This window comes from Oncorhynchus clarkii, chromosome 12 (assembly GCF_045791955.1).
Source record: "Oncorhynchus clarkii lewisi isolate Uvic-CL-2024 chromosome 12, UVic_Ocla_1.0, whole genome shotgun sequence".
In the NCBI taxonomy this organism is placed as follows: domain Eukaryota; kingdom Metazoa; phylum Chordata; class Actinopteri; order Salmoniformes; family Salmonidae; genus Oncorhynchus; species Oncorhynchus clarkii.
In genome coordinates this window covers 43,234,081-43,364,879 of record NC_092158.1, presented here as the reverse complement: position 1 = coordinate 43,364,879, position 130,799 = coordinate 43,234,081, and the positions used below count along the sequence as shown (strand labels likewise).

At 42.9% G+C, this 130,799-nt stretch overlaps 1 protein-coding gene across 1 annotated transcript; it reads right to left on the bottom strand.

Moving 5' to 3' along the window:
- Positions 1 to 14,601: 14,601 nt before the first annotated feature.
- Positions 14,602 to 119,583, bottom strand: LOC139423215 (roundabout homolog 3-like). Its single transcript, XM_071174971.1, has 26 exons — positions 119,551 to 119,583; positions 85,268 to 85,425; positions 77,924 to 78,044; positions 77,520 to 77,658; positions 77,209 to 77,336; positions 57,128 to 57,252; positions 51,621 to 51,792; positions 41,151 to 41,353; positions 36,831 to 36,912; positions 35,837 to 36,005; positions 31,541 to 31,707; positions 31,155 to 31,276; positions 30,748 to 30,964; positions 28,367 to 28,491; positions 27,787 to 27,964; positions 27,121 to 27,345; positions 26,427 to 26,466; positions 26,152 to 26,291; positions 25,489 to 25,776; positions 23,950 to 24,100; positions 21,758 to 21,982; positions 21,254 to 21,450; positions 20,540 to 20,656; positions 18,301 to 18,486; positions 17,745 to 17,901; positions 14,602 to 15,361 (listed from the first exon to the last, which is right to left on the bottom strand). The coding sequence occupies exons 2-26, from the start codon at positions 85,358 to 85,360 to the stop codon at positions 15,355 to 15,357; spliced, it is 3,774 nt and encodes a 1,257-aa protein (XP_071031072.1). The 5' UTR covers positions 85,361 to 85,425; positions 119,551 to 119,583; the 3' UTR covers positions 14,602 to 15,354.
- Positions 119,584 to 130,799: the final 11,216 nt, after the last annotated feature.

Sequence of the window (130,799 nt, the reverse complement as noted above, 5' to 3'; positions counted from 1 at the left end):
TAATCATAGAAAATCAAACAAAAGGAAATCAATCTCTTGATGTGTCAAGCATTTTGTCCACTCTGGTCTCGGATCACTGTATTGCCTCTCCTCAAATTTGGTCAACTGTGTGTGTGTGTGTGTGCGCGCGCACGTGCATGTGTGTGCGTACGGATATGTGTCTGTAAATGTTAGTTTGGTCAATGGCTTCCTTGGCCAGAGGTTACTCCATTAGTTTGTATTGAGTTGTTACATAGTGTTATTCCCCATTCGCCACTACCATGAACAAACAGACAGAAATGACATTACACAACAGTGTCCTCCTCTTGCCTCGTTTGTGTAGGCTACACATCCAGAAGATTTAGCCCTTATCTCACAGTGTTCAATACCCCACGGCCATATGCTCAACATGAAAAGCCAACACCAGCTCCCACACACACACCATCCCCCTACACACATACAAATAGTACTAGAGGGATCTGTATCACTGCGTTAGACCCGTGCCAAGATGGCAGCTTTTTATAGCCTGTTGGTAATCCACTGACCCACATTGGCCTGGAGAGAGAGCACAGAAACAGAAGCCCCAATATCTGCCATGTAGACCTGGGTTCAAATACTGTTTTAAATCTTTTAAATACTTTATTTGCTTTAGCCTGCCTGGAGTGACAAATGTGAGGTTTACACTTGGGTGTATTCTGTTGCTTCCCTTCCGGCTCAATAAAACACCGCATGTTACTTCCCTTCGGCTCAATCAAACACCGCCTGAAATGATTTCAAATAGTATTTGAACCCAGGTCTGCTTTGACGCTTGTTTTATTCATTCCCCCCCCCCCCGCTTTAATCCCGTTTTTATTATATTTTAAATGTTTCTTTTTTTTTACGTCATAGCTGCCATTTCACCAGGGGGATTATGCATTTTGGTCGCTGCTATCTCTAGGGAGTAGAACTTGCTTTTAATTAGAGAGAAGTAATTCAATGCTTCCTCCTGTATGTGGACTGGGTTGGCCATTTAGATATGCCTGGATTTTTTGACAATAATATTGAGGCTCTGCTTTTGCAGAATTTATGGCAAGCCATTTTCTTACATTCCACCTCTCTGGAAAAGGCAATGCTGCTTAGCTGAATAGGTTTCAACTTAAAAGCTTTTATGTGGAATTCCTTGATTTCAAAGTATGCCCAGAACCATCTTGGCAGAGGTAAAAATTGCAATTGAAAATTGCACACTGAACAGTGACAATTATTTAATTAACTAGAATTTTGCACACATGGGCAATCCATATCCACTCTGCCATGTATGTCAATACGATGTAAGTTACCAGCTTACCCCCTTCATCACACACACTTCCACATTCACACGCAGACACACACACGCTGTGAGTGTTTGAGCGGATCACTCAAAGTGTATTGCATTATTGGGTTAAAAATGGTCTAACTTGCACCTACACGTCCACCAGTGGAGGCTGCTGAGGGGAGGATGGCTCATAACTGGCTGGAACGGAACATGGAAACCAGCATTGAAACCATGTGTTTGATGTATTTGATACCATTCCACCTATTCCGCTCCAGCCATTACCACAAGCCTGTCCTCCCTAATTAAGGTGCCACCAACCTCCTGCGGTGTCCAATGCATGAACTTCACAAAAATCATGTGATCAAAGGTCATGAAGTTGAGACTGCAGTCAATTGCAAGTTTCTGCAGTTGCTCTTTACCGCCATTCATATCGACAGGGGTGTAGGGGAGTGGGTCGAGAGCTTCAAGTTCCTCGACGTCCACATCGCTAAGGACTCATCATGGTCCAAACACACCAACACAGTTGTGAAGAGGGTACGACGACGAATCTTCCTACTGAGAAGATTTTGTGGGAGATTAGGCATGGACCCTCAGATCCTAAAACGTTCTACAGCTACACCGTGTGGAGCATCTTGACATCACCGCCTGGAATGGCAACTGCTTGGCATCTGACCACAAGCCACTACAGAGGCTAGTCCGTATAGCCCAGTACGTTACTGGGCCTGAGCTCCGTGCCATCCAGGACATCTGTATCAGGCGGTGTCAGAAGAAGTCTCCAGCCACCCAAGTCCATAGACTGTTCTCTCTGCTACTGCATTACGAGCAGTGACGGAGCGCACAAGACATAAGACTGCGGAACGGTTCATCAAATGGCTGCCCTGACTATTTGCATTGACCCCTTATTTATTTGCACTGACTCTCTTGCACCGGCTCTATGCACACTCACTGAAATCTATCCACACACTATACTGACACGCCAACATGCACAACACAGGAGGCTGTTTAGGGGAGGACGGCTCATAATAATGGCTGGAATGGAGTTAATGGAATGGTATCAAACACATGGAGACCACGTTTGATGAGTTAGATACCATTTAATTTATTCTGTTCCAGCCATTACTATGAGCATGTCCTCCCCAATTAAGGTGCCACCAACCTCCTGTGACACACACACCCACTACATACGCTCACACATAGAAAACGTACACACACATGCATATTGATTCTACGCACACACATACTCCGATATAGACACTCTTTCACATACGCTGCTGCTACTCAGTTTATTATCTATCCTGATTGCCTAGTCACTTTTACATATCTCAATTACCTCAACTACCTCGTAGCCCTGTACATTGACTCGGTAGCGGTACTCCTTGTATGTAGTCTCGTTATTGTTATTTTGTTACTATTTCCTTTTTTATTTTTGGCTAATTTGTCTTACTTTTTAACTCTACATTGTTGGGAAAGTGCTTGTAAGTAATCATTTCACAGTAAAGTCTACACTTTACTAAAGTATTTTGCTTGACCCAACGCGAATGTGACCAAAGACATTACTGAAAGAGGAACCAACTTTTCCATGTACACTGTGGATATATATAAATTAATGTGATATTCGAGTCTCTCTCTCTCACACTGATGAAATGTACAATGTACAGGTAATTGCCAAAATAAAGGAAACATCTACATAGGGTTTTGGGCCACCATGAGCCAGAACTGCTTCAATGCACTTTGGCATAGATTCGACAAGTGTCTGGAACTCTTGGAGGGATGCAACACCATTTTTCCTCAAGAAATTCTATAATTTGGTGGTTTGTGGTTTCTTGTATGACAAGCCATTGGTTTATACATTTGCTTTCTCTTGGAACTGAAAATTGTACCTCAATTGCCTTTCATCCATTTTTTCATTTGGTTTAACCACGTTTCAAATTCAGGCTACATGGCATGATTACATAGGGACCTCTTCATTAGCTGACCACCACTACCAACACCTGTGTCAAGATCAGTTACTTAACCCACTGGCACTCCCCATAACCTCTATGTACAAATAAGAGAGCAGGTCTGGAATCATTGTGGCAGGATAGGATGAGTACACAGATCACCACGCGTTTACATGGCCTTTCTGGTGAGCGGGAAAAATAATGAGGCAACTTAATTTAAGGCTGATCGCTTTTATTCGAATGTTTAGTGCGAACAGTGAAACAATTAATAAATCATGCCGCGAAAGGTACCAGAGCAGGAAAATAGGTGCTGGAATGAACTAAATCTAATCTTAGAGGTGCTGGTTCCAGTTCCTGCAGGATCTGGCTCAAATTAAGCACTGTTGGCAATTCTTGCCCTTGAAAGTGACGCAACACGAACGCAACACGGGCAGTATAGCAACGTTCACTGATTTCAAAGGAAGCTTTCCCTCAATGGCTGATGGGTGTAGTGTAGCAGGGCCGTAAGCATGATGGGATGTTAAATGCTTATTTAACTCAGGAACCACACCTGTGTGGAAGCACCTGCTTTCAAAATATGTTGTATCCCTCATTCACTCAAGTGTTTCCATTATTTTGGCTGTTACCTGTACATAGATTGTACTCTGAAAGTATTCAGACCCCATCCTTTTGTCCACATTTTGTTACGTTACAGCCATATTCTAAAATAGATTCAATTATATTTTTCCCCTCAATCTACACACAATATCCCATAATGACAAAGCGAAAACAGGTTTAGAGATTTTTGCCAATGTATTAAATAAAAACTGAAATACCTTATTTACATAAGTATTCAGACCCTATGCTATGAGACTAGAAATTGAGCTCAGGTGCATCGTGTTTCCATTGATCATCCTTGAGATGTTTCTACAACTTGATTGGAGTCCACCTGTGGTAAATTCCTCTTAAGGATTGAACCCTTTTTTTCAATTTCCGCCTAAAATGACATACGCACATCTAACCGCCTATAGCTCAGGACTTGAAGCAAGGATATGCATATTATTGATACCATTTGAAAGGAAACTCTTTGAAGTTAGTGGAATTGTGAAATTAATGTAGGAGAATAAAACATATTAGATCTGGTAAAAGATAATACAAAAAAATAAAATAAAATTCAACATCTTTGAAATGCCATACATTTAGAGGTTATCCACACGATCGCAGCAGGGTCTGTGCAAGGTTTCAGACTGATCCAGTGAAGACTTACATCACTACACAATATTTTGTATCAAGTCTGCCAGGAGTTTCCCCAAATGTGCTGAATTGGTCAATGTATACATTTTCAAGTACATAACTATAGAGAACATACAAAAATGCTATGGTAATATTTTTTTTTAGTTTGCACACTCCCAGGAATGTCATACATGATGGATCATTAGCTTCCCTACAGAAAATAGACCAACCTTCACACATCTGGATGGCCAGGCGGGGTGGGTGTGGAGCCAGAGACAGCGGTGGGATCAAACTGTAGAACCCAGTTCCTACATTGGATTTTACATTGGATTTTATCTCTGGGATCCTCAGGATGACAAATCAGAGAAGGATTACTGAATGTACGTACATTATTTACCTTCAGAGGTGAATGTATCAAACCAGTTGCAATGATGTACGCTGAGTCGGGAAGCAGGTTCAGGGAGTGAATACGTTAAATAAATAAATGAACAAAACAAGAAACACAAACAGCGCACCAACAATGAAACAGCAACAATGACGACTGGGGAAGAAACCAAAGGGAGTGACAAAAAGCAAGGCAATCAAGGAGGAGATGGAGTCCAGGTGAGTGTCATTATGCGCCGTAACAGGTGTGCACCCTAACGAGCAGCCTTGTTACCTAGAGGCCGGAGAGGGAGCACACTTGACACCAGTTGCCGTGATGAAAGTGTTTTGTTGTTGTGCACTATCCTCAAACAATAGCATGGTATCTTTTTGCTGTACTAGCTACTGTAAATTGGACAGTGCAGTTAGATTAACAAGAATTTCAGCTTTTTGCCCATATAAGATTTGTGTCCCGGAAAGTTGGCTGTTGTTGACGTCATTCTAGTCAAATTATCATATATTGAGCAACAATTGTCCCGTTTAGGGACACCGATCCCATAGAGGTTACATGATTTGGAAAGGCACACAACTGTCTATATAAGCTCCCACAGTTAATAGTGCCTGTCAGAGCAAAAACCAAGCTATGAGGTCGAAGGAATTGTCTGTTAAGCTCCAAGACAGGATTGTGTCGAGGCACAGATCTGAGGAAGGGTGCCAAAAATGTTCTGCAGCATTGAAGGTCCCCAAGAACGCAGTGGCCTCCATCATCCTTAAATGGAAGAAGTTTGGAACCACCACAATACTTTTCCTAGAGCTGGCCGCCCGGCCAAACTAAGCAATCAGTGGAATAGGGCCTTGGTCAGGGAGGGGACCAAGAATCCGATGGTCATTCTGACAGTGCTCCATCTGTGGAGATGGGAGAACCTTCCAGAAAGACAACCATGTTTGCAGCACTCCACCAATCAGGCGTTTATGGTAGAGTGGCCAGACGGAAGCCACTCCTCAGTAAAAAGCACATGACAGCCCACTTGGAGTTTGTCAAAAGTCACCTGAAGGACTCTAAGACCATGAGAAACAAGATTATCTGGTCTGAACAAACCAAGATTGAAATCTTTGGCCTGAATGCCAAGCGTCATGTCTGGAGGAAACCTGACACCATCCCTACGGGGATGCATGGTGACAGCTAGGGCTGTGGTGGTCATGAAATTTCATCAGCCAGTGATTGTCAAGCAAATTACTTTCGGTCTCACTGTAATTGGGCTCCCGAGTGGCTCAGCGGTCTAAGGCACTGCATTTCAGTGCATAGAGGTGTCACTACAGTCCCTGGTTTGAATCCAGGATGCATCACATCCGACTGTGATTGGGAGTCCCATTGTAAATAAATAAATCCATGAACAATTGGCCCAGCATTGCCGGGGTAGGCTGTCATTGTAAATAAGAATTTGTTCTTAACTGACTTGCCTAGTTAAATAAAGGTAACATTTTAAAAAACAAACATTTAGCATCTCTTGTCTTCCACACGGGTCACTGATGCTGACCTTTGGAACATCTACATTTTAAAAAGTCTAATAAATCCATGTAATATAGCCTACACCTTCACAATAAATCCATTATTTATTTTAGACTGGTCTAAAGAAGCATGATATGAAGAAAGAACAGAATAGCATACTATGAGTTGTCCTTGGCTGTGGGCTACACAAGTTCATTTAGCAGAGAAGATTTGCTTACAATTCTGTGGCATTGTTTTCAATTATTTTACAGTTTGAAGAATACATTTGAACAAAGCTGAATAAAATAGAAAGGATATTTTCTCCAAACGACTTGAGGGAGTGCACACATGCAGCTATTCTGTGTTGAGTGGTTAACAAAGAAATAGGAACTTCTATATGCTTAATTTAGAGTTATTAATGTAACTTTAGTTGTTCTACAAACGTTAGGCTATATGTTTAGATTTTTAATACATTGTAAGGCTGCATGATGTAACTCTAATGATGATTTGAGAAAAGCCGCTTGAAAGGCATGAGCTCTGCTTAGTTTTCTTTGTGCTGGCTGTACACACTTTGTCAGTCTCTCATACACAATTTGAGAAGCACTTGATAATACATCAATGCTTTTTGCAGCCTTTCTCCCAAAATGCTGCCTGCACCTCTCACCTCACTCACACAGCTCTCCATCACCTGATCAGGTCTTTCTCACAGGCTACAAGTGAAGACAGACACATCAGGGACGAAACTGCGCGTGTCCTTATCCAATTCTGATGTGCATATTGAACATTTTGGAAGAACTGTCCACATTTACTTTTCGTCAGCCAACAAGATGATTAGGCCTAACAAACAGCAAAAGCACTAGCCCATGTCAATCTACTATCCCCCATAGTACAAAAGTTTACACATTCTATTCTGTGCAAGAAATAAATATTCCAAACATAGTCTGGGACAGTTGTGGGATGCGATAGATCCCAAATTAATACAACCAATAGGATCAAAAAAAATGTTTACGCAATGAGGCTGACGCAACAGATCAGACTGTTTAGCTGAAAATGTTGATCAACTATTAGACTATTTCTTCACATTATAAGCACAGCAATGCCCACACGGCAGTAGGCTATCAGCGCGAATGTTCCATTAGCGGGAAAACACCATTATCAGAAGTGACCACAAATGCGATTATGCATGTAATTATTTTATTATAAAAGGTACATTTTTATGGTGAAAAGGATCTTCCCCAAACTTGAAACTCACATGCTGCTTATGTGTGCCAGTTAGGCTCTACACCCCTTGTAAAGCGGATTCATGTGCATTTGGCCACTTTAGTTGTGATACAAACCTTATTAAAACATATAGGCCTATGGGCTAGGCTACATGAGGTGTGCGAATATGATTTGAAAAAGTTGAGAAAAAAAAGGCATTGTTTCTTCTGCTGGGCATCATTCACAAGTGATAATATATCGTGCACAAGTGATTGGCTAATATTGTCACCGAACAGACTATTCTTGATTTAATCTTGTCTTTACATATACTAAATAATATGTGTGAAATTTGTTTTGATTTAGAATGGACCATTATCATGCACCTGTCTAGAAACAGGGGCAGCGGGAAAAAATACATGTCATCTATGCACTTAAATAGCGAATGGAGGACGTTTTTCCTGTGGTTCATTATCATGCCAGCCAGGTAGGCTATACTCCTGTTGTAAAGAGAAGCAATGTGCTTAATATTAGGGAAGTTGAAAAATAAATATTGTAGGCTTAGCCTATAGAAAGCTGATCCTCCTCTTTTCAGTAGAGGCCATAACTCTGTTTTCTTGCACAATTGCATAGCCTATTGAAATGTTGAGCAACATGAGCTCATGAGCTCTCATGGAGTGTTTGATTAGGATTAGAGGGACAGTAGAGTGTTGAGTACCAGACAGTTAGCAAGTTTGGTAGGCTACTAATGACCATCAGCAGCATCAGAGCTTGGAGAAGCCTAATTACCACGACTAAATGGTCACGTGGAATTTGACTGTCTTCATGACACAAGACCGCCAGTGTGGCGATAATACAGTCACCGCAAAAGACCTAGTGGTAGCAGAATCATGCTATGGGGATGTTTTTTAGCGGCAGGGACTGGGAGACTAGTCAGGATCGAGGGAAAAATGAACAAAGCAAGGTACAGAGAGATCCTTGATGAACACCTGCTCCAGAGCACTCAGGACCTCAGACTGGGTCGACCGTTCACCTTCCAACAGGAAAACCACCCTAAGCACACAGCCAAGACAACGCAGGAGTGGCTTCGGGACAAGTCTCGGAATGTCCTTGAGTGGCTCAGCCAGAACCAGGCCTTGAACCCGATTGAACATTTCTGGAAAGACCTGAAAATAGCTGTGCAGCGACGCTCCCCATCCAACCTGACAGAGCTTGAGAGGATCTGCAGAGAAAATGGGAGACACTACCCAAATACAGGTGTGCCAAGCTTGTAACGTCATACCCAAGACGACTCAAGGCTGTAATTGCTGCCAATGGTGCTGTAAGATAGTGCTACGTAAAGGGTCAGAATACTTATGTAAATGTGATATTTCAGTTTCTAACAATCTGTTTTTGCTTCGTCATTATGGGGTATTGTGTGTAGATTGATGAGGGATTTAAAAAAAATATATTTTAGAATAAGGCTGTAAGGTAACAAAATGTTAAAAAAGTCAAGGGATCTGAGTACTTTGCACTGTACACACATATGATTTCAGTTTGGGCGTGTGATATAACGGTTGGAGCAGTTTATTTCGACAATATAAAGACAAACGTATATTAACAATGGCAACTGCCATGTTGAGTTGAGCCTTGCTGTTGGGAAACCACCTTAGTGTCTGACTTTCAGCTGTCAAAGATGCACCTCCCCCGACTTCACTCTTTGACTTTCCTCTACAGTCGGTTGCTTTCCCCTTACTATTCAAACACCCTCAGTCTCTCTCTCACTCTCTCTCATTCACTCACATGTTTTCTCTCTCACTCACATACACTCTCTCTCTCTATATATATATATCTCACTCACATGTTCTCTCTCTATATATATATATCTCACTCACATGGTCTCTTTCTCTCTCTATATATATATATATATATCTAGCTCACATGTTCTCTCTATATATATCTCACTCACATACTCACTCAATTCAATTCAAGGGGCTTTATTGGCATGGAAAACATATGTTAACATTGCCAAAGCAAGTGAGATAGATAATATACAACTCTCTCTCTTACTCACACACATACTCTCAGTGCTGTGTGCTGGTGTCATATTGGATGTGTTTGGCCTTGGTTGGTAGTCTTTCCTATGCATTGTGTGATCAGAGCCTATAATGGATTGGTCAGACCCCCCATCAGAGCCTGCCTTCTGTTGGCCCTCTGTGACCCAGATCTGGTCTGGACCAGATTAGACAGAAGGGTCCCTCCATCTTTCTCATTTTCTCTTCTCTTCTGTTCTCATTTTCTCTTTTCTTCTCCCTTTCTCTTCTCTTCTACTATTCTCATCTCTTCTCGTTTACATTCATACATACGTCCAGTTTTCATATACTATGTTTTGACTTAACACCTTGACACATTCTCACAGTTTTCAAAGACAGTCCAACCTACCCATCTCTATTAAAGGTCGGGTTTGGGCAAAAACACAAAAATCACGTTATAACTGATCAGTGCACCATCATATCAGGCCATTTAATGCTTAAAAGAAAATGGATGATTGCGATATTTGGCTACAAAAGTGACATTTCTTACCGATCGCTACAGCTTCCGTCCAAAAACAAATCCTGTGAAATTAAGTCAACACATACTGGAGGAGTTACTGGCTAGCTATTGTGGCAAGCTTAGGAAATGAACTAGCTTCGTCGGTCGCGGCGCGCATTACCAGGATGGTAAAAATTGAGAAAGAGGCACAGTTGGACCGTTTTTCATTCACAAAGTTGACCTTTAACTCTGCTCAAATATCCTCTTGACTGCATACGGCTTTGTTTGCGACCCCTTTTGCATATAAAACGTCTTCCCAAAAGACAAAAGCGTACATCTCTTCTCGGCTGTGCCATTAACATGGAAATTGGAATGTGACATTTTGGACAGGACAGGGATTTCAATGACCCACTCCACCCCATCCCCAACTCCCCATCCTCCTCCATCTCCCTCTCTTTCTCAGACTATTCCCCCTCTCTTTCTTTAGTGGGCGTTTCTAGCCTGACACTGGCCTAATGAATGAGCAGGATGATTTATGGCAAGAGGGGAGAAAAGGAGCGAGGGAGGGGGGAGGACTTGGAAGTTTAAGGGAGTAAAGGGTCTTCCAGGATGCCCATGAGGGTGGGAGGTAAGTGGGGTGAGGTGTGAGGGTGCCGAGAGGGTCTGTGAGCTAGTATGTCAGCATATTTGTCCTCGGAGTGGATGCAGTGTTTAGGTGTACATGAACGTCAGTACACTAGTAAGGTAGAAGTACTTTTATATCAGTCGTACATCACAGTTTTGTGTTGTTTCTGTCGAGCGCAGATACAGTGGGGCAAGAAAATATTTAGTCAGGCACCAATTGTGCAAGTTCTCCCACTTAAAAAGATGAGAGAGACCTGTAATTGTCATCATAGGTACACTTCAACTATGACAGACAAAATGAGAAAAAAAATCCAGAAAATCACATTGTGGTATTTTTAATGAATTTATTTGCAAATTATGGTGGAAAATAAGTATTTGGTCAATAACAAAAGTTTATCTCAATTCTTTGTTATATACCTTTTGTTGGCAATGACAGAGGTCAAACGTCAAAGTCTTCACAAGGTTTTCACACACTGTTGCTGGTATTTTGACCCATTCCTCCATGCAGATCTCCTCTAGAGCAGTGATGTTTTGGGGGTGTTGCTAGGCAACACGGACTTTCAACTCCCTCCAAAGATTTTCTATGGGGTTGAGATCTGGAGACTGGCTAGGCCACTCCAGGACCTTGAAATGCTTCTTACGAAGCCACTCCTTCGTTGCCCGGGCGGTGTGTTTGGGATCATTGTCATGCTGAAAGACCCAGCCACGTTTCATCTTCAATTCCCTTGCTGATGTAAGGAGGTTTTCACTCAAAATCTCACGATACATGGCCCCATTCATTCTTTCCTTTACACGGATCACTCGTCCTGGTCCCTTTGCAGAAAAACAGCCCCAAAGCATGATGTTTCCACCCCCATGCTTCACAGTAGGTATGGTGTTCTTTGGATGCAACTCAGCATTCTTTGTCCTCTAAACACGACGAGTTGAGTTTTTACCAAAAAGTTATATTTTGGTTTCATCTGACCATATGACATTCTCCCAATCTTCTTCTGGATAATCCAAATGCTCTCTAGCAAACTTCAGACGGGCCTGGACATGTACTGGCTTAAGCAGGGGGACACGTCTGGCACTGCAGGATTTGAGTCCCTGGCGGCGTAGTGTATTACTGATGGTAGGCTTTGTTACTTTGGTCCCAGCTCCCCGTGTGGTTATGAGAATTTTGCTCACCGTTCTTGTGATAATTTTGACCCCACGGGGTGAGATCTTGCGTGGAGCCCCAGATAGAGGGAGATTATCAGTGGTCTTGTATGTCTTCCATTTCCTAATAATTGCTCCCACAGTTGATCTCTTTAAACCAAGCTGCTTACCTATTGCAGATTCAGTCTTCCCAGCCTGGTGCAGCTCTACAATTTTGTTTCTGGTGTCCTTTGACAGCTCTTTGGTCTTGGCCATAGTGGAGTTTGGAGTGTGACTGTTTGAGGTTGTGGACAGGTGTCTTTTATACTGATAACAAGTTCAAACAGGTGCCATTAATACAGGTAACGAGTGGAGGACAGAGGAGCCTCTTAAAGAAGAAGTTACAGGTCTGTGAGAGCCAAAAATCTTGCTTGTTTGTAGGAGACCAAATACTTATTTTCCACCATAATTTGCAAATAAATTCATTAAAAATCCTACAATGTGATTTTCTGGATTTTTTTTCTTCTCATTTACTATCATAGTTGAAGTGTACCTATGATGAAAATTACATGTACTTATGATAAAAATTACCTCTCTCATCTTTTTAAGTGGGAGAACTTGCACAATTGGTGGCTGACTAAATACTTTTTTGCCCCACTGTATAATATGTATATGATTTGGTCTGAATATGTTAATTTGGGGCATGTATATCATGCAGTATTTGTGACGTGACGTAGTAGTGCATCCGGATTAACTACAAAGGAATGCATTGGAGCTCCACAGGGAGTAGTCCCATCCCCACTTCCTTATGAATTTTCCTTGATCCAGCTAGACCCAAAAACACTGTCAACTCTGCAACATGCCTCGTTGTTCAAGGGCATAACAGTAGGCTACAGTACAGTGCAAAGACAACCCATTTTGTCCTTTTTCAGTTCACTGCTGGGGCACAATGACAGTAGCACTGTGTGTGTGTTTGTGTGTGTGCGCACATAAGGCACCTTAGGGTCGTGGGTGATGTCTCAGGTGGATAGAGGTGAGTTAAAAAAAAAAATCACTCTCTAAACTCTAGGCAAAGGCCTCTCACATTGGCAATGTCATGCTTCTCCGTGCAGAGCCAACCATGTGGAATGTACTGTGAATAGTCAGAGGCTTCAGGAGGAAAATAATGAAAACATGACTTCAGCTTTTACACTTTCACTCCACCTGACAGTTCTCCCCCAAACCAAAGGTTTGTCAGATGTTTCCATAGTTGCCTCAAGTTGAGTGTAAATTCTACATACTCTGTTGTGTAGAGCTAGCTTTCTGCAGTTGGAGAAATTGTTCGGTCTTGGTGCCAAATCTAACTAACTATACATTTGGATCTGTCTAATTCTGTTTTATTATAGTTGTACACTGTAAACATGTTTTAGAAGACATTCTTATGAAACACTTTAAAGTTCAACTGCCCCTTAGAACCAACATTTCTGTTTTATAGTAGTTTTATACGGCCTATGTGGCATCAATATAAGTCATAAACATAAATTATACTGTCAAAATTCACAACAAAGTGTAAATAGGATAATAAGTCAGTCTCATCCAAAACAGTTTTGTGAGTTCGTCACAATTTACTGGAGGGCTGGGATTACGATCATGCCCACTTGCGCAGTGCCCACTAACACAAGAGAAGCAGCTGTGCTGATTGCGCTCTATCAGCTGTGCGTGCTCTATTCAATCATAGCAGCAGACAGTGAGACAGACATCCCATTAAGCAGTGCCTCAGACCTCAGATTCCTTATGAAACACTGCCAGACAGACACACTCTGGTAATAGAGAGTGAGAAAGTTGTAAACAAATAAATAGCACTGAAGCACACACGTCGCCACTCGCCAATGACTTAGTAAGTTTATTGTGGACCAGCTGCTCAATGTGCCTGCTAGCTACCACTTGCTAGCTTCATTGACAAACACAAAGTTAGCTAGCTAGAAAGTGATTTCGGCACTGGTGAACAGCATGTAGCTTGTGCTTTACAGTATTTGCGATAGTTTGACAGCTTGCAGATGTAGACATGTTATTGTGCCAAGAAATCAGTCCTAAGCGTGCAGCCAGACTTTCCTGACTGGATAGACTGTGTGAAGTGCACTGACAAGTTTTTCAGGCAAATCATTTTACTTGAGAAATACTGCACTAAATACCTTAGCTAGATGTGAAATTGCGCGACTAAGACCTCAGAAGAAACATCTAAATTAATGACAGATTTCCTGATTCATCTTAGATGAATTCTGACTATTTTAATGAAGTGGCTATTTTGTTGTTACAGTGACTCAGAATGGTCAAAGAAAAGTACCTGCCAGGGTATGATATACAAACATAACCACAGGTGATCCATTATGTTGATCAAATACTCAAGCGGCTGCTCTAACAATGAAAACAAATGTCTTCAAAAATGGAAGGCAGTCGGGAGAAGGCAAGATCAGGTGGGACCATTCTAGCCAATGAGAGGGCAGATATGGGTGTGAACAACAGGTACAACTCCGATATGAAGTGTATTTTCTCAAAGTTGCCGGGATGTCACGTGTCCTACATATATCAGTACTCGTAACAACCTAAGTACTACGAAACTTACATTCAGTCAAATAAGCCACACATAGCAAATAAGTCACTCATTTTTTTGTTAACCAATCTGCTGGAGAAGACAGCAGATTTTGGGAGCAGTTCTCCCACTCGCTTCGCCTCTTCCTCTCTGACATAGCACACCCACATCAAACCACCCACGTCACACCACACCCCCAAAGACAAGACTCATTTTCCTTCAGTCATGGCTGCTAGCAATTCTTAATGCGCAATCTTCAAAACGAGGCCAAATCAGGAAGTGCAGTCACCCTGTAAAGTAAAAAAGTGTATTTATTGTTCAACAAATGTATTTTATTGTATTTTTACAAAACAACAAGACTACCAAAAAGTTAGTCGACAGAACAGGTCTTTTTTTAACAGAATACGCAAGTCATCGCACAATTGCAGCAACACTCAAAAAGTGACGGTTACAATCTTTTCACAACAAGCTTTCTCTGTAAAAAAAAAAAAAAATCTAACGTAGAAAAGAACAACATTCTCATCGGACGACAGGCGATAGGGATCCAAAGACGACAGAGAAGACAGGCAGAGGCGTCCTGAGAGAACGACGAACCCCTGCAGTTTTATCTGTCCGGCCGGCTGCCTGACAACACACATTGTGCTCCATATTTTTTGTTGTTTCTCCGCCACAACAAGTGCAATAGCCTTTATGCTTCTCGAAACGGTATGCATTTCTACAAAAAGAGGTTGGCACATTCAAGACATTAAAGGTTTATAATAATGGACCTTTTTTTCATTATAAATACAATATACTTTTTCTATCCCTGTATCCAGAACCCACGTAAAAACAGTACAGAGATGGCTATTTACAAATGAATGCGGGTTGAGCCCAAAAGTCATAAATAATCATAATAATAGCAAAAAAAAGAATGAAAGTCCGTTCTTCTTCCATTGTTCCTTAGAATGTGATCATATTCTTTATTTTGTAGCTGTTTGCGTCGATGGAAAAAAAAAAAGAAAATGGGAGGCATCAAAGGAACGTGTTTTGTTTCTACGTGAGAATGTTCCTGTCTCCGCTTATCTCATTTCCTGAAAAAGACAGACAAATGTGTCAGAAAACAATGTGAAAAAAGGAACAAAAAGCAGAAAGCCAAGGCTTGTTTATTATCTGCACATAACAGGTAGGAGCTCTCACAAAGCATGTGTTGAGGATGATTCTCATAAATCACAAAGGTCGTCTACATCACTTGATTTAAATACAACAAAATGCATTTGATTTGTCAATTCATTTTCAAAACGGAAACCAGCTATACAACTAAATCAGAGGAGCTTAACAACCCAGGTGGCTAAATTATAAACTATAAAATGTTGGAATAAAACCCAAAGTTGTACTAATAACCATAGAGCTGAAGAGGGTTGTTAGAAACATTCTATCTCACTGTAACCCAAAACGCTGGTCAACCGCCCTATGGGAGCAGCTCTTGTTCGTCCTTCATTGACTACTTGACTAATCTTTGAGGGATTGGCTGTTAAACAAGGAAGTCAAGATCTGAGGGAGTCACACAAAACACAAAAAGAAAGTAAAGACCCTTGCCCCTACCCCCCCATTCAAACAAAGCCCCCCATTCACCCGCTCTGTCCAAGTGGAAAGATAACGCTCAGCACCGTGACAGGAGAGGGGTAACACGAAACTGTCTCCCCAGTGAAACACACAGCCCGTCTATTGTAAGGCCCTGGCTTTAATGTTCCTGGTGGAGCACGAAGGGAAGTGGAGATGAGGGGGGCATCAGAGTGAGTTCCTGGGTCGTCCACAGGGGGTGCAGGTCAAAGGGGAACGACCTATCGTTGGGTCACCGATCGCCTGAGAACCAGCAGATCTGTAGGACAGTGTCTGGACCGACAGAGCCAATTCTGCACCTAATAAACGAGGTCATCTAGTACAAATTGGCTGAAGCTCTACTGAGAATAGCCCAGCTGAATGAATGACAAAGCTAGACATGGTGATAGGTTGGTAGATGCTGTATATTTTATATTAGGCATACATTAAGATACTTAATACTACAATATTACCAATTTTCTGTTTAGATCGAGGTACAATGGTCGCAACAGTGGCAGTTGAAAGCTAGTAGAACAGTGTAAGTTACCACTGGGAATCACCATGGGCACACAGAGCAAATGCAATGTACCATTAAGTGGTTATACAGTAGTTTGACTACTAAAGTCATTTTTGAAAAGATGTCTAAATGTTGTTGTGGTTGTTTCTTTTCTAGTCTTTTTTAGCCCGAGGGACATACTACACAGCTTGTACCCACTTAAAAGGCCTTCTACCCCCTCACTAGGGAGCCTGCGCAGAGTGCACTTAAAGCAGCGATCCCACAAATAAGTTGTACCCTCAGTGCACTACAGAGGGAGAGTGGGGTGGGGGGGAGGGCTGAGTTTAACATTATCCCACACTGTGCAGGGGATTTTGTGTTCTGTGTGTGTGCGTGCATGCATACTTTTTTATGGCGAGAGAAATCATTTGTGAGTGTGTGTTTTATAGAGCGAAATATAGTATTTGTCAGCAATAGTAGATATCTATAAGCATGACAGGGCTTGTCGTTTTGCTCAGTTATCCCTCATGTCAGCATTTCCATGCTAGTGAATGATTATTTACACACATATGAAACGAGCACTGAACCATAAACAATTTAACTGTTATATTATCTATGCTCTGAACTGTGTACAGAAACGGAATACATTTGCTGGATGCTGATCTGTACTTTGTTTTATTGACAAAGACCAGCGCATGGTAAAGGGGCACACTTGAATGAATTGATGTATATATTTTCATAGTACATGGTCTACGAAGGCTGCAACATTTTTGGCCTTGTGAAATACAGTGGCTGCAGGGAAAGATCTTGAGCTGACACTCGTTAACTAGTGAACTTTTTAAAAGAGGCCAGTGGGCAAAGAGTTGCCTATAGTATGCATAAGCTGGAAGTAGAAGCCTAAGTGTTGTTGTCCATTAATTTACTCCAATTAGTTGAGGGATGATAGGGTTAGGGGACAATAATAAAGGAAAATATATTTAAAAATATATATATGGGGGATTGGAAATTATGCGGGCAATTACATTGACAGAAACCACAATCTATTTACAATATTAAAGCTAAACTATTTTTTTTTTTAAAGAGTTGCCTATCCCAGTCTTAGCTAAAACACAAAACATGACATTACCCTAGGTCACCTCATCTGTAGTATATCTCTTCTCAGCCCCCAAATAACCCCTGAACACCAGTAGACATTGTAGCTCCCAAGAACTAGAACCCACCATGGTCCCCTTCTATTACCACTATTACCACTATTACCACTATTACCACAACCGTAGTGTCTCTTCTTGCCCCCCTGATATGAATAGCTCAACTAAATGCCAGAGAAGAGAAAACAGCAGATATTGTGGCTGCCAAGAACCAGAGAAACCTTGTATCACCTCCGCTCCTCGTTGCATTTCCTGCCCGGGCAGTGACCCCCTCGTGACCCTGTGGAGCCCCGCGATGAGGAGCTTCCTGTGGTGGAGCAGTTGCTGGACATATGACCCCCCCGCCCCGCCAGGTAGCTGGGTTTGCCATATGAGATCAGGTCCTCATCTGTGGAGGAGATGGGATTGGGTGAGAGGGGAGAGTTAGGGTCAGGGATCAGAGATGTACATGTTAGAAATGGAGAGTAAGAGAAATGGCTATGTTCTACTGATAAGAGGATCTTGTAGGATGGAGGGAGTACTAAGTCGTGAGTTTTGAATGGATGGATTTGTGAATTGAAATGTATTCAAATGTTAGTGTGTGTGAGAGAACGTGTTCATGAGCATGATTTATTTATGTATTATTATTATTTGTGTGAATGAGTATTTTCCAGGTGAATGAGTGACTGTGTTTGGGTGCGAGTACTAATAGGCTACTGCAAAGGCTCTGGCTGTGCTTGTGAGTGTGTTGTGAATATGAGACTGAGCATGTGTGTGAACACCACACTTCAGTATCTGCACCACTCACCGTCTTGGCGTCGCTGTCCCGATCCCTTCCTGTTGGGAGTGCTCCGCTCTCCTTCTTTCCTCTCCATGGAGGACAAGGTCCCGGGCCCCCCCTCTCTGTCCAGGGACGTGTTGCCACATTCTACAGTCCCTGCTGGGCCCCGAACTGCTCCGTTCTCTGGAGGTGGCTCTGGTGGAGGGGGGAGGTCTGGAGGAGAAGACAGACAAGGACAACAGGGTTAGGGTTACACTGCAATGGAAGAACAGTACATACTGTATAAGCATATAGGCAAACATACATAATGTAGGCTTTACACACACAGAGATGCTCATGCCCAACACACATTCATTGATTTGTTTGTTCATTCGTCCAAACACATATGCACACACACCCCAACCACGAGATGTTCACTCCCTTACCGTGGGGCAGATGGTATCGGAGCATGAGGTCTGATACCAGACCGTTTCTATCTACAAACCATCAGACTGCTGAACACTAAACTGGACTGACCACTGCACCTTAGCAAACATGCACTCACTCATGCACACACCCACACAGACATACACACACACATATACACTACCAGTCAAAAGTTTGGACACACATACTCATTCAAGGGTTTTTCTTTATTTTTTACTATTTTCTACATTGTAGAATAATAGTGAAGACATGAAAACTATGAAATAACACATATGGAATCATGTAGCAACCAAAAAAGTGTTAAACAAATCAAAATATATTTTAGATTTTAGATTCTTCAAAGTAGCCACCTTTTGCCTTGATGACAGCTTTGCACACTCTTGGGATTCTCTCAACCAGCTTCATGAGAAATGCTTTTCTAACAGTCTTGAAAGAGTTCACACATATGCTGAGCACTTGTTGGCTCCTTTTCCTTTACTCTGCGGTCCAACTCATCACAAACCATCTTAATTGGGTTGAGGTTGGGTGATTGTGGAGGCCAGGTCATCTGATGCAGCACTCCATAACTCTCCTACTTGGTCAAATAGCTCTTACACAGCCTGGAGGTGTGTTTTGGGCCATTGTCCTGTTGAAAAACAAATGATGGTTCCACTAAGTGCAAACCAGATGGGATGGTGTATCGCTGCAGAATGCTGTGTTAGCAAAGCTGGTTAAGTGTGCCTTGAATTCTAAATAAATCACAGACAGTGTCATCAGCAAAGCACCCCCACACCTCCTCCATGCTTCATGGTGGGAACCACACATGCAGAGATAATCCGTGTCACAAAAACACAGTGGTTGGAACCAAAAATCTCAAATTTGGACTCATCAAACCAAAGTTCAGATTTCCACCGGTCTAATGTCCATTACTCGTGTTTCTTGGCCCAAACAAGTCTATTCTTATTGGTGTCCTTTAGTAGTGGTTTCTTTGCAGCAATTCAACCATAAAGGCCTGATTCTAGCAGTCTCCTCTGAACAGTTGTTGTTGAGATGTGTCTGTTATGTGACTGCAATCTGAGGTGCAGATAACTCTAATGAACTTATCCTCTGCAGCGGTCTTCATGAGAGCCAGTTTCATCATTGCGCTTGATGGTTTTTGCGATTGCACTTGAAACGTTCAAAGTGTTAGAAATGTTCCGCATTGACTGACCTTCATGTCTTAAAAGTAATGATGGACTGTCGTTTCTCTTTGCTTATTTGTGTTGTTCTTGCCATAATATGGACTTGGTCTTTACCAAATATCTGCTGTATACCACTCCTACCTTGTCACAACACAACTGATTGGCTCAAGAAGGAAAGAAATTGACTTTTAACAAGGCACAGATGTTAATTTAAATGCATTCCAGGTGACTACCTCATATTTCTGGTTGAGAGAATGCGAAGAGTGTGCAAAGCTGTCATCAAGACAAAGGGTGGATAATTTGAAGAATCTAAAATCTAAAATACATTTAGATTTGTTTAACACTTTTTTGGTTACTACATGATCCCATATGTGGTATTTCATAGTTTTGATGTTTTCACTATTATTCTACAAAGTAGACAATAGTAAAAATAAAGAAAAACCCTTGAATGAGTAGGTGTCACAACTTTTGACCGGTAGTGTACATTCATGCTACACACACCTCACAACTGCTGCTACCACACTCTTATTTTGATTGTTAATAACTCCACATTTGAAACACTTGGCTGCCAATCACCCCTTCCCCAATACATGTGTAAATATTGGACTATAAATTGTGTCTTCCTGTGTTATACTTCTATTCTACTGAGCCATTTATTTAATTACACTTGAAACACTAACCTCCTTGGTTCAGCACCTCTCTTCTGTAAGCGCCGCCCTTGGAGGTCTTCTTTTTCACTCGCGACTTCTGGCCAGGGGGAGCCTGTGTGTTGTCTGCTGGGGATGGCAGAGCTCTTACTGTAGGTCAGCCAGAGAGAAATAAAAAATGACTAATAGGTCATGAGGTTATGGGTCCTATGAATCACTGTACATGGACAACATTGCAAATAACAACATTGCAATGTTTTATGTAATTCCAGCTCTTTGTTTAGGTATTAAGAATTACATACTGAACATAAATGTAAATCATTTTCTGTTAATGATGTGTGTGCGCACGTGCATGTGTGTGTGCGTGCATGTAAGTACAGATAGTGTATCTTAATTTGACCCAGTATCTCACCCAGGAAAATAATCCTGCAGCAACAGGAAATGTGAATTATTATCTGGATTATAGCATTTTTTTGTACGGGTCGATACATTTTTCTTTGTGACAAATCAAGTATGATATTTTAAAGTGGAAATTGCTCAGTTTAGAAGCCTTTTTAAACCTTGAATACACTACAAGTTTGCATTTCCTGCTGGGAAGGAACATTTCTGCAACAACAGGTGATTCAATTAGGATACAGCACCTGTATGGGTTTGTTTGCCCACTGTTCCCTTTCCATGTGTAAAAGCACATCTGTGTGTGGTGCATTCACTCGTGTGAGTTTGTGCAGAGCGGTAAGCATCACTGACCAGGTGTGGTGGAGCTGATATTGTCGACACTCAGCGTTTCCCCCTCAGTGAAGTCACGTCGATGATTCGAGCCATTGCGGAGCGGTGTGCCCCCCTCGGTGTCCTCACTGTGCTGCTGGGCTGAGAGGTTAGGGTTGGACTGGGTGAAGGAAGGGCTGGGCGCCCGGGGCACTGGGACGGGACCACAAGGTAACCTACTGCAAAATGGCAAAGAAAGAGAGGGTGCTTAGCAATAGCAATTACATACCTTTATTATGTTACACATTTGAACTATTGTTTTGTTCATTTGAGGGAGAGATTCTACTGCAAATATCAAGTATTGTGCTATCTGTTGTTAATGGCATTGGGCAATTACCATACCAAAGCATTCATTGCTTTATTAATCTGTGTTATTACCATTTTATTCATCTGAAAAAGAGAGTCTTCAATGCTATCACCATTAGTATGGCTACAGTGTCTACCTGTACATACATGATGTGACATTTAGAATTTGTCGTGTCATACCGTGCTAGCTGCTGCCCGTCATGGTGGTGAAGGTGTGCTGTGTCGTGGGGTGGATGGTGGCTCTCCTCTCGGGGCGATGGCGTGAGTGTAGCAGTGGACTGGTGACTGTAGGAAGTGGTGGGGGACGAGACACCACCCCTGAGGGGAGGGGCGGGACCATCCTCACAACCCTCGGTCAGATAGGTCCTGTCTGGAAGGGGCGGGCACCACTCTTCCTCATCAGACCTGGGAAGGAGGAGAGGGTCACTTTTTCCATGAGTTCACTTTAAACAGAGTAGGATGCCGTGGCCCCTAGGAACACTGATCTATTGTCCGTTTTGCATTATCCCTTTTAATGGATTGGGGAGGATAAACTGTTCCTAGATCTGTGCCTAAGGGCAACTTCTACCTGGAGCATTATAAAACAGTCACCGCTTGTGCAGTTGGTGCTATGGAGCAGTAGGTAGCTCGATCATAACACATTCACAATGGTGGCCCTCCCTCTTTAGTTCATAACGCTTACAACATTGGTCTGTAGCGTATTGATTTCCATTGCTCTACAGCGCCGTTAGACAGCCTCCCTATGGGTCTGTTGAGCGCCATATCTGGCAAGATCAGGGTGTGCATGGAATCACTTAAAGGGTGCTTTCATACATTTGTGTTTGGTAGAGAGGTATGTGTGGAGAGAGGGCTCTGTGCCTGCACCTGTGTGGGTGTGCTATGTGTGTGTGTATGTGTCATAGGTGTGTGTGTGTGTGTGTGTGTGTGTGTGTGTGTGTGTGTGTGTGTGTGTGTGTGTGTGTGTGTGTGTGTGTGTGTGTGTGTGTGTGTGTGTGTGTGTGTGTGTGTGTGTGTGTGTGTGTGATGTGTGTGTGTGTGATATGTGTGTGTGTCATATGTGTGTGTGTCATATGTGTGTGTGTGTGTGTGTGTCATATGTGTGTGTGTGTGTGTGTCATATGTGTGTGTATGTGTCATATGTGTGTGTGTGTGTCATATGTGTGTGTGTGTGTGTGTGTGTGTGCATGTATGTGTCATATGTGTGTGTGTGTGTGCGTACATGCGTATGTGTACACCATGGAGGAAATGGGCAAGATCAGGGAGTTAGCTAGCTGTTATAAGGCCAACGTTCCTCTCAGCTAGCCACAGGGGCTAACTCAAAGGTTAACGACATTAACTGAGGTTCATCACCAATTTCTGCTAACAGCTAACAGCTGCAGGGGGCTAGGTGGGGTGGTGCATGAGAAAACTGCTGAATGATTATTTTGTTCTGGTGACCCGGAGAGTAGAACATGAGAAGGGGAACGGGCTAAAGTAGGCTAATGTTATTAGCTAACAGGGTCAATGAATGAGATAGGGTTGAGACTTGGGAATAGTGGCTAAATTGCTAACTGCTTGGCTAGAGCCAATATAATCCACAGTAGCTTTCAGAAATGGTTAGAGGTAGAAGTTCGTAAGCCTCATGCCTGCTTCAGTTGAGTTGCTAGCCTAGCCTATTCGAGGGGAATGATTGGCAGGAGCGATAACTGAATGGTCCCCTTGCCAAACCTCCATGAATACCGACAATATTGTGGTTTATAAAGTGTGGGTGTGTATTAATTTTGCATGTGGAATGTGGTTCAGCAGGGAGCTGGAAGAAAAGGTGCGTTGAGGTCCAGAGCTAGCAGGGGGTTAACAGAGAGAGAGACCAAAGGTGAGTCTGTCCTGTCAGGCAGAGGCAACATTAGGCTAACATAAATAATCTCCACACAAAACCCTGGCCTATAACTATGTGTTAGTGGGGACTGAGAGTGCAGAGACAAGGGCCAGGAGAAAAATAGGAAGTCAGAGGCCCATATGTCTATAGGACAGTATAGTAAGTATCCTTCCACGAGCCTGAATGGTTCATAGGAGCACGAGCTCCAGCTTCTGTAGCATGAGGCTGCTTGATCTACAAGTACACCCTCTGGACAGGAAACTAGTCTATCGCAGGGCCTTACCCCTAATCTATCTCCTTAATGCTGAGTGCCAAGCAGAGACGCATCAGGTCCTACAAAGAGTGTTCAGAGGTTATATAAGAGATCTACCATACCTTAATCAATTAATATTTCCTTCAAGTTAGCAAGAAGATGGTGTACACATCGGTGTGTGTTGTGCCAGGTAGCAGCATAAGTGTGTGTGTGTACATGGTCATGTATATGTGTGTGTGTGTGTGTGTGTGTGTGTGTGCTTACCCTAGCTCCATGTCCTCATGGTCATCTATGGGCAAATCCTCCACCACACACTGCTCCAGCTCCCCAAAGGAGGGAGGCGCTGGCAGGGCTTCAGTCCAGTTCATAGAGGGGGTTTTCACCGCCTTGCCCATGGACTTCTGCTTGGGTTTACCTGCACATAGACACACAAAGAGATGTTTTAGTTCTGTATAGTGGGAAAACTTGGTCCTACGGTCCTCTAAATACATGTTAATACACTTGAAAAGGGTATACATGTATGTCACAAACATAACTAAAGGTTCCCTTGTAAATTTTGGAGGCATGAATTTTGGAGGCATGAATCAGTGTTCTTGAAAAAGAAAAGAAGAGCCACAGACTCAAGGAGTTCAGATGCAAAAATGTAATAACCAACGTTTCGACAGCCAAGCTGTCTTCATCAGGGTGTAATGACAAACACAGCGGGTCACTAATTTACATAGAGTTTGAAAGGACACACACAGGTGTCTGTAATCATGGCCAGCTGTGGCTTTATTTCATTGGTTGATTTACAGATATAATTAGAACATATAAAAAAAACATGCAATCATAGAGACAATTTGGCTACATAGGCATAGTAACATTATATACAATGCGTAGCAAAACCACGTACTCCACTAAGGCAGATTTTTCTATTATAACTTGTCCTTGTGGTAAAATAACTATGTGGGAAAAACGAAGCGCAAACTAAAAGTAAGAATCTCTGCGCATCGTAGCACCAGTAGGTGCAAAATCTTTACGTACCCAGTTGCGGCCCACTTTTTGGAAGCAAACCACTATTTCATCCCTTCGCTATATCGGCATCGAACACGTCACCCTCCTTAGAAGAGGGGGTTGACCTTTAAAATGTATTGTGAAAACGAGTGGCCGTCTGGATCTTTAATTTAAAGACCCTTGCTCCCTTTGGTCTCAATGTAAAGTCTGATATGAAGCCATTCTTGTGATTATTGTTTTTGATATCCATTGTACAACATTTATTAATCAACCAAAGAAATAAAGCCACAGCCGGCCATGATTACAGACACCTGTGTGTGTCCTTTCAAGCTCTATATAAACTAGTGACCCGTAGTGTTTGTCATTATACCCTCGCTTTGTTGGTGAAGGGCTTGTAAGTAAGCATTTCACTGTAAGGTCTACACCTATTGTATTCGGCGCATGTGATAAATACAATTTGATTTGAAGACAGCTTGGCTGTCGAAACGTTGTTTTTAAATGATTGTATCTGAGCTCCTATAGTGTGCGGCTCTCCTTTTCTTTTTCAAGTGTTCTACTCCGCTAACCAGGTGTGCGTTTCTTCCGCCTCCAGATGAATCAGTGTTACACATATTTAGAGTAGGTTAGCTACCGCTACGTCTCTTGTTGCTAGCTAGTAGGTACCATAATGCTGTTCTATGGCTCCAAAAATGTCAAAGTGACTCCAGTTATTATATTTAACTTGGTCTTTTTTTGTAAATGTTGCTTGGGGTTCTTGGTGCCCCAACTTGAATCATACCATGGGAAACACGATCTTAAACGTAGTCTTACCACTGTCCGTCCTGCAGCGGTCGGGTTGGGCGTACTGGGAGGAAGGTCCGGCGGGCTGGGTGATCCAGTGGCCGCCATCTTGCTCTGTGGGGCTGTGAGACCCCTGGAGTGCCTGGTTGGTGAAGGGCATGATTGGAGTGCTGGCGTAGGGCGTGGTGGAGGAGTAGGGGCTGTTAAAGCTGCGGAGGTCCTCGGCGGTGGGGTCGATGGTGCTGTAGATAGGGCCTTCGGTGGAATCGCCCGTGCTGTACTTCTCTGTCTGGTTCAGGTAGTTGGATATGCCCGCTTCTGGTGCCGAGGGCGGGTCAGAGGTGAGAGGTCAGATTCTAGTGAGAGGTCATCTTTTGTCATTTGATTTATGGTATTTCTAGATATTTAACTGCAGAGTTAGTGTCAAAGTTGTTATGTGAGCTACAGTTACCATGACATATGCAGCTTACACTATTTTCTCAAACCCATTGGATGAGAAAGCCAGAGGTCCCTCCCCTCTGACCTTCTTCTCCAATGGGTTTTCACAAGGAGGCAAGGATTGAGAAGAGAGGACGCAAGGAGTATGCAATTGAAATTCTCCCTGAGACTACACAAAAGGCATCGTAGAGATAATCCCTGGATGTGTACAAAACAAACTGACCGCTGTGAGCAGGATCATGCTGTGTCTCATACCATTGTAGTATCTCTCTGCAGTGTCATGTTTGGAGGTGCAGCAGTTGACGGCCTCTTTGCCACTATGGACCAGGTTGGTGGTGGGCCATGAGTCTGCCAGCCACGGGTAATTGCCCATGTTGCCACCCAGCATGCCAGGCCTAAACATAATAAAAACACACACTATGATCATACCTGATGCCAATCCACAACTTGGTTCTCATCACTTTACTAAAAGAAGACTAGTAATAAGAATGGGAAAGTCTCCTTGAAATAACATAAACAGGGATCCTTACCTTCCATTGAGTCCAGATGCCTCTCCATGTGGAAAGCCAACTGCAGAAAAAAAAGGAAATATGCATTCAGGTGTGAATGGAAAGGTCAAATACAGTAAAGCATGAGTGGTGGCCATAATGTCATATGGTACAGTTGCACTCTAATATATTGGCACACGTGCACGTTACTATTTTTTAATTAACAAAGCTTTTGGTGTTCACACGTGTATTGATTTATAACGGCACAGGACCAAGAAACTTCACTTCAGAAGAATTCTAATGAATTTGGTTGGAGGCAGGTGATTCTCGTTCACTGTGTGTAATTTATCTCACCTGTAGTAGGTAGCAGGTGCCTACAGGGTAAACAAAGCCATTCAACCAGTTTTGAAAAGAGAAAAGAGAACATTCTGCTCCATTGCACTGATACCCACAGAAGTTCAGGCATTAGCTCGGGAAACAACCTCTACCTTCCTTCATACTGGACACAGAGACATAGAATTGGTATCCAAAAGTTCATCTGACTCTGGGGAAGTAGATAAAGGGCCTCATTGCCAAAATCCTGAAGTATTTTAAGTTAAAATAGCAGCCTATTGTAAAGTGCAGTAGAATACTTGATATGGTAAGGTTGGTTATTTTACAACATGCTTCTTTGATAAGTGGTTAAGTAACAATAAGTGTTGTATAAAGAGTGCATAAAATAAAGTGTGTTAAGTACCTGCAGGCGTGTAGTTGAACGATGCGGTATAGTGACTCAGCTCCTTTCTCTTCTTGCGGCGGCAGTAGATCCACACACTGAAACCCATGAGGATGACCCAGCAGGCCCCGCCGATCCCAGCGATGAACGCCGGCTGCTTCACCACATCAGTGATCTGCTCGGCCAGGCTCACGCTGCCTTCATCACTGTCCTCGCTGGGCACTGAAGGTGCCTCCGCTGGCAGCTCTGAGGGAGAGCGGCAAGTAAGTAAGGAGATTGATTGATATTTCGATTTTCAGATATTTCGATTTTCAGACAACTTTTGCCATGTAAGTACTGTATTATAACCATCATTTTCCAAGTAGTACTGCATGGTTTGAGTACTGTGTATGACAAAATGGTATATGTTATAAACCAAATGACGAATGGCAAAACATTTAATCTTCCACACCTCAGAACTGTATGTAAAGTTAGAATCATGCTTGTTGGCCTCAACATTTGATTCTAAGTTGTACACAGACTCTAAGCATGCTTAACACATGCATATGACGCTGCTGTTACACTTAACAATAATTTCAGTCATTTTTGCTTCCCTTATTACAGTTCCGCTCAATCTTATACTATATCCTTGATATGCCGGAACTGAAATGACTAATTCTGCTAGCTTGTGGTTCTGCGGGGACTCACTAATGAGGATGGACACAGGCTGGCTGTGGGTGCCCACTCCGGCGCTGGTCACTGCTGCCACCTCCACCTGGTACAGAATGCCTGGCAGCAGCCCCTTGAGCACAGTGGAGAGGAAGGTGCCATCTACGGTGGTGTTGATGTGGTAGCGGGTCTGGGTGTCGTTGCCTACACACCACACCTGTTATTGTTGGTTGGAGGATGGTGAGTTGGTGTAAGAGATGGAAGATGTCAAATTTACAGTGTCCATTTTAGCACTGCCTGTTGTGACTTTGAGGCAGTCCTAATATGGACATGATTTATTTTCCAGTCCTGTTTGAGCTGGTGTTTACATGGTATTTAGTTATTTAGTAAATAAAAACATATTTGGTACTTGCTTTAAAAAATGTAAAACAATTCATAGCTACTCCTTATTTCCAATGACTTGTTTTAATGAATCCAAAATAAATCATTGTAATTATGTAACTATTATTATTATATTTTTTATTTTACCATGTTATTTCTAAGTAAATACCACCCATATGGATGGTTGTCATTGGATTGATCCAATCATGATATGTCGTTTCTGGTTCAGTCATCCTACCTTGTACTCCTGGATGATTCCATTCTGCATCTCGGCGGGGGGAGGCTCCCAGGAGACACTAATGCTGGAGCTGTTGCTCAGCTTCACTGTAACCACGGTGACTGCTTTGGGAGGGGCACTCGGGACTGCAGGGAAAGAGGGAAGATCAAGTTGTGAAAAAACCCAACTCCATGTTGACATAGAAAATATTAAATAGGGGCATTTGGTAAGATAGCGAAAATATGATTAGATTTTGATGAAAATGGCAGACTCCATCAAATGCCATGAAGTGGTTATTGGACTAAACAGTTCTTTGCCTTCATAACAGGATGTGAAGGTCACACAGGTGTTGGGAATTGCAATCCAATTGAGACTGAATTGCTTTTGACTTCACAGAGATGTGACTGCTAGAGGCTCCTTAACAGCTAGCTATTTTTAAAAAGTCAGACCTCAAACTGTTTCTGCTTTGTGCCCTCCAAGATAAATACTAAAAAGGTTCAATTCACCACTTTTTATTTCACCCTTACTTTGCTGGGTAAATTGACTGAGGGCATATTCTCTTTAAAAGCAACGACTGTGTATGACCAATCGATCACCACTTTCAAAACCTTTATTTACAGCTGGAAGTCCCATCGTAAAAAAACTATTTTAAAACCTTGTTACTCACCATTCCCTCCATTATGGACATAGGCTATCTTAAGTACAGTGGGGAGAACAAGTATTTGATACACTGCCGATTTTGCAGGTTTTCCTACTTACAAAGCATGTAGAGGTCTGTACTTTGTATCATTGGTACACTTCAACTGTGAGAGACGGTATCTAAAACAAAAATCCAGAAAATCACATTGTATGATTTTTAAGTAATTAATTTGCATTTTATTGCATGACATAAGTATTTGATCACCTACCAACCAGTAAGAACTCCGGCTCTCACAGACCTGTTAGATTTTCTTTAAGAAGCCCTCCCGTTCTCCACTCATTACCTGCATTAACTGCACCTGTTTAAACTCGTTACCTGTATAAAGGACACCTGTCCACACACTCAATCAAACAGACTCCAACCTCTCCACAATGGCCAAGACCAGAGAGCTGTGTAAGGACATCAGGGATAAATTGTAGACCTGCACGAGGCTGGGATGGGCAACAGGACAATAGGCAAGCAGCTTGGTGAGAAGGCAACAACTGTTTGGCGCAATTATTAGAAAATGGAAGAAGTTCAAGATGACGGTTAATCACCCTCGGTCTGGGGCTCCATGCAAGATCTCACCTCGTGGGGCATCAATGATCATGAGGAAGGTGAGGGATCAGCCCAGAACTACACGGCAGGACCTGGTCAATGACCTGAAGAGAGCTGGGACCACAGTCTCAAAGAAAACCATTAGTAACACACTACGCCGTCATGGATTAAAATCCTGCAGCGCACGCAAGGTCCCCATGCTCAAGCCAGCGCATGTCCAGGTCCGTCTGAAGTTTGCCAATGACCATCTGGATGATCCAGAGGAGGAATGGGAGAAGGTCATGTGGTCTGATGAGACAAAAATAGAGCTTTTTGGTCTAAACTCCACTCGCTGTGTTTGGAGGAAGAAGAAGGATGAGTACAACCCCAAGAACACCATCCCAACCGTGAAGCATGGAGGTGGAAACATTATTATTTTGGGATGCTTATCTGCAAAGGGGACAGGACGACTGCACCGTATTGAGGGGAGGATGGATGGGGCCATGTATCGCGAGATCTTGGCCAACAACCTCCTTCCCTCAGTAAGAGCATTGAAGATGGGTCGTGGCTGGGTCTTTCAGCATGACAACGACCCGAAACACACAGCCAGGGCAACTAAGGAGTGGCTCCATAAGAAGCATCTCAAGGTCCTGGAGTGGCCTAGCCAGTCTCCAGACCTGAACCCAATAGAAAATCTTTGGAGGGAGCTGAAAGTCCGTATTGCCCAGCGACAGCCCCGAAACCTGAAGGATCTGGAGAAGGTCTGTATGGAGGAGTGGGCCAAAATCCCTGCTGCAGTGTGTGCAAACCTGGTCAAGAACTACAGGAAACGTATGATCTCTGTAATTGCAAACAAAGGTTTCTGTACCAAATATTAAGTTCTGCTTTTCTGATGTATCAAATACTTATGTCATGCAATAACATGCAAATTAATTACTTAAAAATCATACAATGTGATTTTCTGGATTTTCATACAATGTGATTTTCAGTTGAAGTGTACCTATGATAAAAAATTACAGACCTCTACATGCTTTGTAAGTAGGAAAACCTGCAAAATCGGCAGTGTATAAAATACTTGTTCTTCCCACTGTATATGCTGTCCATATTAGGACAGCCTCTGTCTCAGCAAGGCTTGTGTCAGTCTCATCTGAAGTGGTCACTATCAGTAGCTTCTAGCCAGTCTTACCTTCCTCTGGTGTTCTGACCAGAAGCAGCCGGCTGTCCATGCCCTGGAACTCGTCGAAATAGGGCCGGATCTTGATCTCGTACTCAGTGCCTCTGAGCAGATCAGCGACCACGGCCAGGCGCTCCGACGGGGCCTTGACATCCTGCAGCTGCCAGGTGCCACCCCTGGGCCGGTAGAGAATCCGGTAGCCCTGAATGTACTGGGACTGACGGTCCACCTGGGGAGGGGAGGAAAAACGACAATTAGACAATTAGAGAAAAGGGAGATACAAATAGATAGATAAGAGATATAGTTCTACTACCCTTGTATACAGTAAAACATCCAATAAAACATTCATAGAGTGTGAGTCCAACCAATAGCCTTTATCCTGTGAAAGATGATATAAACACTCAGGTCAGGGTACTCACCATCCATGATACTTGAACACTGGAGGCAGTGAGTGTGACGGGCTCCTGAAGCTGAACGGCCACCTCTCCCAGCTCTTTCTGGACCTGCCTGTGGTCCACTCCCTGGCCGGTGGGACTTACATCTGCAAATACATCATGAACAAACTTCAAGACACAAAATACTCAGTAAAACGATAGTGGATGCTTAACTCATGTACACACTTGATTGACATAACCTAAATTGTTTTATATGAAGCATGAAGCCTTCAGACCTTCATGCTTTCCTGAAGCAAGTTTTCAAAATGAGAGAACAATTACGTTTTGACTTCCCACACTTGTTTTACACTAACTATCACTCTGGACTTATTTTATTTATTTATTATGTTGTGTCCCTCCTAGGTACTGACCTTGTGTGCGGACGGGCTCAGAGATGGGGCTGGGGTCACTCAGGCCATAAGCGTTGACCGCTCGGACGATGAATAGGTAGATGGTGTTGGGGAAGAGACCACTGACCGTGTGTTTCTCCAACTTGACCAGGTCAGCCACCGTTTGCCATGTACTGCCTGCTGATTGGCTAAAGTAAGAGACCACAGACAAAGATGTCATGTTATTTGTCATTTCCAATTACCTTAGTAAAGTTACTGTGCAAGGCTATTGTTTAATGTTATACTTTACAGAGTATCTTATATTGACAGCTGTTCCTATATTACTCAATAGTGACTATCACTATCTTTTCAAAGAGAATCAAGCTCAGCGGCAAGTGACATGATATCTCTGCATTGGCATGATTGGTTGACAATAGGTGGCGGCGGTACGTCCTGTAATAAACACAAACTTCCTTCACAATAGCTCTGCTCCGCCAAGTGCAATAAATATGAAAGCCCTGATGACTGAGGAGGCTGCTTCACAGTAAATGCTGTACGCCACTTCAGACACAGATTGACGTTTAGGCTGCCCGCAGCAACTCTCTGATTCGGAGGGGTTGGGTTAAATGCGGAAGAGACATTTTGGTTGTGCAACTGACTAGGTAAAACCCTTCGTTAGGTTATTGGCAAAGCATTCCACCAAACATTGCCATGACTCAATAGTGACTACAAACTGTTCCTCAGTCTTTTTTACAGAGAATCAGATAGGAGCCACTAGAATAGCAGAGCCCAGGCTGAAGCTGTTTGCTTAGTCATTAAGTGCTGTGTTCAGCGATGCTTCGCTATCCCCCATGCTCATTTGACGCACTGCGTTCCCGAGCCCAGTGACAGATCCAGGAAATGATGACGGAGCTATTTTTAGCCCACTCAGGTTTTTAGCCACGACGCACCATCAGACCATGCCAGAGCATCTGGTAAATAACAATAACGCCAGCTGTGTGTTTATGACAAGTTTCTTTGTTCGTTTAAAAAAAAAATGTTTGTCATCTTAAATATTCGTGTTTTGCCTTTTAATAAATAAAGTGATAAATCTTGTGAACAATGCATCTAATAAAGGCAGTTCCGTTTGCATTTTCCTCTCCTGCCTGGTCTTCTTTAGATTTGCTGTCACACCTTGTTTATTGTTTACTGGCATAGTTACATGACACCCTCCTCCACCCCTCGTCACTCGCCTTTTCTTATCTTTTCCTCAACCCGTTCTTTTTTCATTTCCCCCTCGGGACCAGTGACTGCTGTAGCAGACGAGTGACTTTATAGCCGACCTGCGCAATTAGGCGCCAGCGATAAAAGCTGTGTGAGCCGTAAATATTCCTCCAGCGGACCGCCCAAAAGTGATAAATCCAAGGTCACTTTGTCCGAGGAGAGGCTGGGAAACTTGGGACACACACAGGAAACACACAAATACACACGTAAATATACACTCTTGCCCCACAAACATGCCAATGGGGGAAAAAACGAGTGTTCCTCACCTCGAATGTCCTATAGAATGGAGAGAGGACAATGGTAAATCTGCCCATCTTCATACAGTAACAACATGTCAGGATACTATGTCCACCTTGTTCTGCACGCATGCACACGCACACGCACACGCACACACACACACACACCCTATCCCCCTGGCCACACCTACCCTTCAACCCCCAAATAACCCCCAGCACCTCAGACAAGGAAATGTTATTCTAAACTAACCTATTCAGTCCCAACAGCAACTCTATAAACAATCAATTTGGGCCACTCGGCACGGTGCTAACTACTGCCCGGGGGGCAAGGTGAGAGAATAGTGATGCAGGGGCTAGTGAGTCAGGATGAGATAGTCCCCACCTAAATGAACAAGGAAGGGGAGGGGGGGCATTTTCTCGTAACACAGTCCGTTCACGTCTGGACCTGCTTTCTCATCCCCTCCTCCCTCCATCCCTCTGCGTCCTATCAGCCCACTGTTAGACCATACTGCACTCGTAACACTGTGTATCTGTGTCTGACCTGCTTCCCCCATCCCTTTATTCCTCCATCCCTCTATATTCGTCTTTCTATCCCTCTGCGTCCTATCAGCCCACTGTGAGACCCATAGGAACCTCTCTCTCAGTAAATAGAGCTAGCCCGGCTCCGCTCAGCGTACAATAGCCCAAGGACTCTGTCTATCTGTCTGTGCCAGCCACAATTGAACACATTACCATTTTAGCTCCACAGAGGTGCACTAAGCTGTGTGTGTGTGTTTGTGTGACGTTTGATGGGGGCTAAAGTCAAAGTGGGGGGCAGCAGGGAGGTTTGGGGAGTGGGTTAGCATGGGCCAGCCTCCAACCTAGCTGAGGTTGATTAGAATGTGAAATGTGTCAGGGTGTCCACAGGGTGTGTGTGTGTGTGTGTGTGTGTGTGTGTGTGTACTGACACCATTAATAAAGGGTGAGGGATGGCTGCCCACAGCAACCTCTGACTAGAAATGGTCCACTCAAACAGACAGTGTGGTGAAGAAGGCGCAATAGTGCCTCTTCAACCTCAGGAGGCTGAAGAAATCTGTCTTGGCCCCTAAGACCCTCACAAACTTTTACAGATACACAACTGAGAGCAGTATCATCGCCTGGTATGGCAACTGCACCGTCCGCAACCGCAGGGCTCTCCAAAGGGTTGTGCGGTCAGCCCAACGCATCACCGGGGGCACACTGCCTGCCCTCCAGGACACGTACAGCCCCCGATGTCACAGGAAGGCCAAAACGATCATCAAGGACATCAACCACCTGAACCACGGCCTGTTCACCCCGCTATCATCCAGAAGGCGAGGTCAGTACAGAGACTGAAAAACAGCTATCTCAAGGCCATCGGACTGTTAAATAGCCATCACTAGCCGGCTACCATCCGGTTACTCAAACCTACACCTCAGAGGCTGCTGCCCCATATACATTGACATGGAACACTAGTCACTTTAATGATGTTTACATACTGCTTTACTCATTTCATATGTATATACTGTATTCTATTCTACTGTATTTTAGTCAATGGCACTCTGACATTACCCGTCCTAATATTTCTAAATTCCGTTCTTTTACTTTTAGAGTTGTGTGTATTGTTGTGAATAGTTAGATACTACTGCACTGTTGGAGCTAGGAACACAAGCATTTCGCTACACTGCTAAATATGTGTATGTGACCAATACAATTAGATTTGATTTGAGAGAGAGCTGGGGGCTGGAGGGGAGAACACTGTGTGTCTGCCAGTGGAGGCTCCTCAGAGGAGGAAAGGGAGGACCATCCTACTCAGTGAATTATATATATTTTTTAAAGAGTTAAGATAAACCTATACCAAATATATTCACATCACCAAATACCTGATTAAAACACACAGTTTTGCAATGAAAGTATACAGTAGTATCAACAGCACCCTCTAGGGTAGCACCATGGTGTAGCCAGAGGACAGTCATTTTCCGTCCTTCTCTGGCTACATTGACTTCAATACAAAACCTAGAAGGCTTGTGCTCCTCATTCCCTTTCATAGACCTACATACATAATGAAGACAACTTCCGGTGGTCATCCTTCAACCAGTCAGAGCTTTGGAAAGTATAAACATGTTGTCCATCCAATCAAAGGATCAGAGAAGGATCCTAGTACTTGTGTGATTTTGCATGTGTGATTTTGAAGTATGGTGAGTTGGTGACATTGTTGGATAGATTGAGATGGTGAATAGTTGAGCATTTTTATATTATTCTATTCAAATTAGTTTCTTCAAACTACAGGAGATGGAGGAGGTAGATTATGTATTTCTTTCTTTGTTTTAAAACTTTTGTTTTGTGTTAAGTTAGTGACATTTATTTGAAATTTTAGTTTTAGTCTAAATTTGACTAATTTGACTAAATGTTACTTAGGTTGCAAGTAGCTAGCTAACTACCGGAGTGCAGTTGTCTCCGCCAGAATGACTAGATTCTTTTGTTGAAGAACCCCTTTCATTGCCCACATCAGATTGAAGCCTCTGAACGCCTCAACTCATATATTACTTCTTAAATGTTTTAGGTTGAAATAAATCTTGTCTTTGACGACTTTTGAAACACGCTTTTTGTCATCTCTGTGCGACCCGGGCCTATACCGTGGGTCCCCCATCCTTCTACGTTTTTCAAGTCACCAGTATGTGCAAGTGTGTCTTTAGATGTTATGTGTTACTTCAACCCCCTCTCTCCAAAAATGTAGCATGACTAGAGATGAAATATCTGTCTTCCTGTCTGTTCTACAGAATGCACCACGAGGTTGAGCCCTATTGAACGTGGTCCAACTCCTACTGTCCACTCCGCTCACCTGAAGGCCTCGATGATGTATGAGGTGACGGCGGCGCCTCCCTCGTGGGCGTTGGGCTGCCAGGTGAGGGTGACACTGTTGCGCGTCACGTCGGTCACCACAGGCTTCTGGGGCGGTCCTGGCAGCTGGAAAGGTTCTGATGCCTGGGGGACAGACGAACCTCCACTCTCTGAAAATCACAATAAAATCAAATGAAGTGAAGTGCATTTAAAAATAAACAGAGACAGAGGATGAGAGGTTAGCTGGATGGTAGTGGATCTCCTATGTATAGTGGTAGTGGATCTCCTGTGTATAGTGGTAGTGGATCTCCTATGTATAGTGGTAGTGGATCTCCTATGTATAGTGGTAGTGGATCTCCTATGTATAGTGGTAGTGGATCTACTATGTATAGTGGCAGTGCAACCATTCTCAATCTAACTGTTGTTGGAAGACTAGCACTAGTCCTTTTGTGAGTTACCTGTTGGTAAATAATTAATGTAATTACAATCAATCACAAATTGAAAAGTGACATTTGTCTTCAATAAGGAATGAAATGAAACCGACCCAAGCCCTGATCACAGTAACTGACTTTGACAATTCACATCTAAAAATAAGAGTTTAGTTGTGAATTTCTGCTTGGTTGTTTTTAAGATGCATTTGTAGGCACTAAATACCACCGTATCAAGCTTCATCAAACAGCAGCATTTCATTTCAGCAATAAGGCATTACTTCTTCCAACTCATCATCCTTCCGCTTCGCCTTGGGCCAAACAACGCCCCTAGGTGCTATTACATCCACAATTTCACAAGACCTCTGCCTTATTTCTCCATTCACTGCCATAACTACAGGTGATAATGATCTTATATGGGCATGTAATGTCATGGAGGCAATCTAATAGTCTGTAGGGAGGTGTTTACTACAGTACATTTACCTTTCACCGTGTGTGTGTGTGCGTGCGTGTGTGTACACGTGTGTGCGTGCGTGTGTACACGTGTGTGCATGCGTGTGCATTTACCTTTCACCGTGAGTACTCCGCTCCATGTCGTCTCTCCGCTCGAGCTGGAAGCCACGCAGGTGTAGGCCCCTGAGTCGGTTTCCTGGCAACAAGAGAGAGGGCTCAGTTAACATCGTGTACATGCACAAAAGCACAATGCCTTTGCCTCTTCATATTCGGTGTTCCAAAGCAAATCTTTCTAGGTAAGTCAACGTGAACATCTGCCTAGAACATCTGCCATGTTGACTCCAATGCTTCCCACAGTTCTGTCAAGTTGGCTTGATGTCCTTTGGGTGTTGGACCATTCTTGTTACACACAGGAAACTGTTAAGAATGAAAAACCCAGCAGTGTTGCCTGTTCTTGACACAAATCGGTGCGCCTGGCACCAAATACCATACTGATTGAAGTGGATTTAGCAAGTGACATCAATAAGGGATCATAGCGTTCACCTGGATTCACCTGGTCTGTCTATGTCATGGGAAGAGCAGGTGCTCTTAATGTTTTGTATACTCAGTGTATATATGGCTTTAGAGTATATGTTCTCAGAGCATGCACAGAACAGCTGGCAGGCATATTCACAGTCAGTTTTAACCTCTCTTGGTCCCAGTCTGTAATCTCCACATGTTTTAAGATGACCACAATCATTGCTGTTCCTAAGAACTCTAAAGCTTCATGCCACAATGACTACCGCCCTGTAGCTCTCAGTTCTATAATCATGAAGTGCTTTGAGAGACTGGTTATGGAACACATTAACACCACCATCCCAGCCACCCTCTAGACCCACTCCAATTTCCATACCACCCCAACAGATCCATAGATGACGCAATCTCAATTGCTCTTCACACTGCCCTCACCCACCTAGATAAGAGGAATACCTATGTGAGAATGCTGTAAATTGAATACAGATCAGCGTTCAACAGCATTGTTCTCTCCAAGCTCGTCACCAAGCTTAGGACTCTGGGTCTGAACACCTCCCTCTGCAACTGGATCCTGGACTTCCTGACGGGCCGACCCAAGGTGGTGAGGGTAGGCAACATTATCTCCTCCACGCTGACCCTTAACACAGGGGCCCCACAAGGGTGTGTGCTTAGTCCCCTCCTGTACTCCTTGTACACCCACGACTGTGTGGCCACGCACAACTCCAACACCATTATCAAGTTCACTGACAACGCGACGGTGGTAGGCCTGATCACCGGCAACAATGAGTCAGCCTACAGGGAGGAGGTCAGTGACCTGGCAGTGTGGTGCCGGAGCAACAACATCTCCATCAATGTCAGCAAGAACAAGGAGCTGATCGTGGACACGCCCCCATCCACATCGACAGGGCAGCAGTAGAGCAGGTAGACAGCTTCAAGTTCAGGGTAAGAGTCCCCACTATCCTTTTAATCGTATTCATGATCTAAAAGGCAAAACTGATCATTGATCAGCACTCCTATCTGAAACCCTTGATAAATATGGGCCCTGATCCTTTTGAACCAGTGTGGGAGTTTAGAGGAGGATAAAGGAGAGCCTTTAGTAACCAGAGCGGGTCTGCAAACTTCTGTGGCTCTTACTTTGCTTTATACTGAGCACTCAACAGTAACCAGCATTCTGGGCTGACACTAGCAAGTGTGTGTGTGTGTGTGCGCGCGCGCGCGGGTGTGCATGCGTGTGTATACTCGCAGGTGCATGTGTGTCTGTGCGTGTGTGTGTGTGTGATTGCGTACGTGCCTACTGGTAATTGTGTGTGAGTGTGTAGGTAGTGCACACGTGTGTGTGTGTGTGTGTGTGTGTGTGTTTAAGACGATAAGTGTGGGTCAGGGAGAACATTGCCTATTAAAATTTCATTGGGAGGCTGAGAGCGAGACAAGGGCTAGAAATTGCTTACAACAGTGGAAGATGTACAAATGTAGGATCTCAATTTGATCACCCTGTTGTTGCAGGAAATGCACTAATGTATTCAAGGTTTAAAATGCTTCTAAATTCAGATTTGCCCCTAAACATTTTTTTATCAATAATTCCCATTTCCTGTTGCTGCAGGATTATCTTCCTGCTGTGAGAAACTGGTCAAATTAAGATCCTACACCTGTAGGGACTTTAACTCGCAGACAATGATCTAATAGTGTTGACAGCTCACCCCCAACCGCCTGGAGGTTAGTGGGCCACACACACACACACACACACACACACACGACTAGGTATTCAGCCCTCATGGTTAATGTAAGACCAATCTTATTCAAAACTAAAGCTAATGAATTATACAAAGCACACTACAAAAACGCACAGCGAGCCAACACAATGCAATCAAGATAATAGCACTGTTGTTTGTGCTTGGTTGCCATCCACTTCTCTATACCCTTGTGTGTGTGTGTGTGTGTGTGTGTGTGTGTGTGTGTGTGTGTGTGTGTGGCCAGTTGCAGTGGTGTTGGTATAACTCAAGTCTAAGTTCCCTGTCTAAAAGCCCCAAGAGGGACAGGAGAGGTGACTCCAAGTCCAATAGTACATCACTCTTCCTAAAGGCCAGCTGACCTTGAAAGAACCTGTATGGCAGCCAAGAAAGCCAATGATGTGGATGTTTGGGGCGACAGGTCCCGGGTGGTGACTGGTGATTGGAGGAGAGGATTGGGAAGGGTTAAACGGATGGGCATCTGACCATTAATCATGGTTGGCAGCTTTAGGCGCTGCGCTAAACAGATAGTTAAAAATGGTTGAAGGTGGGGAGAGTCAACCGGGAGCCAAATGTCTAAACTAGTTCCTGGTTGTGGAATGCGTTCCTTATTTTCTCCCCTTCCTCGATGTTCTGATATCATCTCAAGTGCACTCTCTCTCTGTGTTGTAGCATCTTCCTTGACTTCTATTTCTCTCCATCTCATATTTTCATCTCAATATCCTGTCTCTTTCTCTATTGCTTTCTTTCTCCCCCACCCCCCCTTTTCTCTCTGTCCTGTTAGAGGGAGGTTTGGCACAGTGCTGTAGTTGTAGTGTGTGTCTGGCTCTGGTCCCGAGGTAATGGGCATTGCTTCAGTCCCAGAGAGGAACAAACAGACCATCTGTCAGTTGGCCGGCCCTCTCTCCTCCACCCCATCCTCCCCTTCTTCCTGTGCCCCTCTCTGCCTTAGTTAAAAGGAGCAACCTGATAAAAGTGGGAGAGAGCGATAAAAACAAGGAGGAAGAGTGTCCAAGATTCAAAATGATAGAAATTGACATAAGTACAGCCCATCTAGTCGAGATATGAGAAATTCACAAATACAGTGGGCAGAGGAAGTACTAAAGATTGTTTGCTATATTTTGAGTGCATGCGGTTGAAGTTTTAGCTGAACATTTTTGATGTTGGTGCATTGAGATTCTTAACTTAATCGCTCTCCCTCCTTCTCTCTTTACCTATCCCCCCTCCTCTTTCTCTCCCCCTCTCTCAATTCCCCAACAAGGATTTAATTAAAGTCACAGCAATCGTTAATCACTGTGGGCTCGACAATCAATTAATTAACACGTCAGCCGGCCTGAAGCTCGCCACACACTACGGTGACCCGCAGGTGCAGCCCGCAACCCCAGAGGGCTCTGGGTAGAATGGATTTCATTAGCCGTTCGTACGCCACCACTAACGACTGCTAACGCTCATTACCTTGGCGATTATGCACCACAGACACTCGACAGCCAATTACTAAGTCAATGAGTCACCCATAAACCATAAAAGTCACTCCTGCGGTCCAATATTCCAATATTAATATCTTACTCTTAATTTGATTGAATTACATTGCCGAGATGTGTGTCAGAGTGGACAGCTTGTATGGCCTGTATGCCGCTCACTGTGACCATATCAATATATCAAGAGGACAGGTTGCCGTGGCATCTGAAAACTGCTTTCTATTGCTCGAAATGGCAGTCAGTCATAATAACACAGTGAATTAAACAAAGCTAAATACCATTAAGGATTAGTAGTTACTCATTGTGTATTTATTCCTTGTGTTATTTTTTTATTTTTTTATTATTTCTCTTTTTGTCTCTCTGCATTGTTGGGAAGGGCCCATAAGTAAACATTTCACTGTTAGTCTACACTTGGATTTGATTTAGTTGATTGCATTGCTTTGGAAATAACACTCGGGTGTTATTGCATGCGGTTGCTTAGTGTCACTTAGGAGAGTTACCTCAGACGATTGATATGATGAGACTTGAAGTGCGTTGAGATGCAATGTGAGGTGTTTAATTTCATATGCTATTATGCAGGGCGTGAAGGCATTTACAGAGGAGGGAAAGAGAATTGTTTGGAGCGTTCTTTCTACATTTATGAGAACCATTGACAACATTATTTTTACGTTCTTAAGAATTATTGGGAACGTTCTTTGTACGTTCCTTTCAAGTACCTGCAGGTTTGTGATCTGGAACGTTCCCTTCTCCATCAGGCTGACACGCTCGTCGCCCAGTATCCTTTGGCCGTCCTTCTCCCATTGGATGCTGGGCAGAGGGTTGCCCATCACGTGGCACTGGAATTGAGCGGTGGAGCCTGGTGCCAACGTTTGATTGGCTGGCCCTTGGCGGATGATGGGCGGGACTCGGTCGGAGGGTGCTGTGTGGGGGAGGGAATGAGGGAGAGAGAGAGAGGGAGAGAGAGGGAGAGAATGTGCATTAAGAGAGTGTGTACCACTGGGCAAATACTGGTTCAAGCAAAGTTGTTTCCACGTCATTTCAATTAAATTATGTTGAACCAACATGGAATAGACGTTGAATTGACATCTGTGCCCAGTGGGTAGTTGAGTGTATTCCATAAAAACACTATCCTAACCATTTTCAGCATGGAGTCCACCTCGAATTCTGTTGGGACATAACTCTTCATATTAACCCGTGTAAATCACTAACGGCAGGCGGTGTAAAAATATGCAGACGTAAAATAACGCAGCTCTCAGCAAGTCCACAAACCCCCTGCTCCTGCCCTATTTCACATCCAATCAATGACATAGATCTCTTTTGCTCGAGCGTGTAGCAATCTAGTTTTTCTCTGTTGCTCTAGAGACGATTTATATGTGAAATAAAACAGCGGTTCAATGAAGTTGTCATTTATTGGTTAGATGCTAAAGGGACAGTTAAATAAAAATACGATAATTTCAGTGTCTAGTTTAACAAAACTGTGTGGACTGCAGTCACTCCTTGTCCGTAGACTGCTTTCAAGGTATGGAAAGAAATATCTAAATATTCATTTAGCAGAATCTGTCCCTGTAATGTCAACTTTCAGTCAAAAAAAAGGTCTACCCCTGGCAGTTACTCTACTGAACGGTAGTGTTTTGCCAGTGCAGGCCTTTATTTGCCATAACATCTTCACTCATATTGCTTTCTCCCACTTTACAGCATTGTTATGGCTTAACACGTTAAAGTAGCGCTGAATAATTTAATATTTGTTTGACTAAACCTGGAAATTCGTCTTGAAATCGGGGAGGTGGAGGACCATGAATAAGTCATTGACGAGTCAATTACTTTGGCATTTACCATTCCCTCTCCAGTATCAAACCGTTCTGATGGTAAACCCTAGGACATTAGACTGCTGGGATTGGGTACATGCTGAGATTAGGTTTGCAATATTCGGCTTTGTTCCAAGAGGCCAAGAGGATACTTATATGAATAAACATTATGGAAAGGAAACATAATCTTTCACAACATACCACCAAGGTTGTGGAGTCAATTTCTGCATTAGTCCACATTCTAAGCGGGTTTGGTTACAGGTGTGCTAAATAGCCATATGGCGTAAGTGGCTTCACTTAAGATACAGTACATATCGAAATGACCTGCCTTCATAGAAGCTTAAAATGGAATGGAGGAGCAGAGTATGTGTGTGCATTATTGTGTTTGAGTATTTCTGTGTGTGCGCGCGTTTGTTTGAAAAGGGAACCGTGTCCACTGCACAGTCAGATATGAAGTATAATTACCTTTTGAAGTGTATTGACATTTTCTGCATTGACTAATATCGAGCAATATAGAACATGCAGATCAGATGTAGGATCTTCATTTTATCACCCCGTTGTTGCAGGACATTTCCTGCACAGCAGGAGATGCAAATTTGTAATGTGTTCACATTTTTAAAAGGCGACTAAAGTTTGTCATTTACACTTAAAAATGGCAGACTTGATATGTCCTAACACATAATGGATCAACCGCTAGAAAAATGTCCCTGAATTATAATCCACACAACAATTCACATTTCCTGTTCAAATGAAGATCCTACATACAGTATGTAAGTAGTGCACAGTACATCAATAGTGTACTCCTTGTTTAACCCCTTGGCACTAAATCCCATCCCTCCATAGACTGTTTACCCTGTAGTGAAACACAGGCCCTGGCTATATACTCACTAGACCACCAGGCCAGCCAATGTACATATATGGATCTGTCTATGCCACCTCTGTATGTCTGTGTGCACACCATCATGTAAACACCACTGTGTGTGTGCTGACATCTTACAGAGTAACATTCATGAACTATGACTATGACAAAGGGAAAATTAAAAAACAAATATTAACTGTATATCTGTTAGCAAAACGTACAAGTGCATTGTTGTCTGTATGCTAGGCAGGGAAAGGCTAGCTAAGCTACAGTGCTTTGAGGCAGATGTGGAGCACAGATGCATCTAAACAACAGTTTATCCCCTTCCTTACTGGGCGCGGCGCGATGAGGGGAGCATATGTTCCCGGCGAGGTTAATTTGCATAGCGCCATTGCGACTTGTCCTGTTTGATTACGTCTCGCTTTACCTCCTGCTGTTCGCTCATTTGGGGGACTGGTGGGGGGGCGATGATTTTTAATTTGGGGCGGCTTTGAAGAGTTTTTAATTTATTTAGGTTTAAGCAGTTGTGAAGGGAGTGATGGAGGGTGGAGGGACTGGCAGGGGGGGTAGTCCATCGGCCAAACCAGCAGTCCATGAAATATGTCCAAATAAAACATGGTGATAAGGTAGTCGGGAAAAGGATGCTTCCCAATGGCACCCTATTCCTGTTAAAGTGCACTACTTTTGACCTAGGGCTCTGGTCAAAAGTAGTGCACTATAAAGGGAAGAGGATGCCATATGGGATATACTCAAAGTGTTAGAAGGTAATGGGATTTGAATGTGGGGTTTGTACGAGGAAGGTGCTGGGTTGGGTTTGGGAGGTAGGTTAATTGAAGCCAGCTGTGTGTGATAGTGAGCCCTAGGGGGTAATAAACTTACTCTAGAGCAGGTATTCCTAAACTGGGGTATGCATACCCCCCTGCCGGCGGGGGTACGCCAAATGTGATTCACATTTTTAAAATTTTTCAAACAGTCCATTTATATTTTCCAACGGGGCTATACATTTGGGTGAGTTTTTTTTCCTCGCCTGAGTAGCCTCATTTCACTGCCAAAAATAAAATGAAACCATCCAGTGTTCAGCGAAATAACAACACAATGTCAAATTCAGGTAGCCTAGTCAAATAACTAACATCCAATCACATGAACCATTATTCCCTAGCGGGAATTCCACTATCGGCCCATATGTAGCCAAACATTGCTACTGCTCATTCCGTTTGCTCGAAAATTGATAAATGGTTAAAAAAAGTAAGGCCCACGTCCATAGACACATACCAGCTCTACATACCAGCTCTACTGGTAGTACTGCTACTACCAGCAATACTACACCTGCACCTCTCGACGACACAAGTTGTTCTGCTTCCACGAGCACATCCAATGTTTGCATCAGTAATTCTACATTTGTTGTTAACCCAGCTAGCATGGACACTGACAGTTGGGAATCTGATGCAGCCGAAGAGCTACTGCCCCCTTACCCGGGAAAGCACCGAACAACAGACAGGGACGTTGGACCATCGAAGAGGCGCAAATATGATGAGAACTACATTGATTTGCGGTTCACTTATATTTGGAGTAGTGCCTTTCCTCAGCCACAGTGTGTTATATGTGCAAAAGTACTATCTCACAACTCGATGAAACCTTCACTCTTGCCGGACATTTAGAAACAAAACATGCCAATTACAAAAATAAACCACATAGATTTTTTTTTGCGAGAATTAAAATGACTTTCGAGTAGTAAGACATGTATAAAAGCAACAGATACCATTATAAAAAGGGTCTAGAAGGGTCTTATATGGTGAGCTAACGAGTGGCTAGGACAGGCAAGCAGCATTCTATTGTGGAGGACTTAATTGGGACGGCAGGTAGCCTAGTGGTTAGAGCATTGAACTAGTAACTGAAAGGTTGCAAGATCAAATCCTCGAGCTGACAAGGTAAAAATCTGTTGTTCTGCCCCTGAACAAGGCAGTTATTCCTGCTGTTGGGACAATGCTGGGGGAAAAGGCCAAAAGAAAACTATACAGGCAATGTCTTCATCAAACAACACTGTTTCATGACGCATCAGTGACATGGCAGGAGATGTTTTGAAACAATTACTGCTTCGCATACAAGCCAGTTACAGCTGGATGAGTCAACAGACGTGGCGGGCCTGGCATAGCTCCTGGTATATGTCCGATATGTTTATTGGGGGTCAATTAAGGAAGACATCCTCTACTGGACAACAGGAGAGGATATTTTTAAAGTACTGGACAGCTTTGTGACATCAAATGGACTTTGGTGATCAAGATGTGTTGGTATCTGTACTGATGGTGCAAAAGACAGGACGACATAGTGGAGTGGTAACACACGTGCAAGCAGTTGCTCCCAAGGCCACTTGAATAAATACACTGCAGCATCCACGGAGAGGCTCTTGCTGCCAATGGAATGTCTGACAGCTTGAAATACGTTTTGGACAATACAGTGAAAATGGTTCACTTTGTTAAAGCATGGCCCCTGCACTAAGACTAGGAAACACTGTCACCACTGATAAATACACGATAATTGAGAATTTCCATAAGCATTTCTCTACGGCTGGCCTGCTTTCCACCTGGTTACCCCGGCCAACAGCTCTGCACCCCCCACAGCAATTGCCCCCCCCCCCCCCCACACTTCTCCTTTCCCCAAATTCAGACAGCTGATGTTCTGAAAGTGCTGCAAAATCTGGACCCCTACAAATCAGGTGGGCTAGACAATCTGGACCCTCTCTTCTTAAAATAATTTGTTGCTATTGTTTCAACCCCTATTACTAATCAGTTCAACCTCTATTTTGTATAGTCTGGGATTCCTAATGATTGGAAAGCGGCCGCGGTCATCCCCCTTTTCATAGGAGGAGACACTCTAGACCCAAACTGTTACAGACCTATATCCATCCTGCCCTGCCTTTCTAAAGTCTTTGAAAGCCAAGTGAACAAACAGATCACCGACCATTTCGAATTCCACTGTACCTTCTCCGCTATGCAATCTGGGTTCTGAGCTGGTGACGGGTGCACCTCAGCCACCCTCAAGGTCCTAAATGATATCATAACCGCCATCGATAATTGACAGTACTGTGCAGCTGTCTTAATCGAACTGGCCAAGACTTTCGACTTTTCAATCACTGTATTCTTATCGGCAGACTCAACAGCCTTGGTTTCTCCAATGACTGCCTCGCCTAGTTCACTAACTACTTCTCAGATAGAGATCAGTATGTCAAATCGGAGGGCCTCTGGCAGTCTCTATGTGGGTGCCACAGGGTTCAATTCAAGGGCCGACACTTTTCTCCATATATATCAATGATGTCGCTCTTGCTGCGGGTGATTCTTTGATCCACCTCTACGCAGATGACACCATTCTGTATACATCTGGCCCTTCTTTGGACACTGTGTTAACAAACCTCCAAACAAGCTTTTTGAATGCAGTCTATCACAGTGCCATCCGTTTTGTCACCAAAGCCCCATATACTACCCACCACTGTGACCGGTATGCTCTCGTTGGCTGGTCCTCACTACATATTCAACGCCAAACCCACTGGCTCCAGGTCATCTACAAGACCTTGCTAGGTAAAGCTCCGCCTTATCTCAGCTCACTGGTCACCACAGCAACACCCATCCGTAGCATGCGCTCCAGCAGGTATATTTCACTGGTCATCCCAAAAGCCAACACCTCTTTGACTGCCTTTCCTTCCAGTTCTCTTCTGCCAATGACTGGAACAAATTGCAAAAAAATAAAAAAAATCACTGAAGTTGGAGACTTACAGTTGAAGTCGTACGTTTACATACACCTTAGCCAAATACAGTTAAACTCAGTATTTCACAATTCCTGACATTTAATGCTAACAAAAATAATATATAAAAATTCCCTGTCTTAGGTCAGTTAGGTCAACTACCTCTTTCCCTACTGTATTTAAATAATGTATTTATTTTGCTCCTTTGCACCCCATTATTTTTATTTCTACTTTGCAGATTCTTCCATTGCAAATCTACTATTCCAGTGTTTTACTTGCTATATTGTATTTACTTTGCCACCATGGCCTTTTTTTGCCTTTACCTCCCTTATCTCACCTCATTTGCTCACATCGTACTTGTTTATACTGTATTATTGACTGTATGTTTGTTTTATTCCATGTGTAACTCTGTGTCGTTGTATGTGTCGAACTGCTTTGCTTTATCTTGGCCAGGTCGCAATTGTAAATGAGAACTTGTTCTCAACTTGCCTACCTGGTTAAATAAAGGTGAAATAAAATAAAAAATAAAAGGATCACCACTTTATTTTAAGAATGTGAAATGTCAGAATAATAGTAGAGAGAATGATTTAGTTCAGGTTGTATTTCTTTCATCACATTCCCAGTGGGTCAGAAGTTTAAATACTCAATTAGTATTTGGAAGCATTGCCTTTAAATTGTTTTGGGTAGTCTTCCATAAGTCCCCACAAAAAGTTGGATTCATTTATGCCCATCCCTCCTGACAGAGCTGGTGTAAGGGAGTCAGGCATGTAGGCCTCCTTGGTCGCACACGCCTTTTCAGTTCTACCCACACATTTTCTATAGGATTGAGGTCAGGGCTTTGTGATGGCCACTCCAATACCTTGACTTTGTTGTCCTTAAGCCATTTTGCCACAACTGTGGAAGTATTCTTGGGTTCATTATCCATTTGGAAGACCCATTTGCGACCAAGATTTAACTTCCTGACTGATGTCTTGAGATGTTGCCTCAATATATCCACATGATTTTCCTCCCTCATGAAGCCATCTATTTTGTGAAATGCACCAGTCCCTCCCGCCGCAAAGCACCCCCACAACATGATGCTGCCACCCCCGTGCTTCACGGTTGGGATGGTGTTCTTCAGCATGCAAGCCTCCCCGTTTTTCCTCCAAACATAACGATAGTCATTATGGCCAAACAGTTATATTTTTGTTTCATCAGACCAGGGGATATTTCTCCAAAAAGTACGATCTTTGTACCCATGTGCAGTTGCAAACCGTAGTCTGGCTTTTTTATGGCGGTTTTGGAGCAGTGACTTCTTCCTTGCTGAGCGGCCTTTCAGGTTATGTCTATATAGGACTCGTTTTACTGTGGATATAGATACTTTTGTATCGGTATCCTCCAGCATCTTCACAAGGTCATTTGATGTTGTTCTGGGATTGATTTGTACTTTTCACACCAAAGTACGTTCATCTCTAGGAGACAGAACGCGTCTCCTTCCTGAGCGGTATGATGGCGCTTCAGGCGCTTGGAAATTGTTCCCAAGGATGAACCAGTCGTGTGGAGGCCTACAACTTTTTTTCTGAGGTGTTGGCTGATTTTTTTGAAGGTAGGCCTTGAAATACATCCACAGGTACATTCTGTCAATTAGCCAATCAGAAGCTTCTAAAGCCATGACATCCTTTTCTGGAATTTTCCACGCTGTTTAAAGGCACAGTCAACTTAGTGTGTGTAAACTTCTGTCGCACTGGAATTGTGATACAGTGAATAATAAGTGAAATAATCTGTCTGTAAACAATTGTTGGAAAAATGACTTGTGTCATGCAAAGTAGATGTCCTAACCGACTTGCCAAAACTATAGTTTGTTAACATTTGTGGAGTGGTTGAAAAAAGAGTTTGAATGACTCCAACCAAAGTGTATGTAAACTTCCGACTTCAACTGTATATCTCCCTCACTAACTTTAAGCGTCAGCTGTCAGAGCAGCTTACCGATCGTTACAGCTGTACATGGCCCATTTGTAAATAGCCAATCCAACCAACTACCTACCTCATTACCATATTTGTTTTTGTTCTTTTGTACACCAGTGTTTCTACCTGCACATCCTCATCTGCACATATATCACTCCAGTGTAAATTTCTAAATTGTAATTACTTCGCCACTATTGGCCTATTTATTGTCTTTACCTCCTTACTTCATTTGCACACACTGTATACAGATTTTTCTATTGTGTTATTGACTGTATGTTTGTTTATCCCATGTGTAACTCTGTATAGTTTTTGTAACACTGCTTTGCTTTATCTTGACCAGGTCGCAGTTGTAAATGAGAACTTGTTCTCAACTGGCCTACCTGGTTAAATAAAGATGAAATACAAATAAAAAAAAATAAAAAACTCGTATTTTATTTTTATTTTCTGCACTATGCAATGATTTGGGCAGCGACCATGTAACGCTTTTACAACATACAGAAGTGCGCTGGTTATCAAGGGGCAAAGTATTGACACATTTTTTTTAATTGAGAGACAAACTTAAAGTTTTCTTTACTGACCATAATTTTCACTTGTCTGACCGCTTGCAAGATGATGAGTTTCTCACACGACTGGCTTATCTGGGTGATGCTTTTTCTTGCCTGAATGATCTGAATCTAGGATTACAGTGTCTCTTCGCAACTATATTCAATGTGCAGGACAAAATTGAGGCTATGATTATGAAGTTTTTCTCTGTCTGCATTAACAAGGACAACACACAGGTCTTTCCATCATTGTATGATTTTTTGTGTGCAAATGAACTCAAGCTTATGGACAATGTCAAATGTGATATAGCGAAGCACCTGAGTGAGTTGGGTGCACAATTACGCAGGTACTTTCCCAAAACGGATGACACAAACAACTGGATTCGTTATCCCTTTCATGCCCTGCCTCCAGTCCACTTACCAATATCTGAACAAGAGAGTCTCATCGAAATTGCAACAAGTGGTTCTGTGAAAATTGAATTTAAATCAGGAGCCACTGCCAGATTTCTGGATTGGGCTGCGCTCAGAATATCCTGTCTTGGCAAATCACACTGTTAAGACACTGATGCCCTTTGTAACCAAGTACCTACAGTATGTGAGAGTGGATTTTCAGCCCTCACTAGCACGAAAACTAAATACAGGCACAGACTGTGTGGAAAATCATTTAAAGACTGAGACTATCTCCAATACAACCCAATAATGCAGAGTTTTATGCATCCTTTCCAGCACACCCTTCTCATGAACCTGAGTGTGAGTTATTGAGTTATTCACAATTTTCTATGAACAAATAAGGTTTTATGTGTAAGACGGGTAAATAAAGTAAGTGAATAAAGTGAGTAAAATTATTGATTATTATTATATTATTTGTGCCCTGGTCCTATAAGAGCACTTTGTCACTTCCCACGAGCCTGGTTGTGACCAAAACTCACACTCATTCTTATGTTTAATAAATGTATTGTATAGTGTGTGTGTGTGGCAGGCTTACAATGATGGCAAAAAATAACATTTGAGAGTGCGCTGACCCTGGTGCTAGAGGGGGTATGCAGCTGGAGGTTGAATGTTTGAAGGGGTACGGGACTATAAAAAGTTTGGGAACCACTGCTCTAGAGAAACTCATGCTAGGTTTCTGTCAGAGGTTAGTGTGCAATCACACACACACGCAAAGGCACACACACGAAAAGGCACACACACACGCAAAGGCACACACACACGCAAAGGCACACACGCGCAAAGGCACACACACACTGGCACACAAACTGAAACTGAAACACACACACAGACACACACACTCATTGAGGCTGTTTTGGATGCTTTGGCATGACTTGTGTTTACGGCACTGTGGGAATCCAATCTTTAACGAGACAGTCATTACTGTATAGCCTCACATGCACCGAAGCACAATGCCTTTGCCTCTACACATTCTGTGTTCCAAAGCAAATTGTTTGAGGTAATTCAACATAAACATCTGCCTAGAATCTACGGGCTATCTGTAGATACACTGAGTATACCAAACATTAGGAACACTTTCCTAATATTGAGTTGCACCTTTTCATATCGCTGCAGCTGCAGCTGGCGACTGGAATGAGCTGCAAAGAAAAACACTCAAACTGGACAGTTTTATCTCAATCTCTTCATTCAAAGACTCAATCATGGACATTCTTACTGACAGCTGTGGCTGATTTGCGTGATGTATTGTTGTCTCTACCTTCTTCCCTTTGTGCTGTTGTCTGTGCCCAATAATATTTGTACCATGTTTTGTGCTGCTACCATATTGTGTTGCTACCATATTGTTGTCATGTTGTGTTGCTACCATGCTGTGTTGTCATGTGTCGCTGCCTTGCCATGTTGTTGTCTTAGGTCTCTTTTTATGTAGTGTTGTGTTGTCACTCTTGTCGTGATGTGTGTTTTGACCTATATTTATTTTTTTATTTTTTTATTTTTAATCCCAGCCCCCGTCCCCTTGGAGGCCTTTTGGTAGGCCGTCATTGTAAATAAGATTTTGTTCTTAACTAACTTGCCTAGTTAAATAAAGGTTAAATTAATAAAATAAAAATGAATGCTTTGTACACTCAGTGTATGTGCTGTGACTGAGTGTGTGTGTGTGTGTCTGTCCCTGACTTGTGTGTATGAGCACCTTGATATACAACAGATATATTTGTGTATCTGCACTTGCATGTTTATGTGCTATCATTTGTGTGTACATTCATCTGTCCCTGAACACTTTTTCAATATATTTACGACAGATCTGTGAGTGTGTGTGTGTGCGTGTGTTTGTTTGTGTTCCTCCCACAGACACTAACCACTCTCGACCTCCAGCAGGGCCTTGGTGAGGATGCTCCCGGCCACAGAGATGGCCTGACAGATGTAGTATCCCGAGTCCTCACTGAGGACGTCTGTGATGGTCAGCTCCCCGCTCAGAGACACAGAGTATCGGCCGGACTGGGCAGCTTCCTGGATGGGGAACAGCAGGATCTGGGGAGGCAGGAAATGACACAACACCACATAACAGGTAGGCTGAAACCAGTCAGCACAGGGGGGATAAAACATCACAACACCATGTCACACAACCGGTAGGCTGAAACTGGTCAGCACAGGTAAAACATATCATTTTTTACTGTAATTTGCTCAGATTGTAAGAATGAGATATTCTTTTCACTCTGTCAAATTGTGGCGTAGCTAAAAAGTTGTTGATCCGTCCTCAGTTTTTTCCTATCACAGCCATTAAACTCTAACTGTTTTAAAGTCACCGTTGGCCTCATGGTGAAATCCCTGAGCGGTTTCCTTCCTCTCCGGCAACTGAGTTAGGAAGAACGCATGTATCTTTGTAGTGACTGGGCGTATTGATACACCATCTAAAGTGTAATTAATAACTTCACCATGCTCAAAGGGATGTTCAATGTCTGCTTTTTTTATTTTTACTGATCCACCAACAGGTGCCCTTCTTTGTGAGGTATTGGAAAACCTCCCTGGTCTTTGTGGTTGAATCTTTGTTTGAAATTCACTGCTTGACTGATGGACCTTACAGATAATTGTATGTGTGGGGTACAGAGATGACATAGTCATTCAAAAATCATGTTATACATTATTATTGCACACAGAGAGAGTCCATGCAACATATTATGTGACAAGCAAATGTTTTATACTGTTTTATACTGTTTTATAATGATTTCGTAAACATTTCTAAAAACATAATTCCATTTTGACATTATGGGGTATTGTGTGAAAGCCAGTGACACAAAAACTCTAGTTAATCAATTTTAAATGCAGACTGTAACACAACAAAATGTGGAAAAAGTCAAGGAGTGTGAATACTTTTTGAAGGCACTGTATGTGTGTGTGTGTGTGTGTGTGTTTGTTACATGCATGCAGTGTAAATACACTACCAGTCAAATGTTTGGACACACCTACTCATTCAAGGGTTTTTCTTTATTTTTACTATTTCTACATTGTAGAATAGTGGGGAAAAAGTGTTAAACAACTGAAAATATATTTTATATTTTACATTCTTCAAAGTAGCCACCTTTTGCCCGCGCTTGGCATTCTCTCAAACAGATTCACCTGGAATGCTTTTCCAACAGTCTTGAAGTAGTTCCCACATACAGTGGGGCAAAAAAGTATATAGTCAGCCACCAATTGTGCAAGTTCTCCCACTTAAAAAGATGAGAGAGGCCTGTAATTGTCATCATAGGTACACTTCAACTATGACAGACAAAAATAGAAAAAAAATCCAGAAAATCACATTGTAGGAATTTTAATTAATTTATTTGCAAATTATGGTGGAAAATAAGTATTTGGTCAATAACAAAAGTTTATCTCAATACTTTGTTATATACCCTTTGTTGGCAATGACAGAGATCAAACGTTTTCTGTAAGTCTTCACAAGGTTTTCACACACTGTTGCTGGTATTTTGGCCCATTCCTCCATGCAGATCTCCTCTAGAGCAGTGATGTTTTGGGGCTGTTGCTGGGTAACAGACTTTCAACTCCCTCCAAAGATTTTCTATGGGGTTGAGATCTGGAGACTGGCTATGCCACTCCAGGACCTTGAAATGCTTCTTACGAAGCCACTCCTTTGTTGCCCGGGTGGTGTGTTTGGGATCATTGTCATGCTGAAAGACCCAGCCACGTTTCATCTTCAATGCCCTTGCTGATGGAAGGAGGTTTTCACTCAAAATCTCATGATACATGGCCCCATTCATTCTTTCCTTTACACAGATCAGTCGTCCTGGTCCCTTTGCAGAAAAACAGCCCCAAAGCATGATATTTCCACCCCCATGCTTCACAGTAGATATGGTGTTCTTTGGATGCAACTCAGCATTCTTTGTTCTCCAAACACGACGAGTTGAGTTTTTACCAAAAAGTTATATTTTGGTTTCATCTGACCATATGACATTCTCCCAATCTACTTCTGGATCATCCAAATGCTCTCTAGCAAACTTCAGACGGGCCTGGACACGTACTGGCTTAAGCAGGGGGACACGTCTGGCACTGCAGGATTTGAGTCCCTGGCAGCGCAGTGTGTTACTGATGGTAGGCTTTGTTACTTTGATCCCAGCTCTCTGCAGGTCATTCACTAGGTCCCCCCGTGTGGTTCTGGGATTTTTGCTCACCGTTCTTGTGATAATTTTGACCCCACGGGGTGAGATCTTGCGTGGAGCCCCAGATAGAGGGAGATTATCAGTGGTCTTGTATGTCTTCCATTTCCTAACAATTGCTCCCACCGTTGATTTCTTCAAACCAAGCTGCTTACCTATTGTAGATTGTCTTCCTAGCCTGGTGCAGGTCTACAATTTTGTTTCTGGTGTCCTTTGACAGCTCTTTGGTCTTGGCCATAGTGGAGTTTGGAGTGTGACTGTTTGAGGTTGTGGAAAGGTGTCTTTTATTCTGATAACAAGTTCAAACAGGTGCCAATAATACAGGTAACGAGTGGAGGACAGAGGAGCCTCTTAAAGAAGAAGTTACAGGTCTGTGAGAGCCAGAAATCTTGCTTGTTTGTAGGTGACCAAATACCTATTTTCCACCATAATTTGCAAATAAATTCATTAAAAATCCTACAATGTGATTTTCTGGATTTTTTTTCTAAATTTGTCTGTCATAGTTGAAGTGTACCTATGATGAAATTTACAGGCCTCTCTCATCTTTTTAAGTGGGAGAACTTGCACAATTGGTGGCTGACTAAATATTTTTTTGCCCCACTGTATGCTGAGCACTTGTTGGCTGCTTTTCCTTCACTCTGCAGTCCAACTCATCCCAAACCATCTCCATTGGGTTGAGGTCGGGTGATTGTGGAGGCCAGGTCATCTGATGCAGCACTCAATCACTCTCCTTCTTTGTCAAATAGCCATTGCACAGCTTGGAGGTGTGTTGGGCCATTTTCCTGTAGAAAAAGAAATGATAGTCCCACTAAGCACAAACCAGATGGGATGGTGTATCGTTGCAGAATTCTGTGGTAGCCATGCTGGTAAGTGTGCCTTGAATTCTAAATCACCAATCCACCTCCTCCTCCATGCTTCACGGAGGGAACTACACATGCGTAGATCATTCATTTACCTACTCTGTGTCTCACAAAGACACAGAAGTTGGAACCAAAAATCTTAAATTTGGACTCAAGACCAAAGGACAGATTTCCACCGGTTTAATGTCCATTGCTCATGTTTCTTAACCCAAGTAAGTCTCTTCTTGGTATTGGTGTCCTTTAGTAGTGGTTTCTTTGCAGGAATTCGACCACGAAGTCCTGATTCAAGCAGTCTCATCTGAACTGTTGATGTTGAGATGTGTCTGTTACTTGAACTCTGTATTTATTTGGGCTGCAATTTCTGAAGCTGGTAACTCTAATAAACGTATCCTCTGCAGCAGAGGTAACTCTGGGTCTTCCTCTCTTGTGGCGGTCTTCATGAGAGTCAGTTTCAGCATCACTCTTGATGGTTTTTGCCACTGCACTTTAACATTTCCGGATTGACTGACCTTGACTGACCTGAAATTCCACAAATGTACTTTTAACCACGCACACCTATTAATTGAAATGCATTCCAGGTGACTACCTCATGAAGATAGTTGAGAGAATGCCAAGGGTGTGCAAAGCTGTCATTAAGGCAAAGGGTGGCTACTTTGAAGAATCTCAGTGTTTAACACTTTTTTGGTTACTGCAATGATTCCATATGTGTTATTTCATAGTTTTGATGTCTTCACTTATTCTACAATGTAGAAAATTGTAAAAATAAAGAAAAACCCTTGAATGAGTAGGTGTGTCCAAACTTTTGACTGGTACTGTATGTGTGTGTGGTTTTCGCTGCCTCCAATGTGTATTTCACGAGGTTCCAGGAGTGCGATGCTCTTTGACTCTGTCCTCGAAGAGGCTTAGAGCTGATCGGTGGAGAGCCCGTGGCTAGAGGTCAAGGGTGAAGGTATAATTGCGTGTGATGGCGAGAGGCAGAGAAGTAGGGAGAAAGGGAGGGGTCCACCGTGATGCTTAGAGGGGTGGATAGAGGGAGAAGAGGGTCACAGAGGAATAGAGGGAGGGATAGAAAGAGGGAGGAGAGGGGCACAGAGGGATAGAGGGAATCATTTCGCTGCCCAGAGACAGCTAGACCAAAGAGAAGCCCTCAGTTCTGCTCTCCATGGGTCTTGTGTTATTTAGAGCCAGGCAGTTTGGTGTTATCTAACACAGCCCTGGCAGGGCTACAAAGGGGGGCGCTCTCTCTCTCTCTCTCTCCCTCCCTCTTTCCCTCTCTCTCTCTGCACCTCCTATACAGTACTCCCACATAAAATCCTTTGCTCTTTCCTTCTGCATTCATTTACTTTTCCCATTCCCTACCCTCTTTCTCATTGGCAACTCTTTGTTTCTACATCTCCCACTCTCTAGCTATACCAACCAACCCCTCACTCCCTCTTTCCACCTTCACCCTCTTCATCTCTCTCTCTCTCTCCATCTCTCCCCCTCATCTGTCCCTAAGAGCGGTGCTACAGGCTCCCATGCACACACTCAACCACCAGGCCTTTCAGCATGTTGATGCTTCGCAGAACCAGTGACACACACACACACACTCTCTCTTCGATGCCTAAGGAGCCTATATACTCCTGGTGAGATCTGCTCTAAAGTGTAATATATAAAGGGGATTGCACATTACACCACAGACACTAGAGTTCACCTGTGTGTGTGTGTGTGTGTGTGTGTGTGTGTGGTGTTTTTAATCAGACATGACGCCATATACGCCATCCTTTGTGGACCCCAGGAAGAGTATAGCTGCCGAGTTAAAATACTATCCAACAATTCCTTCAATGTGTGTGTTTCTCAGTGTGACTTGCCCAGGGACTGTGCTCAACCGAGAGAAAGCAGAGCCTGATAGCAACATTCAACGCTAGCAGAGCCAAGAACATGACAGACTAGATAAGGTTCTCCTTAGGATAACCTTTATTTAACTAGGCAAGTCAGTTAAGAACACATTCATTATTTAGAATGACGGCCTACCCCAGCCAAACCCTAACGACGTTGTGCACCGCCCTATGGGACTCCCAATTACGGACGGTTGTGATACAGCCTGGAATCGAACCAGGTTGGTGGTCGCATGGCAATTTTTAAACCATGTTTTAATGATACCAATGAATTGTGTTGATATTGTACCAGTTTTCATAAGGAGGTTTATATTATGTGTGGTAACTTTATCCACCCTTATCTGTATCCATGTCAGCCATTTTGTGCCAAAACCATGCTGACTGAACACCAGTTTCCACAGTGGAGTGGTCATATTGGTGTATACAGAACGACTGTGACTTGACCTGATACAATATTCCATGGTGTGCGTCTTACCTGGCTGCCTTCTTTCTGCCAGAACACAGCGGGTGGAGGGTTGCCCTTGGTGCCACAGAGGAAGGTTACGGTGCGACCCTGGGCTGTGATCTGGTCCCGGGGTCGAACAACGATCTGAGGGGGCACTGTAGAGAGAGGGAAGAGTATGTTAGAATATCTAAAAAAGATGTGCATGTTTTTATTTCTGCTGGACAGTGTGTTAACTCATTTCTCTACGTCAGGATGTGTGTGTGTGTGTGTGTGCACGTGTGTGAGTGACCCTTTCTTAATCTGAGTGTGTGTCAGGTCTGCATGCACTGTGTATGTCAACCAAGCTGTCACCACTGACACTGTGCACGTGTGCAATTCTTAGGGGCCCACCAAAACACTGTGTGAGGATAACAGTTCATCCCTTACTATATAACACAAACACTACAGGCACACACACACACACACACACACACACACACACACACACACACACACACACACACACACACACACACACACACACACCTCTGTTTAAATCACCACTTTGACACCCAAACCTGCTTAAAGGGCTGTGTTTTGAAATGTCAGAAAAAGGACGAAGCATTTGACGGAAACCAGAGATGCAATGAGGGTGCTTTGTGTGTGTGGATTTCTAGTACAGACATCATTTTCCAGTACACACTTGACAATTTCTTGTACACACTTGTCTTCATTGAGAAACTCCATGTAGGAGGATGCCCCACCACATTTAACATTGATAAAGAGCTTTAAAAAAATGAGTACTGTTCGGTGCAGTGATAAAACTGAGCATCACGTCCATGTCGCTACAGCAACGACATTCGAACTTGTGCACGGTTTCTTCAATTACAATTTCTTCACATATTACATCTGTTTTCATGGGCTCGTGTTTTGAAGCTGTTAATGTCGAAAATCCATGCTATTACAAACTTGCTTCCTCATATTATCGTTGCGATGCTGACCCGGACACGAGCCACTGCAGCTAATAGGACTAGGATTGTTTTTTAAAGCTCTACTTACAAGAATGTGACCCAGTGTAATTTGCAGCTAGTTAGCACTGGCTAGTTGAATTCTCATTGGCCTCTGTGTCCTTGCCAAAAGTATAGGATCATTGGAGCCTGCTCTTCTATATGCTAATTGGCTACCATATATGGGCTGCTGGAGGAGCATATAGAGGATCCCACTCTGCCTCTCTATCCAACCCTTGTAAAAATCCAACCTTGTAAAAATTATGTATTTGAAATACAATAATTATATTGGAAATAGGGGAGAACCCCCCCCCCCCCCCCACTATATCCTCACAATCTCTCCTCCATGACACCTATCACACCCACGCACATACCCGAACACACACACACCTCTTGATTGCTATTGATCACACCACGAGCTATTGGCTCATTTTGCACGGAGGGACTGAATGTGTAATGATGTCACCTTTGCCCTTGTGGTGCCTAATTGATTTCTCATCTCCCTGCCTGATCCCCCTCTCTTATTTCACTTTCTCTCTCAATTGGAGATGGAGAGACGAGGGGAGGAAGAGGAGGGGGGGGGTAGAAAGAAAGGTATTGAAGGCCAGGGGGTAGAGAGAAAGGAGAGAGGTGGGGTGTGTGCGTGTGTGTGTGTGGAGTGAGTGAGTGAGTGAGTGAGTGAGTGAGTGAGAGCTGGTCCTGGGGCTCTGTTCACAAACAGAAACAGACCCCACAGAGCCCCAAGACAGCAACACAATTAGACCCAACCAAAATATAATTACTTGACACATTGGAAAGAATTTACAAAAAAACAGCAAACTAGAATGCTATTTGGCCCTAAACAGAGAGTACACAGTGGCAGAATACCTGACCACTGTGACTGACCCACAATTAAGAAAATCTTTGACTATGTACAGACTCAGTGAGCATAGCCTTGCTATGGAGAAAGGCTGCTCTCAATTGAGAAAGACATTGCTCTCAAAAGAAGACAGGCTATGTGCACACTGCCCACAAAATGAGGTGGAAACTGAGCTGCACTTCCTAACCTCCTGCCAAAAGTATGACCATATTAGAGACACATATTTCGCTCAGATTACACAGACCCACAAAGAATTTGAAAACAATTCCAATTTTGATAAACTCCCATATCTGTTGGGTGAAATAAGACAGTGTGCAATCACAGCAGCAAGATTTGTGACCTGTTGCCACAAGAAAAGGGAAACCAGTGAAGCACAAACACCACTATATTTATGTTTATTTACTTTCCCTTTTCATACTTTAACTATTTGCACATCATTACAACACTGTATATAGACATAATATTCTTTATTCTTTTGGAACTGTTGTGAGAGTAAAGTTTACTGTTATTTTTTTGTTGTTTATTTCACTTTTGTTTATTAGCTATTTCACTTGCTTTGGCAATGTAAACATATGTTTCTCATAACAATAAAGCCCCTTAAATTGAATTGAAAGAAAGAGGAGATAGTTGGGCGGGGAGTGAGAGGTCAGAGAGAGGTCAGAGAGAAGAGGGGGCAAAGAAGAGAGCGAGAGAGTAGAGAGATGGAGGGAGGTACATTTACAGAGAGGAGGAAGTAAAAGAGAAAACGAGAGAGGTCTAGCAGAGAACAAAAATAGTGCCTTGGGTAGTATCCGCTTTACCTCTGCTCCCATTTCCTTTCAATTCATCAAACCAATAGACTTTCAAGGAGCAAAATCTCAGCATTCATTATCGACCCACCTAGAGAAGTTAGTCTAACAGAAAAACTATGACCAATTTGTTCAGTTACCTGCTCTGTGTATTTTCACTTTAAGAGATGTGTTTAATTCAGGATGGTTGCTCTATTTCCGAAGTGTGTACACTCTTGGAACAAAAAGATTTTAGAACCTAAAATGGTTCTTCGGCTGTCTCCATGGAGAACCCTTTGAAGAACACTTTGATTCCAGGTAGAACCCTTTTGCTTGTTCTAAAATAGTTCTACCTGGAACAAAAAGGGTTATACTATGGGGACAGCCGAAGAACCCTAAGAACCTTTTTTTCTAAGTGTACCACAAGCTTTCATCCTCCTCGATCGACCCCTTCTCCCTGCCACCCTCGCTCTTCGCACAGTAGGACATAAATCACTCGCAAAATAGACCCAGGGCAGAGGTCGCGGAGGGTCATGTCCAGGGGTCAAACGAGACTCCACATGCCAACCCTAAAGGTCAACAAGGTCAAACCTGACATCCCCTGCTGTCTGTCATTTGGGCGTTGGGCTGTGGGGAAGAAGAAGAGCTAGCTAGCGAACAAAAGTAAACACCAGTAATAATCTATGTTTCACCATATTCTGTCTCAGTAGCCATCTCCGGGGCCTGCAGTCCTATTGATTCAATCCCATTCTCAGGGCTGACGCAAGTGCTGAAATAGTGAAGAAACGCAGCCTAATACCCACATCTTATGTAATCTCACCGTAGGCTTGTGCACACACAGACAGAGACACGTACAACAAAAATGCACTATCAAAACAGGCAAAGCCAACGTACAGTGCCTTCAGAGAGCATTCACAACCCTCGACTTTTTCCATAATTTGTTGTGTTATACAGTCTGAATTTAAAATGGATTAAATAAAGATAGTTTGTCACTGGTCTACACTCTAAAAACAAATGTGCTATCTCGAACCTAAAAGGGTTCTTCGGCTGTCCCCATAGGAGAACCCTTTGAAGAACCCTTATTAGTTCCAGGTAGAACCCTTTCCACAAAGGGTTTCACATGGAACCCAAAATAATTTCACCTGGAACCAAAAATGGTTATCCTATGGGGACAGTCAAAGAACCCTTTAGAAACCCGTTTCCTAAGTGTCCACACAACACCCCATATTGTCAAAGTGGAATTATGCTTTCGAAATTGAAACAAATTGATAAAAAATGTAACGCTGAAATGTCTTGAGTCAATAGGTATTTAACCCCTTTGTTGTGGCAAGCCTAAATGAGTTCAGGAGTAAAAATGTGATTAACAAGTCACATAATAAGTTGCATGTCTGTACCCCACACATACAGAACCCCACACATACAGACAATAGAGCAGTACATTTCAAACACAGATTCAAACACAAAGACCAGTGAGGTTTTCCTATGCCTTGCAAAGGCCCGCTATTGAAAGATGGATAAAAAAAATAAAAGCAGATATTGAATATCCCTTTGAGCATGTTGACGTTATTAATTACACTTGGTGTATCAATACACCAGGTCACAGCAAAGATAAAGGCGTCAAAAGAAAAAAGAAAAATAAATCGCTCAGGGATTTCACTATGAAAACAGTTACAGAGTTTAATGGCTGTGATTGAAAACTGACAATGGATCAACAACATTGTAGTTACTCGACAACACTAACCTAATTGACAGAGTAAAAAGAAGGAAGCCTGTACAGAAGGATGCCAAACCATGCATCCCAGGTACTAAAGTAATACTGCAAAAAATGTGGCAAAGCAATTAACATTTTGTCCTGAATACAAAGTGTTATATTTGTGATAAATCCAATTCATTACTGAATACCGCTCTCTTCCAAACATAGTGGTGGCTGCATCATGTTATGTGTATGCTTGTAATTGTTAAGGACTGGAGAGTTTTTCAGGGTAAAAAAAGAAAGTGAATGGAGGTAGGCACAGGCAAAATCCTAGAAGAAAACATGGTTCCACCAGACACTGGGAGATGTATTCAGCTTGTAATTGTTAAGGACAGGAGAGTTTTTCAGGGTAAAAAAGAAAGTGAATGGAGGCAGGCACAGGCAAAATCCTAGAAGAAAACATGGTTCCACCAGACACTGGGAGAAGTATTCACCTTTCAGCAGGACAATAACCTATAACACAAGGCCAAATCTACTCTGGAGTTGTTTACCAAGAAGACAGTAAATGTTTCTGAGTGGCCGAGTTGCAAGTTTTATCTTAAATCTATTTGAACATCTATGGCACGACCTGAAAATGGTTGTGCACTGTAGCAATGATCAATAACCAATTTGACAGAGCTTGAACATTTTTGAAAAGAATAATGGGCATATGTTCAGGAAACCAGGTATGGAAAGCTCTTAGAGACTTTCTTTTTTCTTAGAAACCAGAAAGACTAACAGATATAATCGCTGCCAAAGCTGCTTCTACAAAGCATTGACTCAAGGTTGTGAATACTTAGGTAAATTAGATATTACTGTATTTAATTTTCAATAAATGTGATTTATTTTCAAAAACATGTTTTCACTTTGTCATTATAGGGTATTATGTGTAGATGGGTGAGCGAAAACATGTTTTAATCCATTTTGAATTCAGGCTGTGACTATCATTAAATGTGAAGACTTATTTTATCAAATCAATTCTCTAGGTTTAATTATTACGTGATGAAACTAACCATGTAAACATGAATTAACTAGGAAGTTGGGCCACCACGGAAAGTGTTGCGATTACAAGTTAAGTTAAGTAAAACAAATCAAAATATAACTCAGATATTTTAATATCTGGTCAATTAATCTTCTATTAATGAATTATTAATTTTTACCTCATTTGTCTCATTCCAAACATCATAAAATTCTTGGTTATCTGCACAAACCCTAGTTTACATAATGAATCAGCAATATACAAATTGGCTTAATTATTTATTTACTAAATAATCACAGAAATGCATAACAAACAAACAGTAGATATTAGTTACTAACAACAATAGAAAAGTCCAGAGTGGGCTAAGCTGATATGACGGTTTGGTAGACAAAGGACAGGGGTGGGGACCGAGAAAGAGCGGGAAATACAAAATCGATTCACTACACACAGTGGAAAATTCTAATCTTAGAAATGCTAATCCTTTGCACATGAACGGCCGCTCATTCTGAAAAAAAATGAAATGTACATATTTACGCCTGTATGTAGTTGTCTCTCCGTTGAAAACACTTGATCGTCCTGTAGAGTTCACCAGAGTCTCTGGTTAACTTTCCCAGAAGTCATGTCTTCGTGGTTGTAGATACTTCAGAGTACCACAATGTTCACAGAATAAATGCTTCGGCGGCTGTCGGTATTCCTTTTTCTAAGTTTACGTAGTTTCTAGGTGCAAACTAGTCATTTGTGTCGTCTAGAATTTGCTCCTTCTACTGTAGTGAATGAAAATCTCAGAGTTGAACAATTTCCAGCCATGTAGCCAAAACAACAGCTTCTGGGGCCTATAGAATTGTAGCCATTCCAACGTGGGGACTCTGTCCCAGCGTCCTCTGTCCCAGCGTCCTCTGTCTTCTTAATTATTTGAGACGACCGGCTTACCGTGGGTTTCTTTGTCGTGAAATGTACATTTCGTCACGGGTGGTTTTATACTCTGGAGTAGAAAAGGGCGGTTCCATGACGCCAACGTAATGTCTATGCTCACGTGGGCGTGGCCATTGATTTGGTTAACTTAATATGAAAACCCATATTCTCATTTAGAAGGTTAACATCCCATTACATCTTTTCACAAATAGTTTCATGTTTAATCACATACATTTCACAATATTTAGATATAAACATGACAGCTGGGAAATGTACACATTAAGAGATAGAGTTATATGTGTTTCCTGTCCTTCATGAGATCACCAAATGAAACACATTCGTCATAACTGTCCCTCAAGTGTCCACGGACCATTCCCACATTCTCAAAAAGTTGAAATCTTGAGGAGCTCTTGGTTCTGGTAGACTCTCTCAATACTGCATGGCAGTTTCTACCAGGTATTTAAGACCTGACATAAAGTCATAAAACTGTGGAGAGAGAGAGAGAGAGAGAGAGAGAGAGAGAGAGAGAGAGAGAGAGAGAGAGAGAGAGAGAGAGAGAGAGAGAGATAGAGAGAGAGAGATATAGAGAGAGATATAGAGAGAGATATAGAGCGATAGAAAGCTCTGCTCACACTTACTGGTCTGAGGGCAAGACACACGACCAACAACATTGGACACTTAATGGAACATCAAAGAAAATCGGAAATACAGACATTGTCATCCTACAAGAAACATGGTATAGAGGAGAAGGACCCACTGGTTGCCCTCTAGGTTACAGAGACCTGGTAGTCCCATCCAACAAACTACCAGGTGTGAAACAGGGAAGGGACTCAGGGGGTATGCTAATTTGGTATAGAGCAAACCTAACTCACTCCATTAAATTAATCAAAACAGGAACATTTTACATTTGGCTAGAAATTCAAAAGGAAATGATCTAAACAGAGAAAAATGTCCTCCTGTGTGCTACCTATATCCCCCCACTAGAATCCCCATACTTTAATGAAGACAGCTTCTCTATCCAGGAGGGGGAAATCAATCATTTCCAGGCCCAGGGACATGTACTAGTCTGTGGCGACCTAAACCAGACAAGAACCTGACACCCTCAGCACACAGGGGGACAAACACCTGCCTGGAGGTGACAGCATTCCCTCCCCCATATGCCCCCCTAGGCACAACTATGACAACATAACCAACAAAAATGGGCCACAACTCCTGCAGCTCTGTCGCACACTGGGTATGTTTATAGTCAATGGTATGCTTTGAGGGGACTCCTATGGTAGGTAAACCTATAGCTCATCTCTTGGCAGTAGTACTGTAGACTACTTTATCACTGACCTCAACCCAGAGTCTCTCAGAGCGTTCACAGTCAGCCCACTGACGCCCCTATCAGATCACAGCAAAATCACAGTCTACTTGAATAGAGCAATCAGCTTCCCTATCAAATCAAAAAATGTCAAACATAAAACTGAAGAAAATGAACAACAATGACAAATGGTTTGATGAAGAATGCAAAAACCTAAGAAAGAAATTGAGAAACCTGTCCAACCAAAAACATAGAGATCCAGAAAACCTTGAGTCTATGCATCACTAAAACAATACAGAAATACACTATGGAAAAAGAAGGAACAGCACATCAGAAATCAGCTCAATGTAATTGAAGAATCCATAGACTCTAAACACTTCCGGGAAAATTGGAAAACACTAAACAACACGAAGGATTATCTTTCCAAAATTGAGATGTATGGGTAAACCACTTCTCCAATCTTTTTGGCTCTCTAACAAAGAACAAACAGCAAAAACATATACATGCTCAAATACAAATCTTAGAATCAACTATTAAAAGCTACCAGAACCCACTGGATTCTCCAATTACCTTGAATGAACTACAGGACAAAATAAAAACCTTCAAACCCAAAAAGGCCTGTGGTGTTGATGGTGTCCTCAATGAAATTATAAAATATACAGACAACAAATTCCAATTGGTTATACTAAAACTCTAACATCCTCCTTTGGAACCACGGAGTGATCACCCAAATCCACGAAAGTGGAGACAAATTTGACCCCAATAACTACCGTGGGATATGCATCAACAGCAACCTTGGGAAAATCCTATGCATTATCATTAACAGCAGACTCGTACATTTCCTCAGTGAAAACAATGTACTGAGCAAATGCCCAATTCGTTTTTTACCAAAATATCGTACAACAGACCACGTATTCACTCTGCACACCCTAATTGACAAACATGATTTGTTGATTTAAAAAAAGCCTTAGACTCAATTTGGCATGAGGGTCTGCTATACAAATAGATGGAAAGTGGTGTTGTGGGAATAACATACGACATTATAAAATCCATGTACACAAACAACAAGTGCGCGGTTTCTTCCGACAGGGCCGTGGGGTGAGAAGTGATGCAGCTTAAGCCCCACCCTCTTCAACATATATATCAAAGAATTGGTAAGTGCACTAGAACAGTCTGCAGCTCCCGGCCTCACCCTAGTAGAATCTGAAGTCAAATGTCTACTGTTTGCTGATGATCTGGTGCTTCTGTCACCAACCAAGGGGGGCCTAGATCTTCTGCACAGATTCTGCCAGACCTGGGCCCTGACAGTAAATCTCAGTAAGACCAAAATAATTGTGTTCCAAAAAAGGTCCATTTGCCAGGACCACAAATACAAATTCCATCTAGACACCGTTGCCCTAGAGCACATAAAAAACTACACATACCTTGGCCTTATCATCAGCGCCACAGGTAACTTCCACAAAGCTGTGAACAATCTGAGAGACAAGGCAAGAAGGCCATTCTATGCCATCAAAAGGAACATAAAAATTGACATACCAATTAGCATCTGGCTAAAAAAATACTTGGATCAGTTAAAGAATCCATTGCCCTTTATGGTTGTAAGGTCTGGGGTCCGCTCACCAACCAAGAATTCACAAAATGGGACAAACACCAAATTGAGACTCCGCATGCAGAATTCTGCAAAAATATCCTCAGTGTACAACGTAAAACACCAAAGAATGCATGCAGAGAAGAATTAGGCCGATACCCGCTAATTATCAAAATCCAGAAAATATCCTTTAAATTCTACAACCACCTAAAACGAAACGATTCCCAAACCTTCCATAACAATGCCATCCCCTAGAGAGAGATGAACCTGGAGAAGAGTCCCTCATTAAGAAAGCTGGTCCTGGGGCTCTGTTCACAAACACAAACAGACCCCACAGAGCCACAGGACAGCAACACAATTAGATCCAACCAAATCATGAGAAAACAAAAAGATAATTATTACACATGGGAAAGAATTAACAAAAAAAGAGCAAACTACTATGCCATTTGGCCCTAAACAGAGAGTACACAGTGGCAGAATACCTGACCACGGTGACTGACCCAAACGTAAGGAAAGCTTTGACTATGTACAGACTCAGTGAGCATAGCCTTGCTATTGACAAAGGCCGCCATAGGCAGACCTGGCTCTCAAGAGAAGACAGGTTATGTGCACACTGCCCACAAAATGAGGTGGAAATTGAGCTGCACTTCCTATCCTCCTGCCAAATGTATGACCATATTGAAGACACATATTTCCCTCAGACCCACAAAGAATTTGAAAACAAATCCAATTTTGATAAACTCCCATATCTGTTTGGTGAAATACCACAGTGAGCAATCACAGCAGCAAGATTTGTGACCTGTTGTCACAAGAAAAGAGCAGCCAGTGAAGAACAAACAACATTATAAATACAACCCACATTTCTGTTTAGTTATTTTACCTTTTGTATTTCAACCATTTTATTATTTAGCCTTTATTTAACTAGGCAAGTCAGTTAAGAACAAATTATTATTTACTCCACACTAGACAAGGGGCTTGATTACGACGACTTGACCAGGCGCAAATCCATCTACTTCTATCTCAGAATGATTGGTGGGGTTTTCAACTGGGACTTTTCCCCCTCCGAAGCTCCATCTCGAGAATAACAATGGCGATGCTTGATTTGAGGAGGCACACTCTCTTGCACATCGCCTATGGCTACAATAAATAATTAGCCATAATGGGCACAGCACTACACTGCTGAGCTTCAGAGGCAGGGGAAACAGAGAAGCATGAAAGTTCTCACTTGGGATAGCACATTGTGGGAACACACTGTAATGGATATAAAATATACATAACACCAAAATTGAGCGAACGTATCAGATGTGTCATAGGGAAGAGATGAGAAATGGCATCCAGCTACTACACGTTTTGGAAACTTAGTTCTATATTTAAAGCCACAATCCTGAATTAGTTCATCAGTCAAAGGTCATTTGGTTTGGTTTTAAGCTGAGGGATGGGGCTAGAGAAATGTCGGATGGCTCAAAATGGAGTCTTGCATTTATCCACCATGAAATAAAGACAATCACTTTGAATTTAAAAAAGGGGAGTCCATTGACTTTTGTTAAGTGCCTATTGCAACCAAGTACACACATAACTGAGAAAACTTGAATAAGAGAGAGTCTATTTTAACCTGTGGTAGTTCAGGACTCTTTCTTTATGATAAGATAAATGAGGGAGGTATGTTCAGAAGGAGAGTGGTGGTCAGAGTGAGAGGTAAAGCAGCTGTGAGATGGTGTGTGTGTGCGTGCATGTGTGTGTGTGTACAGATGTGTGTTCACGAGGAAGTGTGTGTGTGTGTGTGTGTGTGTGTGTGTGTGTGTGTGTGTGTGTGTGTGTGTGTGTGTGTGTGTGTGTGTGTGTGTGTGTGTGTGTGTGTGTGTGCATGAGTAAGTGATTGTGTACATTTGGTGTGTGTGTTTGTGTGTATAGCACTTTTCAACTGATTCCTCAGCCCCCCACATACTGTGCTTATGCTAGGCCAGATCAGAGTGCAGTTAGTTTCAGTGCTGAAGTTGAATGGAACACAGTAACTCACAGCAGGCCTCTATATCAAACAGTGGCAGACAAAGTGGTTACAACAGACGATCTAAAACAATGCAACAAGAGAAACGGGGCTCACAGTAGGTGCGCGTGTGTGTGCGTGAATAGGCCCTCAAATCCTCTAAAAGTTATACAGCTGTACCATTGAGAGCTTCTTGACTGGCTGTATCATTGCTTGGAATGGCAATAGCACCTCCCTTGATCGCGTGGCGCTACAGCTAACAATAGCTAACAAAATGGTTACACGGACAGAGTTGACCCTTCTATCTTATTTGTATTTTTGCACGCAATGTATTGAGATAAGCCTCAATAGGTTGACACTCGTCTTTTACTATTGACTGCAAATGTATTGACATAATCATCAACCCCGTGACACCAATATGTTTCCATAGAATGCAATGTATTGACGTAAGTGTCAATTGGTGTCTTTCCCCATTGACTGTGATGTATTGACTTAAGTGTCAACCTTGTTACACTCATCTTTGAACTCACCATTGAATGCAATGTATTAACAACAGCTTCTATCCCAAAGCCATAAGACTGCTAAATAGCTAACAAAATGGCTACACGGACTGAGTTGACCTTTCTGTTTGTATATACAGTACCAGTCAAAAGTTTGGACACACCTACTCATTCAAGGGTTTTTCTTTATTTTTACTATTTTCTACATTGTAGAATAATAGTGAAGACATCAAAAATATGAAATAACACATATGGAATCATGTAGTAACCAAAAAAACAAATCAAAATATATTTTATATTTGAGATTCTTCAAAGTAGCCACCCTTTGCCTTAATGACAACTTTGCACACTCTTGGCATTCTCTCAACCAGTTTCATGAGTTGGTCACCTGGAATGCATTTCAATTAACAGTTAACAGTTAAAAGTTAATTTGTGGAATTTCTTTCCTTAATACGTTTGAGCCAATCAGTTGTGTTGTGACAAGGAAGGGGTTCAATTCTCGGGATGACTCTTTTCTCTGTATATATCAATGATGTCGCTCTTGCTGCTGGTGATTCTCTGATCCACCGCTACACAGACAACACCATTCTGTATACATCTGGCCCTTCTTTGGACACTGTGCTAACGAACCTCGAAACGAGCTTCAATGCCATACAACACTCCTTCTGTGGCCTCCATCTGCTTTTAAATGCTAGTAAAACTAAGTGTATGCTCTTCAACCGATTGCTGCCCGCACCCTCCCGCCCAACTAGCATCACTACTATGGACGTTTCTGACTTAGAATATGTGGACAACTACAAATACCTAGGTGTCTGGCCAGACTGTAAACTCCTTCCAGACTCACATTAAGCATCTCAATCCAAAATTAAATCTAGAATCAGCTTTCCATTTTGCAACAAAGCCTCCTTCACTCATGCTGCTAAACATACCCTCCTAAATCTGACTATCCTACCGATCCTTGACTCCGGCGATGTAATTTACAAAACAGCCTCCAACACTTTACTCAGCAAACTGGATGTAGTCTATCACAGTGCCATCCGTTTTGTCACCAAAGCCCCATATACTACCCAGCACTGCGACCTGTATGTGTCACACCCTGATCTGTTTCACTTGTCCTTGTTATTGTCTCCACCCCCTCCAGGTGTCGCTTGTTTTCCCCAGTGTATTTACCCCTGTGTTTCCTGTCTCTCTGTGCCAGTGTATTTATCCCTGTGTTTCCTGTCTCTCTGTGCCAGTTTGTCTTGTATATCCAAGGCAACGAGCATGTTTTTCCCCGTGCTCATGCCTTTTTCTATTCTCTTTTTGCTAGTCCTCCCGGATTTGACCCTTGTCTGTTTCTGCACTCTGTACCCGCCTGCCTGACCATTCTGCCTGCCTTGACCTCGAGCCTGTCTGCCACTCTGTACCTCCTGGACTCTGAACTGGTTTGGACCTTTTGCCTGTCCACGACCATTCTCTTGCCTATGCCTTTTTGGATCAATAAACATCTAAGACTCCAACCATCTGCCTCCTGTGTCTGCATCTGGGTCCGCCTTGTGCCCTGATAGTATGCTCTCGTTGGCTGGCCCTCGCTTCATATTTGTCGCCAAACCCACTGGCTCCAAGTCATCTATAAGTCTTTGCTAGGTAAAGCCCCGCCTTATCTCAGCTCACTGGTCACCATAGCAACACCCACCCGTAGCACGCGCTCCAGCAGGTATATTTCACTGGTCATCCCCAAAGCCAACACTTGCTTGGGCCGCCTTTCCTTCCAGTTCTCTGCTGCCAATGACTGGAACAAACTGCAAAAATCACTGAAGCTGGAGTCTTAAATCTCCCTCTCTAACTTTAAGCATCAGCTGTCAGAGCAGCTTACCGATCACTGTACCTGTACACAGCCAATCTTTAAATAGCACACCCAACTATCTCATCCACATATTGTTACTAATCCTCTTGCTCTTTTGCACCGCAGAATCTCTACTTGCACATCATCATCTGCACATCTATCACTCCAGTGTTAATGCTAAATTGTAAATATTTTGCATCTATGGCCTATTTATTGGCTTACCTCCCTACTCTTGTACATTTTCACACACTGTACATTGATTGTTCTATTGTGTTATTGGCTGTATGTTTGTTTGTGTAACTGTGTTGTTTTTGTCGCACTGCTTTGCTTTATCATGGCCAGGTCGCAGTTGTAAATGAGAACTTGTTCTCAACTGGCCTACCTGGTTAAATAAAGATGAAATAAAAAGGGGGGGGGGGGGGTATACAGAAGATAGACCTATTTGGTAAAAGACCATTCCATATTATGGCAAGAACAGCTCAAATAAGCAAAGAGAAACAACAGCCCATCATTACTTTAAGACATGAAGGTCAGTCAATCTGGAAAATGTCAAGAACTTTGAACATTTCTTCAAGTCCAGTCACAAAAACCATCAAGCGCTATGGTGAAACTGTCTCTCATGAGGACTGCCACAGGAAAGGAAGACCCAGAGTTACCTCTGCTGCAGAGGATATGCTCATTAGAGTTACCAGCCTCAGATTGCAGCGCAAATAAATACTTCAGTAACGGACACATCTCAACATCAACTGTTCAGAGGAGACGGCGTTGATTTATAAAAATGTATTTAACTAGGCAAGTCAGTTAATAACTAATTCTTATTTTATAATGACGGCCAACCCCGGCCAAACCCTCCCCTAACCCAGATGACGCTGGCTCAATTGTGCACCGCCCAATGGGACTCCCAGTCACAGCCAGTTGTGATAAAGCCCAGGATTAACACCTCTAGTACTAAGATGCAGTGCCTTAGATCACTGCTCCACTCAGGAGCCCAAGACGCTTTTTAAAATTTAACTAGGCAAGTCAGTTAAGAACAAATTCCTATTTACAATGACGGCCTAGGAACAGTGGGTTAACTGCCTTGATCAGGGGCAGAGCGACAGATTTTTTACTTGTCAGCTCAGGGACCACGATCTAAAAGGTTGCTGGCCCAACGCTCTAACCACTAAACTACCTGCCTCCCCTTGCTACCTTGGTGGTCAATTTGCTGCAAAGAAACCACTACTAAAGGACACCAATAAGAAGAAAATACTTGCTTGGGCCAAGAAACACGAGCAATGGACATTCGACCGGTGGAAATCTGTCCTTTGGTCTGATGAGTCCAAATTTCAGATTATTGGTTCCAACTGCCGTGTCTTTGTGAGATTCAGAGTAGGTGAACGGATGATCTCCGCATGTGTGGCTCCCACCATGAAGCATGGAGGAGGAGGTGTGATGGTGCTTTGCTGGTGACACTGTCTGTGATGTATTTAGAATTCAAGGCACACATAACCAGCATGTCTACCACAGCATAGATCTGCAGTGATACGACATCCCATCTGGTTTGTGCTTAGTGGGACTATCATTTATTTTTCAACAGGACAATGACCCAACACACCTCCAGGCTGTGTAAGGGATATTTGACCAAGAAGAAGAGTGATGAAGTGCTGCATCAGATGACCTGGCCTCCACATTCACCCGACCTCAACCCAAATGAGATGGTTTTGGATGAGTTGGACCACAGAGTGAAGGAAAAGCAGCCAACAAGTGCTCAGCATACGTGGAAATCCTTCAAGACTGTTCGAAAAGCATTCCTTATGAAGCTGGTTGAGAGAATTCCAAGAGTGTGCAACGCTGTCATCAAAGCAAAATTTGGCTACTTTGAAGAATCTTAAATATAAAATATATTTAGACTTGTTTGACACTTTTTGGTTACTACATGATTCCATATGTATTATTTCATAGTTTTGATGTCTTCACTATTATTCTACAATGACAATGTAGAAAATAGTGAAAATAAAAGCCCTTGAATGAGTAGATGTGTCCAAACTTTTGACTGGTACTGTATATATATACACCTTTCTTTGCAGTCTCTATGCACACTCACAGGGCCCTACACAGTAACACACACACATTGACACTCCAACATACACACAAACACTCACAAACACTCATAATTTGCTCACACACACACATGCACATACAATACATTTATACTGACTCTACACACACACACACACTCACACAATCATATTCGCTGCTGCTACTCTGTTTATCATAATATCCTGATGCCTATTCACCTTACATATGTCCCTCTATTACTCCAGTATCGCTGTACATTGTAAATATGGTATTGGAACTGACTGACCCTGTATATATTATGCTTACTTACTTTCTCGTGTTCTTCTTATTTTTATTTCTCATGTATTTTTGTTCTACCTTATGTTGTTTTAGTATTACATTGTTATGGATTACTGCATTGTTGGGTTTAGAGCTAGCAAGAAAGACATTTCACACACACACACACACACACACACACACACACACACACACACACACACACACACACGGTAAGCAACAAAGCACAGCCATGTCCTCGGAGAGAGCTCCTCAGGGGCTAAGAGTGACAGGCAGCTGTCACAGTCACACGATGATGTCGACAGACAACAGCCACATACATACGCTCGAGTAGACCCGCTCGCAATTAAAAATGCACCCAAACGCTATTAATACTGCATCAAAAAGACAATGTTTTAAGCTTGAGAGGACTTGTAAAAGACCTGCTAAAGTTAAAGTTACCCCCTGTAGCACAGAATGAACGAGTACAATGTTCTGGGCCTTCAAGTTTTTTCCCTGAAGAAAACAATTGAAAGAGCTTTTTGTGCTAAACTCCTTGCCTTCATGTAGATCTAATCCATAGTAAATTAGGAAGATTAAAGTGAACCGGTGTGTACTGACATTGCATGCTGATATGTTGCTGATAAAATGGATATCTTAATGTAGTTGTTTTTTTTCTTCATAAATTCAGTCTATTTTCTCTCTCTCTTTCTCTCTATTTTTCGCTTTGTTTCTTCATTTCTCTCACTCTCTCTCTCAAGCACACACACACATACACACACACATACATACATACACCCTGTCCTCTCTCTCTCTCTCTCTCTCACCCACTCTCTCCTCTCTGACCCACTTGCTCAATAATTGGGTTGTTTTCCGCCCCACACAAGACTGCCTATTTAACAGGCTTTCAAACATCGCCCCAGTGCCTTCCCAGTCTTTAATCTGTTGTATCTAAATTAGTCTTACACCTTATTTCCCCCTCTATTGTCCCTGTCCTTTATACATGCTAATATGCAGGGCAGTTTAGGAAATTACACGCTGAGATTATGTTATGATTTTAATGGCGCTGCGGGCATGATAAAAAAAGATCCTTTGAGATTGCTATCCCGGACGAGCCCCCATTAAGGGACCCACCACTCTTCTCTTTTCCCCTCCACTTCTCATTTTGTGCAAAATGTTTATTGTCTGATGGGAAGTTTTTTTTTTATACTGTTCTTCAACAAGCCAATTATAAGTGGAATCTTTCCCCCCGTCTTTCCTCCCTGTGCCCAAAACCCTAAATAAATAAATATATATATTTACTTACATTTCGTACATTCATAGCTAATTATCTAATGCTCCTGTAGCCAAATTGAAATAGATTTGTAAGCATATAGCTTTATTTTCTGCAAAATCCCACTCATCCCACTGTACACAATCTCAAAGAGAGTTGCTTGGCTACCCAGACTCCTTGCCCCGGCCAAATGCTACGCCATGCTCATGGACTTTAGTTTCTTCTCCACAATGAGACTGACTCCCCGACCCTCCCGGACCCTACACCAAATGCGAACACATTCGGGGGCATTTGATTGGTCCAGAAACCGATGGGTTGGGCCTTAGTCAGAACACACTTAGGTAAAGCGGTGGTTTGAAAATGTGTCATTAGCTTTGATACTCTGATTGGTTAGAGACGATTCAATCACTTATTACTTTGTTTTGTACAACGCCCCTCGCGCCCCTCCTCACCACAAAATATTTCAATGATGTCTGTCTAAAGTATGTAACGAACGACAGAGCAGTGAATTAATTTTTTGTGTGAGTCGTCAGGCTACAAAGAGAGGCTGAAGAGCAGTGGGCTATCAGCTGATAATAGCAAATGTAGATTATGTAAACCAACTAGTTAGCTAGCTAGCTAATTAGCTATGCTGTTTAAACAATCTAACTTGTCTTTACCTGTGATTGGAGTTTGTTCTGCTACTGACATTTTCCTCTTAGGCCCACTAACAAACAGTCTAATTAAAGCCTTCTCTGTTCTTGACTGTGATATGACACCTGCAACTGAAAAGTGAGCCACTACTACACTTTCGTTGCGTGCAGGTATCTCATACATGCAGTGCACACTCGTGTTGGGGCAGAGGAGCAGGTGAGGGGGAATTGTCCACACAATAAAAGGTGAAATTAGCTAGTTTGATGGGAATATAATTTCAATAACGAGAGAAAATCGACTAAAAGTGAAATAAAAAGTTAATAATTAACCAATCTGAAATGGGAACTTTACTCATAGGAGGACAAAAGGGCAGGGGCTCAGGCCCATTAGACCTCTACCTGTGCATGTGCCTTGTGGCCTGTATACTGTTCCTTCTTAATCTACCATTTCCACTTCATTTTCTTTCATTTTGACATGTACACTCTCTGAAGAAATATAGTGCAATATCTTCCGTTTCGTGGCAGAACAACGTTTAATTTCATAGCTATGGCTTGCTTTTTTGGTTTTATGAGAGACAGAAAAGCTTCTGGGTTACTCCAAAAATAACTTTTTGTTAACCTACACTTGACTGCTACCACAAAAACATGGCTCTTATTTTCATTCACAATAATATGCGAGTAGCTGATGGTTTGGCGCTTAATTGATGTTAGCATCTTCGGACTGTGTCCAAAATTAGTCGCACGTGGTGATATGCTCTAAGTGGGAGGTCTAGTGTGGGAGGGATACTACAATGGAAACTGGTCGCAAAATATTTACATTCTCCTAATAAACAGGGGCCTTTTAAATATGAAACATCTGCAACCAAGTTGGGTTACGCTATAGCATAGATGCTAAACCTCAGACAGGAGGAAACCCCATTTGATCTACCAAGTAGCAAAGAAGGCAGTAAATTGTCCGTAACCATTGACACAGGGTCAGATTTCTTTTCCTAACCATAATGGTTAATGCTAGGATTGAGGTTAGCGTAATCTGATCCAAGATCTGTGATTATGGGCAACTTCTACCTCGAATGCATAGAAGGGTTTGGTACACCTCCAAATCGCAGTAGCAACCTCAGCCTGCCTGTCACCTTTACTTCTGGGCTAGTATTGATCGCCTTCTCCCTGCTTCATGCTAGCTTCCTTAGGTCATTTGCCAATGTGGGTGTAAATCCTGGAGGTCAACCCTGCCCCATTGATCTCTGCTGTAATCGTCATTGACAAGTTAAGGACATGACTGTGGTCCTATCACTAGCCTATTTGAAGCATTGAGCCTTAGTGCATGCATGCATGCGCGCGCGCACACACACACACACACACACACACACACACACACACGGTATCAGTCACTGTAGGTGTATAGAAAAGACTAGCATTTAACCTTTTTTGGCATTCCAATGTTAATGGTTGTTGCTGTAAATATATACATCTATAGTACAGACCATTTTATAGATGAACTCAAAGCTGATTGGATTGCTGCTGTTGGGCCATGTCCATATATGGTATTGCAGAGTATGATTTTACTGGGTGGCCAGGGGCATTTAATGCATATTGACTTATCCCCCCTTCACCAAGACGCCAATCAGATAAAAGCAAATGGGGGGTTTCTACTATGCCAAATACGGCAACCGCATGGACGAGACCCAATTGCAAGCAATCAGATCAATCCTTGTCCTTCACTTGACACACGCTACATGCAGAGAGATGAGATGAAATGGTGTACTTACTAAATGGACCCACTGGGACGGAGAGATGGGGAAAAAAATGGACCGGAGAGAAAAAAGAGAGATGAATGAAAATGAGATGGGTCGAGTTGAGTTGAGACTTGAGGATGATTGAATGAGCAGTGCAGTCCAATGAACCAAGAATCAGTGTATCAGGGTTAGATGATGTTTTACTGGTCAAGTCAGAAAGTGAAATTGAAACTTCCTTATAGAAAATCAATGCCACGTTGCAAGTACATTTTCAAACTCTTCTGAATTGATTGAACTGAAATGGTATTGACCCCAATCCCTGGTATGAATAGGTATTATGATATGACGGCTATAGGTCAAAAATTAAGGGATGCATGTGTAAAGGGAGAGGTGGAGATTGGGAGTGAGAGGGCTCAGACTGAAAGAGATGTGCTCAAACAGAAACCCCTCTGGCTATCTCCTCTACTCTGAGTGTGTTGTAGACGAAACACACACGCGCACACACACACACACACACACACACTGGCATACCCCATTAATATTGCAGCTGCACTCTCCAAACGAAATCATCTCCCAACAGCCAATAATCTCCATGCAACTCCATGCCATAATATCCTATTGGTGTACGTGCCTGTGTCTCTACTTATGTGTGTGTGTCACTCTGTACCAGTCAGTTTAATTGCATTTCATGTGTGTGAATCCCCATGTGTTGTGCCCGGTCTTACCGTGGACCTGCAGGCTGCCCGATGCCTCTGCCTTTCCCACGCTGTTCTCAGACACACACGTGTAGGTGCCCTCGTCCTCGGCCCGGACCTGAGTCAGACGCAAGCTGTGGTCACTGCGGATCTCTGACCTGCAACAACAACAACAGTAGCAGAGCAGAGCTGATAGGATAGTACTGCATGCTAACTGGGATCCATTCACCCTCATTGATTTCTGGTGACCAATGCTAATGTGATGCTGTGTGTGTGTGTGTGTGTGTGTGTGTGTGTGTGTGTGTGTGTGTGTGTGTATCTATCTTTGTGTGTGTCCTCACCTGCCACGGGGCAGCTCTCCCTCCTCTCTCCTCCAGCGGATGGTGGGGGCGGGGTCTCCATGGGCCTCACACAGGAAGTCCACCATGTCATCTGCCAGCACCACCTGGTTCACTGGACGCTTAACGAACATGGGCCGCTCTGACAGATGGACAGAGACAGAGACATGGTCAGAGAGAGAACAAGCTAAGTTAAGAAAGAAAGAGGGAGGAAAAAGCAAAACAAGGAGAGAAAGATGGGGAGAGAAAAGAGGAGGGCAAGATAGGAGAGTGGAAGAAGTAGGGAAAAGATGATGAATTCACAGCAGACGATAAAATGTGAGAAACAGAGGGAGAAGAGGAAACACAGAGCATTTGAATGTGTTGAGGAGGAGAGGGAAAACTTAATATGTTGAAACTCCACTCACCAAACACCACAAGTTCTGCTGGGTCGCTGTCCCTTTCTCCCACCATATTGGTGCCCACACACACAAACATGCCCGCATCGCTCTTCCTCGTGTTTGAAATCATCAACTTTCCTCCTCGGATCTATAGTTAAGGGGAAAGGAATTGGAAAGGAGGGAGAGAGGGGATAAACAAACATGTTAGTCAGAAACACAGGAGCTTGGTGGCACCTTAATGGGGAGGACGGGCTCGTGGTAAAGGCTGGAGCGGAATAGGTGGAATGATATCAAATACATCAAACATATGGTTTAATGCCGTTTCAGCCATTATTATGAGCCGTCCTCCCCTCAGCAGCCTCCACTGGTCAAGAAGTAAGCCACGGTGTTCCCTTAAAAGCCACCACAGAGGGAAGAGTCATGTCATGTCCCCAAGCCCATTCACTCTGTCATGTTATATATTGAGTAAACAACATTTTAGGCATTTGGTTATCTGTTTCTGATTATGGTTGTCTCCTTCTCTTTCTCGCTCTCTTTCTCCCTCCATCTCTCCCTTGTTCTCTCTCGCTCAATCTCTCTCCACAGCCCTGGCATCACATTGCCTCTCTCTCTTTCTAGCTCACTCTATATACCACCCTACTCTCGTTCTGTTTCTGTCTGTCTCTCTCTTTCTCCAACCTCACCCCACCCCACTCTCTCTATTTCTCTCTCCCAACAAATGTAGACTACATTAAATAAGAGCCTTCCCAGCTAGCACATTTGGTTCCTTGGACGTTGTGGATACGTATGTTTCTTGTTTCCATTGGTTGTGGGAACGAAGCAATACGTTTCCTGACCAGTAAAACAGAACATTTTGCCTTTTCTGTTAACGTTTATTTTTAGGTTGCATGGAGGTTTTCTGAAGTTTTTCTGCGAGGTCTTATTAAAACTCTGAGAAAATAAATTATGTTTCAATAAAACTTTTTATAAAATGACTAGCTTATTTTGGGTGAACTTTTTTGAAATCCTAGCACAGATAGGACACATGGAAATGTATTTCATTAAGCATTAATCATGGAAATACATGTATTTTTTATTGTGACTAGGCATCAGAGAGATTCAAACCTATAATCTCCTGTTCTATTTCCATGGAATTAGTCCACTTCACCACCAGGATGGAGCTAGCATGCTACGTTTTATTTTTTACCCATACAAAGCTGTTCATTTTAGTTTATTCAAACAGACACCATTTCAAAGGAAACGGGCTCTCTTTAAGATCAATTGTAGCCAATTAGTGGGTGTGGCCAACACACCTGAACACACTTAACAAGAGGATTGAGAGTATTGTTGATGCTGAGAACAGAATGTATATGTTTTTAAATAACATTCTTAGAACGGTCTCTGAACGTTACCAAAGTTTTCTTGTGGTTTTTATGGGAAGTTTTCTTAACGTTCTCAGAACAATTTGAGAACATAACTTAAAATAGAACTATGAGGAATCCTGTAGGAAACGTGCTTAAGTACAGAAATACCCACAGGAGAACATTGTTTTTTAACGTTCTCTGAACTATTTATTAAATTAAACGCAAACGTGGGGTTGCAAGATCAAATCCCCAAGCTGACACGGTAAAAATCTGTCATTCTGCCCCTGAACAAGGAAGTTAACCCACTGTTCCTAGGCCATCATTGTAAATAAGAATGTATTCTTAACTGACTTGCCTAGTTAAATAAAAAAAAATGATTAGGAAAGTTCCTAATAAAATACCAATAATTTAATTGTTTTTATTGTGTGAAGTTCCTTAAATGTGCAGAGAATTTTCCAAAGCCAAGCAACGATGGTGCACCACTCCCAGAAAGTTGTGGGAAGATTGTATGCAAATTAACCATAGGACAACCATGCTCCCCCCAAGCTCTACGAAACATGTGGCTCTTAGAACCTTATGTGCTAGCTGGGGTCTATTAAGATAAGTGACTTGTAGTGTATTGTATAGTGTATCTGAGTGCTTAAAGCCTCAGGGTGAGCAGAGACGGTGGTGGGTCTGCTTCTGTTGTTGTGGTGGGTCTGCTTTTGCCATTACACTTTCAAATAGATTCAACTAAATGTGCTGTATAATCTATTCATTTCCGTCATTGCCGATAATCAAAAATCAATGCAATTCCATACACATGAGTGTCCATTATAGCTTTGAGCATATAACTGTCATAGAGTATTGACCAGTGTTCAGCTGACAAACTAAGGGATACAACCATAGGGTCTATGGATAAAACGCTTAAATGATAGAAAGATTAAACTTAGGTATAGATATAGGTATTCTAGGTTCTACTTGTATATACAGTTGAAGTCGGAAGTTTACATACACTTAGGTTGGAGTCATTAAAACTTGTTTTTCAACCACTCAACAAAATGTTTTGTTCACAAACTATAGGTTTGGCAAGTCGGTTAGGACATCTACTTTGTGCATGACACAAGTAATTTTCCCAACAAATGTTTATAGACAGATTATTTCACTTTAATTCACTGTATCACAATTCCAGTGGGTCAGAATTGTACATACACTAAGTTGATTGCCTTTAACAGCTTGGACAATTCCAGAAAATAATGTCATGGCTTTAGAAGCTTCTGATAGGCTAATTGACATAATTTGAGTAAATTTGAGTTATACCTGTGGATGTATTTCAAGGCCTGCCTTCAAACTAAGTGCCTCTTTCCTTGACATCATGGGAAAATCAAAAAATCAGAAAATAAAATTGTAGACCTCCACAAGTCTGGTTCATCCTTGGGAGCAATTTCCAAGCACCTGAAGGTACCACGTTCATCTGTACAAACAATAGTACGCAAGTATAAACACCATGGGACCACGCAGCCACCATACCGCTCAGGAAGGAGACGCGTTCTGTCTCCTAAAGATGTACGTACTTTGGTGCGAAAAGTGCAAATCATTCCCAGAACTACATCAAAGGACCTTGTGAAGATGCTGGAGGAAACAGGTACGAAAGTATCTATATCCACAGTAAAACGAGTCCTATATCGCCATAACCCGAAAGGCCGCTCAGCAAGGAAGAAGCCACTGCTCCAAAACCGCCATAAAAAAGCCAGACTACGGTTTGCAACTGCACATGGGGACAAAGATCGTACTTTTTGGAGAAATGTCCTCTGGTCTGATGAAACAAAAATAGAACTGTTTGGCCATAATGACCATCGTAATGTTTGGATGAAAAAGAGGGAGGCTTGCAAGCCGAAGAACACCATCCCAACCGTGAAGCACGGGGGTGGCAACATCATGTTGTGGGGTGCTTTGCTGCAGGAGGGACTGGTACACTTCACAAAATAGATGGCATCATGAGGTAGGAAAATCATGTGGACATATTGAAGCAACATCTCAAGACATCAGTCAGGAAGTTAAATCTTGGTCGCAAATGGGTCTTCCTAAGGGACAATGACCACAAGCATACTTCCAAAGTTGTGGCAAAATGGCCCAAGGCCACCAAGACAAACATTTTAAAGGCAATGCTGCCAAATACTCATTGAGTGTATGTAAATCTTTAACCCACTGGGAAAGTGATGAAAGAAATAAAAGCTGAAATAAATCATTCTCTCTACTCTTATTCTGACATTTCACATTCTTAAAATATAGTGGTGATCCTAACTGACCTAAGACAGGGAATTTTTACTATGATTAAATGTCAGGAATTGTGAAAAACTGAACTTAAATGTACATGTATTTGGCTAAGGTGTATGTAAACTTCCGACTTCAACTTTAGTTATACAGTGCTTTCAGAAAGTATTCCTACCCTTTGAATTATTCCATATCTTGTTGTGTTTCAGCCTGAATTCAAAATTGATTAAAAAAAATAATCATATTTAGTTTGACGGTTCTGTATTTAAGAAGTATATGAATACACAAAATAATGGTGAATAGCCCAGTTACCAGTATTTCCCTGGGTTAGTTACGTTTAAGAATGTTTAAAAAGAAGCATAGAATTCCTGATTGGCCATACTGCCATGGCTATATACTGAACATTTTTGATGATGAAAGAGGGCTTCCCTGGTGGTACAAAGGATGAAAGTCCTGGTTTGGCACCCAAATATTGTAGGTTCAAACCTCAAATGGGCAGGTTGTCAAATATATGAATTGTAAAACAATATGGTTGTGTTTAAATGTTTTTCAAATGTCCTATGAATGAAATTAAAATGCCATGTGTGTCTATATCACACACAGTGCTTTCAGAAGTATTCATACCCCTTGACTTATTTCACATTTTGTTGTGTTACAGCCTGAATTCAAACTGGATTAAATATATATTTTTCGCATCCATCTACACAAAATACCCCATCATGACAAAGTGAAAACATGTTTTTAGAAATGTTTGGTAATTTATCGGAAAAAAAACACCCCTGAGTCAATACTTTGTAGAAGCACCTTTGGGAGCGATTAAGCTGTGAGTCTGTCTGGATAAGTCTCTAAGAGCTTTCCATACCTGGATTGTGCAACATTTGCCCAATTGTGTTTTATTTTGTAGTTATTGCTTGTGATTTATGTATTTATGCACCTATTGGTGATGCTGTGCTGTTGTTTGTTGAGCTGTGAGACATATTTCCTGAAAGGGACACACAATAAATAATTATATGACTATTATTTTCAAAAATTCCTCAAGCTCTGTCAAATTGGATGTTGATCATTGCTAGACAACCATTTTCAGTTCTTCCAATCAATTTTCAAGTATATTTAAGTCAAAACTGTAACTCGGTCACTGAGGAACATCACTGTCATCTTGGTAAGCAATTTCAGAGTAGATTTGGCCTTGTGTTTTAGGTTATTGTTCTGCTGAAAGGTGAATTAATCTCCCAGTGTCTGGTGGAAAGCAAACAAACAGGCTTTCCTCTATGAGTTTGCCTGTGCTTACCTTCATTTCAATTATTTTTTTATCCTGAAAAACTCCCCCGTCCTTAATGATTACAAGCATACCCATAACATGATGCAGCCGCCACTATGCTTGAAAATATGGAGAGTGATACTCAGTATTGTATTGGATTGGATTTGCCCCAAACATAACACTTTGTGTTCAGGACAAAAAGCGAATTGCTTTGCCGCATTTCTTTGCAGTATTACTTTTGTGCCTTTCTGCAAACAGGGTGCATGTTTTGGAATATCTTTATTCTGTACAGGCTTCGTTCTTTTCATTTTGTCAATTAGGTTAGTATTGTGGAGTAACTACAATGTTGTTGATCCATCCTCAGATTTCTCCTATCACAGCCATTCAAATCTGTACGTGTTTTAAAGTCACCATTGGCCTCCCAGAGCAGTTTCATGCCTCTCCAGCAACTGAGTTAGGAAAGACGACTGTATATTTGTTGTGACTGGGTGTGTTGATACACCATCCAAAGTGTAATTATTAACTTCACCATGCTCAAACTGCTATTCAATGTCTGCTTTTTATTTTATTTTCACCCATCTACCAACAGGTGCACTTCTTTGCGAGGCATTGGAAAGCCTGCCTGTTCTTAGTGGTTTTAAATTCACTGCTCGACTCAGGGACCCGACAGATAACTGTATGTGTGGAGAAGAGAGACGAGGTAGTCATTCAGAAATAATGTTGAACACCATTATTGCCACAGAGTCCATGCAACTTATTATTTGATCACTTTTAAATTAACTTTAAACAACAAAATTAAGAAAAAGTCAAAGGTTGTGAATACTTTCTGAAGGGACTATGTCATAGATATAATAGATAGACGGATATACAGTGCATTGGGAAAGTAATCAGACGCCTTGATTTTTCCAGATGTTGTTACAGCCGTATTCTAAAATGGATTAAAAAAACATTTCCTCATCAATCTACACACAATACCTCATAATGACAAAGCGAAAACAGATTTTAAGATTTTTAAATACATTTGCAAAAACATACAAACAGAAATACCTTATTTACATAAGTATTCAGACCCTTTGCTATGAGACTCAAAATTGAGTTCAGGTGCATCCTGTTTTCATTGATCATCCTTGAGATGTTTCTACAACTTGATTGGAGTCCACCTGTAGAAAATGAAATTGATTGGATATCATTTGGAAAGGCGCACAGCTGTCTATATAAGGTCCCACAGTTGACAGTGCATGTCAGAGCAAAAACTAAGCCATGAGGTTGAAGGAATTGTCCATAGAGCTCCAAGACAGGATTGTGTCGAGACACAGATCTGGGGAAGGGTAACAAAACATGTCTGCAGCATTGAAGGTCCCCAAGAACACAGTGGCCTCCATCATTCTTATATGGAAGATGTTTAGAACCCGCAAGACTCTTCCTAGAGCTGGCCGCCCGGCCAAACAGAGCAACTGGGGAGAATAGTCATGGTCAGAGAGGTGACCAAGAACCCGATGGTCACTCTGAAAGAGCTCCAGAGTTCCTCTGTGGAGATGGGAGAATCTTTCAGAAGGACAACCATCTCTGCAGCACTTCACCAATTGGGCCTTTATGGTAGAGTGGCCAGACAGAAGCCACTCCTCAGTAAAAAGCACATGACAGCCCATTTGGAGTTTGCCAAAAGGCAGCTCAAGACTCTCAGACCATGAGAAACAAGATTATCTGGTCTGATGATTGAACTCTCTGGCCTGAATGCCAAGCATCACGTCTGGAGGAAACCTGTCACCATCCCTACGGTGAAGCATGGTGGTGGCAGCATCATGTTGTGGGGATGTTTTTCAGCGGCACGGACTGAGAGACTAGTTAGGATCATGAGAAATTTGAAAGAAGCAAAGTACAGAAAGATCCCTGATGAAAACCTGCTTCAGAGCACTCAGGACCTCACACTGGGGCAAAGGTTCACCTTCCAACAGGACAACAACCCTAAGCACACAGCCATGACAACACAGGAGTGGCTTCAGGGACAAGTCTCTGAATGTCCTTGAGTGGCCCAGCCAGAGCCTGGACTAGAGCCCGATCGAACATCTCTGGAGAGACCTGAAAATAGCTGTGCAGCGACGTTCCCCATCCAACCTGACAGAGCTTGAGAGGATCTGTAGAGAAGAATGGGAGAAACTCACCAAATACAGGTTTGCCAAACTTGAGTGTCAAACCCAAAAAGACTTGAGGCTGTAATCACTGCCAAAGGTGCTTCAACAAAGTACTGACTAAAGGGTCTGAATACTTATGGTTAAATTAGCTAAAATCTCTAAAAATCTGTTTTTGCTTTGTCATTATGGGGTATTGTGTGTAGATTGATGAGGGGGAAAAAACAATTTAATCCATTTTAGAATAAGGCTGTAACGTAACAAAATGTGGAAAAGGTCACAGGGTCTGAATACTTTCCGAATGCACTGGCCTCTTTTTTGCATAGCCACAACAATGAAAGTATAGAAGGATGAAACAGAGGTCTATATACAGATGGATAGGACTCACGGTGATCCTCTCGTCGTGGTCGTTGACCTTCATGTTGTTCCTCTTCCAGGAGATGGTGGGCTCCGGATGGCCCCGCGGGGGGATGCACTCCATGACCGCCGGCTCCCCTGCCGCCACGACTACGTCACTGGGTGTCTGCCTGAAGTCATCCCTCAAGACTGGTAAGAGAGGGGAGGGAGACGGGGGCCAATTGTTATTATCCAGCAAACATTCATTATTATAGTTAGCTTTGGCAATTTCCGTACATATTTATTGCCAATAAAGCACAATTGCAGATTGAATTGAAAAGAGAGAGGGTGATACAGAGTACTACGCCTACTTCCCAATTCCAAAACAACCCCTAACCCCCTAAGCACTTCGTGTTGATGTAATACATTTGGAGTGGTAATAGCAAGATCATAATAGCTCTGCTTTTCCCTCTGTAAGGGAGAGTCAGAAAGATACCTTGAAAGTCCACATCAGAAATCGTAAGTTAGGGTAGTCTACCACATCTTTCACTGCGCAGGGTGGCTGCATGAATGCATTATAATGTAGTCTAAGTTTCATGTGTAAGTACGACCTGTATGCCATAAAGCTTTGTACTGTCTCCGCTATCAAGTCTAGTTTTTAAAAAAGGGTGAACGCAAAACAGATGAAATTCAACACGCAGGAGCGGCTCTCAGTGTATGATTTAGTTGAATGACCCAAAGCCCCTCAATACTGGGATAATAATGGTATGACTTGTGATTAAAAAATTGGTGTGTGTGTGTTGCCTTCCTATGGTCTTCATTGACTCAGTGTCCTGAGTGTGTGTGCATGTGTGTGTGTGCGTGTTGCCTCCCTATGGTCTTCATTTACTCAGTGTCCTGAGTGTGTGTGTGTGTGTGTGTGTGTGTGTGTGTGTGTGTGTGTGTGTGTGTGTGTGCGCGTGCGTGTGCCTGTGGCATAGCGGCTCATCAATAATGGACAGGCTCCTTTCTGACACAAGGTGGATGAATTATTCAATCGGCCTAACACACTCCCCAGACACACACACATCCATATGCATGAGACAGAAATACAAACACTTACAGAACATACAAAAGAGACAAACATGTACACACACTTGCACACAGAGCATAAGACAAAAGCTTATAGAAATACGAACACTCACAAACACACCTACACACACATACAACCACGCACACCAACAACATCAACTCTACCAAAAATAACCAAGCACCCTCTATCAAACCACACCTACTGGCCAGTTGTAATCAACCATCAACCCTTCTTCTTCCCTCAATCTGTATTCCCATTGAATGACTCTTTATCAGATTCTTCTGCACCTCTTCGCCACTTCCATTAGTGTAGTCTGCTGCTCTCCTTCCGTATCTCTCCGAATTGACCCGCATTCAATCGTTATTTCACTCTGCCACTATCCAATTGGTGCCTGGCTATGCCCTTAAGCTAGCACCAGAGGATAAAGTTTCCGTGAGGATAAAGTTTATGAGGAGAAGGGATATTGCTCTGGACTCGATCCAATATACTGTAATGCCAGGCTGCTGATGATATGGATTAAACTGAATGGAGTCTGTTGGAAAATGGCAGTAGCCTGTATTAGTGTGTTAAAAATAACTATGAGGATAGTGGAGTTGGTATTTGTTCGTATTTCACTTAGGCCACAAGTGGCTAGTGATTGGAAATGTTTGGACAGAGTTCTAGGTAGTTTCAGTGCTTTGGGTAGAAGTTGCCCTTAATGACAGATCTAGAGTCATCTTATCATCTGTTAGTCCCAACTTTAACCATTGGGAGTAAAAATGGGAGTATATGACCTTGGATCAGTGCTTAGGGGTAACTTCAACCCTTATGTCAACAATGTGTGAGTGTGTCAGCCAATCACATGAAGAGCTGAATAACCATCTCACTGATAGGCCTGCGGAGGCCAATCATAATTTGGTCTCATGCGAACAACAAAACAAGACACTGTCTTTCATTCAGTGGCAGTGCTTACCCTGTGATAATCTAATAAGAAAAGCTGTTATGAAAAGCTGTTTCATCATTTTTCATCTGTTTTCTTTCAAGGTTGTTTTATGCTCAAAATCTCAAAATGTGCTATAACTGCATCAAAACGTGTTAGGGTATTCATGCCTTCCTTCCCATCAATTCAAATCCATTCAAAACTTGCGGGCATTCGCGGCCGTTCCTGATTCCAGTCACTGTCAATGAACAGCATAGACCTCGCTGCTTTGCCTAGCTTCATTTGTTGCATTGAGCCAATTTCATATTTTGTGCATGCGTGTGGGTAAGCTCTGTTCATTGAAGCTAGAAAAAGGAAAAGACAAATATACACTGTACTGCACCCCAAACGTTTTCAAGTTGTATTTTCAAGGATAACTTGGTATAATTCAGAGAGGGAGACCAACACCTGCACCTCCTGACCATCAGAGGAAGGGACAGAAAATCATCCCATCTAATGTACCATACTCGCCCTGACAAAGCAGCCTGGCACACAGCCAATCAGAGATGAGAGGAGAGGAATGTTTTACAGTATTTTGGACCTTATCAGTGTTCAAATGGAAGCCAGGTTTGATCATTTTAGGGCTCCTGAGTGGCGCAGCGGTCTAATGCACTGCATCTCAGTGCTAGAGGTGTCACTACAGACCCTGGTTTGATCCCGGGCTGTATCACAACTGGCTATGATCGGGATTCCTATAGGGCGGCGCACAATTCACCAAACATCATCCAGGTTAGGGTAGGGTTTGGCTGGGGTAGGCCTCATTGTAAAATAAGAATTTGTTGTTATCTGACTTACCTAGTTAAATAAAGGTTAAAAAAAAGTGTCATCCTTGGCCATGAAATGCTGTCACACTGAGAGGTTCAGCCTGAAGGACAGACAAATGGACTTCATTTAAAAGTAAAGGTAGGCCTAACTCATTACCATTTCCTTTGCAATTTGCGGGTTAGGCTATTGTTTAACTGAACATGAAAATACACAACATCCCTTTGATGCATTTGATTTATAAAGCTAGAATTTTGTTTTGATGAGACAATATTTTGACGTTGTAAACTGAATTTTCAGTCATTTCGATTGTTGATGTGGAAATTATGTTAGAACCTTAATTATAATATATAGTTGAAATCAGACGTTAACAAACACTGAGGTTTGAGTCATTAAAACTCATTTCTCAATCACTCCACAAATTTCTTGTTAGCAAACTATAGTTTTGGCAAGTCAGTTAGGACATCTACTTTGTGCATGATACAAGTAATTTTTCTAACAATTGTTTACAGACAGATTATTTCACAATTCCAATGGGTCAGAAGTTACATCCACTAAGTTGACTGTACCTTTAAACACCGTGGAAAATTCCAGAAAATGATGTCATGGCTTTAGAAGCTTCTGATAAGCTAATTGACATCATTTGAGTGAATTGGAGTTAGGCCTTGAAATACATCCACAGGTACAAGTTCAAACTCAGTGCTTCTTTGGGAAATTCAAAAGAAATCAGCCAAGACCTCAGGAAAACAAATTGTATACCTACACAAGTCTGGTTCATCCTTGGGAGCAATTTCCAAACACCTGATGGTACCACGTTCTGTTGTACAAAAAAATAGTATGCAAGTATAAACACCATGGGACCACGCAGCCGTCATACCGCTCAGGAAGGAGACGCGTTCTGTCTCCCATAGATGAACGTACTTTGGAGCGAAAAGTGCAAATCAATCCCAGAACAGCAAAGGATATTGTGAAGATGCTGGAGGAAACCGGTACAAAAAGTATCTATATCCACAGTAAAAACGAGTCCTATATCGATGTAACCTGCACATGGGGAGACAAAGATCATACTTTTTGAAGAAATGTCCTCTGGTCTGATGAAATAAAAATAAAACTGTTTGGCAATAATAACCATTGTTATGTTTGGAGGAAAAAGGGGGAGGCTTGCAAGCTGAAGAACACCTTCCCAACTGTGAAGCATCATGTTGTGGGAGTGCTTTGCTGCAGGAGGGACTGGTGCACTTCACAAAATAGTTGGCATCATGAGGAAGGAAAATTATGTGGATATATTGAAGCAACATCTCAAGACATCAGTCAGGAAGTTAAAGCTTGGTCACAAATGAGTCTTCCAAATGGACAATGACCCCAATCATACTTCCAAAATTGTGGCAATTTTGGCTTAAGGACAACAAAATCAAGATATTGGAGTGGCCATCACAAAGCCCTGACATCAATCCTATTGTGAGCAGAACTGTGGGCAACAAATTTGTGGACAGAACTGAAAAAGCATGTGCATGCAAAGATGCCTACAAACCTGACTCAGTTACGCCAGCTCTGTCAGGAGGAATGCTCCAAAATTCACCCAACTTATTGTGGAAAGCTTGTGGAAGGCTACCCGAATTGTTTGACCCAAGTTAAACAATTTAAAGGCAATACTACCAAATACTAATTGAGTGTATGTAAACTTCTGACCCACTGGGAATGTGATGAAAGAAATAAAAGCTGAAATAAATAGTTCTCTCTACTATTATTCTGACATTTCACACTCTTAAAATAAAGTGGTGATCCTAACTGACCTAAGACAGGGAATTTGTACTAGGATTAAATGTCAGGAATTGTGAAAAACTGAATTGAAATGTATTTGGCTAAGGTGTATGTAAACTTCCGACTTCAACTGCATATATTTGTGTGTAATAATATTTCACATAATAATATTATTAGTGTGTGTGTGTGTGTGTGTGTGTGTGTGTGTGTGGTGCTTTGGAAGAACTGTAAATGCATTGTGAAAGGCTAAGGCGTTTGCTTTTCAAACTTTTCGAATGAAATACGTTTATATACTGAACTTTTAGTGCCCCCTATTGAGTGTATCTGTGGATGCTACATCGGTCTTTGGCTGAGCTGAGTTGAGTAGTGTGTCATTTTGTCGGTTGATATGAAATATGCCGCTATCGGAGGCTATAGCTTGTGTACCCTGGTTACATTGGTATTTACATTTGGGGATTTTTAAAAATGTAATTTAAAGATATTCTAGCCTATGTCACTCTGGTTGTTGGAGATATCCATTGTACGGTGAACTTGGGCTTCATCAAGGTTTATTTGTGAGTACATCTCGCATTGATAATCGCCAGTGCCTACTCAGACACCAACCGCACCGCACGTCACTGCTCTCTCTCTTGCTCTCATATTCTCTATCCACCAATTAATAATGCATGAATGATCTGCCTGTAAGGTGTCTTCGGTCAGTCACCCCCGGATCCTTCGTTCCCCTCATCCCGCTTTCTCCTCTCATCTCTCTTAAGCCTCCTGCTTGCGGTCGCTACCTGAAGGCATTTTCTTTCTTTCTCTCTCTCTCTCCTTGTTCTTTCTCTCCTTCTCTTTTTGAGTCCCTATCAGGTTTCAGGTGTGATCCAGGCTTTTGTTGCTCCCAGATGAGATCTTGACATACAGTGGCCTACCTAAAGAGGCCAAAGCTACACTTGCCTTCGAGCTAGCAGCCTGGCCTAAGCCACTAGGGATTTGGAGGGGTGGGCGGCTGGGGTGTACCTGAAACTATGAGAGGGATCACTGTCTAACCCCAGGCTCCTTTCCTTCTCAAATATCACCCCATAACCCCATTTTTGTAAAAATGGACCTTGCCAAAAAATTTGCTTTCACGTCAGCTTCTGTCCCACAGATAGCTGATGAGAAACTTGTGAAAATAGGGGGTGTCTTCACCTTCTGAAGTTACTCAGCTTTCAACACAAAATCGCACACTCATCTTTGAAAATATGTGTGAATTTGAGATTGGGACATCAAGGCTGGTAGATTATTTATTGATGTGTGAGAGAGTCATGGGGGTGAATGTGTTGCATACGTTATGATGACCTGATTAGTAATATTCAGAAATGATATCAATGCGTAGACGTTCTCACTACGTCCACACCGAACCTTCTCCCATGAGTATGGAAAGTGCGGAGCAGTCAAATCTGCCAGTAAAATTATCAGAGGAAAGATTTCCATCCAAAAAGTGTTCCTCCAAAAAATGGAAGACAAGTTGGAAGGCATTAATTGCAACTGGGCTCAATTATTATATGGTCTACTATTCAGATATTCAGATTTAAAATCTTAAAGAAACACTCCAAAAAGCATCACTATCCCTTAGCGAACCGAGAATACGTGTTTTTCCTCCTTTCTCACTTAGTGTGAGTGAGACTAATTAACACTAGCCTAATTGCTGAACACTACCAGGGACAGAGGTGGTGACTGTTATTTCTCACTATTAGACAAGGAAAACACTAGTGTTGAAAACAGTTCACAGGTGTGTCCCATTTCAGTAACCGGCAACTGATTGAATAGAGAGTGACGGTAGGCCCCAATTCAGTACCCTGCAACTGATTGAATAGAGAGTGACGGTAGGCCCCAATTCAGTACCCTGCAACTGATTGAATAGAGAGTGACGGTAGGTCCCAATTCAGTACCCTGCAACTGATTGAATAGAGAGTGATGGTAGGCCCCAATTCAGTACCCTGCAACTGATTGAATAGAGAGTGATGGTAGGCCCCAATTCAGTACCCTGCAACTGATTGAATAGAGAGTGACGGTAGGTCCCAATTCAGTACCCTGCAACTGATTGAATAGAGAGTGATGGTAGGTCCCAATTCAGTACCCTGCAACTGATTGAATAGAGAGTGATGGTAGGTCCCAATTCAGTACCCTGCAACTGCCTTGTTTTACAGTAATGAATTAGTCTCAAACTCAATCTACAGATCTTTAAGGGACCAATCTGTGTGTGTGTACTTATACATGCGTGTGAGTGTATGTGCTTACCCTGGGGGGTTGTGCTGGTCATTAACACTGTAATTTAGCCACTAATGTCCCCGCAATGTCACCCCAGCAGGGTGGATCTGAACTTAATCTGATTAATGACAACTCGCTCCTATAATGAAGGATGAGAAAAGCCAACAAAACCTGAGCACATTACCATAACCATCCTTATGGGGACACTCCCTATCTATGTCATGGCTAACCTCCCTTATGAGGACATTCTTTATCTATACTGATGATGGGTAACCTCCCTTATGAGGACTCCCTATCTCTGTCAATGGGGCCCTCTCATCGCTTACGTTTGTGATCATTTCTCCAAATGTCAAGATAGCGTGGCGTCCCTTCTCGAGTGTGTGTGTGTGTGCGTGCGTGTGTGTCTACATACATCAGCGTGTTTTGTTTATAAGCAAGGTAATACCAGATTGAAGTGTCAGATTGAGAGAGAATTGGGGATGTGTTTTATTTTCACCCAACAGTGCCACAGAGATATATGTTAGAGATATATGTTTTCTGGGGTGAATAAACTGAATTAACTGTTGAGGCTGGTGTTTAACCGCTCACACCACACACACAGCCCCTGACCTTATCTCAACATCATATCAACCTTTACCCAAACATCATTAACCCAGACCAAAACAGTGCACCACCAAAACGACTTAGGGACCCGTCCATTCACAGCATGTGGTTTGGGGGAACCTACTGAGCTTGCTACTTCCCGGGTCCGGATTGGAGTGCCACAAGGTTAGGGAAAGCTTGAGTTGACCTTTCACACCCTATACAAGGGGCCCTTGCTCCTAGTTCCTTGGATTCCTCTCTTCGCTCTCCTTCCTTGTCTTGGCTTCACTGGATGCATCCCAAATGGAAGACTATTGCCTATTTAGTGCACTACTTTTGACCAGGGCCCATAAACCAGCAGCTTTGAGAGAAGAGGGCTCCACAGAAACTTGATTAAGCACTGACAATTACCCATAAAGCCCCTGTGGGGCAAGATTAAGCAGATGACCCTTGACCCGCCAGTACTGACGCCCCCTTGGGGGAAGCCTCTCAACAAAGCCAGGTATAATCCTTACCGCAGGGCCTGCACGGTCCACTTCAATTAGGAGGGGGAAACACACACACACGGACACACAGAGCGGGACACACCACACAAGCCGAGAGACATGCACACACACATAGACACAGATATGTAAAAAAAACTAAAAAAACACACACAGATACACACAAGCATTGCTTATAAACAAAACACACTAATGGACTGTATGAGAAAGGTAGACCCTAATGAAGGAAACCCCATTCCATCTATCACCATCTATCGCCTTTTCTGTGTGAGCTAGCTCTTTTACAGTCAACAATCACAAGGCACAGCTGTTTTGAGTTAGCTGTCAACGTGCGTCTCTCATCCAGTGTAGCTGTTTGTGTACGCTAATGACAAATACAGTCATACAAAATGACAAAAAACAAGTCTAAGCTTACCACTCTGTCATCTACATGCAAACATATCCATTACATTGAATCAAACAAAGAAAAGAAGTTGCGCATATAAACAAAATCAACAATATCAACATTGTGTATTTATAATATCAATCTCTTCACCAGTGACCGGCGAATGACTCTTTGCAATGTGTCACACTTACAATATGCCCCCACTACAACGACACTATTCAATGTCAGGTCCTTGCTAATATATCAGTGCATTGTTTGTGCTCATGATTTGACATAAATGCTCGGGGCAGGCAGGCGGCTCACTTTTAATTAAAAATCTACTTTATCGGTATCATCAAATGTTCATCACATTCACCAGATGTTCAGGAAGATGCTTGTGTGTGTTTTTTCCTCCTGACAAGTCATTTTCAGCAGCCCTAGGGCTGGGCGATATGACGATATATACAGTGCCTTGCGAAAGTATTCGGCCCCTTTGAACTTTGCGACCTTTTGCCACATTTCAGGCTTCAAACATAAAGATATAAAACTGTATTTTTTTGTGAAGAATCAACAACAAGTGGGACACAATCATGAAGTGGAACGACATTTATTGGATATTTCAAACTTTTTTAACAACTCAAAAACTGAAAAATTGGGCGTGCAAAATTATTCAGCCCCTTTACTTTCAGTGCAGCAAACTCTCTCCAGAAGTTCAGTGAGGATCTCTGAATGATCCAATGTTGACCTAAATGACTAATGATGATAAATACAATCCACCTGTGTGTAATCAAGTCTCCGTATAAATGCACCTGCACTGTGATAGTCTCAGAGGTCCGTTAAAAGCGCAGAGAGCATCATGAAGAACAAGGAACACACCAGGCAGGTCCGAGATACTGTTGTGAAGAAGTTTAAAGCCGGATTTGGATACAAAAATATTTCCCAAGCTTTAAACATCCCAAGGAGCACTGTGCAAGCGATAATATTGAAATGGAAGGAGTATCAGACCACTTCAAATCTACCAAGACCTGGCCGTCCCTCTAAACTTTCAGCTCATACAAGGAGAAGACTGATCAGAGATGCAGCCAAGAGGCCCATGATCACTCTGGATGAACTGCAGAGATCTACAGCTGAGGTGGGAGACTCTGTCCATAGGACAACAATCAGTCGTATATTGCACAAATCTGGCCTTTATGGAAGAGTGGCCATTTCTTAAAGATATCCATAAAAAGTGTCGTTTAAAGTTTGCCACAAGCCTGTGGAAGAAGGTGCTCTGGTCAGATGAAGCCAAAATTGAACTTTTTGGCAACAATGCAAAACGTTATGTTTGGCGTAAAAGCAACACAGCTCATCACCCTGAACACACCATCCCCACTGTCAAACATGGTGGTGGCAGCATCATGGTTAGGCCATGGTTAGGCATGGTTAGGCCTGCTTTTCTTCAGCAGGGACAGGGAAGATGGTTAACATTGATGGGAAGATGGATGGAGCCAAATACAGGACCATTCTGGAAGAAAACCTGATGGAGTCTGCAAAAGACCTGAGACTGGGACGGAGATTTGTCTTCCAACAAGACAATGATCCAAAACATAAAGCAAAATCTACAATGGAATGGTTCAAAAATAAACATATCCAGGTGTTACAATGGCCAAGTCAAAGTCCAGACCTGAATCCAATCGAGAATCTGTGGAAAGAACTGAAAACTGCTGTTCACAAATGCTCTCCATCCAACCTCACTGAGCTCGAGCTGTTTTGCAAGGAGGAATGGGAAAAAATGTCAGTCTCTCGATGTGCAAAACTGATAGACACATACCCCAAGCGACTTACAGCTGTAATCGCAGCAAAAGGTGGCGCTACAAAGTATTAACTTAAGGGGGCTGAATAATTTTGCACGCCCAATTTTTCAGTTTTTGAGTTGTTAAAAAAGTTTGAAATATCCAATAAATGTCGTTCCACTTCATGATTGTGTCCCACTTGTTGTTGATTCTTCACAAAAAAAATCTGTTTTATATCTTTATGTTTGAAGCCTGAAATGTGGCAAAAGGTCGCAAAGTTCAAGGGGGTCGAATACTTTCGCAAGGCACTGTATATATATCATGTGACCATAGAAAAACCTCTAGCGTTTCATATTGTGCTCTATCGTTTATTTCCTTGTGTCGCAAATCACACTCTTTACGGCAATCTTTTTCGTCAATTGGACGACACTTTGCGTTCTTCCACACATGCCGTGTGGAAGGAAATTTGCAACACAAACAAACATGGAAGAGTGAACATGACACAGAGCACGGAGACACGGAGCTGGTACCAAAAAGAGGAGCAACACTGGTCGCACGGACTTGGTTTGGGTATAAAAAGTCTGACAAGGACCAGAAAACTGTCCACTGCAAAATATGCCGCAGGCCGGTCCCGACAACAGGCTCAAACACCACTAACCTCTTACCACCTACGCAAGAATCATGTGAAACAGTACGGAGAGAGACTACGGATGAGATATATATATATATACATTTTAGGCCTATATTTATTTTGTTTGTAACTATAGTTGAAGTGTTTTCTATTTACCTTTTTAAGATTTTGTACATGCTTAAATTGAACATTTGCACAGGTTCTCAATAAAATAAATAATCAAATATGAGTAAGTACCTTTTCATTTGTTGAGTATAATTCAAACTGTAATAAGAAATAGGCCTTTACATGTGGTCATTCTATATAAACTATTTATAAATTGAATTTACAGAAAATGTGCTATATCGCGATATGTATCGTTTATCGGGATATGAAATGACCTATATCGGGATATGAGATTTTGGCCATATCGCCCAGCCCTAGCCCTACTCATTAATAAATATTCAAGTAGATGATGGAGAGAGACAGAGATTGAGGGATGGTCTTAGGCTGGTGGGGACCGAGGGGGAGAGAGAGAGTGAGTGTTCAGGCTCTGTTGTGTGGGGGTTTGAGGCGGTCATTTGACAATCTGTCCACTTGCATCTCAAGCTGATATGAGGCAATCTGTCACACACACACACACACAGGAGACAGGTTATTGAGGGCTCCACACACACTAATCACTGCGTTTTATCATCCTCAAGCATTGATCTGATTTGAAACCAGTGAAACATAATATCCTCACACACACTTTAACAAGCCCCCCAGACCCCTGATATGATTCCAAATGGGAGATTCAAATCCTAATACGTTATACGACTCTGGATATACATAAAGTCATAGATTATTCATTGCCGTCTAAGCCTCCGTCTCCTGTGCTGTATCGATGGGGTGTGTTTGACATTCAATGAAACCGGCCAGTGCCTATAATGAAAAGGTCAATGTACGCAATCTTTGCCTCATCTCTTATGTGTTGAATTAAATAGGCCTAGGCTCTCCACCCCTCAAGAATGTCACAATGTCATCTTTGACATATTTTTCAGACATGAAACCCAGTCTATATGGTCTTATGGTTTGCATGTCTGTTTTCTCTACGAGGGAGATATATGTTTATTTTGTCTCGGAAACCAGATGCATAGACAGATGTATAGGGGGTGGGGGGATTGAGTGTCTTGGAGTGGTCCCCGAATTGGTGATCAATAAAAGTGATTGTTGGTGGGTGGGACTGGGGGTGGCGTGCAGATGGTAGGCCTTAGGGGGCCTCATGGGTTCCTGGCCCCTACACTTTCACTAGGATTAGCCTGTAAATTCACAAATAGACACAAATACACATGCAGCCACACATACACACATTGAGTGACATTAGAGCTCTGCTACCCGATGCGAGCCTGACGGGCCCCGACGTTATACATCGGGTTAGGGTGGGTAGTGCCTGTTTTTTCATCAATAACTAGGGTATGGGTAGGGCTCAGGTATCACTAAATTGATCACTAACATTTTGAAGCTGAGCCATTTAAACCTCATAATATATAATGTTCCTTGAGTTTTGTCGGGTTTTAGAGTGACCTTTAAAGTAACAGCTAACTCCTTTCTCATGTCTCTTCGCTCTCTGAGCAGCACCTCCTTCAAGGAGTGAATGGGAGTCAACTGGGCACTAGCGTAAACACCAAACATTAGCATTAGCATGACTATCTGTAATATTGTACAGCTTTGTGTGATGATAAGTTTAGTTAGCCGCGTTACGCAGCGTAACAGTCTGTTGGGTGGGGTGTTATACAGTGAACTACAAAAGTATTGGGACAGTAACACATTTTTTATTGTTCTGGCTCTGTTTCATGAAGAAGAAAAAATCCCGCAAACATCCCTTCTAAATTTGAAAGTAATTATCTACTTCTTCAAAAGTATCGGTAATCTGATTACAATTCTCTCTCTCTCTCTCTCTCTCTCTCTCTCTCTCTCTCTCTCTCTCTCTCTCTCTCTCTCTCTCTCTCTCTCTCTCTCTCTCTCTCTCTCTCTCTCTCTCTCTCTCTCTCTCTCTCTCTCTCTCTCTCTCTCTCTCTCTCTCTCTCTCTCTCTCTCTCTCTCTCTCTCTCTCTCTCTCTCTCTCTCTCTCTCTCTCTCTCTCTCTCTCTCTCTCTCTCTCTCTCTCTCTCTCTCTCTCTCTCTCTCTCTCTCTGAAAATCAGAGCTGATTTGCACAATTGAGAGTAATGAGCTGAGGCGGCAGGTAGCCTAGTGGTTAAAGTGTTGGGCAATTACCTGAAAGGTTGCTAGGTCGAATCCCTGCGCTGACAAGGTAAAAATATTTCGCTCTGCCCCTGAACAAGACAGTTAACCCACTGTTCCTAGGCCGTCATTGTAAAAAATAATTTGCTCTTAACTGACTAGCCTAGTTAAATAAAGGTCAAATAAAAAATAGTTGGTTCTTGTAAAATTGCCTTATTGGTTCTACAAATCTACTCAACATGGCAGATAGTCTATGTCAACATGGGTTCATAAGGTAGACCAGGTAAGAATTTGGTAGGCTATACACTGAAATGGCATGCATTGTGCAGAAATAAATTACATTTTTGGAAACTCATAATCAATGGCATTTGGTATGAAACCTGATAGCCATATGCTGCTCCTGCTTGTAAATTGCAGAAGTGTCTGTCAGATTGTGTGTGTGTGTGCGCATGTGTGTGTGTGTACCTCCGGGACAGACAATCTCTAGTTACCCCTCATAATGGAGGGGCTATTAGTGTTGGGACGCAGACAGATATCCCTGTCTACTGCTAGGACCACAGCTGTCATGGAGTGTGCATGTGTGTGAGTGTGTGTGTTGGGGGGGATTGGTGGCATGAGCTGGACGGGTGCTTTGAGGGGGAGGTGTGCGTGTATGTGTAGGGGGGGCTTGTTTGGAGCTTAAAGGCACGTGTGGCTTGGACATCTGTCCCACCCAGAGACCCCTCACACACACACACACACGCACGCACACACACACACACAAACCTCCCTCAACGCTCTCCCCTGGACGTTTCATCATCTCCAAATTCCCGATAGGGATAAAGGAAGGACCCACTCTGGATAATGAGACTGGTTGATGGAGGCAGGGAAGGCTGGGGCTGCTATGGTGAGGCAAGCACTGAAGGACCCAGACAGATATTGCCTTGGGGACGATAGGGAAATGAGAAGGGGGAGGAGGGGAAGCTGGGGGGGATCAGTCCAGTCCAGGATGGTCCATCCCCCCCAGCCACAGGACCCTGATGGTGCATTTACTTCTCTCCTTCCCTAATTTCTCCTCATTTTACCCCCCTCTTTTTTTTGTGGTGCGTGTTTTTCCTTGTCGAGCAACTCATTTAGACACTGTCTCCCCTAGTTAGGCCCGTCAGCTGAGTCCAGTTAACACACAACAGCTGGGGATTCCTCCCCTTACCCTCACAGACCCCCAAACACCAACCTTTTGGCGGCTGATGGATGAAAGGCAGCTGGCCCCACCCCGGCGGTGACGGGGCATGAAAAATGATTTCCTTTATGACGGAGAAAACGCACAGGACCCACCAGGTTGAGGGGAGTTCTGACACACCGCCATGCATATGATACTTGTTTTTTTCTGTTTTATTTTACTGGACAGAAGATGAGACAATGTGTGAAACACAGCGTTTGCGTATTTAATAAATACGTGTTTCCATTTGGGTAGCTATACGAGGTAATACTGCTTACAAATCAGGTTTCCCGTCATGAAGCTTTCTATTGTCCAGCCACTACCCATTTTCCAACCACTACTTTTCTCCTTCCCCCCTTATGACACCCAGGTGGTGACAGCTAGGACAGCAGAGACCATACCCATCTCCCGAAAGCACCTAAAATCCTACCTTTTCAAAGAGTACCTTAAAAAATCCCCCCCCCACACACAAAAAAAAACATTCCTGAACCCAACACTTGTCTCCCCCCTCCCCCCTAGCTCTGACTTTGCTGATAACTACTTTGTTGAGGAAAAGTGTACTGACTATGCCAAGATGAATGCACTAACTGTAAATTGCTCTGGATAACTACAATGTAAATGTAGAATGGATGCATGACAGAAAGCATACAGTTCTTTACAGCTTCTCAAAACTCATCAGCTTTGGCCGGGGCATCTCATGAAAACACGTCCCATAACCACGAAAAAACAACGTCCGTATCTCAACCTCACATGACATAAAACACGGTGGCTCGGACTGCCACAAAAATAGTCGGTGGAGGCCGGCAAAGGCTGGGGAGGGAGAGATGGACGAGGTGAGCTGTCAAGGTGCAACATTTTAGGGCTTTCTAAGTGCTAATAAACGCCCGTGCCTCGGCCTCCCAGCAGCCTTTCACACCCGGACCTGTCAGGGCGACAAATTGGAGTTATAAATGAGTGTGTGTCGACTGCTCGGGTCAATGTGGAGGGTGACTGTGACCTGCAGGCCCTCATTATCAGGGGGAGTAAGGCGTTATGGGGGTGGAGAGAGAGAGAGAGACAACCTTTCCTTTCTTGCACTAACACTCACACTTGTCTTGTTGTTGCTTATTATAACCGTGATATGTGGTTGACTGACCTAGCTACCTTAAGATGAAGGAACTGTAAGTCGCTCTGGATAAATGACTAAAATGACTATAATGTAAATGTAGAGAGAGACACAGAGAGACAGAGAGAGAGAGAGAGAAACATTGCCTGTGTATGTATATGTGTACATGTAAAAGTGTGTTCAGGGTTGGGGAGTAACGGATTACAAAAAAACTGTAATCCGTTACGTTACCAGCAAAAACTTTGTAATCAGATTACCAATACTTTTGAAAAAGTAGATAATTACTTATAAGATTATAATTGGATGTTTGCTGGAGAAAAAAAAATAATGAAACAATGCCCTGTTTTCTTAATTACCTTTCATTATAGCTTCAGTCAACTGAAAAAGTGCTACTTTGATCTTCCCGCCTGAGCAACATACACGGTCAAAAAATAAAATGTTATGACGCGCTAACGCAGTGCATTTTTTGGATGGCGTTTCAAAGAACAATTTGTGTTCAAAGAAGAAAAGGGCAGGAATGTTACAGTTCAATGCAAACTATGTTTGCCCACGGTAAAGCTGCTGTCGACATCCAAACACTCCACTTCCAAACTGAAGAAACACTTGGAGGTAAGGATGACGATTGGCAGGTGTGGCGTGTTAGCTTGCTTAGCTAGTCTCTAGAGACACAGGTTGTCTTCACAATGTTACCAATGTTCCAGCATAGGTCAGTGATTTCAGAGAGTACTAGCTAGCTAGTTATTCAGATTTCTAGCTAGCTAGCCTGTTTAGTTTGCTAATTTGCTTGCCAACTCTCCTACACTATGTGGTATGCTGCTCACTTAAAGTTGCTCTGTTGGTTGCTTGCTACCGTAGTTAGAAATATATCATAACAAGTATGCTATTGTGATAATTTGTTAACTAAGATAAATCAGTTGTAGAAAGTTGGGTGAGATTTACTGGGCTACATAGCCTAGCCAATTTTTGAAAGCTAGTTGCACTCTGTAACCCAACATAACAAGATGCTCACTCTCAGGGCTGTTGCTAACTTAGTTAGCTAGCTATGGTTTCATGAGTAACATGCTACCCAAATCAATAAAGACACAATGCAGTTTTCCTGCGGTTCAATTGTATTTTTCAACAAAAATAAATGCCTGTATTATTCAATCATAACTCAAAGTATAATACTGTATTAGTCCATTGTTTCGTTTTTATATTTGAGTATTTCTAGACAAACAATATAAACCACCATAGACATCCTTGCATCCACAGCTTTCTCCCTTTGTGAGTGGTTACATGTCAAATCAAATCAAATTGACAACAGGTGTAGTAGACCTTACAGTGAAATGCTTACTTACAAGCCCTTAACCAACAATGCTTTAAAAAGTTAAGAAAATAAATAAATAAATGTACATGTTCCAACCCCAGCTCTGTGTTTATCAGACAGGGGCAGACTGTAGAAAGTGAAACATATGTGTCAAAAGGGTGGACAAAAGTTTTGAAAAGCTACAATCCTTAATGGGAACAATAACATTCCGGCGCCGACAGAGATGGCCGCCTCGCTTCGCGTTCCTAGGAAACTATGCAGTTTTTTTTTTTTTTTCTTACATTAGTACCCCAGGTCATCTTAGGTTTCATTACATACAGTCGAGAAGAACTACTGAATATAAGATCAGCGTCAACTCACCATCAGTACGACCAAGAATATGTTTTTCGCGACGCGGACCCTGTGTTCTGCCTTACAAACAGGACAACGGAGTGGATCCTATGCAGCGACCCAAAAAAATGACTCCGAAAGAGAGGGAAACGAGGCGGTCTTCTGGTCAGACTCCGGAGACGGGCACACCGTGCACCACTCCCTAGCATTCTTCCTGCCAATGTCCAGTCTCTTGACAACAAGGTTGATGAAATCCGAGCAAGGGTAGCATTCCAGAGGGACATCAGAGACTGTAACGTCCTTTGCTTCACTGAAACATGGCTCACTGGAGAGACTCTATCCGAAGCGGTGCAGCCAACGGGTTTCTCCACGCATCGCGCTGACAGAAACAAACATCTTTCTGGTAAGTAGAGGGGCGGGGGCGTATGCCTCATGGCCAACGTGACATGGTGTGATGAAAGAAACATACAGGAACTCAAATCCTTCTGTTCACCTGATTTAGAATTCCTCACAATCAAATGTAGACCGCATTATCTACCAAGAGAATTCTCTTTGATTATAATCACAGCCGTATATATCCCCCCCCAAGCAGACACATCGATGGCTCTGAACAAACTTTATTTAACTCTCTGCAAACTGGAAACGATTTATCCGGAGGCTGCATTCATTGTAGCTAGGGATTTTAACAAGGCTAATCTGAAAACAAGACTCCCTAAATTTTATCAGCATATCGATTGCGCAACTAGGGGTGGAAAGACCTTGGATCATTGTTACTCTAACTTCCGCGACGCATATAAGGCCCTGCCCCGCCCCCCTTTCGGAAAAGCTGACCACGACTCCATTTTGTTGATCCCTGCCTACAGACAGAAACTAAAACAAGAGGCTCCCACGCTGAGGTCTGTCCAACGCTGGTCCGACCAAGCTGACTCCACACTCCAAGACTGCTTCCATCACGTGGACTGGGAGATGTTTCGTATTGCGTCAGGTAACAACATTGACGAATACGCTGATTCGGTGTGCGAGTTCATTAGAACGTGCGTTGAAGATGTCGTTCCCATAGCAACGATTAAAACATTCCCTAACCAGAAACCGTGGATTGATGGCAGCATTCGTGTGAAACTGAAAGCGCAAACCACTGCTTTTAATCAGGGCAAGGTGTCTGGTAACATGACCGAATACAAACAGTGCAGCTATTCCCTCCGCAAGGCTATCAAACAAGCTAAGCGCCAGTACAGAGACAAAGTAGAATCTCAATTCAACGGCTCAGACACAAGAGGCATGTGGCAGGGTCTACAGTCAATCACGGACTACAGGAAGAAATCCAGCCCAGTCACGGACCAGGATGTCTTGCTCCCAGGCAGACTAAATAACTTTTTTGCCCGCTTTGAGGACAATACAGTGCCACTGACACGGCCTGCAACGAAAACATGCGGTCTCTCCTTCACTGCAGCCGAGGTGAGTAAGACATTTAAACGTGTTAACCCTCGCAAGGCTGCAGGCCCAGACGGCATCCCCAGCCGCGCCCTCAGAGCATGCGCAGACCAGCTGGCCGGTGTGTTTACGGACATATTCAATCAATCCCTATACCAGTCTGCTGTTCCCACATGCTTCAAGAGGGCCACCATTGTTCCTGTTCCCAAGAAAGCTAAGGTAACTGAGCTAAACGACTACCGCCCCGTAGCACTCACATCCGTCATCATGAAGTGCTTTGAGAGACTAGTCAAGGACCATATCACCTCCACCCTACCTGACACCCTAGACCCATTCCAATTTGCTTACCGCCCAAATAGGTCCACAGACGATGCAATCTCAACCACACTGCACACTGCCCTAACCCATCTGGACAAGAGGAATACCTATGTGAGAATGCTGTTCATCGACTACAGCTCGGCATTCAACACCATAGTACCCTCCAAGCTCGTCATCAAGCTCGAGACCCTGGGTCTCGGCCCCGCCCTGTGCAACTGGGTACTGGACTTCCTGACGGGCCGCCCCCAGGTGGTGAGGGTAGGCAACAACATCTCCTCCCCGCTGATCCTCAACACTGGGGCCCCACAAGGGTGCGTTCTGAGCCCTCTCCTGTACTCCCTGTTCACCCACGACTGCGTGGCCACGCACGCCTCCAACTCAATCATCAAGTTTGCGGACGACACAACAGTGGTAGGCTTGATTACCAACAACGACGAGACGGCCTACAGGGAGGAGGTGAGGGCCCTCGGAGTGTGGTGTCAGGAAAATAACCTCACACTCAACGTCAACAAAACTAAGGAGATGATTGTGGACTTCAGGAAACAGCAGAGGGAACACCCCCTATCCACATCGATGGAACAGTAGTGGAGAGGGTAGCAAGTTTTAAGTTCCTCGGCATACACATCACAGACAAACTGAATTGGTCCACTCACACAGACAGCATCGTGAAGAAGGCGCAGCAGCGCCTCTTCAACCTCAGGAGGCTGAAGAAATTCGGCTTGTCACCAAAAGCACTCACAAACTTCTACAGATGCACAATCGAGAGCATCCTGGCGGGCTGTATCACCGCCTGGTATGGCAACTGCACCGCCCTCAACCGTAAGGCTCTCCAGAGGGTAGTGAGGTCTGCACAACGCATCACCGGGGGCAAACTACCTGCCCTCCAGGACACCTACACCACCCGATGTCACAGGAAGGCCATAAAGATCATCAAGGACATCAACCACCCGAGCCACTGCCTGTTCACCCCGCTATCATCCAGAAGGCGAGGTCAGTACAGGTGCATCAAAGCTGGGACCGAGAGACTGAAAAACAGCTTCTATCTCAAGGCCTCAAGGCCATGTTAAACAGCCACCACTAACACTGAGTGGCTGCTGCCAACACACTGACACTGACTCAACTCCAGCCACTTTAATAATGGGAATTGATGGGAAATGATGTAAATATATCACTAGCCACTTTAAACAATGCTACCTTATATAATGTTACTTACCCTACATTATTCATCTCATATGCATACGTATATACTGTACTCTATATCATCGACTGTATCCTTATGTAATACATGTATCACTAGCCACTTTAAACTATGCCACTTTGTTTACATACTCATCTCATTTGTACATACTGTACTCGATACCATCTACTGTATCTTGCCTATGCTGCTCTGTACCATCACTCATTCATATATCCTTATGTACATATTCTTTATCCCCTTACACTGTGTACAAGACAGTAGTTTTGGAATTGTTAGTTAGATTACTTGTTATTACTGCATTGTCGGAACTAGAAGCACAAGCATTTCGCTACACTCGCATTAACATCTGCTAACCATGTGTATGTGACAAATAAAATTTGATTTGATTTGATTTGATAACAGGGTGCTCACTTCACTGTTATTTAACTTATATTGTAGTGTCGTAGTTAAGTAATTACATTATGCTTTTTCAGAGGATGCATAACAATCAATGGACGACCCTGAGCAGGAAAAGTGAGCTGGAGGAGTGCAGAGGTGCACAGCCATCTACAGATGGCCAAAAAGGGACATTTTGTACACCATTGAAACAAGCAAAACTACAACCAGGAGGACCACACACCTCACAAAGCCGGGTTAATCACCTGGTATTTGGCTTCGTCATAGAGGATGTGCAACCCTTTTCACTAGTAGAGTTGCCATCATTCTGCAAGCTACTAGAAGTAATCAGTGGTGGGAGAAAGGTCATGTGTAGAAATCATTTAAGGCAACGAATTGAAAGGGAATTTGAGTCCACGAAAGAAGCTCCATCCACCAAACTCCAGACTGTAAAGTCAGTCTGCACCACAGCAGATATCTGGTCTGCCCATAACAGAAGCTTCTTCGGCATGACATGCCACTGGCTCAAGGAGGACACCTTGGAGCGGAAGTCAGCTGCTTTGGCTTGTGTGAGACAGAGTGTCACGTTCTGACCTTTATTTCCTTTGTTTTTGTATTTATTTAGTAAGGTCAGGGCGTGAGTTGGGGTGGGCAGTCTGTGTTTGTTTTTCTATGATTTGGGGGATTTGTATGTTTCGGCCTAGTATGGTTCTCAATCAGAGGCAGGTGTCATTAGTTGTCTCTGATTGAGAATCATACTTAGGTAGCCTGGGTTTCACTGTTTGTTTGTGGGTGATTGTCTATGTTGATTGCTTGTGTCATCACAGTTCTCATTTAGCTTCACGGTCGTTATTTGTTTATTGTTTTGTATAGTGTGTTTCAGTGTTCAGTGTTTTCGTCATTAAATATCAAGATGATCACAAACCACGCCGCATTTTGGTCCTCCTCTCCTTCCCAGGAAGAACACCGTGACAGAGAGGACGTCATACCTACGATGTGACTGCTGCCAAGTTCAAATGCAGACTTTGAAATTCTGCACAAAGTGAGGGCCACCTGACAGACAATGGAAGCAACTTTGTAAAGACATTCCGGGAGTTCAAAGGAAATGAAGAGGAGCAAGATGAGACGGATGATGGAGTGAGGTTTGATGATGTGGGTGCGATTCTTGAAGAGGAGGTTGAGCAATAACTTTTTTCTCCCTTTACATCAACATTGTGTGGCACACACCCTCGACCTCATCACCACCAATGAGGTGGACAAAGCTGCATCCCAAGGTCCATCACGAAAATTGTACAAAAGTGCAATGTCAAAATGTTCCAGCATTTGGAACAAAGCACACAATTCCACATTAGCTTCAGAGCCAATAGAGGACATTGCAAACATGAAAGTAACTGTGCCATGTGTGACAAGATGGAGCTCAGAGTACCGTGCCATCTCCAAACCCATAGCCCTCACAGATGACCAGCTGGGGTGAAGAACTGGGTATGAGCAGAAAATGACATCCTTGTGAGATTGCTTTTCTCAAGGAGCCACTCACATTCTCTATTGATCTTCTTCAGGGAGAGAAGAACTGTTCTCTTGGCTTTCATATCACAACAATCCTAAGCTTGAAGTCTAACCTCTCAGAGAAAAGTTTTGGCTCAATTCCAGAAAGAGAGAGGAGATGCAGAGCACATTAAGAAGCAGCTTCTATGGAGAACACGCGGGTTGATGAGGGAGCTCAGAATGAGTCTGATGAGTCAGAAGACAATTTTTTGTGTTCGGAGGTGCAACAACAACAGCCAGTGGCACTGCAGAGGATGAGGTGAGGAAGTACCTCGAAGACAAAGACAAGTCTTTAGAATCCTTGAAATCGTTCCCCGCAGTCCGGGAACTTGTTTCTGAAGTACAACCCTACACATGACCTCCAGTGCCCCGGTTGAGTGCCTTTTCAGCTATGGTGGAAACCTGTTTACCTGTCAGCGAAAACAGCATGTCTGATGCTCATCTAGAGAATGTCTTCTTGCTGCGATACAACAGCAATGTCTGCCTTCAATCATCTAAGTAGGCTAGCTTCAGAATAGGCATACTGCCATGTCTGATACGTGGGTTTTTGTACCTAGCTGCACTTTTTTTGCTTGAACTTAAAAAACTACTTGGTGGCCTAAATGTGTGATTATACTGTGCATGTTGTAAAAAAAATGTTTTACTATTTTTCATTTTAGTCATTTAGCATGCACACTTATTCAGAGCGACTTACAGTAAGTAGTGAGTGCATACATTTTCATACTTTTTTGTGGGATAAATGTTTAGCTACATCCATGTTGCCGTGTTACTTAAGGCCTTACTTATACCTGGTTTCAACATGTACCCTTTGTCCTGAACATTGTGTTTGTGCCCACATTTTTAGACAGGTGTACATGATTAAAAGACGCATTGTGGTCTGACTGTGATCAGATCTTATAGGTGTAAATGGACAAGATCAGGATGAAGGATTAATGTTAGAGGCAGATATGCAGTGCTTAAATACCTTTTTGTCACAATGTTTTGTGATGTGTTCTAATGTGGCTCTGATTAGTGGCTCAAACATCAATAAATGTTGTTAAATTGGTAATATATATTTTTTTCTTGTGTGTTTTACGGGTGAAGTAATCCAAAAGTAACGGAAAGTAATCAGACTACGTTACTGAGTTTAGGTAATCTAAAAGTTACGTTACTGATTACCCTGGGTGTGTGTATATGTGTAGCCTACAGTTTACAATTTGTGTGTGCGGAGGACCAGTACGCTCCTTGGTAACAGTGAGTTAGAGGGAGGGAGGAGAGGGTAGCTTATGGGGGTTGGCTTGGCCTCCACCCTCTCCTGCATGCATCTCCTCCCCCCAACAGTCAGCCCCATGCCTCAGGCCTACTAGGCTAGTTTGATTGAAAGAGACATATTTAAAGTCAAGAGGGGCCGTATTAAAATACAACTTGGCAACTGAAATGTTCCGACACCCACCCCCTTCTTCTCCCATCACGCTATCACACACCCCCTCTCCCTTTCTATCTTTCTTCACCCTCTCTCCCCTTCGCCCTAGCCCTCTTTCCCCAAAAGCAGCACTGGTCTGTTTCAGCCTTGGAAAGCAGCCTGTGGACACACACACCTCTTTGGGGTGTTCACATAGTGCCTCGCTTCATGGTCCATTCCCATCTCTTATATTGGTGTTCCTGCTCTGGCTGTGCTCACCCGACCAGGGGTAAGAGGTTAATCCCCAATACACCTTCCCTATTTTTGGGTAGGGGAGGCTGCTATGTGTGTGTGTAGATATATATTTGGGCCACAGTCCCCCAGGACTGAGCGCCATAATTCAAAAGAGTACGATAGGGCAACATGTCTGCTGCCAGGCAAGAAGCCCTCTCCAACCTCTCTGCCATCTCACTGGGGCATTCTTACTGAAGCCAGTTTCGAAGCAACGTTCCAAATCGGCCTTGGACAAAAGTACTGCACTATAAGGAAATAGGGTGCCACTTGGGATGCATGCTAAGTCTCGTGAACAGCACCAACAAAGGGCTAGCTGTTACCTAAATAACTAGGGGAGGGTGGGGTAAGTTGTGCCACGCTTGTTTCTAGGAAACCATACACAAAATTAATAATTTGACCAAATATTTAGGAAGAGGTAATCATTTCATGGAGTCTAAAGGAAAAAAACACATGGGAAAAGTGGTAAACAATAAAGGGTGCAGCTGTTTGTTCACCCGTCAGCAATTGCTAATAACCCGTCCGCAACCGCCCGACTATACAGTGCATTTGGAAAGTATTCAGACCCCTTGACTTTTTCCACATTTTGCTACGTTACAGCCTTATTCTAAAATGCATGAAATCGTTTTTTTCCCCTAATCAATCTACACACAATACTTCATAATGACAAAGCAAAAACAGGTTTTAGATTATTTAGCTGAAATATCACATTTACATAAGTATTCAGACCCTTTACTCACTACTTTGTTGAAGCAGCCTTGGCAGCGATTACAGCCTCGAGTCTTCTTGGGTATGACGATACAAGCTTGGCACACCTGTATTTGGGGAGTTTCTCCCACTTTTCGATGCAGATCCTCTCAAGCTCTGTCAGGTTTGACGGGGAGTGTTGCGGCACTGCTAATTTCAGGTCTTTCCAGAGATGTTCGATCGTGTTTAAGTTCGGGCTCTGACTGGGCAACGCAAGGACAAGGACTTGCTCGAAGCTACTCCTGAGTTGTCTTGGCTGCATGCTTAGGGTTGTTGTCCTGTTGGAAGGTGAACCTTTGCACCAGTCTAAGGTCCTGATCGCTCTGGAGCAGGTTTGCATCAAGGATCTCTCTGTGCTTTGCTCTGTTTATATTTCCATCGATCCTGAATAGTCTCCCAGTCCCTGTAGCTGAAAAACATCCAGACAGCATGATGCTGCAACCACCATGCTTCACCGTAAGGATGGTGCCATGTTTCCTCCAGACGTTACGCTTGGCATTCAGGTCAAAGAGTTCAATCTTGATTTCATCAGACCAGAGAATCTTGTTTCTCATGGTCTGAGAGTCTTTAGGTGCCTTTTGGCAAACTCATGTGCCTTTTACAGAGGAGTGGCTTCTGTTTGGCCACTACCACAAAGCCTGATTGTTGGAGTGCTGCAGAGATGGTTGTCCTTCTGGAAGATTCTCCCATCTCCACAGAGGAACTCTGGAGCTCCTTCAGAGTGACCATCAGGATCTTGGTCACCTCTCTGACCATGGCCCTTTCCCCCGATTGCTCAGTTTGGCTGGGTGGCCAGCTCTAGGAAAAGTCTTGGTGGTTCCAAACTTCTTCCATTTAAGAATGATGGAGATGTAGAAACATCTCAAGGATGGTCAATGGAAACAGGATGTACATGAGCTCAATTTCGAGTCCCATAGCAAAGGTTCTGAATACTTATGTACATAAGGTATTTCTGTTTTGTATTTTAATACATTTGCAAACATTTCTAAAAACCTGTCTTTGCTTCGGCATTTTGGGGTATTGTGTGTAGATTGAGGAATAAAAATATGTATTTGATACATTTTAGAATAGGGCTGTAAAGTAACAAAATGTGGAAAAAGTACAAGGGTCTGAATAGTTTCCGAATGCACTATATGTTATAAAATGAAAATCTGTGGCCCTTACCCGACCCTTACCCGCTAATATAGAAAATACGCTGTAAGGTACAGTCAGACACGGTGGACATTCTTTTGGACAGGGAGTGCAGGATTGTTTTTGTCTGATTTAGATGTTTCTGCTTATAATTTCCGACATGCATGTGTTTGAGCGCGCACACACACACACACACACACACACACACACACACTTCCATCCCCTTCTTGGCTTCCATGGCAACCCCCACGGGGACCTTTCCCCAATAGAATCTTTCCTCCACGGGAACCACACTTGTTGGCATTCTCACAAACAATCACAACATTGTTTCAATGATAGTAACTTTTATCGCAGCTATGGTATATAAAGCTTTTTTGAGGCCTTGCTCACAATTAATTCTGTGGCAGCACAATGACCATATACGATATACTGTATGTGAGGTTCTTGATCATATCTTTAATCATGACACTGGTGAGGAGGACAGAGGCCAGGAAACTGACAGTGAAGATGCATTAGAGGAGGAAGTGTCAGAAGTTGAAGACACACAGAATATGATCCAGACCCGAGAGACAACCGATGTGGAACAACCCAGTGATGAGGAAGAGGGCCCTGCTGAGGTTGCTGTTACATTCCAGTGATGAGGAAGAGGGCCCTGCTGAGGTTGCTGTTACATTCCTGTCAAAGAATGGGAATTTGTCCTGGTCTTTATCCCCACCTGAGAGGAGAGGTTGGCTGTCGGCTGAAAATATTATCAGGATGACCCCAGGGTCAAATGAGATACGCCATATCCCGGGTTGATGACATAAAACTATTCCTGACAGAGTCAATCGAAACTATAGTGATAAACATGACCAACTTGGAGGGGAGACGCGTTTACAAAGACAACTGGAAGGAGGTAGACCGGACAGACGTCCAAGCATACGTGCGTCTCTTGATTTTGGCTGGTGTGTACAGAAACTAATCTAGCACCAGTTTATGGGATGCAGAGCCTGGTTGGGCAATTTTTCATGCCACTATGTCACTCCAGATATTTCACGTGTTGTCACGGGTGATTCGCTTCGACAACCGTGATACAAGACCAGGCCACTGTCAACAAAACAAGCTGGCAGCGATCAGAGAGGTTTGGCACAAGTGGGTGGAGCGCCTGCCACTCATCTATAAACCAAGTCCAGGCACATACAACAACCCCCACGTATTGTCCAACATGTGCACGAGGACACACAAAATGTAACTACCATTGATTGACAGATTGTGAACATTTCAATGTTTTTGTCATTGATAGTAATACTGTTATTGTTGCTGCTGTTCTTTAATGTGTTCAGACATTAATTTTGTAATATGGTAAAGTTTTCATGTGTAGTTTTGGGCCTATGTCCTTTCTTTACTATAAAATCATACCGGTCAGTTTTGACCGGGAACACAACAGATGTTATTTAGTATCACTATTCAAATTTTTGCAATGGTTTCAAAACAAATCTCCTTGTTAAACTTTGACACAAAGTAGTCTGTGATAAATAGAACAATATGTTTCATCTGAGTATTTGTTATAGTCAAAATAATCCATACATGATGCTTTTTTCACTCAAAAACGAGTTGTATGAGCTCAGGTCAATGAGGCCTACAGGCCATAAATAGCAAATGGAAGTGACAAACGTGAAATGTTCACAAGAACGTACGTTCATATAAAGATCTGACACAACATTAGGTGATAATATATGTATTATTATGGATTTATAAATCAGCTATAATGGGGGCAGTCATTTTGGACCGGGAACACAGAATTAATTAACATGAAACAAACACAACAGGGTTAATTGTTCAGTAATCTTATGGCTTGGGTGTAGAAGATTTCAAGGGGTCTTTTTGTCCTAGACTTGGCGCTCCGGTACCGCTTGCCGTAGAGAAAGCAGTCTATGACTTGGGTGACTAGAGTCTCTGACAATTTTATGGGCTTTCCTCTGACACCGCCTATTATATAGGTCCTGGATGGCAGGACGCTTGGCCCCAGTGATGTACTGGGCCGCATGCACTACCCTCTGTAGCGCCTTACGGTCAGATGCCGAGCAGTTGCCATACCAGACTGTGATGCAACCGGTCAGGATACTCTTGATGGTGCAGCTGTAGAATCTTTTGAGGATCTGGGGACCATGCAGCTTCTCTTCTGTTATTATATGTTGTCCTACAAGACTAAATAAACCCTTGCTCACCAGAATAATGTCATAAATCGATAGAATGTATGCTTCAATCTTGTTGACATCGGTAAATATGTCTCCGTCATCTCTGCTTCTTTCACGGAGCAAAGACGTTTAGGGACCGGGGAGAAAATGCAATAACTCAACCCCCAAAAAACTGGAACCTTTTAAAAATGTCTAAATGACATTAGTTTGTAAGGAAATAAAAAGCTGTGAAAATGACTCATTCAAGACTGTAAATTAATAACAATGATTCATTCTTTTTTCATTCAATAATTGTAATGTAAATGGTGTACAGTGCAACACAATGGGGCAGTTATCTAAATTATCAGCAGCCGATTCAAAATTCTAACTGTCGCATAATAGTGACTAACTTCTGCTAAACTTGAGAGGTACATCCCAGCCTCCTCTACAGTTGAATACATTCTGCAAGGCACAAGTCTCACGCTAAGTGACTTTGAAAAGTATACTTTCTTTAAAAATGCAGTCATTTTAGCTTTGAAGGACAGTTCAAACAGACTGACAGAAGTATGTTGCGTCAAAAACTTGGATGAAAGGCTCCTTGGAAAACGTTATTTACCAAAAACAAGCACTTCAGACTGGCAGAGGTTAGAGGAAGAAGGAGCTTCACAGCAGGACGCCTGTTATTACAAACACTATGTCCACTTGTTATTCAGTGCCTCTGTCATGTCTGTGAAGTGTGTGTGTGTATGTAAGAGTCAGCAGTGTGTGTGCTTGTGTTTCAGTGTCTGCAATATGCATTGGGGGCTGTGTGTGCGTGTGTGTGTGTGTGTGTGTGTGTGTGTGTGTGTGTGTGTGTGTGTGTGTGTGTGTGTGTGTGTGTGTGTGTGTGTGTGTGTGTGTGTGTGTGTGTGTGTGTGTGTGTGTGTGTGTGTGTGTGTGTGTGTGTGTGTGTAGAGTATACACCCCTTCACCACTGGATAGAAGGACTGACCCAAAACAATTGAATGGCAAAAACAAAGAGAGGGGGCATGGGGAGAGCGCGGAGGGAGGGGGAGGGCGTTTGACCTGCCCCTTTTGCCCCCCAAGCGTAGTCCTTTTGTATGCAGATACCCCCAACAATAAATCCATTACTGAGGTGGTCTAATCTGTGTGGCCAGCTAATAGAGACATTGTCTGCCCTGGAAGAGGATTACTTTAATCTAGTAATGGTCTGCTTTGGCCTATGTTAGGGGAGCATGGGGCCATGAGGACCCCCTTTGTCCAGTGGGGCAGTTGCCCCCATTCTCCCTAATTCCCCCCACTGCCCTCTCTGCTTTGTCTACTGTACTCAAGCCATCTGGAGAAAAAACAAAAGCAAAAAAAGCTGCTCCACCACAACAGTAGTCTTCTCACAATCATCAAGGATATGAGAATTGAGAATACTAGTCAAAGTCTGATAAGTAATTTAAAATGAAGTTTCAAAAGGTGCTTAAGAGAGGAGGAATCCCAAGCAATATATTTAAGAGCGTTTCATGGCTTTAAAATAAAAAATAAATAAAAAATACATCACCGCCTGGGGAAATGGCGTAAAAGAAGTGTAGGGGGACAATGGTTCAGTCGATGTGATGTTTATGTGAGAATGCAGCCCGGAGGCATTGTCGTTGAACAAAGAGTTGATGAGATGCCAAACATATAAAGGTCTCAGCCATTTGCAAAAAGCTGTATGACAATAGCATTGCCATAAAATGTGCATAAACAAAACATAAAATGCTTAATTGAACTAAATTATTTTATTTATTTATTAAGTCACCCTTAAATCTTTTCAGAAAATGTGACATCCCACCATGTTTCCCAAAGCCAAAATGGTAGATCTAGTATTTTCGTAGTACCGTATCCAGAAGAGAAACTTGATATTGTTGTGCCTTTACTGTCAAATCTATTCAATTCAATTGGTTATCTCAAGTTGGAAGGCGTGCAAAAAGATCAAATGCGTCATGCAGATTTACTCAAAGAATGTGTGTGGGCTCGGAAGCTTTCTTGGTGCCCACCATTCAATGAGGGACAGCTTGCCAAATCCCATACACTTCTATATCCGCCTTCCCTCAGGAGCCAACGCAGGGTTAAACTAGTTCTGAACATAGTCTGTAGAATGACTCACGCACACACAACAGCAGAGAGACATGACAGAAATGCAGAATCTGGACTGGGACTGGGCAGTGAGCAAGAGTGCAAGCTACAGATATAGGATCTTAATTTGAGCCAGTTTGCTATAGCAGAAAAATAATCCTGCAGCACAGGAAATGGGAATTATTATTATGTGGATTATAATTAATATAATGTTTTTGTAGGGATTGATCCATTTTTCATTGGGGCCAATAAATAATTTTTAAGTGTAAATTAGAAACTTTAAACCTTGACTACACTACAGTTTGCATCTCCTGCCATGCAGGAAAATTCCTGCAACAACAGGATGATGAAATTAAGATACGACATCTGTATATTGGGTGCCCACGTTGGTGGTAAGAAACAGGTCGGTTTTCAATAATTGTATGTATGTGTGCTTATTCACTCCATTATTGGTAAATAGCAGTTTCTTTCTCCCAGACAGGCCAACGGCCACATCGGGGGATTTGGAATAGACGTTTACGCAAACACAGCCAGGCCAGTGACAATGCCAGACACCGCACCGTTCTAGGATCTAGAAGAATATGACAACCAATTACACTGTTGGGTCATTGACACCTTTGTACACTACTGAAATGTTTTATTATTTACAATGGTGGCCTACCCCGGCCAAACCCGGACGATGCTGGGCCAATTGTGCGCCCGCCCTATGGGACTCCCAATCACGGCCGGATGTGATACAGCATGGATTCAAACCAGAGACTGTAATGATGCCTCTTGCACTGAGATGCAGTGCCTTAGACCACTGCGCCACTCGGGAGCCCTAAATTGAGGTACATGTCATCACATTTGTGTATTGGATAGAGATTAAATAGGAGGCTGTTTATGTGTGTTCCTACAGGTGTAGGATCTTCATTTGATCACTCTCTGCAGGCGAACGTTCCTGTAATGCAGGAAATTAAAAGCTAGTAGTATATTTAAAAAAGCTTCTGAAGTTTGTAATTTCCACTTTGAAATTTCAGATTGATATTTCCTTTTGAAAAATGGATCAACCCCTACAAAAATTCACATTTCCTGTTGCTGCAGGATTATTTTCCTGCTTTAGCAAACTGGATCAAATTAAGATTCTACATCTGTATGCTATTCAATTCCCCTGGGTGATGCCAACTTCCTTAGTTCGCTGTATAAGTTATGCTAGACTCTCCTGACTTTGTGCATCATGTAGTTGTTGTTGGTTGCAGCTGAGACAGACTGGCAGGCTAGTCATCTCTGACACTTCAGTCTCATCTCGGAAACGATCAAGACCACTGCGTCAGTGGATGAGCATCCTGCTGTCTCAGTCCAGTCATGACATATGGGCACCTTCTGGGCAGCGTGATGGCTTCCAATGAACACTTGGCCCAGGAACAGATGGCAAAGGTGTACTTTCTACTGACCCTCTGCCCACCGCAGTGCCCAGTTCTCATCAAATGTGCTGAGCGCTGTTAACCCTGTGCCCATTAATGTGCCTTGCACATGAAGACTCCCAAACAACTCCCTCTAGCATGGCACAGAAAGGGGGGGATGTGGAGTTCAACTACACCCGTTTCCCCCACGTCAACAAACTCCAAACCAGATGGATCTGTGACAAATCCATTTAGATCCAGTCGAATGACTTAAGCTCTTCTCTGACCTTTCCAACTCTGGAGCGGTGGTCATCTTAAGGTGAATTTCAGCTCAGCGAATTCATTAAAAAAAACATATTGTAGAAATCAATAGAGAGTTTAAACGTCTGTTTGCTCGGTCATTTGCGGAGGGTCAAACGCAGCTAAATCCCCTTGAAATGTGCTTTTAATACAACAGCATACGGTATTGTCCTATCGTTAGGCAAAGGCCACATTGAACGCCCAAAGTGTAATGCGTCTGTCAATGAAAAGTTCCCAGAGTCAATTAAGCGAAAAGTTGACTTTGAAACGGCCTCTCGGCTGGCAGGCAGGGGGCTCCTGGGGAAGAGGACAACACAACAAAATAAATGGAATAATAAAGCAGCCGTCAGTAGAACTATAAACAGCACCATATTCACCGAGCCTGACCCCACACGAGTTCCCTTGGGGACAAGAATGGGAGTTGATCTATTTTCGCAACTGCAACTCATTTCCAAACAACAGGCTTCTGAGATAACCAAACAAATCGAAGGAATTCTGTAATCACAGTATAACCCGGTTACAGGACTCCGATTCAACGCGTAATAATCGACCTCGCACATCTAGGAAATACATCTTGCCTAATACTCCTACACTTGCCTAACAGTTTGGGAACTAACAGAATCTGACAGACGGTCGAGGTCAGTAGGAGGGTCTGGTGCATTTAACAGTGTGGTGTTATAGCCCGCGCAGATAGTGATCTGTATCCATGAGAGATGATGGAGCTTGATTAGTCACAATGGTCGGAGTGGGATTTTATCGTTCTATTGTAAACCTGGATGCTTCTTCTGTAACCCAGGACACACAATGGCCCTGCAGATGCCCCAGCATTCATTAGCATGGGGGCAGGGGTAGTATGTGTGTGGTGGGGGGGGACAGTTCCTCACACCACCTGTTGTCATGTCCTCTTGACCCCCATCCTCTCCAGACACACACACACACACACCACTGGCCACAGGCCACCAGCACGGGCCTCAGTCTCATTAGCCCCAGTCTGGTCTTATTAATTCATGATCCTCTGAGGAGGACAGGTTTGGCCGGTGGGCCCAGCTCAATGACCACCAGACGGAAGGGGGACCAGAGGGACCAGCCAGAGGGTCCTGGCCTCCCCTTGGCCATCTGACCCCTCCTTTTGTGTTTAGCCCCCCTGGACATAGTCCTGTCCTCTGCCCTTCCCTCAGCCCCCACGAGCCTGGCAGCAGGCACATTGATTCCATTAGTTAAGCCTGGACACACAGGAGGGCTCAAACAGTCTAAACTCAAAAAACAGACCGATCCAGAGAGATCAACTCCTAGACTAACCAACTCAGAGACTAATTAAGAGACAGAGCAACTCAGAAACAGACTAGCTCAGAGAGATCTACTCCTGAAGGGCTTCAAAGAGAGAGAAGACCATATCTTCTAGCACAGTACCAGTGGGCACTTTAAGTGGAAACACATTGGCACACAAAGGCATTTGACATAGCTGATCCCTGGAGACCAGACACTTGGAGAACTACCTCAGGTAGTTGACTTTCAGACTGGCAAAGCCAGTTGTAACCGAAAAGTTTTATCGAAACGGATGCTTTCACGATCAGAGTGAAAGAAAACAGGCAATTGCCACTCGTCCAATTACGAGTAAAAAAAAAAAAAAGATTTCTCAAAGATCTCTTGAAGAGGGGTTCAGGCAACAGAGAAAATGCATCAACGGATACAAATTGCTTTGGAACCACTGATTGGTACACCTGGCAAGAAAATATGTCATAATCTGCTGAACTCTACAGGCCGGGGCCTGTATTTCTGCTCTTAGCTGGACGTGAGGTTGGAAATTGCTCAGTGTGGAGCGTGAAGCAGTTATGGAGCACCATTTCCCATATTGGCCCTGACCCATCGGATTAATAACAGAGGGCAGCCAGCCTGGAGCTGCCTGAGGAGAGCGTGCCCTGTAGCAGCTTGGCCATTTGAAGAGGGGAGGAGGGCAACTCAGACACCCTTATCTGCCAAGTAACCCCCTTCCTAATCCCTTAAAACCTCCAAATACATTTTCTGGAGGAGCGGTGTGTGTGTGTGTGTGTGTGTGTGTGTGTGCGTGTGCATGCACATCTTACTTCCGGAGCATTGGCCCCAGGGCTGTCTCATGGTTGGGGTCGCCCAGAGAGGAACCACTCTCCTCTGAGATGGTTGGGAGTTTTAGGGTGAGCGATATTGGCCAGGGCTAAGCTCCATAAAAGGAGGGTTGAAAGCATTTGACTTTCACTGCTCCCTCAGTAAAAACGCAGTTTCTGTGTTTTGAGGGACAGTCTGTCATGGGGCAAAGACGGCCTTCACAATAATTGAATTCTAACAAATATGTTTACATTGCTGTTTACTGGGGCTCTCCATTCCTGTTCCTGGAGAGCTAGCCTTCTGTTAGTTTTCGCTCCAACCCCAGTTGTAACTAACCTGATTCAGCTTAGTAACCAGCTAATTATTAGAATCAGATTGCTAGATTGGGGTTGGAGTGAAAAGGTCCTGGACAGTAGCTCTCCAGAACAGAGTTGAAGAGCCCTGCTGTATACAAACAGTTTGTCGGATAAGAAAGAGGAGCAAATGGCAGCTCTTGAAAAAGGAATGGGGTAACTGTAGCCTACCAGGCTTCATTCTAAAGCACTGAAAACCAGGCAACCAATACAAACCAAGAAACTATCCTCAACTCATATCAGGGAAAACTATTCATAAAACAGCAACAACAAAAAATACTGAAATACGCAAATTACCCGTTGTGTTATCAAACGGAATTACATAATGAAATCCTAATGCAATAGCGCATCGGCTAATCTAATAGTGAAATCAAATTGGCCGTCCACGTTTTATTTGAGCAGAGCAGATTGCAGCAGTGCCCTGTTGTGAAAATCTGCCATTCTCACAGGGTTTTCTATAGTGTGTGGTGTGTGTGGTGTGTGTGTGTGTGTGTGTGTGTGTGCGCATGCTTGTGTCTGGGTGGCGCAAATGTGTGTGTGTGTGTCATGATTTCAGGAGCTAACATCTGTTACCTGGAAACAGCCACTTGTTGGCTGTTCTATCTTCACTTTCCAGTGACAGTTGTTACATTTTGCTTGTGCTAAGGATTGCCTCTCCTCTCTGTCAATGCTATGCAGTGCTATACTTTATCAATTTCTGCCAACTTGGCTCAAACACACCTCTCTATCCCCAAAAGCCAAAATGGCCAAGGCACTTACTTGCCACTTCCAGTGACGCGTTGCGACTGACGGCCTCGCCTAGGTAGTTGCGTGCCACGCACACATAGACCCCCTCGTCGGGTTTGCTCCGTCGACCATGGACGATACGCAGGAAGAACAGGGAGCCGCTGGGCAGCAGCATACGGTGGGAGCGCGGGTCTTCCCTGTCCGTCTCCACTCGTTCGCCATCTTTGTACCACTCCACCATGGGGCTAGGACGCCCCTCTGCCTTGCAGTTGAGGGTGGCCGGCTCGCCCTTGGACACGATCAGGTCAGAGGGGTGCTCCACGATTCGTGGAGGGGCATCCTCCAACCTGGGTCGGGATCCTGGAATAGAGAGAGGGGGTAAAGAATTAAGTGTACTCTGTTGTAGAGGTCTTGACGGTTTCAACAGACCCAAAATTCCGAGATCTGACCCGGGTCCTAAATTCAGACTTTTGTCTTGGATCTGGGTTGGGGTCTGATATAATTGGGTCTTGGATATGTGCAATTAAAATTGATTTACCGACTGAACCCAATTGGACCTGTCCTCTGTTAATTTAGTGTTAGTAGGATGAGAACTGAGCAATTACAATTCAATAAAACGTATAGCTTATGTCCAGGTGAAACTGGTTCTGGCTGCTCACCTCACATGCACCTGCTGCTGAGGAGAGAGAGAAGAGAGAGAGTAAAAGGAGCCCTGGCCTAGGCTACTGTTGATTGCGATCATGGAGTAGTTTTTCATTGAAGTAAAACGAAAGTTAGAGGAGAAAGAGTATAGTGAAAAGTATCTGACAAGGGTAATGTCTTTGGGGACAAATGTTTATATTGTAGTGGACAAAGAGGAGAAAAACATTGCCACGGCCAAATGGACTATGTGCAACTCGCTATTCAGGGTTGATGCAATTTTCTACCTTTTCATTTATTTATTTTCGTATTTATTATCAATTGTTTAGTAATTATTATCATCATTGTAAATTATTATTATAATTATTATTATTGTAGGCCTATGTAATAATGTAAAACAGTTATTTAAATATCCTATGCCAAAAGTGTTTTGTTTCATTTTGTTGAGACATTTCATTGACTAAATTCAGTTCTGCCGTTTAGTTTAAGGTTAAAAGTAGGCCTGTTGTAATATAAATAGTGTTAGCCTATTGCTGTCATTGGTTGGGTAGGCCTACAGTAGATAATCATCTTTGTTGGTAATAGCTGCAATATAGGCCTAGACTGTTCAAAACTTTTTTTAAAGGTTTCATTGAGCCATTTTTATTGGCCAAATGAAGTTCCAGCTGGAATGTTGTGTTGCCGCAATATAATACAATTACCGGAAGGCCTACTATGCTACTCACAATCAAACCATGAAAAGGAAAAACCAAAGAGGGCAAGATGCAAAACTTAATTTAATGCTGCAATATAATAACCTGATGGCATTTTCCCTATAACAATGACTTGACTTGATTTTGATTTTGATATTACCCTAAAAGTTAAGCAACTTTAATGAAGGTTTGGTGTGGTATGGCTATTATTAGGCTTAGCTACTGCAGGCCTATGAAGGCAGTGCAAACTGGCTGAGGAGTATTTTTCTCTGCTCTGCTGAAGGGTATTTTTCTGCACTCATACTGGAGTAATAAAGGTCTTGTGAAATGTACATTATTTGGGGGATTTATCAGGGGGTGCACCCTAAGCTCCCCTGAGAATTCAGACCCCTTGACTTTTTCCACATCTTTTTACGTCACAGCCTTATTTTAAAAATGATTAAATATTTTTCCCCCTCATCAATCTACACACAATACCCCATAATGACAAAGCAAAAACAGGTTTTTTAGACATTTTTGCAGATCTATTAGGAAAAACCCCTGAAATATTACATTTACGTAAGTATTCAGACCCTTTACTCAGTACTTTGTTGAAGCACCTTTGGCAGTGATTACAGCCTCAAGTCTTCTTGGGTACGACACTACAAGCTTGGCCCACCTGTATTTGGGGAGTTGAATTTCGATCAGGTTCAAGTCCAGCTTTGGTTGGGCCACTCAAGGACATTCAGAGACTTGTCCCGATGCCACTCCTGCATAGTCTTGGCTGTGTGCTTAGTGTAGTTGTCCTGTTGGATGGTGAACCTTTGCCCCAGTCTGAGGTCCTGAGCGCTCTGAAGCAGGTTTTCAACAAAGATCTCTCTGTACTTTGCTCTGTTCATCTTTCCCTCATTCCTAACCAGCAGTCCCTGCCACTGAAAATCATCATGGTGCCACCAGCATGCTTCACTGTAGAGATGGTGCCAGGTTTCCTCCAGACGCGACGCTTGGCATTCAGGCCAAAGAGTTCAATCTTGGTGTCATCAGACCAGAGAATCTTGTTTCTCATGTCTGAGAGTCCTTTAGGTGCCTTTTGGCAAACTCCAAGCGGGCTGTCATGTGCCTTTTACTGTGGAGTGGCTTATGTCTGGCCTGATTGATGGAGTGTTACAGAGATGGTTGTCCTTCTGGAAGGTTCTCCACAGAGGAATACTGGAGCTCTGTCAGAGTGACCATCGGGTTCTTGGTCACCTGCCTGACCATGCCCCCCCCCCCTGCCGATTGCTCAGTTTGGCTGTGCGGCTAGCTCTAGGAAGAGTATTGGTGGTTCCAAACTTCTTCCATTTAAGAATGATGGAGGCCACTGTGTTCTTGGGGACCTTCAATGCTGCAGAAAGGTTTTGGTACCTTTCCCCAGATCTGTGCCTCGACACAATCCTGTTGCTTGTTTATTGGTGGCGCTGGCAAAGCCCAGTTGGAGGTTTCTTTCTCTCTCTATTTCTACTTCGGATTTGGGTCTGTTTTCCACTGGACCTTTCGAAACGGGTCTCACTGTCCTCGGATCCATTTGGAATGGGTCTCGTTTAAAAAACATACATATTTATGCAGGTAGGAAAGCCACGGATCCATTTCGGAACGGATCCAACTTTTTGGACCGGCGAAGACCTCTACTCTGTTGTATGACTTGACTTGATTCATTTTAGCCCCTAGTGGAGGGATAGGGGGTTAAGTATTACTGTAATAGAGAATGTTGTCAGTAACTTGGCTAAAGCGGGAGAGGGGAAACAGCTCCTTGAGCGTGCACTCGCCTACAGGGGAGGTTGGGAGAGGGTTGGTGCTAATCACAATGTGGTAAAAGGAGAGGGTTCATTTCCCTCTGAGCTCCACCAAGCCCTCGAACATGGCCTCTTTTTACAGTAGAGACACTCCACACAAGGGCTGAGTGGGCGGCACACAACAGAATAAACAAGTCAACAACCCACACATTCAATTTTTGCTCCCCTAACAGTCGACACTCAAACACGTCAACAACACGTGAAAAACACATTTTCATCATTCAAACTGTCAGTTCTGAGAAAACGAAGACAAGTTGAGTAATGTTCTCCACACGTGTCACTATTCTGCATTCATATCAACTTGATGGCTGAGAAATTACATGCTCTAAATTCAACTATCAAACAAAATGCATCTCCGGCTCAGAGGGGAGACGCATGAAACGTATCAATAAATTAAAGTGTCCCGGGTTTTTAGAAATTCACAGAAAGGAATGTGGGGGGACTGCCGATGGTTTTGTTTTGCATAAGAGAGAGAGTGAGAGAGAGAGAGGCACAGAGAGAGTGAGAGAGAGATATACAGAGACAGAGAGAGAGACAGAGAGATATACAGAGACAGAGAGAGAGACAGAGAGATATACAGAGACAGAGAGATATACAGAGACAGAGAGATATACAGACAGAGAGAGAGATATACAGAGACAGAGAGACAGAGAGATATACAGACAGAGAGAGAGATATACAGAGACAGAGAGACAGAGATATATACAGTGACAGAGAGACAGAGAGATATACAGAAACAGAGAGATATACAGAGACAGAGAGACAGAGAGATATACAGAGACAGAGAGACAGAGAGATATACAGAGACAGAGAGACAGAGAGATATACAGAGACAGAGACACAGAGAGATATACAGAAACAGAGAGACAGAGAGATATACAGAGACAGAGAGACAGAGAGATATACAGAGACAGAGAGACAGAGAGATATACAGAGACAGAGAGATATACAGAGACAGAGAGACAGAGAGACAGACAGACAGACAGACAGACAGACAGACAGACAGACAAAAGGTCATTCCATGCAGCAGGTTTTGTTGCTGGAGTGCTTTGAAATTGCTTCCCTCTCTTTCTCCCAATTTGATTGACAGTGTGTTGGCGAGACAATTATGGATGAATAACAACAACGGCGCAAAGACTAGCACTGTTGGGCGAGAAGGAATTTTCCACAGAGAGTCCTTTTAGGGATGACACAGGGAGATGACACATATCTCTCCCGATATTTGTCTGAATAATTACTGAGATGCACCGATGCCAATTATTACGGTTTTGATGACTTTGTTGTTGTTTTTTATTTCACCACAGTTAGGGACGCCAAAAGTTTTTTTTTGTCGGCAAACCAAGATGGAAGATGAGGCTCTCAAGAGTTCTCCACAGGGCCAGGTGTGAAAATGTGGGTTCCAACCGTGTTTGATAACAACTGATAAGAGGGCGGCTTAATATCCACTGGGCAAATGCCTTTCCCTCCACGGTCGAATACTCCAGGGTTATAGGATTAACAAGTCAAAGGTAGAAGGCATTTAGTTGATGGAGGAGATACAGACTATTGTATTGGGTGATGGACCCTCACTCAAACCAATTATCTTCTTATAGAAGGAACGTGTGGACTCTTGATGTAAAGGAAATGGTGGTAGATGGACTTTTGAAGGAATTTCGAGTCAGATGTAAAACATCCATTTTCATGCGATAGCTTGACCTGCAGTGTGTGACTAACATCTCAGTGTATCATGGGCCTTTGTCATACAGAATGATAGGCCTTTCAAAGCAAACTCTCGAACTGGCTGCTTAATGCTTGCATACTGCCTCCGTCATTTATTTTGTATTGAATCTTTTTTTTAAATAGGCAAGTCAGTTAATTAAGAACAAATTCTTATTTACAATGACGGCCTACCAAAAGGCAAAAGGCCTCCTGCGAGGACGGGGGCCTGGCATTAAAAATAAAAATAAAATATGACAAAACACGCAAGAGAAGATGAGAGACACCACGACACTACATAAAGAGAGACCTAAGACAACAACATAGCATGGCAGCAACACATGACAACACAGCACAACATGGTAGCAGCACAAAACATGGTACAATCATTATAGGGCACAGACAACAGCACAAAGGGCAAGAAGTTAGAGACAACAATACATCACACAAAGCAGCCACAACTGTCAGTAAGAGTGTCCATGATTGAGTCTTTGAATGAAGAGACGGAGATAAAACTGTCCAGTTTGAGTGTTTGTTGCAGCTCGTTCCAGTCGCCAGCTGCAGTGATCTGAAAGGACGAGCGACCCAGGGATGTGTGTGCTATGGGGACCTTTAACAGAATGTGACTGGCAGAACGGGTGTTGTATGTGGATAATGAGGCCTGCAGTAGGTATCTCAGATAGGGGGAAGTGAGGCCTAACAGGGTTTTAAAAATAAGCTTCATCCAATGGGTCTTGTGACGGGTATACAGAGATGACCAGTTTAAAGAGTACAGAGTGCAGTGATGTGTCCTATAAGGACCATTGGTGGCAAATTGGATGGCTGAATGGTCAAGAACATCTAGCCGCTGGAGAGCACCCTTACCTGCCGATCTATAAATTATGTTTCCGTAATCTAGCATTGGTAGGATTGTCATGTGAATCAGGGTTAGTTTGGCAGCTGGGATGAAAGAGGAGCGATTACGATAGAGGAAACCTAGTCTAGATTTAACCTTAGCCTGCAACTATGATATGTGCTGAGAGAAGGACAGTGTACCGTCTAGCCATGCTCTCAAGTACTTGAAGTGACTACCTCAAGCTCTAAACCCTCAGAGGTAGTAATCACACAAATTATGTCAATTAGCCTGTCAGAAGCTTCTAAAGTCATGACTTAATTTTCTGGAATTTTCCAAGCTGTTTAAAGGCACAGTCAATTTAGTGTATGTAAACTTCTGACACACTGGAAATAATCTGTCTGTAAACAATTGTTGGAAAAATTATTTGTGTCAAGCACAAAGTAGATGTCCTAACCGACTTGCCAAAACTATAGTTTCTTAAAAATACATTTGTGGAGTGGTTGAAAAACAAAGTTTTAAATGACTCCAACCTAAGTGTATGTAAACCTCCGACTTCAACTGTAGATGTTATGCAAAGGTTTTTAAAAGATAAGATACCATTGCCTGAGATTGAGGTAAATGTCATGTTTGGGTTTGCATAACTAGAAATTGAGAAAAATATTAGGCAAATGTTTAGAAATGCAAACGTCTAAAGGCCAAGAGATGAAGCTCAATGTTATTAAAGAGAGGTGTTCAAATGGCAAGATGACCTCAACATTGAATGACTTCTCCAATTACAACTTGAAAAATTGGGAGAGGACCGTAGACAATCAGAAAATAGGCCTATACTTGACTGACCGGAGAGAGAGTAACTGCCATACCTAGGCTTTCTATGGACTTATTACCACCTGGCTGTGGTTTACAGGCACAAGAGAGCATCGGCTTCGAAGCTTAATGTGAGCTCATGAAACCATGGAGCTGAGCTTCTCAGCCTTTTATTAGATAGGAATGACAGTGTCTGTAAAAAAGCTGTTGAATGCCAGTCCAAATTCCACAAACCTGAACATGTAAATAGGGGGCAGCTCAAGACACAAGAGTGTGGTTGTGTTGTGTTGACACTGTAATGTCTCTTCTCCAAAGGCACACACATGTCTATAGTTACTGGGTATCCTAAATGAACCTGAGCAGAAACATTTGGGAATTGAATGTACTGTAAGACAGTGATGAGCAGTTTTGTCTTTAACGGATACCAGGATTATTATATTTACATTTGAGTCATTTAGCAGATGCTCTTATCCAGAGCGGGCATTCAACTTCAGATAGCTAGGTGGGACAACCACATATCACAGGCATAGAAAGTAGATTTTTCCTCAATAACCTAGCTGTCAGTAGAGTCAGAGCTAGAAGGGGTGGGGATGGTAAAGTGCGAGTGCTGGTTGTGTTTTTAAAGGTGAGGAGGAGGATTATTTAATATATTGTTTGAAGAGGTAGGGTTTCAGATGTTTTTGGTAGATGGGCAGGGACTCTGCTGTCCTAGTTTCAGGGAGAAGCTGGTTCCACCATTGGGGTGCCAGGACAGAGAAGAGCTTGGACTGGGCTGAGCGGGAGCTGCCCTCTCGTAGGGGTGGGAGGGTCAAGAGATCTGAGGTGGCAGAACGGAGTGCTTGGGTTGGGGTGTAGGGTTTGAGCATAGCCTGTAGGTAGGGAAGGCAGTTCCTCTTGCTGTTCCGTAGGTAAGCACCATGGTCTTGTAGTGGATGCGAGCTTTGACTGGAAGCCAGTGGAGTGTGTTGAGGAGCGGGGTGACAAGGGAGAACTTGGGAAGGTTGAAAACCAGGCGGGCTGCTGCATTATGGATAAGTTGCATGGGCTTGATGGCACAAGCGGGGAGCACAGCCAACAGCGAGTTGCAGTAGTGCAGACAGGAGAGGACATGTGCCTGGATTAGGACCTGCGCCACTAACTGTGTGAAGTAGGGTCGTACTCTACGGATGTTGTAGAGCATGAACCTACAGGAGTGGGTCACTGCTTTGATATTTGCAGGGAACGACAGGGTGTTGTCCAGGGTCACACCAAGGTTCTTTGCACTCTGGGAGGGTGACACTGTGGAGATGTCAACCGTGATGGGGTGGTCTTTGAGTGTATAAAGGAACAGATGTTTATCAAATCATTCCAAAGTCTGCTCTGATATCACACTATGGTTGCTGCAAACCCTAAAAAATAATATACAAATAGCCTCATGAGTAGATGCTATACAACATGGTCATGCCCACTAAGAATCCACAGCAAGCTGTAGTGACTGATTAGACGCAAAGGATGAGAGTGAATTTGAGTCTTACATGCTTGTCGAGTCAGCCTTAAAATGACAGGGACAAACGCTAAGCTAAGCACAAAATGACCCCGATGGGGCACGATCAGCATCAGGGTGAGCCCAAAACATCAGGACTGTGTCAATGTTATTAGAGTGAGAGTGTGCTAATACACACCCAGCAAACTAAAATCAGTTATGTAAAGGTTCCCAGAACATTTGATAGGCTGCGGCAAATGTTCTCATAACACAAAAACTGTCCAGTGTTCCTAGAACGCATTTCATCTGTTCTTTAAAGGTTCCCTGAATGTTTCATTAGGTTGTGGGAACAGTCTGGTGAGAACATTGTGGGGACATCAGAAAAGAAATGTTGTCAAAACACAAAAAAACTGTCCAGTTGTGCGGATGATGCTACAATGTTTATTTTAGGGTGCAAAAAAAACATCTGCCTGATGTTGCAAGAACATTCCCAGAACAGCCTTTCCGAGTTCGTTAAAGGTTCACAGAACATGTAATTAGGTTGTGGGAACAGTGTGGGTACATTACAAGAGATAGTTTCCCAAAACACAAAATATGCTCAGTTGTGATGGCATCCATTCAATGAATGGAGGTGCTCAGAAAAATACAAGAACATATTCCTGATTGGTCAACCTGCCATAGCTTATTGAAAAAAAAGACAATGAAAGAGAGTTTCCCTGGTGGCACAGAGGATGAAAGACCTAGCTTGGGAACCAACAACTTGTCAACTTATGAAGTTAAAAAGAAGATGTTTGTATGATTAAATGCTGTTAAAATGTCATATGAATGAAAATATGCCGTGTCTCTCTATATCCCTTACAACACACTCCTCAAATGCAATTTTCCGTTAAATCTGGAGAGAAACATAATGGGAATGTATTCTAATTGGCATGCTGAGAATGTTTTGGAAAAACTTAAATAGAACATGTTTTTGAAATGTTCTGTGCGCCTCCATCCGTTGTATGAACGTCATCACAACTGAGCGTGTTTTGGGAACCTAGCTCTTGTAATGTACCCACTCTGTTCCCACAACCTAATGAAACATTCTCGGAACCATTAAAGAACAGCCAAAATGTGTTACAGGAACATTCTTGCAACGTCAGGCAAATGTTTTATATAAAAACACAAACTTTTGGGGGAATGTTCTGTGCTGGTTGTTACAGATGTTGTGCACAACATTTTTGTGAATGTTAAAACATTCCAAGGATATTTCATCTAAAAAAAAAGAAGAAAAAAAAAAGATTTATCATCCTAATGTTAGATAAAACCCTAACTAGAACTTAATGGGAATCTTAGCTAATGTTCTGGGAATATTCCCAGTTTGCTGGACAGTCGGAAACAGCGTGACTTCATCCCAAATCTCTTAGACTTAGACCTCTTTAAGCTGGGGAGTTGATCTAAGCCTAAGAGAATACTGCGGCGTTGTCTTGCATGGGAGAGTGGGAGAGAGGGAGGGAACATAGTCTTGATCAGATTTCAAATGTCATTCTATAATGGAGAATGAAAAACTGCTGAGGCATCTCGCGTTCCTCATCTTCAGGTTAACAAGTGGGTTGGTCTGACCTTGTCGTCTGAAACAAGAGAGTGTGCCAGCATCCAGAGTGGATTCTATCTCCCTGCCAACTCCCTCCACTATGTATTTCATCATGTCTGTCCGAGTGGGCTTTTAGCAGCTAAACAGATTGATCTACTTCTCTGGGGAAGAAAACTTAATCTGCACATCACCCAACTCCCCAAATCACTTAAGTACTCACTTGTCCGACATTCTGATGAAAGATAGGCCTAGAGGGAAAAGTAATTTGCATGTAAGGTCACAGGGCTAACGTTGTTCGAGATATAAAAAGAGAGGCTAGCAATTTAGCGCAACCTCCCACAAATGGCACAAAGATCATATTCAACCTTGTCTTGATGTATTCTAAGGAGTCAACTCAAAAGAAGTCATGTCATTCAAATATGGCCAAACACTATAGGCCTATAACACCATAAAAAATATGTTTTACTATTATCTATGCTTTTACTCAGCCCGATTTGTATGTACCTGTATATAATCCTGATAACCGTATGTACCTCTATGATTTATGACTATTTACTGTTCGCAAAGTTGCCTTTTGTATCACACGGTTTTGAATTGTTTCCACAGCCACCATGCGTCATGGTCATGTGAGGTGTATTCTGGGTATATATTTTTGGATGTGGCACTCAGGGCGTTTGACTTGACAAAGATCCATGTTGGATTGAAACATTGTCCTACAAAGGTGGTAAATTGGGAGCATATACAGTCTGCAGGCCTCTATTCTTTTTCATGTGTCCTTTATTAGCCCAGCACCTACTATACATTTTTTTTTAAGGATGTGCGTATGACAAATAACTTTTCTAAAGACAATTTTTCCCCCCACACATTCACTTCAGGAGCAAAAAAAAATCTATCATGGCTTGACTTTGGAAAAAAGTTCCTTTTTAAATCTCCATGACAACAGGGTTGGCAATTTAATAATTGCCTTCTTCATTCAAGCACGTGCGAAAGCCTTGAGATCAACACCCTTTCGATCACCAACGTACAGAAGACTAATTGATACAGCTAACTTCCCAACCCTCCCCCACACAACTAATTTGTTTGCTAACCACCCCTCACACCTCCAAAGTAATCTTATATGGCAGTTATGACATGAGGTACTGTAAGGTATGTGAGAAGACTCTTGTTTTCGTCTCCCTGCCAGGCAAACCTGAGCACAAAACACTGATGACATCTTAGCTCAGTCGGAGTCAGCCGTGAAAAATGCCTTAAAATTCCACCGGAGGAACTTGAGAATAAATCAGGCTTGGGATACCTATCGGAACACAGCACCTCAAATCCTTAACACCCTGTGGGGCTAAAAAGAGAAGATTAATCCATGCATTGGCTTACCATTTGAAAACTCGGCTAAGCTAACCCCCTGCTTTCCACGCAACTCCCTTGAATAGAAATTCTGACTTCAAGTGTCCACAGCTGGAAGGAGCTTTTCACATAGGAATTCCAGTATGGCAGCTACTATAGATGTGAGCACTTTCTGAGAGCGTAGCCCTTTATACTTGTACATGTATATGGGTTAAAATTGCAGATTTGGGCACTAATAAGCACCTAAATTGGAACATAGTGGCTGTACAGTAACATGCTATATATGATGTCAGAGCCCTTATGAACTTGAGCACGGTGTGTGACAAGAAGTTGCCCCCATCCTTCTCTGTAATTGTTGTCTGAGGGAAATGCTGTAAATTAAGATGACATGTTGATAATTATAATAAATACCGTTTGATGCCATAGAAGA

Coding starts and splice junctions, on each gene's coding strand:
- LOC139423215 (XM_071174971.1), bottom strand. CDS start 85,360: ATGGAGTGCATCCCCCCGCGGGGCCATCCGGAGCCCACCATCTCCTGG. Junction 77,659..77,923: donor AGCAGAACTTGTGGTGTTTG/GTGAGTGGAGTT, acceptor TCCATCTGTCAG/AGCGGCCCATGTTCGTTAAG. Junction 51,793..57,127: donor GGCAGAAAGAAGGCAGCCAG/GTAAGACGCACA, acceptor CTGCCTCCCCAG/ATCCTGCTGTTCCCCATCCA.